Source organism: Aythya fuligula, chromosome 17 (assembly GCF_009819795.1).
Source record: "Aythya fuligula isolate bAytFul2 chromosome 17, bAytFul2.pri, whole genome shotgun sequence".
NCBI classification, from domain to species: Eukaryota; Metazoa; Chordata; class Aves; order Anseriformes; family Anatidae; genus Aythya; species Aythya fuligula.
Window position 1 is genome coordinate 8,663,404 of NC_045575.1, and position 117,182 is coordinate 8,780,585.

The following is a 117,182-nucleotide window of genomic DNA, read 5'->3' on the forward strand; positions in this document are numbered from 1 at the left end:
TGTTATTAAGAAGCCCTTCTGTCTGTCCTTTTTTTTTTTTTTTTTTTTTTTTTTTTTTTTTTTTTTAAATCCTTATTGGTGTCATTAATGGAGAGGTATCGTATCATAAGTTACAAGATTCTAGTGTGGGCTAATACATAATTTAGCTAGTATTAGCCCAGAAAATAGTTTCAAAATCAGATTGCCCTAGAAATACATAGAAATGACATAGATGAGGAAATGATGCTTTAATAAAAGTTTGTTTTGTTTTGTTTTGTTTTACCATGCAAACTATGAATGTTTGAATTGTGTTTCAAAGAACACAAATCATTTTGTGTCTCCAAAATGACCAGTTAGTAAAAAAAAAAAAAATAAAATAAAAAAATAAAAAATAAGGATAAAACCAAAGTTTAAATGGCTTCATTAAATAATAGGCCTTTACGGTATTTCTATCAGTAGTTAATGAATAACATGTTCCAGATGGCAACAATTCTCTGGTATCACATTCTTCTCCAACGTGTACCAGTCTGTTGCTTCATTAGCATGTTTACTCAGGTTGCGCTAGGTTTCATTAACCTGGAGTTTCTTTTTTTCTCCATTGCACAGATGGGACACAGCAGGTCAGGAAAAGTTCAAGTGCATTGCATCTGCTTACTACCGAGGAGCAGAGGGTGAGAACAATATTAATCTGACCCTGGCTGTGACAGGATATTGTACTTTATACAGAAACATATATACATACGCCTATATGTGCTCCTTGGAAAGGTACCTGTAGACGCAGTATGGTGGAATGGGCTCTCCGTTATTGGAGAGAGGAAGAAACTGAAAACCTCATGAACAGATTACTTGTCACACCTGCAAGCTCTGAATGTTATGATGATGAAGGAATAAAAAATGGCAACTGTGTCTAGAGGGGAAAGAATTTCAATTTTTGATAAAATTTTTGCTAGACTGAGAAGTGTATACCTCTAGTATTCCTATAAGAGGCTTTTTTTCAGAAATTAAAGGGGTCCTAAAATAAAAGGAGTATTTGATCTTTACCTTTAGTCTGCAGACTATAGCACTATTAAAGTTGAAGACTGAGGATGGCAGTCTTACTGGGTGCTAGAGAAAGAAGGGGAGTAAACAAACCAGTAGTCTCCCATCTCCTCTATGTTAAACCTACTGTTGCACTTTGTATACAAGCATTCTTTCTATTTCACAAGTTGAGTCGAATTGGAGAGACTTCTGATGCACTTTTTTACTTAATTACTTTTTTCTTTTATTGCAGTTATAATAACAGTGTTTGATCTGGCTGATATCCAGACTTTGGATCACACCAAGTAAGTTTCTGTGTTTTGGCTTAGCCTTTACAGCTTTCGCAGGGGGGTTAATTGCCTTCCATGGCCTGTAGTTACTGAGGACTTGTGGGATTATGAGTGTGTTTTGAGCTATGAAATAAATGGTGATAGGCATGTGTTTGGAATAGTTCTGAGAAAAATGCTGAGCATAAATTTGAACTTCATCTTAGGCTTGCTTTGTAGTCAGTGGAGAGAAAAAGGCACTTAACAAGGAGCTGGATCCTTCCAAAACTAGACATACAGGAAGAGATGAGGTGCATATCAAAAGTATCTGTTTTTTCCTCCATTTGCTATAAACGGACTAACAGGTTTGCATCTGATGTCGATAATGAAATCAATGTGATGCATCTCATGCATGAAGTCTCAAGAGTCTCAATATTACATTATTTCTCTAGTTTCTGTAGTGATTCTGTTATAGTAGAACAGTTCAGTTGGAAGGGACCTTCAAAGGTCATCTAGTCCAACTGCCTCATCACTTCAGGGCTAATCAACAGTTAAAGCATATTATTGACAGCATTATCCAAATGCCTCTTCAACACTGACATGCGTGGGTCATCAACCACCTCTCTAGGAAGCTTGTTCCGATGTTTGACTGCCCTCACGGTAAAGAAATTTTTTCCTAATGTCCAGTCTGAACCTCCCTGGCACAGCTGTGCACTGTCTCACATGTCTGTCAAAAAAAAAAAAAATCCCCAAAACAAAACTCAAGGTGTATATATAGGTATAGCTAAATTTGGTAGTTCAAGTACTTGAAATGTTTTGGCTATAGCAGCACGCTAACTGATGTGAGCGAACTTGCTCTGTTTTTAGTGCAGTCTGCAAAACCCAATGTGGATCTGTGATCCACACTGTTGTTACCAGACTCGGAGCTTATATACTTCTAACATACTATTATGACTGTAAGGCAGGTATGTGTTTCTCTACAATCTGTGCTCTGTCTTATTTAAATGTGTATTAGAGTATTTCCTTAGAGTACTGCTATGGTATTTAACTCATTTACATAGGACTTTGTAAAATTATATATATATTAGTGTCTCTGCTTGGTTGAAAATAATTGAAACCTGTGAACCTGATTTCCACCCCACACACACTCTCTTCCCTCCTTGACTTTTGTTGGATGACTCAAGAGGAACTTGATTGCTAGAGTAACAAACATATAAAAGCTTATGAGACAAGAGTCATGCAGCCTTCACAGGAAGATATTTTGTAATGTTGCTGAATAGATTTCACTCTTCTTTATTCATTTCATATCTAATCTGCTGTATTGTTCATATTTTTAACTCTGCTTCTTGTTTTTTATTCCTTATCTCTGTCAAAACTCTGCCCCTTCTCCTTATACTGATAAATAATATCTCTGGGTGTTAATATTATTGCTGAATTTGCACTCTACACCGGGCATGTTTGAACTTTTCATTAGTTGAAGGCATATATTCAAAGGCGCTGGAATAGCTCCTGTTCCCTTCCTGTCTAGAAAAAGAGGCTTTTGACACTCTCACAGAAGTTCATCCTCTTACTTTTTTTGTGACCCTATTATCTACCTTTGATATTCCATACTTCCTCTGACTGACTCTCATCTCTCTTCTGCATTTCAGACAGTGGCTGGAAGATGCTTTGAAGGAGAATGAGCCAGATTCCAGCTTCATATTTCTGGTTGGAACAAAAAAAGATTTGGTGGTAAGCAAATAGCAAGATACTGGTATGATTGATCACGGAAAATAAATGAGAGGGAAAATGGTCTTAAAATAACAAGCAAGAAAGCAAGATTTGTTGAAGGGGGAAAGAAATTGTAGTCTTAGAACAGGAAGAAGAGATAAGAAAGAAGGGGAAAAGAGTATTAAAAAAGGGGATGGGGAGAAACTCATGTGTTTGAGTATAGTAAAAATAGAGTAGAAAAAAGGGTCTGAGACAGACAAGAAGGATTAAATGAAAAGAACTGTATTTATTATTTGGTCCTGTAACTCTTCTGTTGAGAAAGATAGAGTACCAAGAATTCGAAGATCAATAACTGGTCTGTTTGCAGCTCTCTGCTGTACTATATAGTTAGATTCAGTGGTCAACCTTCTTGTTGTTTTATTTCAACGCAGTAGAAGGTGAACAGAATCTTCCATTTTAAAAGCAATACTAAGTAATTTCTTTTCAAGTATTAGAACATTTTTGCAATAGTGCATGATTACACAAGTTACGAGGCAAGGACAGAAAGGCCACTGTCCGCCTCACAGGGTAGGTGCTATCAATACCACTGTATTATTACTAGCACAGATATACTTCTTATCTTAAAGATATTTCTTGGTATTTACTCAGTCAGATGCTGTGTGTGAAAGGACAGAGATAGATGCTATCCGCTTTGCCAATGAGATGCAGGCAGAATACTGGTCGGTTTCAGCCAAAACGGGTAAGTTACTGCAAAGGATATAAGAATAAAGTAACCACAGAGGCTAGTGTTAAAGAGGGAGGAAGTTAAAGTTCCTTATTTCAGTACAATTTATTTATTTATTGTGTTGCATTTTGTTGCTATTAGAAACTTCAGATTTATTAATGGTTGATTTTATTTGAGCATCTGTATGTGTGCTTACATTGTCCTGTTTATAGAAAGGGCTACTTAAGTTGCTGTGCAATGTCTAAGTATGTTTAATTCATGGTTAGTTACATAAACATGTGTATGGACTGCTACATATATTAGGAATGAAACAATTATGCCACAAACTGAATTCTCCTTGTTGCTAATGAAAAAAAAAAAAAAGTATGGTAGAGGATACAGTATTCTGAAGTGGAAAGAAATGCGACATTCTGTCTGCAGTGATCAGAGAGAGACTGTTGGAAATGCCTAATCCTTCCCAGTATTGACTGGTGATGTGTTCAAGATATGCTTGTTCATGTTTGATCATGCACTACTGTGCAGTTGCAAAAACGTATTGTTTCTGTGTTGTTTCCTAGGGGAAAATGTCAATGAGTTCTTTTCCCGAGTTGCTGCCTTGGCCTTTGAACAGTCCATGATAAAGGAGCTGGAGAAGACCATGGGGCACATGGCTCAAATTGGGACAGGAAACCTCATCAGTATGTTAAATTTTGCTTCTTGTGTGTATTTTCCACATTTATGCTCTCAAGGACTGGGTAGATTTTTTTGAGCATCAAAGCCAGTGTCACAGATCTGCAAGCATATTAACTTAAGTGTCTTCCTGAGTTCTGGCATGTAGGAATGACTTGGGATGCATCCAGCTTTTGTTACCCTTAATATTGGATGGTATCATTTCTTGTGAATTGATTTTTTTAACTTCTTGGTTTCTACAGAATTGGAAAAGAACCTGATGGAAATCCCAGAAGGCAACACTCAAGCCAGCCCAAGTTGCTGCTGACTGTCAGCTGCTTCTGCAAGTGCTACACTTCTCTGTAGTCCTGCATAAAACACCTGCAACAAAAAAATCTCTTAAATCAGAAGTAAAAAGTTGTATTTTTGGAAATGAGGGAGGAAAATCTTATCCAAGCTTTCTTTCTGAGTGTTCTCTTATTGCTGCTGCAGGTTCACTTGTGCTGGATGGTACGGTTGTTAAGTAAACTTTTCTCTCTGTAGTGGAAACATGACATACTTGTCTTAATGCAAGAAGATGTTGTCAGCACCATTTGCTCACCAGTCTGCCAGAAAAACTTATAGTCAAATGTTAGGTAACTTTACTGTGTTGGGTTTTGATAATTCTCTAGAAATCTTGAGTACTGAAGTTGCATTCTCATGGGAGCAGAAAACAAATGGCAGTTCAGAATAAAGGCTGCTATCCATCTTCTTTATTTCTAAAAACATTATTAGGTCATAGCATAATGTTACTCTGACTTGCTTTAATGTATTCCAAATGCATTAAAGCAGTTGCAAAAATTGTTTTGTTTTTTGTTTTTTTTTTAATAATAAGAAACAGGTATGGAAGTACACAAATGCAGGCTGTATAGTTTTCGTTGTGATTTTCTCCATCCAGGAAAAATCTGTGCTTTTGTCTTTTCCACTTGAGAATCAGAGCCCAGTTATTTCAATATTTCCATGCCTGGGAGAAGTCCAGATAGGAGCTTTGTCATTTTATCCCAGCTGCCTAATATTTTGGAAGTGCTACCAGATAAGAATGCTATAGTTTTCCACTCTCTTGAATAAGAAAGAATGGTTTGCATAACAGTGTGTGGCAGAGAAAAAATAGAGTTCATGTATTCCATCTTCCAAAGAGGATGCAGAATCCTTTTCTGCATTAATCTTTTTGAAGATTGTCTACACTACAGTTCTATTGTGTTGCTAAGAATAATTATTGGCATTTTATTCTAATTTTTTTTTGTTTGTTTGTTTGTAGTAATGTAACATGATTCTGGAACCATATGCAGTCTGAGTCATGAACTTGTTCATCCCTGTCTGTGGTAGGAACTCTGAGCTGGTAAGGTTAGATTCAATGCTGCTGCTAAACTTGTCGTCACTCTTTCTGTTTTCACTGGACAAGATAATTTGATCATGTTATGCTGGGAGCAATTTGCTCCACTGCATACTGGAAGCTGTAATAGTAGAGAAACAGTTTTTGCCATTTTGTGAAAAGTTTTAAAAATACGTGTTGGTTTAGAGAGGTGGGAAAAGATGTACTCCCAAGAAGACACATGCTTGGTAAGCCCTATAGTATTTGCTGTATGAAGATGTCGTTACTGAATGCTTACTGTAGAACCTGCTTTAGAACCTGCTTTCTGGACATTCTGTTGTTACTTGGTGTGCTGGCTGGATCAAAAATCATTGCCCCAGTTCTGGCTTTTCAAATACCCTTTGACATAACCTTGTGCAATCAGTTATTTAGAAATTGCAACCATTGTCTAATAGAGAGAGATTAGCTCTGGGCACCGCTTAATTTTACATAAGTAAAGCAGCTCTGGAAAGCTCTTCCGCTCTTTGGGCAGCCGTGGCTGATGCCAAAAGATTCTGCTGTTTTAAAAGTCATTCCTGCTGACAAATGACATTGCCAGAAATTTGAATGACAAATAACATTGTCTGAAATTACTGTAATATTTGCTCAGTATACATGAAACTGTGTTAGTATGATTGATTTTGGTAACTAGATTTCAACTTCAAAAATAGGTAAGAAGTTTAAAAGGAAAAATAAAAAAACCCTGTAAAAGTTATAGGGAAATGAAATAAATGCATATTGCTAAACAGAAAGACTGCTTCTCTAGAAAACTCTTTATCAGCTGCTTATGACTTTATAATTCTAAGATTCAAATCCAGTATTAAATGCTATACTGGCATAAGAAAGAGTGAAATAGTTTTTTTGTAATGCTCTAAATTTCTTAACTGTAACTGTTTTAAATATGGAGAGATGAAGAAAACCTGTGGACAATTACAAGTTACAGTTTCAGAAGATGTTTGTTCAATTATTACAAAAACTACAGTATCTGGAAAACTGAGAAAATAAAGATAAATATTTGATAATGAATCTACGTATCATGCTAAAAAAAATCTAGGCTTTCAGCTATTTTTAGTCCAAAAATTGTTTCCTAAGAAATAGAAAAAATGGAAGAAAAAATGGCTTAAAGAGCCTTTACTTTTATTAAAAGTAAATTACATTTATACTTCTATGATTTATGCTATGAACTAGAGGAGCTTCAAATAATATAATGAGTAGAGATCTGGGAACACTCTCTCTCTCTTGTTTTTTTAATCAGTCAATCTCCTATTTGGCAATTGTGCTGATTCTGTTGGCAAAGACACAAATGTAGCATTTGGTAGAGAAGGTGAATATGTGGGGGTATGTAAGAAGCTATTTATCCAAATGTGTGATATTTTGACCTTCTGATGTTCTGTGTATTTCGTCTCGCAAATCTCTTTCACAAGATGATGAACATGTACTCTGCCTGTACCATGCTTTCCACTGAGTGGGCAGCATAGCCGTGATCTTTGTGTTCACAGAGTTTGAATGAGAGTAGAAAAAGATAGTTCATTCTACTGCGGTGTATTATGTATGTATATGAAACATCTTGCATTTGAATAATGCTTTTCAGAAGCAATTTTAGAAGCACAGTGGAGCCACATAACCATTCCTGTGTACTGTGCTGTGGATGAGTACTGCTGTCCTCGGGTTATGATAGATAAATAGAAACTCACAGAAGTGGTATTGGTGACTTTTTAAAAAATTAGTCCTCTATTTTCATATGGAAAACTTTCTCTGAAGTAATTTGAAATTCACAATTTTGTCTTTCTTTCATTCAGTTATTCTTAGTTCATTTCTTTATTAAAGACTTTATTGTATGAGTAAATGATTCATAAAGTAGTTATTATTGTAGAACTGGGTTTCAAAGTTGTTTGCTACTTATGATGAATAGGCCTGAGCTTCGGACCAAATTTTGCTTTCATATATATATTTCTTGGACATAAGCTGGTGTCTTGTCATGCACTTTGAACATGCCTTGAGCATGTCAGAGAAGAAAACTTGAACACACACTACCAGATAGTGTTGTTCTGAGGACAATAATGTACCTGTAGGTGGACAAGTTCAGCGTTGCTGCAGCAGTACTTCTTCAGATAAGAATTGCCTATACTCACAGCACATTTTGGCAGTTACACGTGGTTGCTGCTGAGCAGACAAACTGCTTTGGTTCCATCCTGGAAGCATTGATAATGGTCCTGGAGGCCAAAAGGTAGGTTTTAGGATGACATGCCTTGTCTTCTTGTCTAGGCCAGGTGCTAGGTTTTGATGCAGTCACGGTGTCAGTGTCTGCAGCTGCAAAATGAATCAGAAATAAATCAAAGGAAAAAAAATCAGGTTATGTTTTTCTCAACAAAACAAAACAAAACAAAAACAAACAAAAAACCAAAAACAAACAAACAAAAAAAAACTCCCAAGGGTTTATTTTGTTGCTGACTGCAATTCTTGTACAAAATCAGAGATGTAATTTCTTCAGCGATGCAGTCATGTTGCTAGGAAAATCAACTGGGACAGTTTTTCTAATGATTTAGTGCATTGCTTGATGTCATTATTGTTTTTTATTGTCTGTAGTTCCAAAAACTTTATGCAAAACTGTCAATCAGTAACTATCCCCTGGCAGTGGTCTGACTCCATCCAATCTATGACAGATGCTTTGAGACTTTTTTTCTTTTAAGTCCCAGTGAGACTTCTCCTGCAAAGAACTCAGTATTAATAATTGATAACCTAAAATGAATCTTAAATCATATTAGCTCAAAGAAAACCTAACTTTAGTGGGAAAATAAACATTAGTTTGCAAGTTCTTAAATGTTCCTGTCTGGTCTATGTTGTATTCTATGCATATTATTCCGTTCTATCAGCAACTTCATTTGTTTTGAAGAAGCCTTAATATTATTAAAAACAATGTCAGAACAACTACATTAATTCTAAACACAAGCAGAATGTAGAACTACATTAACTCTAAACACAAACATAATTTTATACCAGTTGAAAACTTCATAGTGATCATGGCACCAGTTTCAGCACCAGCTTCCTTGTGGAATTTGCCGGTGAGAAGTTGGATAACTTAAAATTCAGAGAGAGTCTGAAGCAAAGTTAAAGAACAGGTGTAATAATCTCCCCAAAGACGTACTAGTATTATGCTGTTTCTTGGCTTAATAAGTACAAGCTAAATGGTTAATGAGCTTCTGTTTAAATAAGCACATGTATCTCTTTGAGGAAAAACTGATAACAGATCAAAAGCCATTCAAGAAATAGTCACCTGGCAGGCAAATTTCATTTTTACTGTAAAACAGTCTTTCATTTTAATCTTTAGTGGTATTGTTTCTGCCATTTGAGTGATTATTTGACGCTTAGGGTATTATTCTTTATATTCTCATAGGTCATGTGATTCAGACCTTTCATGTTGGTTCTCAGCTCAGGCTCACCTCACTGAGGTACAACCAGAGTTCATTCTTCATGAGTAGATGTCATATTCTGTGTCTTTTCAGGTTTTCATCAATAGTCAGAAGTTGTTCTGGGGAGTGTAACAAAGCTTACCAGTGTGCAGATGCTATGAACTGCTCGCTGTATCACATCTTCGTAGGCTGAGTTAAAATGAAGTGTTTGGCAGGTTCAAGTTGTAGCAGCATCTGCATTAGTTAATGGAGATGGGGGATGGGTTTCCTTTATTTTGGGCCATAAGGTTGTTCTCACAGCAACAAATTTCCATTTTCTGAATCTTAAGAAATGGGGTTCCTGTGTTCCTGGGCTCACAGAATAATTTGGACTGGACAGGACTTCGGGAGATAACTGGCCTAGCCAGACTCTACCACAGTGTGCTGTCTTGTAATACAAAAATACAGTTTCTTAATTTCAGCCACATATGAACGAGAAATGATGTTTTATTTCTCGTTAGAAAGACTCTGCTTATGTGCTTCCACTTTTATTTTTTTCTTACAAAACTCCTGATTCTCCCGTGTGGGATCATGATAAAGCCCATAACCTGGATCTCCGCTAAGTGTACTAGCTCTCCTTCCCCACAGGAGGGAGCTCCATGGCCAGTTCAGTTCCAGTAATGGTTCAACTGGCGAGAACTGGCAATCTCTTGTGGGCCAGCAGAGGGCGAGAGCTGAATGTGCTGGCTTTTTAGCCCCCTTGTCACCGCATGCTCTGTCACCAATCCCAGATACATCTACCTCCAGAGCCATAATGAAATTTTGTATCCTGATAAAACTATACTCCGTCGAATGTAGAAAGTATCAGCAAAAATTCAGAGACCCCTTCAATGGCCACCGGAACTTCTGATGCTGTAGTACCTCAATGAATACAGAGGCTGCAGTTGTTTAATAGTGCTCGCCAAAAGTTAGGCGTGCATACAGAAGTCCCTCTGACTCATCAGAATTCTTGCTGCCTCTGGAAAAGTGAGCCCAGTGAGTGTGAGAAAACACCCTAGAAATAATAAAACAAACCAATAACACCAGCAAACTATAAACAAATGGGGGAAACAAATTCATAACAGAGCCTTATTATGTAATATATCTGTCGTTATTTTAATCATGCTACTAAAATCTGAAATGTCATATTACTAGAAATATATTGTGTGTCATAATGTCATTGTTCAAACCGGCATGACGGCAAACAGCATCAATGGTGAAAAGCCAATTTTCTTTCTGTGGAAGATGGAAATTCCCTGGAAGGCTTGTATAGATATTTACTAAGTATACAGATTTCATTATGATTTTGATTCTAATCTGTTTTCCACATAGATCAGCCAGTGTGTTAGAAGCTGAGGAAACAAGTGCAGGAAAAAGAGGTTAAAGCCAGGAAACAAACAGCAAGGGAGATGAACTATGCAAAGCTGAATGCATGATTAGCCGTTTGTGATGTCTGAAAATATTTGATATGTCATATCAAAAAGCGTGAAGAGGAAAATGGTTTAGTGGATTATGAAACATTGCATATTTTGAAGGTAAGAGAACTGCTCTTGTAGACTTGTACTTTTCATGCTTAAGGAACTGTATTAGTTATTGCTGGGGCTATATTCCACAATTTTTTCTCATAAAATGCATGAGGAAAGGTACTCCTCACTCTGGGGATTTGTCCCACCTCTGGCATGAAAGAAGCAGGCTTCTGAGGGATGTGAGGTGTACAATATCTCACTTTTCCCATCATTTGGACAGGAAAACTGCAATTTCAGGTGTATCCATTACCCCTTTTTCAGAGGTTGAATTAGTATGTGGAAGAGGTACAGGGCCTAAACACGGCTGGGTACCCCGATTTCAGGTGGAGAGCCAGCTGCCAGCCCATGTTCAGCTTGTTTGCCCCCCTTCACCCAGAGCTGGAGAGCGGGGCTCCCTGTAGGCTAACATACAGGACAAAGGCACACCTAATCTCTGGACAAAGCAGACTTTATTACCAATATCACCGCGCTTTCAGAGCACCAGCTGGGCACTGATAACGCAGCAAGGACCGAATGAACGATGAGCCTGCTAGTGCCCAGCACCTCGGCTTGAGGTGAATCATGGAATCATGCAGGTTGGAGAAGACCTCCAAGGTCCAACCATCGCCCCACTGCCTCCCACCGAACCAAGTCCAGCCTCTCCTTAAACACCCCCAAAACCCTCAGCAGGGCCTGAAGGCTGCAGCTGGGAGTTCAGGAGGGCCTGAGCAGCCCCCTCCGTGCTCCAACCTCGCCCTCCTCCCTCGTGCCCCCGCTTCGCACACCGCTGCCTTTGTCTCGGCGCCAGCCTCCGCCGGGCCGGGCCTCCAAAGGCAGCGGGGGCCCGGGCTGCCCCTTTAAGAGGCCCCAGCGCCGTTTCAGCCGGGCTCCTGCCCTGCCTCCCTCCTTCCCTGCCTCCTTCCATCCCTCCCCTTCCGCAGCGCCGCGGCTCGGGGCGCCGCCGGAGCCGGGCCGCGATGGGCAGCCGGGGGCAGCCTCCGGAGCCTCGCCGCCAGCCTCCGCCTCCACAGCCGCGCCGGGGAGGCTGCCGCGGGGCCGCGGGGAGCTCCGGCACCGCCGGGTAGCGGCCGGGCTCGCCGCCCTGCGCCCGGAGGCCAGCAACAATAGCCGGGAGGAGGAGACAGGGAAAGGGGCAGGGGGAAAGGAGGAGAGAGAAAGAGAAAGCACAACACGGGGGCTGGCCGCGGGAGGACGGAGCGGAGGGCTGCCCAGAGCGGCCGCACTGAGCAGCGCGGCCGGGACGGCAGCGGCAGGAGGTGGGTGGGAGGGTGGGGGGCGATATTTACCTTCTCTCCCCCGCCCCGAGCCTGCTCCTTTGTCCACCTCCCCTTTGAAGTGCTCGGGAATCGCCGGGGTGGGAGCGTTGTTGTTCGCTAGCAAAAGCTCGGGCATGACGGGGGGAGAGTAGTGAGGGGACGGGGGCTGGGGCCGGCGAGAGGTGGAGGAGGCGAGGAGCAGAGATTGATCCGAGGATTGCCGTTTGCCTCCCAGTTCCTCTGCATGGACCGTGAAAGAGACGCGTTGAGTTGACCCTGCCGGAGCTGTTTCTGCTTCTACATGTGAGATCCGGTTGCTTTATTCTCTCCGGCTATCTCTCTCCAGCTTCCCTCCCTTATTCTCCACTTATTTACTCCTGTATGCAAAATGGTGGACCCTGTGGGGTTTGTGGAGGCTTGGAAAGCACAATTTGCAGACTCTGAGCCTCCTAAAATGGAGCTGAAATCTGTGGGAGATATTGAACAGGAGCTGGAGATGTGCAAAGCATCTATCCGGAGACTGGAGATGGAGGTCAACAAGGAGAGGTTCCGCATGATTTACCTGCAGACTCTTCTGGCAAAGGAGAAAAAAAGCTACGATAGACAGAGATGGGGTTTTAAACGTGTTTCTCAGTTGCCTGAAGGGGGTGCAGAGCAGCAGATCCAGGATCTGCATCATCACCAGTCTGCTGACCAAGATGAATATGAAAAAAGCAAGTCACACCACGGGGAGGAAAAGTTCAAACCCAGGATACCTTCTCTGCGGAAGCTGTCTACCCAGAGTGACGGGTCGGACCTGTCGCCTTTGGACAGTCCCCATCACGGGGAGGGAGAGCAGGACAGGTGTAAGTACTATGGCGAAGAGAAACTGAAGAGAGTTGTAGAAGATACGGAGACTCGCTGTGATACAGATGGATCTCCTTCAAAACACAGATCGGCTTCCACTCGCAGGCTAGCGGGATCTGCTGAGAAGGAGGCATCTTTTGAACCTATTTCTAAGGACAGAGGGAACAGCACCAGTGTGGCAGCCCTAAGGTCTAACTTTGAGAGGATTAAAAAGGGGAATTCACATCACTCTGGAGATAACAAGGATGTTGTTGAAAAGCCCTTCTATGTGAACATGGAGTATCATCACGAGAAGGGTCTAGTGAAGGTCAACGATAAAGACGTTTCTGATAAAATAAGCTCTCTTGGTAGCCAAGCCATGCAAATGGAACGCAAAAAGTCCTTACACTCCCTTCCTTCTACCGTGGTACCCAGCTTCAACGAATTCCAGAGGCCTGCTTACAGGGGAAGGTCCTCAGAGAGCAGTTTTGGCTATGATGGAGAATACGAAGATGCTGAACTGAACCCCAGGTTTCTCAAAGATAATCTGATTAACGCCAATGGCAGCAACCGCTCACCTTGGCAGCCCATGGACTTTCAGCCCTATCAAAGTATCTATGTTGGTGGAATGATGGGGGATGCAGAAGGGAAAGGACCTATCCTGAGAAATCAGAGTACGACTGATCAGGAAAAACATCTCACTTGGCCCAGGAGATCTTATTCCCCAAGGAGTTTTGAAGATATTGGAGGAGGATATACTCCTGATTGTAGCTCTAATGAGAACCTTACCTCCAGCGAGGAAGACTTCTCTTCAGGGCAGTCCAGCCACGTGTCCCCCAGCCCCACCACTTACCGCATGTACCGGGATAAAAGTCGTTCTCCGTCCCAGAACTCTCAGCAGTCCTTTGACAGCAGCAGTCCACCGACCCCCCAGTCTCAAAAACGGCACCGGCAGCAGCAGGTCGTTGTGTCTGAGGCTACTATTGTGGGCGTACGAAAAACAGGACAGATCTGGCCAAGTGACGGAGATTTGCCTTCTGGGAGATGTCACCAGGACAGCTGCTTCCATGGGGATGCAGGTGTGTACCAGATATCTTTTTTTTTTTTTTTTTTTTTTTAAATGTACAGAGCAGGAAGTGGCATCATGGAAATGAATGGGAGAGATTTTCTAGGTTGCCCTGGGTGAATCACCCAAAGGGGGCAAGTGTTTCATGTGAAAAGTCTGTTTACCTTGTAGTTGTCCTGTTCTGGGAAGGTCCTGCAGAAGTATACCTCAGACTGTATTTTAGAAATACAGATTGGATTCCCAAAAGGTTTGGTTTGGGCTTCTCTTGAGAGAATCAACCGAGTCCTACGTTAATGAGTTCTCAAAGTTTCAGTGTCAACACTGACATAAATAGGGGCCAGAACTTCTCAGGGGTTGTAAAGTGATCATTCCTTCCCTCTTATTCTTGCCTTGAGTAGTTAAACCCTCCCTCAGAGGTGATAGTATGGCAACATGCTCCAACCTGAAGGTTTTGCTGGAGTTTTACCAGAAATGATGCTCTTCCCACAGTCTGTTTTTTTTTCCTGCCAGTATTAATTGGATTGCTAGTTTCTCATTCTGTTTTGTGTTATCCTTCAATTATAGCTGATTGGAGGCGATGATTGTGCAACCCTGTTGAAGCTTTCTGCTATCACTAAGTGAGGGAATAACTTTGAATATCAGGAAGCCCCGAGGGAGAGCTCGTAATTTAATTTTAGCAGAATCAAAATTTTTGTTTGGGGAAGGATGGGCCATGTTTGAACTCAGTCTTGTGCAAGTTACTCAGGCACGCAGATGTCTGTGGAATTGCAGTGGATTTACAGCTGGTGGAAGAGGTGAACTATGTTTATTCAGGTAGACTTATTGAATATATGTGGACATCTGAATCTATTTAGCAAGGCAAGGTACATACTGTAGACGATTTCTTGTATCAACACCACCACTAGTCTTCTGTGCAGTAAATGAAAAGTGATCAAATCCAGGAATGAAAAAGCAGTATGGGTGTTTTGATAGACTTTCATTCTAAATCTGTGAGTTATTCTGTGTTTTTTTCTTTTTTTCTTTTTTCTTTTTCTTTTTCCTTTGAATCTGTCATTTTAATAAGGGGGTTAATAGAATGTTTGCTAAAAGGATTGAATTCCTGAAGTACTAGGTGAATGAGAGGCCTATGAAAGATATTACTTTCCCAGGTTCATAGAATCATGTAATGGTTTGGGCTGGAAGGGACCTTAAAGATCACCTCATTTCACCACCCCTCTCCCCCCCGCCATGGGTAAGGACAGAATCCTCTGCACCAGGTTGTGTGAGTTTGGTGTAAAGCAACTTTGCTGAAAGGAGATTTCTGGTTTTGCTTTCCATGCTGCTTTGTTTGTTTGTTTGTTTGTTTTGCCAGCAGCGCTTCTGGGAGTAACAACAGAGGGAGAACTCCTTCCTCCCACCCCCTGCCATCCTTGCAACCTATTGTTTTGTTAGTGGGAAGCTGTACAGTAGTAATGGATGTTTGCTGTACATGGAACCTCAGCATCCTGTCCTCACAGTGACTTCTTTATCAGATGGCATATACATACCTGCTTTCTATCTGGGACTACTGTGTTCTTGTTTGAGCTTATGCATATGTTTGTATCTTGTGGGGAGCACTCGCAATGCAGGGGAGAGGCTGGATCGAGTGCTGTTTTAAACTGAGCTGCAGCCATCTGTCTCTGCTCTTGTTTACTGATGCTCTTTAGATGACTGGGAAGCCTCCTGGCAGTTGCAGTTTTTGCAGAAGAAAACAAAGGGGCAAAACCAACAAAGGTCGATGAAGCTCGAGGACAAATTCAGCTTTCAGAAAGGCAGTAGATCATGTTTTAAATAGTTCAGCTTATGCTTTGTGGAATGCAATGGTAGTAAAAGGGGCTGCTGAAAACTCAGAATTGCTAAAATTTCTGGTTGTGCTGGAAAGCCCAGTGCCTGTTCCTGAGGTTGGCCACACAATTGCAGGCAGGGACAGAATGTAACTGATGCCCCTTCTGCTTTCAGCAGCATGGGGGGTAACGTGCTTAGCAGGAGCCTTCACCAGATGGCTGATCAGTATTGTCTTGTGAGTTAGCTGGTGGCAACTTTTTACTTAACCAAGAAGGCTTGTGACTGGAGGACTGTATTTCAGATTAATTCTTACTGAGCATTGTTTTGTTTTTATTTTTTTTTCCTGATTAGGATCGATCAAACTTCTTTCTAATTGGTAGAACCTCCTTTTTGTAAAACAAACAAAAGTCACGAGCAATCCCGGTGTGATTAGCTGCTTGGCTACCGTTCCCAACTATCATGTGCTGAGGCGGCCTGTTCTGCATCACCATATGATACGAAGGCAGTTCCCAGATATCTGCCAGCCTTTCCTGCACCTGGGGTTCAGTCGCTGCTTCTCTGTGTCCCCTGAAGTTGTGCGTGGACAGAGAGTGCAAGTTTAAATCCCAGCAGGTTCTGGACAGCCTTAATATTAATTAGTGTCAAGAGGGATTTGTTCAACAGTGTTTGGCTTCTTTGTGCCTTCAGATTTGTGTATGCTTGCTGGCCTTGCTCTTCAGGATGCTGCCATTAATAACGCTGAATGTGGTGCAGCAGGTGCAAAGCAAACTTTCTGTTTGGATCTGCCCTGCCAGTGCATCTTGAGCCTGGCTTGCAGACACGTGCTGTTTTATCTAAATACTTGCTTGAGTTCGCAGTCAAGTGATGATTTGTTGCTTTTGCATTATAAAAAGGGCTAGAAGAAGGTCACCTAACTGGAATTGAAGAAATCTAAGTCAAATGTATCTGGGTTCTTGGAGATGGGTTATCAAAAACCTTAAATGAGACCAAGGTGGTAGGCTTTCAGTTTTCTCCAAGGAGCAGAATGAGAGCTTGAGGGGTGAGCTTTGGTAATAATACTTTCTATTAAATATACTTAAAATGGAGTTTGGGCAAAGATGTTTATGTTAGAATAAATTATGTTACATTAATTTCCTACAGTGGGAATGCTTAATTCTGCATTAAACCTAAATATTTTACTGTGATTTTGGAGGAAGAGCAATATATGAATATATATGTATATCTCCTCTCTATATATCTATATTTATTTAATTCTGTCTACTGTTAAACAGTAGTTTAACCCACTGAGACCCCCTTGTGCTTTTCTGCACATAATTGAGGTGAGAGCTGCGTAGAGCCCCTAGGCAGTGAAGAGGCCTCAGTTGCTAGTAAAAGTCTGTTCACTGAGGAGCACACTCGAGTTGCTGCTTGACATTAGAGCTTGCTTCATAAAACTGGTGCGTGCTCGCAGCTCTGTGCGCGAGCGGATTTTATCTATCTGCATAACAACATGCAAATTCTTTGTGCAGTCCACATAGATAAGGAAGCAGCTTTACAAGTAAATATTGTAGGTGCCCCAGAAGTGACTTCTGTCCTCATGAGAGGACAGGATGGTGCTCTACCAAGACTGTCAGGCTGTAGAGAGCTGCTGACAGTTGTAGTGCTCAATATAGTCAGTTTGGGGACATGTGTAATTTAATTTCATTAGGAGTAACTTTTACCTTATTGTAGCCTCTAAGCGTGGGAGAGCGGAGTGTCCCTTTCTGAAGGGCATGGCGTGTTCTTGGTGCTTTTAGTGAGTTTGATGTGTACAGTGGAAAGAGCACGGAAATTTATTTATGCACGTGAACTGTAAGACTTGAAACTCCTGTTATCTTAGATGGGCAGAATGCCATTTTAAAGTGCATACTTGCTTAGAACTGTAGATTCTTCAGTTTTATGTGTCTTAAATGCCTGACTAGGTAGACATGCAACTGAATTTCCTCCTTTTGAGGTCATCCTTATTTAATGGTAAAGCTGCAAGGAAGCATACAATATATGGTCATGAAAGGACGCGGCTCTGTATCAGTTTCTGTGAGGGTTCTGTTCCTGAGTTACTTGCATGTTCTAGGATCATGGACGAGTTTCTCAATTATGCACTTTTTCCACCCATTATTGTCTTCTGTGGATTTTACAAGACGCAATTTGAAAAGTGTTTTGCACTTTCAGCAGGGTAAAGGCAACTCGTGGGGGGCAATGCCAGTGCTGTTGCTGCTGTTTAGAATCAGTTGTATTTGAGCAAGGAGCAGACTCTAGTCCCCCGTGTAGCAATTCTTCCTTCTGAGGATCTGAAATTTAGGAACTTTCATAATGTGGAGTCACTTGTTTGGTTTAAGGGCTACTGGCTGCAGGTCCTGCTGCCAGTTTGTGACTTGCATTAGGGTCAGGAAAGAGGTTAAACTTTAAACACTTGTTTAGTTAATTTTGCTATTATTTTTTAAACAGCTTTTATTCCTTTGTTCTGATGGTCAGTGGATTTCACAGGAGCACTGAAGACAAGATGCTGTTTAAATGCTTCCCCACACCAGTGCTTTCCAGAGATTTAGTAGCTTTTGAGATTATCTAGCTGCTTGTGCTACCACTCCCCTCTTCATAGTCCGGGGGAATGAAGAGCTCTCCCTCTCTTTTTCTGCCGGATCTCTTTTTTCCTCCATCTGAGTTTAAGGGAGTCTGTGAAGCTTCTGCTGTAGTGTACTCTTCAGTCTGTTTTGTTTTGGTTTGTTCCTTCTTCCACAAACAGTTGCTGAGCCTTACCTCAGGCCCTCCATAAATAATGACATGTAGACAGATTTTATTTTTGCTTTTCTTAGGTTCACCCTAGATCATGGAACTCCTCCCATCCCAACCTTCAGGTTCTTCTGCAGTTGCAAAGCACCTGCTTTGAAATGAGAGGGCAAAGCAGCCCAGATAGTACTTGGTTGATGCTGGGAAACTCTTAAAAAGTGCTGATGTGACTTGATCTGCCTGTATGAAGCTCTTTTGCATTGTCCACACCAGAAATGGCTGAAGTTGGGGCTGTTTTTCCCACGGAGTAAGTAGACCAAGAGTTATGAATTCTGGCAAAGGTAGATCTGGGAGTAATGCATTGGGTTTATAAAGAATCTTGTCATCACTGCATAATTAGCAACAGTTTTAAAGTGGTCTATGGGGCAGTAGAGCTGAGTTCACTTTGTGCAGCTGCCATAGCTGCATGAGTGCCTCTCAGGCAGTCAGTGACCTGCAGCTGGGCTGGTTAAATCTAATACCAGTGCATGCCTCGAGTCTGGGAGTGTTACAGGAACTTAAAGCTAGGACCAAGTTGCATCAGAGCCAAATGGATACCCATATCGTGCTGTGATGACCACAGACTTGAATGCTTTTCTGTATGTCTAAACAATTGGAGCTAAGTATTTTCAGCCTGGTGATTTCACAGAAGTAGAGGCCTAAAGCATTGCAGTGAATGCCACAAAACAAGGTGATAATGCCTTTTATCTGAGCAGGAAATGTGTAGGCAAGTGGGGCCACAATATTAAATCTGTGGCTGAGTGAGCTGCTCTTCTGATCCATATTGTTGACTCTGTTCAAAGTACTGCAAAAGCATTGCTTTATGGCCAAAGCAGTCAAACTGACAGATGTGAGTGTACTGTGCATCCGTTGTGCTTCACTGGTGTCAGCATCAGTTCCAATGCATTCAGATGAAAAACCCAGAGATGTTTGTTTGGCACAACATTTTGGTCCTGCCCTGAGAATTGGCAGGGAGAGGTGGAAGCACCCATGGACTGCCTGCTGCAGTGCACTACCTGTGCAGGTGGAGGCTTTGTTCTGGGTGGCTGAAAGAAAAATTAGAAAAAGAAAAAAAAAAAAAAAGAGGGAGCACCAATGGTCGGCAAGGGAGCAAAGAGCAGAGGATGGAGATAAGGATGGCAGAATAGATAAGGGTTTGGAACTAATGGAGGGTTTATGCTTGTGCAACAAAACTAATTGCTGTGTAGAGGAGTAGTCAAACATGGCAAGAGGGTGGGTTTGTCTTAATATTGACATGAACACTGACCATGGCTTATGAAGTGGTTTACTTGTGTGTGTGTGTAGGTGATGGACTTTTAAAGCAGTAAAAAATGTATTGGGGAATGGGCTGCTTTGGTCTCCTCTGTTTTGCCATCTTTAGCAAAGCAACAGCACAGGTGTATGGTTTTAACCTTGAAGACCCTTGCGGATTCACATAAGTGCAGATGATTCTTGCAGCTGGCATGATCTCCACGTGCAGACTTCCAGAGGAGCAAACCAGAAAGGTTTTTCCTTTTGATTCTTATGATCATGTTCCCTGAAGTTGCAACAAAGAAATCTAGGAGGTTTCAGAGAGTCATTGTGGCTACTGATCTGTGGAACTAATTGCATCTTCCATAAGTGCTTCCATTCATTGTGTGATGCTTCTAGTTTGGATATTTGGATGAAGTGCTAATTATTGTATCCAGTCACTCCTGGACTTGTTGGCTTGTTGGACTCCTGGCTTTTTTTTCCCACTGCTTGCAGAAACGCAGCTGCCCCTTTGTCAGTACAAATGCAGCTAGCCTCATTGTCACTAGAAAATGTCACTGAGGTGAGAATGAAGGCAATAAAGTGCTAGGAATGGGGAGACATCCCAAATGACGGACGTGGAAGGGGGAAGAAATAAGGTTTAATTCCCAAATTTGCTAAACCTTAAAGTATGGGTTAGGAAATAATTCTGTGAATACTGGGCAGCATGCTCCAACTCACGACTCTTAAAACAATGTTGTGGGGAGTGGAGGGTGGTTAATAATCCATGTCTGGCTTTGCAGGCTGTCTGAAATACGGCCCAGCACAGGAGACAAAGAAACCTGTGAGGGTTTGGGAGCCAGTAACAGCCTGGAAGTGGGTATCTACCATCCAGCTGTAGCGTGTTCTGCGGTTCTCTCTCTAGTGCCTTCCCTGTTTCCCCAACCTGTTAAGGATAAACATAGTGCAGAGGCAAGTGAGACCTGTATTTCAGCTTCAAGGAATTTTGGAGGTCAGTCTATAAAGGTTAATGAGGTGAGGCTGGGCAAGCTGTTTACGGAGGATTGCTCCATTTCAATTACCGTGGGGAAGCGTATTGCTGTTCATGAAAATCAGGCTGTTGATTGGAGGCACAGCCTATCTGGAGCTTGCTTTTCCCCAGAGAAACCAAGGCTAGCAGGTTGTTTGACTGTCTCCTCTTTGATTTGTTCTGCCCAGTCAGATAAGCATGAAGGGAACAATAAGGGCCTGATTCTGCTCTGTCCCTGGTGAAATATCATTGACTTCAGTAATCTCTCGCTTGCACATGTAGGACAAGAAATGGTGTTCTGGTACAAGTTGAATTGCAAACTTTGCTGTGCAGATAGAGGGGTAGACTGCAAGTGACAACAGAAATGCTGGCAGGGATTAATTAGCTTGGGTGAACTGCATGTGAATCAAGTACTTCCAAAATAACCATTTAAGTGTCTTAAGCTACAAAGCAGGTTTTAGTCAGCTCACTGATAATGAAGTCAATTGCTTTCCCGATCATAGCTTTACATTATATGTGATGAGAAAGTAACCATAAATTGTAAGTAAATCCTCAAATGTGGGTCTGTTTCATGCTGAGGAAGAGATTTGCAAGTTCGTAACTTCTTTAAACTTGTTCTGAGCTGTACTGTATGTATTTTAAACAGTAAAACTGGCCTGCACAGGGCCAGCATGGTGCATTTCTGTCACAAAATCTGTTTGTGGTTTGCAAATCTTCTGAGTTACTGAAATAACAAAAGCATGTCTCTGTTGTCTTCTTCCCAGCTGCCAAAATGGTATCTCTCAGACCCTTTCTTAACCAGGTTATGGCTAATATAGTAATAAGATTATTGCAAATGTAATTGGAATCTCTGTTTCAGAGAAAGCTCTGCCCAAATGTGGCAGCTGGAGCTGAGTTAGTTGCTCATGGCTACATGAATGTGTGAGGAGTATGTGTGTGAGAATCCATGATTGCCCTGTAGGAAGAGTGAATTGGTAAAGTTGTCTGTTGGTTTATATTACTGAATTGTCTCTGTTGGTATTGCAGGCCCGTCGGCTAGTTGTTGTTATCTGTTCTTTTATTGTTGTTTGCAGCCATTTCACCAATCCTTGTTGCCTCTATTTCTTATTTTTATTATTTTTATTTTGTGGAGGGAGGGCTTCTTTTATAGGGGGAATAAATCCCCCACTACCTTCCTCATTCTGTATAACAACAACAACAAAACACACGCACACACAGAAACACAAACAACCCCGACCACCTCTTTTGGACCTTCTGCACAAGTCAGGTTTCCCAGTGAAGTATCCGAAGACCCTGGATTATTTGCAGATTGGCCTGTGACAACAGAATAGTAACAACTGCTGCGAATCAAACAGCTTTATCTGCAATTTAAGAAAGCAGCTTTTGCAGTAGTTACAATTCATATTTACAGACTTGGCTGCTCTTCCATGTTTGTGACCTCTCCATGATGTGTGGAGAAGTGCACTTGCAGCCTTGGCTCACTTTGTCTGTTTACTTTTCCTTAAGGACTTCAGAATAATCTGCTCTCAACACTGAAATGCAGCTACTTCTCTGATGGGATATATACCAGCTATTATGTTATCAGAAATCCCATACTGTGTTGGCTGCAAAGCTAGGTAAGGACTGTCCATTTCCAATGCACAATACGTGTGAGGCTGCAGAAGGCTCTACTTGCTAGGATAGGTGTTTTATTTCTAAAAAATAAAAGGGAAAAAACAACCATCAGTTACCTACTTGCCCCATCTGTGTGTTCTTCTGAAAAGGGCCAGCAGCCTCCTGGCATAATCTGTTCTAAGGAAAAATACCTCATTCCCTGGAGCATCAGGCTTCAAACATGTCTGAGCTGCTAAAAAGTAAATGTGATTGGTCTGTTGTCACTAGGGAGGTGTAACGTGCAAGCAGAGAACTGTATCTGTTGCAGTCTACAATTACACAGCACTGCGTGATCTTGCCCAGGATGATAGTAATGGCCTGTCAGCCTCACTGGGCTCAGGGCTTCCCAGAAGAGATTAGATTATGGTGCTTAGTAGGAGCCAAGACACAGAAAAGCATGTTCCTGTGACTGTTAGCATGCAGCTCTCAGTTCAGAGCGGCCTTCGTTTTTGTTTCCTGCTAGCCTAGCTCTTGTTGCTGAATTTTTATTGGTTATTTTTATAGTGGTCAGCACTGATATTATCATTGAAAGTTTCAGGAAATAATATGCTGAGAAAGTGAGTTGATCGTTGCTGGTAGACTTCTGTGTGCGCTCACCCCCACCCTCCTTGTCCTTCAGCTCTGCTGCAGGCTGTCTCCTTTCTTTCAGTCCTTCTAGGTTGAATGTTTGACTGGGAGTTCCCTTGCTCCCCCTTGGTATCTAGTACGCTTCTTGCTTGGCATTCTCCTGAAATGCTCACTGGATCTCTCAGTCTGATAGAGATGAAATCACTGTCATCACTCGTTTAAAACAAACAAACAAACAAAAGGCACCCAACCCCGGAATAGTGCCTCAATCTGGCAATGTTCTGTCATTGTCTTCAGGGAAATCTTGCTGTTTGGATGCGTGCGCTTGTCTTTGCCAGTTAAGCTAATTACTTGCTTGAATTGGCGTGAATTGATGGTTAAAGTAGACAAAAGATTTGAGCTACAGGACTGGGGGCTTGGGAACTGGTTACTGTGTAAGCATACCAGAAAGTTCACATTGATGCTGATCTTGCTCTGCTCTGGTATTACAGAAGATGATTTTCTCCAGTAGTCACCCTTGTTCTTTTTTACAGGGAGATGTGCATGGGGCAGTGATGCAGCGCAGGGGAGCGCCCTGGAACAGAGCTATAGCATCTGTAAGGCTGGGGAGGAGACAGCATCAAGGCTAGGGGGTTCCTATCCCAGGAAGATGTGTGAGACAGGAGGACCTGTTGTCACCTGCAGCTCAGAGTGAGGGGTAAATCTCCAGGCTACCTCATCTCAACAGAGTTTTAGTAGAGAGAGATGAACTAAAGGTTTTATTGTCCTCTTACTGAAATGTCTTAATATTGCAATGGCTGTATCATGGTGTTTCTGTAAGTACCCCCCACTAGTAGCTTGAGAAGCTCCCTGCCAACGCCTTCTATTTGACATTGGGTTCATCGTTATATTCCTGTTCGTGTTCAGTGTCTAACAGGACTGGGAAATTCTGCTCTACACTGAAAAGTTTCACCGGGGAGATGAACAGGTGAAATAACGCTGACCCCAGTGGAGAAGAAAATCCAGCACTCCCTAAAGTAAATAAAGAACTGGCTCTGCCTGCAAGCAGCACGTGCCTGTGCTGTGGAGGCCAGGCAGGAATAGGTGCAAATGCAGCTTCAGAGGAAGCCCCTTGAGCCCATCCAGGGGACTGGGGCACCAAAAGACATGTCCAGTAAAATCCACCTGAGGATATGAATTCTTGCCAACCAGTCACAGAACTAAAGTCGCTTTACATTTTCCAGAGTTTTTTTGTGCTTTGCTAAAAGGTCAGGGTTCCCATTGGGAAAAAATGTTCTGCTAATGAAAAAGTTTTAGAGTTTGGAGTAACTAGCAAGGAAGGAATGGGAAAGCTGCATGATTTATTTATTTATTTATTTATTTATTTATTTTCCCCCAGATTATTCTTTTTTTGTTGTTCGTTTTATTTAACATTTGGACACAGCAATGGCTACTATCAGAGAGATAACAGTATTTCATGAAGGGCTCGATCTAGGATTTGCTGATGTCAGGGGATTTCTAGTGACTGTTTTGCTGTGACACAAGCAGCATGAGCTGTATATTTCTTCCTAGCTACCTGAACCAGGGTTTCCCAAGATACCATGATTTTCAGGTGTGGTGTTGATCTTTCAGTTCAAAAGAGCTGCTGGGCTTTTCGCAGGCCTATGTTATAAATGTTTTAAAACTTTTATATGCATGCAGCCTCTGCTGTCCAGTTTCAGCAGCAGTACTGCAGATGTGGTTGAGAGCTGCACTGGGCAGGCAATTCAAAAACATAATTCTGATTTAAAGTTTTTCTTACCTTTTAGAGAACAGTGTCAGCTGTACATGTGCATCTGCTGTGCCTCCTGAATGGGTGCTATGGAAACCCTAATGTGGTTTAGAAAGCCTTTTTACTTTATTAATTTTTCTAGCACCACTTTGCCTCTGCTGTCTTAAGAAGCAAAAAGAGAAGAGAAAGTAATAAAATGTTGCTTACATCAAAACATCAGATATGCTTTTTTCAGTTTGTCCAGTCCTCTGAGATAGGTCTCTGTCAAAAGGCATTTTGGTTAGATAGGGTTTTTTAGTATGCATAGAGAAATAAATGTCTGTTGCATATTTAAAGTACCCGAGACAACAGAACAAGGTGCCGTCCGCTCAGCTGGATGGTTGTCTGTAACAAACTGAAGTCCTCTTACACCAGGGTGCAATGGGAGCTGTTTGAATGTGACTGACCTGTCATGTTTGTGTTCAGCAAACATGCCCTAGCCCTGACCTTGACTACCCCAAATTTATTCAGGCTTGAGCACTGACCTATACATAATTTGTTGTGGACTCAACGTCTGGTCAAACTAAAATATATACTAATATGATCTAAGGACTGCTTTGTTTTACACTGAAAATTTAAACGTAACTAAACTTGTACTGCAGGTGCAGGGTTTTGGACCTTCCCATAGTTAGTGCCTGTCCTCCATTTCAGTAATTGTATGAAATCTCAGGATCTCCTCATAAAGCAAAGGAGACGTGATTTTGTATGTAAATGTGTTCTGCATCTACATGTACGCAGGAAAGATCTAAAAAGGAAGAATTTTTGAACCTCAGTCTTTTATTCTGTATGCAGACGTTTCAGAGTAATTTCAGTGTATGTGCAAATATGTAGTGATGCAAGAACACAAGCACCCTTATAAAGGTTCCACCTAAACTTTGCAGCAAGTAGTGTTTTGTTTTTTGTTTGTTTTTTTGTTTGTTTTATGTCAACAGCAGGTTAAGGAAACATTCCGATGCTAAAAACTGTTTTTCCCATTAATGGGCATTTGCACAGTGCAACCAACTACCAAATACTATTAAACAAGCTTGTTTTTTCTTTTTTAATTTTTTTTTTCTTGTCATTGGTAGGGAAGCAGTCATTTGCAAATATTTTTCAAACACTTGAAAGAAAATTTCCAAGGATGTATGCAGCTCAATTAGTCTTTGAGATGCTGAAGCTCAGGCTTCTAGCTGGATTTGGGTGAGCCCTAATGTCCTGGAATCCAACTTGGACCACACGTCTTTTAACTGGGAAATGCATTAATGTCCTTTGTATGTACCTGTTTAGAAATTCGTTTGTATTCATATATAACTTTTAAAGGAAAATACTGTAAAAAGAAAACACACTGAACACACTTCTGCTGGAGATTTGTCCTTCCACTGATTTCTACAATTCATACACTTTCGTCCAGTGCTTTTTTTTCCTCATTTCTTTCTTCTTAATTGTGTGCTCCTATTAACTCATACAGGTTTTCCCAACTAAATAATTAAGTTCAAAATCTGGGCTACATTTGCCTACCTATGGCTGTTTGGGTCTGCTTATGTTTTGATCTCTTTTTTTCCTACTCTCTCTCTCTCTTTTTTTTTTAAAGATTTGAAGCAAGGGCTGCTTTGTCTGACAACGTATATTTGTATACATCTTCCATTATTTTCATATTGTGCCCCTTGAGGCTGTCTTTATTTAAATCATCTTTGGTGATAATGCTTCATGCTGTGGCGTGCTGCCCTGTCAGTTGTGCCAACAACTGTTCATTTGTAGGTTCGTGCTGAGAACTGGATCAGGGAATTTGTCTACTTTTTGTTTTCCTTTTTCCCAAACCAAACAAAAATCGCTCCCCCTCCCCAAACCATACCACAAAACCTCTCTAGGCATGGATTCGTCCATCCCCCCCAGATATTTGCGTTGCAGCAGCCACCAATTGGTTGGTGATGGAGGGGAGAGAGTGCAAGGCTGTGATAGACAATGTATGCTTAAACCCCTGTCTGTTGGGACTCTGGGATGGTAATTCAAATAACAATGGAAACATTACTGCTGAGAAGTCATGTTTAACTTCAGCAATTTCACTTCTGATTAGCCAGCTGCTTTGGGATTTTAGGAAGAGATTTGGAGTATCCTTTGAGCAGAGTACCTCTTTCCCTAGTCAGATGCTTTGTTTCTGCAGCTGAGGGGAGGAAGGCTGCCTGAGGGTTTGCTGCTGTTTGAAATACATTTCTTCGACAAGATGGACACTAAGTAGAGTACTAGAACTGAAAATGACAGGAAAGACATTTACAGTCACGGTTGTTTGCAAAACAGATCTGATGACATTGTAGTCCATGTGACTGACTTCCCCTTCAGTTGCCTTTGTAAGTACTACATATTTTTAATTATTACTTCACCAGATACATTGACTGGTTATGGCCAGAAGAAAATAGAAAAGAAAATACAATAGTTCCTTTTCACTAGAACTAAAACCACTGGCTTCTGCTAGCAGATTGTTCAGGTAATAACTCATCGGGAAGGAGGACTGTGTGCCTGAGACTAGCACAGCTTTTAGAGGGGACTGGATCACCTGGGTAACGTGTATGTGGTTTCACAGGGTGTATGCGTGGTCATGGGCTCAGATTTCATACTATTTTTACGATGTAATTACTGTAACAAGACGTATACAATAGTCTCTTACAACTACGTATTATGTAAATATTTTCCTTTGATGAGTATTTGAATATTTTGGGGAAGGGGAGTTTTAGAGGTTATTGCCAGCCTTCTTGCACTGATCTGTTCTGAAATACAAAATTTCAATCTCCTGGCCTAACAAGGCAAATGAGACTTGTATCAAATAGCATGATTCACTTAAAAAGCTCAGTCTACAGTCTAGAACAAGGAGGGAGCTGGGATCCTCTGGAAAAATACAGGTAGCTTAAAGCAATGAAACATCATTACGTTTCCTCAGTTTCATTGAGGATGTTTACTTGATTCACAGTTGCGTGTTTACCTGTGAGATCTGGTTACCAGGTTCTCCACAGGTTTGTGAGCTCTTCTGCTTTAGCTTGCTGAAATCCTGCCTCTGGAGCAGCCAGGTGCTGGGATTCTGGCTTGCAGCTTGCTTTTTCTTCTCTCTTTCTGTTCCTGCTTGGCCCACAAATGTGGAAAAGAATGCCCCACCCTGCTGACTCACTGTGCCCAGAGCACTCCTTATATTCCTGAAATAGGATTAATATCTGAGCCAGTTTGAACAACTCAGCGTAGATGGATCTGGTTCCCTTCTGCCAAACCCCTTTTTAAACAGCTGGTTTCTTCTCCTAGGCCCATGAATCCTGTCTCTGTGCTCTGTCAGGCCTCTGCCCCAAGGTGATTTCCTTATCTCATAATCATTTAAAGGGCTTTTGCAACAAATACAACTGTTGTAGAAATCAACTAGTATGTAGAATAATCCTTTTAACAGGTTTATTCAGATACTTCTGCTGGTATTTAAGTGGATTTAACTGCATACTTTAGTATGTCCTTGAAGATGGTTCCAAATGAAACCTGCTGCTGTCAAACTCTGTCATATCTCTGTATGCATACCAAGTGTGCCTGGGAGATGTCAGGCAGTGCCGTAGGCAGAGGGGATGGCTTGCTATTTATAGGGGAATCCTAGGAGTAGCCAGCCACTTCTGCTGTTTACCATCGTGCTGTCTATAACTTGGTGGCTCAGATAAAACTCATTAAGTCTTGTTGCTCTGCAGTGACTTGCAAGAAGTTATTTCCCTGTTGCACGCGCAAACTCGGGTTTGTTCTCTTCTCCACCTTACCAGCATGCAGTTGTCTCGTGGCTCACCCCAGGGACAGATATGCTTCAGTATGTATCCCTTCACCTTGTTTTGCCTTTGGATCAAAGCATTGTGTGAAGGGAAATGTCAGTTACCAATTCTTGGTTTTACAAATACACAAAGTGACACGCTTTTTCCCTTTGATTGAAGTATACAGGAGTCTACTCCTTCCCATCAGCATACTGTGCGGCCCTGTTTTAATGTCTCAGGTTTTCAGTTCTTGCAAACAAGTGCATCCCACAAAGGGCCATATTTGGCAGTGAAATAGTCAGCAAAATGCCTGGAAAAGAACATTACAACCTTGAGCACAACCCTTTGGAATGTAGCAGGTTCCTGATAAGGCAAAAATTGGGTGGGTGAACGTTTTTTAGAGAAGGAGGCCTGTAGAAATGAACACTGTTTAAGACATTAGAAGCACCACTTTTACTTTTTAATCTTTTATTTTAAATATACTGAAATTAAGCTTTAATTATATTGAAGTCTGTATGAAACTTGTGAGTAGGTTCTTTTTTTTTTTTGCCCAGCTTTTGAAAGACTAACTTGTCATTTTAACATTACTAAGTACTGTTTTGGAGGCTGGCTTAAAAATGCATTTAAGCATCCTGTATCTTCCTAGAGAACGAGGAGGAGAAAAAACTCAGTCCAAGATTATCTGTAACAAAGAAGAAGGATATGTGCTATTAATTTTGTATTTTAATTTCCAGATCTTTAATAGTGCTCTCATAATGATAGGAACTCATCTGCTCGTTGGATCTGCAGGTGTTTCAGGAACATGGAGAAGTTAAACTGCTAATAGCTCCGTTCACCCCAGTAAACTGAGGCACTGATAGTTCCAATTAAAGTGTCCGAGATCATCTAAGGTGATAAGGCTGGGATGTGGACCCTGAGCTTTTGTTCTCAAATGTAGAACCTGATCTCTGAGTCTACACTTACATACATCTCATTGGTGAACTGAGGTGGCAACATAGATGCAAAATAAGGTTTATCCTGGCTCATCTCTGTCTGCGGTGGTTAGATAAGTATGGTTGAACCTTTGTAGTTTTCACCAGCCCTGGTAGAACCCTGCAGTGGATAGGGCCTGAAGGGAAAAGCTAGTTAAATCCATATAACCGTCTTGTCTTTCCATTACTGATGCGTTTTACTGGCTTGTTCTGCAGTTGCTTAAATGATAAAGAACCATATTGATGACCACAGCTGCTTTTATATAACCCGACAAACAGCTATTTTTTAATTACTAATGAATGTAAATGGACTGAAGCTATAAAGTAGTTTGTGTTCATTATTAGACTCCTTCCTCCAAAGCTCCTGCATGTTTGTCTTTCTCTCCAAACATTTTGATGACACCTAGCACAGTAGAATCCAGGGTTTTGGCTTTTATTCATTTATTACAATGCAAGCATCACTTTTTGCTTAAGTGAATGATACTTTGCAATACTGAAATTAAACTTGTGGCAAGAGAATATTTCAAGGAAGTGTAGTTTATTCCCCCCGAAGTTTGTATAAGAAATCAACACAGCCTCTAGCGGGCAGCAATAAAGGAGACAGGAATTAAACAAATTCTCATTTTCCTGTGGTACAGGATTGACTTCCAGACTAACCGGCTTTTCTTATTTACATTTGTCCAAAGGCAGATCTGCACATTGGTATTTTTGGGGGGGTGTGTTTTTGGTGGTGGTGGTTTTTTTATGCTTCTTGGAAAGGTGCATTTACAGCAAAGGTCATTTGTGTTTCAGATTGACTTACTAACTTGTAAGTTCCTGCCATAACAGTACTCCCCCCTAAATTTTAAAGCCTCCCAGGTAGGTCTTAACATTCTCTTGTAAGATCAGTGGGAGAAGCTGGTGTACTTACTCAGCAAAGGAATGCAACTGCATTGTGACTGATACACCAATGAAGCCTAAATATATTCAGTATCTTCTCTTGCAGCAGCTTTGCCTAGGTTTTCACTGTCTAGTGGTCTGTTTGTACTCTTTGTACATGTTTCTTCCTCAAAGCTGCTTTCTTCAGGCCGTCTGCTTGTTCTGTCTCTTAAGGAAAACTTCAACATCCTAAGTTCCTAATGCTCTGAATCGTCAGCTCCCTAAGCCTGTCTTTGCAGTGAGTCTGTTGACAGTAGTATCAAGAAATAAGGTGGTACTGTTCAAAGGGAAAAGAAAGACACAGGGTTCAGGGATTGTACCATGGGAGTGGAATGGTACCTACACAGCTCTCACCTCTTCTCAGTTAACTTTGCAGTGGCGAGCCCTCCTGTGTGTGCACCACCTGGTACTCATAGTAAGGGGCAGCAGGGTGCCCAGACTTACAGGGGTGACAGTCTTCCAGAACGGTGCAGTTTGTTGGAGAGCACCCGACACCTCTTCTGAGCTGGTGTTAGGATTCTATGGCTTGCTAATGCAATGAGAGGGAAAACTTGATTTTTGCACTGGGAAATCATTTTTATTTTCAGTGTTATTCTTCTTGCCCAGATGTACAACCTGACTTGTCAGGTGCTGACTCTAATCCATGTCCTGATCTTCTGCTGTGTTTTCAGCAGATTTTTCCTTGACTGCTGAATTGTGCATTTTTGCAAGCCCATAAGGTTAAGTTTACTTCTGCCCTGTAGTTGAGAACAGAAATGTATTTTCCTTAGAACTGGCTGCAGTCATCTCAGACTCTGATTTTCCTCCCTTCTCAGTACTTTTTCCTGTTCCAGTCTCTACTGGTCTCCCGTCTGTACATGCTACCTACATCCATGGGTCAGTTTCACATGGGATCAGTGTCCTCTTCGGTGGTGACTCCTCTATCCTTAGCCTAATTAGATCCCCTAATTGCTAGCTGATGACTGGGTAAGAATTCTTTCTGTGTATGATTTGCTGCTACACAAATGCATACTCACTCATTAGACTATCTCAGCCATATAATTGAGCTATACCCTCAGCTATTTTCAAAAACTAAATGCACTTTATTTCTGACTCTGTGTCCCTATCTAAACGTTTTGCTTTTTGGTCTTTCCTTTCCATCCATCCCCAGGCCATCATCTGCTGCTGATGCAATGCGTTATTACCTTTGGGGCAGCCCTGCAGTGCGGCTGGAAGGGAGGAGGGGGGAAGATTGCATCTGTAGCAGCAGCCTTGGGGAAGCTGTGCAGCATAGGAATAAAAGCAGTGAACTGGTGGAGGGAGCTAATGGACTCAGGGGGCGTGCTTCTAGCTCCACTTTTTGCTAAAATGATTATAGTTTGTCTTACATAGATAGCAACCGAGTTTGAGTCTCAGAAGAATATATGAAGAGAGAGTAAATAGCTGAAAAGGTGTTAAACAGTAAAAACACCCTTTATCTGCTCTAAGGCAGTTCAGCTGCCCTTAACCTTTGGTGCCGCATGTGTTTATTGTCCCCAGGGATTACTTCTACAGCTGCAGAATTGCTGCAAGTGTACTGTGAAATAGTGGAGCTGCAGCAGCTACACCACAGCTACACTGCTGAGTAAGAATTGCTTTCACCAAGACAGCTTGTGAGACTGCTGCTAAGGAAGGTACAAGTCAAGACTGAAGGAAAGGGCAGACGTTCTGTGGATTGTGTCCTTCTGAATTGTTACCAGCATTTATCTTTTTATTTTTGACTGCTTTTTTTGGGGGGGAAAAAGGGGGTGTAGGGGTTAGGGAGGAGGGGGTGTCTTCAGCAGCATAACAAGAAAGGGTATCAAGGTTTATTGCTCTGCTTTCATCTCAGCAACTGCTGTGGTACCATTTCCAGCTGGAAGGTATAGGCAGGGGCTTTCAGCAACAAGCTGTGCTTGATCCAAAACGGACTGGCCAGAGGGAGGGAAAATAGCTGTCGCAGACCGGGATGAATAGGCTGCCTGTCTGATCCATCCTGAAAGCTCTGACCTGCAAAAGCTGTCAGAATCGGGGTATGTGCTGGAGGGTAAGCCATATTCACATCACATCTTGGAGGGTGTGTGAGAGAGGGCGAGGTTGAGGGGGAGAAGGGGTGACATTTAATCCTGCTCGCTGAACCGTAAAGGTTTGCTTTGTGTTGGTCTGCTCTCCTGCGCTTCCCTCCTACTTTCATGGCTGTGATGAATGACAAATGGAGGCAGAGCAGTGAAAACAGGAAACATAATCCCTCAAAAATAACCGGTGGGAAAGGGAGGGAAGAAACTGTAAATAAAGGAATCCCCGCTTTCATGGGGCTGCCCCACCAAGAGCTAGTGGTTTGGCGAGGAGGAGGAGCTGCTACTCTTTGAGCTTACCAAGGGGTTGTTGAGCTCCCGGTAGGCAGAGAAAGGCCTAGTGGTTGGAGAGCTGTGGTCTGAAAGGTGTTTTTTTACATAAACAAACAACAAAACACTTGTCTACAGGTGTTGTTTTAGACCGGATGTCATTTATATTTGCTTATTGTTTCACTTATATTCACTTATTGTTTATAGGCTGCAGAGGCCCTAGTTTTCTCTGGCTGGGAGAACTGAGCATTGCTTCTGTGTTGTCTTTCAGTCATTTGAGAGCACGCCAGCAGAATTACTGTTTGCAGGGGAGGGGCAGCAAGTTATGATGGACACTGGAGTATTTCAGGAGGCATCACATTGCTGGTTGGCAAGGGTAAAGGCTAAAGGGCTCAAGAAAACTGGATAATGGATGCCAGGATAATGGATGCCAGGAGACATCCTGCCAGTTCAGGTGGTTTATATTGCAATTAGTTTCTTACCATAATTTTCAGCGGATATTGGATGGAATGTCTGCAGTGGGAGACTCTTAAGCATAACGAAAATGAAGAGCCTGAAAGCAGCTGTGTAACATCTAACAGGAGAAAACAAGTTACAAGGATCAGTACTTCTGAGCCTTTTATTCCAAACTGGAACCTGTAGTAATAGAAGTGACCCCCACCTGTGTGCATTGACCATTGCACAAAGCCTGGTGATGGCAGGTGCATGGGACGCAGTGGCAGGGCCTTGGAAGCCGGGGAGCTGGCTTGATAAAGGGATACCAGCAGGGCACGTGAGGAACTGAATGACTTGCCTGCTTACTTCTTGTTTTCTTAAGGCTTAGTTCGGTAGAGTATGGTTCTGTAGCAGTGTTTATTTACCTATAATGAGGTCAGTGATGGTGAGATTTACCTGTGTATATTTTTAGGGAGTTTCTGTCAGTTTCAGCCACAGTCTGTTTGTAAGGTTGCGTGGTTCTTGCATTCTGGCCTCTATGCAGCTCTGCTTCCATTCTCGACTTCTTCAGAGTGCTGCTGCTTATGTATTTGCCCCATTTAACCCCTGTTAATCCAAGAGTTTAGTGCCCAAACTTCTGCTGCCTGGCCTGACTCTTTAGCTTGCAAGGGTACACACAGAACACAGCTGGTAAACCAGCTGACAGCATTAAAAACCAGAAGGTGCTGTCAAAGCTGATCTGCTGTTAATTAACTGAGCTGTGCTATAGAGTATAACTCTGTACTCAGTTTGTAAATTGCAGGATGGGCCAGTGCCTGAGCGGAGTGTGGTATGTATACATTTGAGTTTCACTGCTTACTCTAAAGAGGGACAGTGTTTGTTTAGCTAGAGGAACACACAGAACTAGGGGAAGGTGCAGAAAAATTTCAAAAGGGAGCACGCTTCCTTTACAGAAATTGGTAAATGTCACGGAAGCATGTTGTATTGATTCTTGTATTGCCCCTCCCATGGTTACCAGGCTACCTTTGCTTGCTATTTCATTTTTAGGACTGAGCTTGGGGGACTTGGCTCTGGGAAAACTGTAGCTTTCCCTGCTGCATAGATGCTTTGCGGCTGCTGCTGCACTGGACGCTTGCTGAATTCAGTTCCAGCTCCAGTCAGCTGAGAGTCTTCACCTGCTCAGCTGCTGCTCCCTTTCTGCGGCTTTTTAACTTGCCACTTGTTCTGATCCACCTGTTGCCTGTGGTATGGGGGCCTGTTGCACACCCCACCATGGTATCTGCTTGCTGGCTGCCCGGCTGTGGGGCAGGACTGAGATCCTGTGGCAACGTGCCAGTGCTCGCAGGACACGCCAGGGCTTCTTTGGCTTGTTCCAGTCACTCGTCACCTGCGTCTTGCCAAAGGCTGGCCGGTGGAAGCTGTGGGTTGCTGTGGCTAAGATGCTTTCTCAAAGGGCCTTTCTCCTCCTTATCCCAGAAGGGCTGCAGACAGACAAGGTTGTATTGAGCTTCACTTCTTTTGTAAACTCCCCAGCTGTAGGTGAACTTAGAATTTTCCCAACATTTAAAAACAAAATAGTGTTTGGAATAAGTAACTGCAAATGGAAAGGAAGGAGAGCGTGTCAGTACATGGGCATCAGTGCAGTTGTTTTGTTCCCTGCCCTGATTTGAGACCTTTTCTCCACGCTTGCTGATTCTCTCCCCTGGGTGTGTTGGGGAGAACACCCTCCTCCCTGCCCCCACACCTCTCCCCTGCAGCTGCCGCTGAGAGATGCACAAAAGATGTCTGTCTGCTTGCTTCCTGGGCACAGCTGACAGCTCAGCCGGAGTGGAGAAACTTATGCTGCTGCTACAGGTGCTGGGAGGGGAGGGGGAATGCTCTGGTGCTGCTTTCTTGGGGGCTGGGTGGAGTTTCTGGATTTTTATCTGCGACAGAGAGGAGCAGCAGGAGGGGTTCCTTCCCCCCCCCCCCCCCCCCCCCCCATACACTAAAATGCCTTTGGATCCTCATAGGTTTTCTGCCTAACATAGCAGGATGGGATTTGCTCTGCCAGTTATGTCTATAACAAGTGTTACTTAATTTTCAAGGGTAGGATTTGGGGGTCTGGTCAGCTTTTCAGAAGTCCTGTGCGTTGTCTCAGTGGTACTCTGTCACTCGTAAGTTTTTGTCACTTTTGAAGGGATTAGAGTGAAGTTAGTTCTGAGTATCTCATGAGAAACCTGCCCTCAAAAAACATAGCTTTTAAAGTTACATGTACACGTTCTGGAGAACAGCAACGCTGTGAATTGTTCCACGCAAGGAAGTTGATTTGCTCGTAGACAGAAAATGCCTTGGAGGCTGCAAGTTCAGCTCTGTTTAACAGCCCCTTGGATCAGTTTAGAATCTATTGTAAATTAAAGTGTATGGGCAAGCTTTGTTCTTCCGTATTTGCTTAGATAGGAAAGGCTGAAGGTTGGGGAGAAAAAATAGAGAGAAAGAGTACAGAAGACAGAATGGTATTTTTGGTTTCGATAAGGATGCAAAGGAGCTCTTTCTGCAAAGGCTGGTGGGAAGGAGCAATCCTTTTGGAAAACAGAAAGACTTTGTGTCTACAGTTGTGTTCAGGCACTGCAGTGTGTGCTGTCTCAGGTTACAAAGGGGTGAGCTAAGGATAGTGTAAAGTCTGCTTGTGTTTTAAAGAGAAAAATGTTACCTTATTACTCGAATATAGTTTGGATTTATAAAGCTGGAGAAAATTACTACTTGGACAGACTTTCAATGAAAGCTCTGAAGATGAAACTAAAATGCATTTTCTTTTACTGCATTTATATTTGTGCTGAGAAGCTTCATGTGTGACCTGCCAAGAAATTACAAGTTAACAGGGACAGAATGATGGCTTATTTTCCTCTGGTGCACAATTGGTTCTATAACTTTTGCACATCTGAAATCAGCACCTCATAGGATGACACTCAGTACCTTGTAGCATATTTTACTGCTTTGATTTTAGTTTTGTTTCCATCTCACTGGCAAAACAGACGGTGGTTCTTGCATTGGCTTGTTTCTTCCCTTCAGTCTGATGGGGGCCACACCCAGAATTCAAGCCCTAGCACACTTTACATTCCTAATCCTGTAACTGCTGAAATACAGACCAGAAAGTGCCAATAAATTTGTTTTGGGGGCATGGTTTTCCTGCGTGAGTTGAAGTACCTGGAAGTGTACTTGAAAATCCAAGTCTGTCACGTACACTTATGATTTAGAAAAGCCTTGGAGTATCAGCTCTGAAAAGCTGTTCATGTCTCACGTGTTGACTTGCACATGTGAACATAAGGCAAAAAGAAATGAACTTTTTGTTCAAAAGAAGTTGTCTGCAGAGTATGACACCATTTAAGTTTGATTCCAGAGCGTTTTAAAGCTGAACTGTTGCAACTGAATCAGGAAGTTCCTGAATGATGATGGCTGATTAGGGATACCCTTGTCAAGGGAGAGCATGTCCTCTCAGCAGCAAAGCTGGGTTTATAAATGGAAGTTAATGGAATAGCTTGATGGGAACAGGACACGGTGACCTCTCCTGTCTCTTGGTGTTCAGTCTATTCCCTGGGAACGTAGTTCTGCCGTGGTCAGAACTAAGGCTGTAGAAATACCTGCAGGATTTCCTAAGTTAATTCCACATGTCGGAGAAGCAGCATATAAAAGATGGGGTGTTACCACCTCCTTTTCTGTTACATGTAACCTGTAAATATGTAGGGAGCTGTCATCAGGCAGGATTCCTCATTTGATCTGGCATCCATTCTTTTTGGTCTGTGCTGCCTTTGGGGCAGTTGTTTTCAGAACCACCTCTGCGCCTCCCTCCCAGTCCATAAATGTCTACGTGAACAGCCTCGTGGCTTGGCCATTGCCCCTACAGCTTGGTGCCCTTACTGTCACTGTGAGGGGACGCAGAGGGAAGAAGGGTTTTATCCCTGCAGTAATCCTCAGGCAGCTGGTTCTTCTGGTGATCTGAAACTATTTCATCCTCTCCAGGAGGCTGATATCCTCAGGAGCTGTTGAAAGCTGTGTTATTGCTGCTGTCGTTGCAGATGAACGCATGTACAAGCTGGTGGCCAACACCATTTTTGTGCATGCACAATGTCCTTGTCTGTATTCTCTTGGGTAGTTATTGCAGTCTGGTCTTACTTGCTCTACTGTGGCAGTGCTGAGAGGCTCATTCTCAAGGAAATCTGCTTTTATAGTGGTCTGAATGCAAGACAGACACGCTCCTTCACAGATGCTATCAAAGATGTGGTTCTGATGTTGCAGTTTGCAATGCACATATTATCACACACTGTAAGACACTTTAAATATTTTGCAACTTTTTTTTATATCAGTGTGTAAACTTTTCTTGTGGTTCAGGAGAAAGGCCTTTCCATCTCACTTGTGTGCTGTGGTGATAGTGTGAGTTTGTACAAACCTCTTGTTTCAGGACGAGATGGACTACCTGATCCCTGACACGCTGATGTTCTGGCATCCAGTGTTGCCCTCGTGCTTACAATGCAAATGGGATTGTCTAGTCAACATAAGAGCTCTGACACTCTAAGTCTTTGGGACTGCGTAACTTTCTCCTACTTGCAGTGCGTGCAAGACGTTAGTGGGGTGGTTTGGCCGCTTGGAGCATCCCATCTTCCTCTGCCACTACCATCATGAAAACGTTGCCAGGAGTGTGGAAGTTATCCTTACAGGGTCTATGCAAAGGCTGATGTGTACCTTCTCTTCCAGAGTCACAGTGTAAGGAGGCAAGGGCTCCTTCAGAGCTTCATGCAGGCCTTAATTTCACTAAATATTTAATTGCATGGTGTAGGTTATTCATTGATGTGTGTGCAGTGTGGTCTTCCTTATCTGTGTGTGCTGCACAGAGTGTGTTGCTTGTATAGCCCCTGAGCATACTGCGTAGCCTGTCAAATCTAAGCCACTTTTCAATGACTTGCCCCAGGGTTACTCTTTTTTCTTACTGAAGGGTAGTTCCCTGCTTATGTTAATTATGAGCATTTCCTCATTCTATTTTAAATAAAATAGTGTATCCTCTACTTTTATTTCTTCCTAAATTGACAGGCAGACTTGTAGCACACTGTTGGGGGGCGCTGATTAGGCAAAATATTTGGATTTGCCTAAGTGCCTGATTTTATAGAAACATTATAAAGAACCAAATTAAGTCAAATGATCTGCAGATCCTAGCAGTGCCTGCTTGTACATACCGAGAGCATCTTGCTTTATGTTTGTGTTTCTGGAGGAGTGGTTTTGTTGTGTTTTAAACTGGATTATTTTGCAAATTACTTTCTTGTCTTTTAAGGGGCACGTGCTCCTAAGTACCAGAGTAGTAGTCTTTCTGTGTTTCTTCTGTGTGTTCTGAAATATAGTCCCAGTGGCTTCATTGAAAAGAATTTTCTCAAATGAATTACAAGAATATATATTTTTTAATAAGTCTCTATAGTATTTCTTTGTCCTGGCCCAGAAATATCACAAGCCTTTCATTAGGGAGGGGGAAAAAATTGTAAGGGAGAGACCAGACCTGTAAATGTTTAAGCCCACAGTAAATGTTTTGATGTGTTATGCGTAGGGATCACCACGGGAGTTCAGATCAGAAATGTCTCTGAAGTACAGACTATCTACTAGATCAGTGCTGAAGAGCATCCACACAGGATTTGATTTAGCAGGAGAAACCAGCTTGGAAGTGGCAGCATAGAGGAATGCTCTATCCGCATAAAATACGAGGCAGCGTTTTGATGAACAGAGCACATTCTTCCAGTGTGGAAACATTGTCTCAGCTGTTTGACTAAGAATTTCCAAATGTTTGATAGTACTGGCCTGTTTTCTTGTATCTCGTTTCGAAGACTTTTTCATCTTAAGTCTAAAGAGGGATCTCCAGTTTTATAATGGCAATTGCCATGCTGATAGCTGTCTTTAGGAATGTGGCAATAAACTTAAAAGTGTTGGAGAATGCAATGCATGAGCATAAGTGAAAGCACAGTTGCTGAAATGCGGTTAGGAATTCAGTTAATCTGCTTGCATATTTCTTACAGTGGTCTCCTCTTTTTTTTTTTATTTTTTATTTTTTACCCCCTAGGGGAAAAACTTTTCTCCGTCAGGATCTGCAGCATGACCTGGGTACAAGTTATAAAACAAAAGCAAATCTATAACCTGTCCGTCTCAATGTAGTTAGCGGTAACGAGGAATGAGGAGTTTATGCTGCCATGCTGTATGGAGTGCAGTTTCTCTGCATGTGGGCAACAGCATACAGAGTTAAGGTACACCAAATAACTTTTTACACACCCTTGTTAAATCATGCCATTGTATTTTGGGACAAAACAGGAGGCAGGACTTGCAATTTCCTGGCATTTGTTGAAGCACTAGAACTACGGTATATTTTTTAAAATCCTCCCCCCTCAGTCCCCCTCCTTGGCATTTTTCCCCTCCCCTCCTTGGCATTTGTAAGCATTGCTACCTGCGCCTCACTGCAAAGCATGAGACAGCAAAGCTTCATCATCTTTCTGACTGTGGTCTTCAAATTCTTCTGTACTAAAGGGAATTTTAAAGGGAATTAGTGTCGCTAGTGGCTGGCTTAAAAAGCTTCGCCAGTATTTGTTGCTCTCCGAAGAATGGTGATGCACGTCAGCTATTTGTCCTTAGTTTTGCTAGGGAGGAGAACTAATTTTCTTTCCTGTGGAATTAAAAGATTTGGTTACTTCCTGAGCCTAAAATAATGTGCCCTGTTGCTGAGACCTTGTTAGTGAGCCTGGGACTTGCTGAAGAAGCATTTGCTTCTTCCACTCCTCAACTGTCAAGTTTGCAGATTATCCTTGCTTGTGTTCTGCTGGTGGAGACCAGGTGGAAAATAATAAAGCCCCTGTGCTTATCTGTAGTCAGCACTGCCTGAAAGGGAGGGCTTATCTCTCCTCCCCATGTGTCCTAGAGGAAGCCAGGCTGAAGCAGTGAATCCCAGTTCTTAACAACAGGAAAACCCAGAATTTGACTTAAAGGGGATGATTGATTGGAGAAAACAAAAAAAGTCACCAAATAATTGGGATTGGTGTCAGGTGACTAAAGCTATGTTTATGGTCTGTTGCGGTATGGCAACGAGCCAGCTGAAAATACAGGGCTTCTGGAGCACTGGCACCCACTCAGGCTGAGCGAACGGTCAGGTTGTGTGTCTAGGAGGTCAGGGCATATAGATCCTACACATTTAATCATTTACTTATGCCTTTATGCTGCCTGTGTGAGTGGAGGTGTGGTGGTGGGATACGTACAGCAGCTGGCTTTGCCTTTGTCAAGTTTCCTCCTGTGGCAGCACCCGTGACAGTGGATGTGATGTTGTATGACAGCATGATTTTAAGAGAAGAGGAGGATGTGTAAGAGAGGGGAATGCCTCATAGGGTGACCTTCGTACCTGTAAGCTCACGAAATAATAATGTGCAAGTGTTCAAGAAGATGCCAAATCAATTACTGCATAAGCTCATCCCAAGACAGGCTGCTGGGACTGGCATCTGTGAAATGACAGCTCAGGGGAGTATGTGGGGGTAAAAACATAAACATTATGAATTTGTGACTGATGTAGGTTTCCCTACATGCCCTTGCAGATGCTTTGATTTTATACACTATTTGATTTTTATACACTAAAGTGTGGTGTCCATAAGAGCTCGATCACAAACTAGTGCATTTTGGCTTGGTGATGATGGGGATGTGTGTAGGTTTTGGGAGTCCTGGATGTAGGGAATTTTGAAATCCTGCTGTTGCAAGTGGTTTTGCTTGTTCCTATAGTAACCTAAAGGTGTCTAATTTTCCTTGTCTCAAAAAAGCTGTTCCTGACTGATGCTTTGGAATTTTGGCTCTTTGCAATTGGATAATTCACTCCTTAGCTGTGTAGCCTGTCCTGATCCACCTACCAAAACTTCTCCTCTTTGGAAATGGATTTATTGTGTGCATACTTCCTGGAAAGTGGCTAGCCTAAGTAATGAGTAGCTGAGTTAGTTACCTGTAATAATGGACTTTTGCCCAAAGATCTCCAATTATTATTATTTTTTTTTTTTCTTTGACAACTGCTTATATGCAGCATTTTATCTCAATTTTAAAGTGGAGGAAATCAAGACATTTCTGGATACTATTCTGCTTCTTCCTAGAGTCTGAACAGTTGTCATGGTGAACAAAATACCCAAATCTTAGTGGTTGTCTTTATCGCATGACCTGATAGTAATGAATAAAATAATAAATCTAGCACATCTTTACAAGTTAGAGAGGGTTCTTGGATGAACAGCAATATTTCTAGAATACTCGGGCTCATCCCTATTTCATGAAAGGTCTTGCTGTCCCAGATGGCTGAACACAAAGGGATTAGATATAAAGCAGGATTTTGTTCCTTGTATTGTCTCAGTAACCATGGTGCCACACCGTCAAACCTTGCAAAAGAGAGTTTCCTAGAGACTTTTCCAGTGATTGCTGTGAATCACCGGCTGTTATGTTTTTTAGCCAGACATTGTGTGCATGCAAGATATGGAGAACTGAGCTTGTTGTGCTGCCCAAGTGATACTGAAAGGAGTGGTAAGTTTAGCCAGTTTCTAGAACACTCTGATTGCATTCAGATGGCTGTAATGTTATAAGCAATTGAGTTTAAGTTACTGGAATACTCCTAATTTTCAGCAGTCCTGGAGGTGTGGAAAGTGAAGTGCTTTCTGCCTTGGATTTCCTGCGTGCCAGGACTTCCTTTCTCCAGCTGTCGTTCTCAAAGAAGTCACTATCTCTTTGCTGGCCTGTCTTTTTGGACTGAATTCTCTGTTTGTGACCAGCTCCTCTGCTCTTCATTGAATTTTTGTCCTTACCCTTGCTGAGAGAAACTTACCTAAACTAAGTTTGAGTCCTCCTAATTTGCAGCTCTAGCTCTCTCTGTGCAAACTATTTCCATGTAAATTAGTTTTATCCTTTGCGGTGGAATTTTGATATAATTCTTATGTTACCAGGCTCATCCATTAACTACTGCCAGGAGAGGCATTAACTCACATGCGTAATCTATTACACAGCTGACATTACACGTGTTCGCCATTTAAGCAGGAGAAAATTTTCGATTCTTTTAATGCAGTAAAAGTCTCTGTAACCACGAATTCCTGACCCTTTGCATGGAGTACTGAAGGAGCTTTCAGAAATTATTGGGATTGTTTTGCTTCTGCAGGAAAAAAAATGTTTGATGGGTTCCTCTTTATAGCAACTGCTTGTTCATAACTGCAATTTCAAGCCTTCATTTTTTCCTTCCATTTCTTCTGGACACTACTACAGGATGTCTGTGCTCCAATTCTTGCAAGTAATGACATCCCAAGAAATGCCACTTCGTTTTCCATGCGTGAGCTCTTCTCAACACTGACTGAGAGCTTTGTTCTGTAGGATCACTCTCATGGGCTCTCCTATATAAAGAATGGAAGAGTTTTTGGCATTGGATGCCACTGTATATTACTGCCATAGTTCTCATATCCAGCATGAGATTGGGGTAAGACTACCACTGACAACAGGGAGATAGCTTTGACCAGCTCAGTTATTGTGTTGAAACTAAATGGGAACCTCTTACCATTTAAAGAAACTAAGCAAGAGGGGCATGTCCAAGGCGGTTCCCTTGTATTAAACTCAGTAACCATGGGTAGTGGAGAGGGAGAGATTTAAAATACACAACAACCAGATGGGGAGTAACTCCTGACATAAAGGTTTCTATTCATGCCTTTTTTTTTTTTTTTTTCCCTCCCCCTTCTCTCCTCCCTTAAATACGTTTTATATGCAGCATTTGGGCCCATTAGTTGAGCTGTTTTTGGTAGGTTCAAAATGGTAATGTGGTGTTTTGAGGCTAGGCACTAAACCACAAAACTAGCAGAGTTGATTGCATGGTGCCTGAAGGTTCCTGGCACACGCAGCAGCCACAGCCGTTGTCTACAGGCCTCCAGATGTGGAGTGAGAGCTGCGTACATAACCTGTGCTGATACATTCTCAGGATCTCAGTAACGGATGGGCAGCATTCAGTAGGAACCGTGGGTTATGAACAGGATTTGAGGTAAAAATCCTTACTGTTTCTTACCAAGCTGCATAGAGCAACTGGCTGTGTTGCATGCCAAGTATCCTGGCACTTGGACAGCTGTACACGGTAGCATTCGTCTTGTCTCGAGAAAATGCTGGGGATGGTAAAATATTCACATGCAAAAACTTTTTGAGGCTTGACATCTCAGCAGACTTTGTGGGCTAAGCAAGAAAAGTGTGAAATTCTTGGAGGATACTAGGCAAGAAAAATCTTTACATTCTGGTCAGAGGGAAGCAAAGGGGAAAGGCAAGCCTGGCCTGTCCAGAGGGCAGATTAGAGTGAGAATGTCTTTAATGGAAGAAAGGGACATTTAATTCTGGGCTGTTTGTACTCCTGAAAGGTAAGTATGGATTTGGATAAGAGATCATATACCCAGAGGGAAGCTTAGTATTTTGCAGAATGATCATTCCGAGCTTTTGCTGAGTGGTAGGTTTTGAACATCTGTGTTTTGAATGCACAAACTTTCTTAATATCTGCTTGTGTCTGTCCCTGTGCTCCCCAGCATGAAGCACAGCATGATTGCCTGCACTCTCCTGAGCCAGCAGTACCTGCTGGTTGTTTCTGTGCACCTGGTGAGACATAGCAGTCAATAATGCCCTTGTGAGACCAGGCCATAGGGGTGCCGAGACATGGCATGGTCTCTGGTCAGCACTGGTTCCACTTGTGCCACCTACCTGCCCTGGAGAGGAGGAGGAAGGCATAAGCTCCCTGTTTAAGGGATGCTCTAGTGTTAAGCAGCTTGGTGCCCTGCTAGTAGCTGTAGAGTTAACATTGTCACCTGGCAAGCCCCTCACTCTGTTGCAGTAACTACTTTTCCCTGATCATTGAAGTGGGTTGATAGGCAGTGTGTGCATGCTGGCTTGATATGCCTCTGTTACCCAGTGTCTGTGTCATCCCGTGACACCTTCTCCTGGGAGAAGTGCCAGCCTCATCTGAAGAGCCCCCTCCGAGGCTGGTTGATAGCCAGTAATCCCTTTAGAAAAGTCTGTGTGCTGGGAGACTGCCGGGCTGCAGATCCTGCTGTTACTAAATTTTGTGTTTCACCTTGGCCTTTTGCCAGGTCCCATGGGGAACCTGGTTTCCAAGAAGCAGTCACAGAACAGGAGTGGTGGCTCCTGTTCTCTAGGGACCTGTCAGCGCTCGTCCTTCCCTGTGAAATCGAGGCGGCCATGGAAAGGAGGCTCGTGGTGGGCTCTAGTCCTTATAACCAAGGAACAACAATAGCAGCAGTACTTTGTGGTACAGTGTCCCTTACGTGAGTGCTCCAGGTCCTCAGATTCTCACCACCTTTGCTCCTGTGGCCCTTTCTGCTTCTTTGTGGCAGAATAGTGGGTGTGCGTGACTTCAGACTTGGGAAGAGAGACCTGGCTGTTGGAAGGCCCTGTACTCACTTGTAGTGCCTAAGGAACCGAGTCCTTTTGTTCATATCCACTTTATGCGATGTCTAGGCTATCATGCGGCTACACTAGAATCACAGAATTGTCATACCCTATGACAAGGGTCAGCTGTACCTCTTTTTTTCTCTTCTTGTTCCCCTCCTATTTGCCAACATCTGCTGCTAGTCATAGGCAGAGGAGAAAGTGTACCTCATCTTGTGATAGAGGTGGGCACCGTGTGGCTCCTCATGCTCCTATTGAACAGGGGCATCCTAACCAAAGGCAAGAAACCACATCTGCTTGACATGAAACTGAGGACTGAGTACTTTCATCTCTGAAAGGCAGATGGAGGGCACAAGGGAATGCTGGCTTCACCTAGGAAATTCTCCCATTGCTCCCTGAATTGTGCTTCCAGCTTCATGACAGCCTCCTATTAAGACCCATTAGTGCACGTGGGTCACTGGTGTGGGTGTTTATGAAGTCTTCACAAGCTTTTTTTGGTGGTTACATGCTGCACTAATATGTAAAGAGGATGAATTACGCTTGTTTTGTTTCTTTTCTCCTCTCATCCCCATCTGTTAAAAACAAACCCATAAATAAAAATGAGGCTATTCCATCATTTTTCATCCCTAGCAGGCTGCTGCTAAAAGACAGCTTGCCCTTTATGAAATGATCAGTTGGTACTGAGCTCCAGCCCATTTTTATTTTAGGACAGAAGAGGCACGTTTCACTTCCTGTAGTTCCTTCTGTGTCTAGCCACTTGTGGTCCACGAGCCCTGCGTTGCTGATGTGAAACTAACAACTTAAACGGTTGTGATCATTAAGAGGAAGAAAGTGCCCAAGGATGTTTGCCGTCTGGTTTTTGTGAACGGTTTCCTCCGTTGCTACGTGCTGTCCTTTTCTGTATATCTTTAACACCTGCTGGTTTTATGACCTACGCTGCTTTGATTGAAAGCTTTTCAGCCAGGGATCTTGACTAAAATTTGCAGAAGTAGCTAGGGTCTAAATCTTTATTTTCATGAATTACTTGGGTTTATGAGGCACCAGTGTGGTACCAAAAAGCCAAGACCATGTTCTGTGCCAGTACTCCCCTTTTAGTTCACTTTCCCAAGATACCTTTTTTTTTCCTTCCTATTTTTAATGTGTTTGTTTGTTTGTTTTGGATCAGAAATTCCTATTTGAGACAGAATAGGAGACTGGAAGGTGGTGGTGGTGGTTTTGTGGTAGAGATGTTCTGAGCAGGATTTCTGCTGCCACATGAAGCTTTTGTAATCAAGCTGTATGCCCATGCTGCTGGGTGGGTGCGTTGCAGGAACTATATTAAATCTGGACTGTGGTATGCACCATTATGAGGAAGTAAAGTAAATCTCATGTTAAACATTTTGGTTTTTTGTTCACTAGTTTTGTTTTTATTTTGTTTTCCATTTTGGGCAAACCCAACTCTGGAGGCAGGGATCAGCTTCCCACTTCATGCAGGCAAATCCCAAGTTTGGCACCTCAGTCCCACACAGAGACTTAAAAGTAGTATTTCTGTTTTTCTGCTATAGTACTATTGACAGGAGTCTTGTCTTGTCCCATTAATTCCTGAGTTATCTCAAACCTATCAAAGTGCAAAGTCTGTCAGGCAGCGTAGTTGCTGTTTAAAAATGCTGCTGAAAATAATACTGAAGAATTAATCCAGGGAACGTAGATGTGTGCAGAAGCTGTGTAGAAAACAGTTACTGTGCTGTTGAACAGTGTCTGTTTTGTGCAGCTCGCAGTCTAAAACGTCAGAACTTCTATTTCAGGGCTGTGTGAAATTGCTTGAAGCTTTTTAAGGCTGGACCAAGCATCAACACAACATGTCTTCCAAGTTTCTGTAAAAGTCCTAGTAAAGCAGTATCTAAATATAGTGCTGATGTACAAGTGTTGCTTTATTTTTCCCTGTTGTGTTTTACTTGCTTCTGGTTGTACATTTGCTCCATTTAAAGAGGGTTAGGTTTTGCTCTGATGTTTTCACTCAAAATGTTTGCCTACAAACATGATATGAAAGACAAGTGATTAAAATAAACAAACACATTTCCTTTTAAAAGGAGCGAAGATAGGAGGCAGCGAAGCTTCAGAGCAGCCAGGAGCCGCAGCTGTGCTGCATGGAGGAGTGCAGCCATGCTTCTGGGTGTGTGCTCTGCTACTGGCACAAAGACTAGCTGTATGTACAACTTAGCTCCGAGGAAGTATCTGTGTCTGGCTAATCTTCCACACCAGAATGGTTTGGTCAAGACAGAAACCGTGGCCTGGATCCTTTCCCTCTGATGGGGAGTGCATAACTGACAATTTCTTCTGTTTACAAGAACGAAGGATCATCCTTGTAAGCAATTTATCCTATCTAACATCTTTGTCTGAATACCTCTGGGCTATATGAGGAGTTTAGGGTGACACCATTGCTAAGTCAGTTGTTTGAAAGTAGGTGGGGTAAAACCACCTTCCAGTGCAACAGAAATTGAATTTATATTTTCCCACCTCTTTTAACTTCAGTAGACTGAGGCCAAAGAATCATTTAAGTTTCTATTATCCCAGCATCTAGACCACACACCAGAGAAATATGTGTGTTTTTGCAATGCACTTATGCACAAAGTTCAGTTCTCTTGTATCATACAAAAGACTTGTTGAACCCCTGTGTCGATGGCTTGAAAACTTTAGATTTTGCCTAATTTTGAGGTTTTTATCTTTGTAGCTATAGGTGGCCCTGTAGATGCTCAGTACTAAGTACATATACAGCTTTCAATACTTAGAGGGGGCTTAAAAAAAAAAAAAAAAAAAAAAAGGAAAAAGATAGAGAGTAACTTTTTACACTGACAAAGTAGAGTGCTTTTAAACTAAAAGAAGGCAGATTTAGATTAGATGTTAGGAGGAAATCCTTCTCTCAGAGGGTGGTGAAGTACTGAAACAGGCTGCCCAGGGAAGCTGTGGCTGCTCCATCCCTGGAAGTGCTCAAGGTGATCAGGTTGGACGAGGCCCTGAGCAACCTGACCTAGTGGTGGCATCCCTGCCCATGGCAGGGGGTTGGCACTAGGTGGTCTTTGGGGTCCCTTCCAACCCAAGCCTTTCTGAGATTCTGTGACTGACTACTCAGCTGCTCTCTACCTTTTCATTAAGCAATGGAATTTGGAAATGAAAGTATTAAGAGGAGCAAGCATTTCACTGGCTGTGTCTGCTCTGTATGTGAGCATCCATGCTGCACTGGCTAACCTTTTAAACTCTACCCTGGTATGCAGACTGCTCAGCAGGAGTCTGGTGTGGATCTCATGGGTTCAGCCTGTTTTAGGACAGCCTAGATAGTTGGGACACCTCATCTACCTTCTGTTGTGGTGTATATGTACACTTGATGTATGTATTTAGTGCTTTTTGTGTGTATTGTGTCCAGTGTTTTCCTAACAAGCTTCCATCACCACTAGGGAAAGATAAGGCCTTGTGCAGGAAAGCGGGGATGGTGGGATACAGCCCAAAACCCTCTTTCACAGGCAAGTTCCTCTTCTGCTCTGCCCTCTTCTGCACTAGCTGATGTGAATTACAGCTTGGGTGCCCTTGGAGAAGTGCATATGTGGCGGTTGCAGCTGTCTGTCCCAGCAGCTGGGCTCTGATCCTGCCCGGGTCTGTGTGCCTCTGAAACCTCCAGCAGCTCCCCGTGTTAACTACAGGGAGCCACAAGAGCTCAGTCCTTGGTTCAAAGTTGCCTTGTGGAACTACTTTGTGACTTGCTGGGTGAGAGGACCTCTGGTCATTTGCTTTGGGAGCTACTGTCCAAGCAGGAGCTCTGCTTTGTGGGTACCACTCTGCATGCAGAAGGAAGTTGTTGGGGAGACTGTCATCCACAGAGGTTGGTGCACCTGAGTTGGGACCGGTGTGGTCCTATTTCCCTTTGGGTCAAGTTCAGTGGCGTTCGGTGGCACTTCCCCTTGGTGTGGCTTCACAATCTTGGTACTTGTCGGCTCCTTCATGCTGGGGAAGTGGTGGGACTTGATGAAATGGTGGTGTAACACATCTGTGTTATCAAAATAAGCTCCCTCTTATCCTGCCATATTTTAAAATGTGAAGAGCCATGAACCAGTCAGTGACGCTGAAGTGTAAAACAGCATTGTTGGTGTTTGATGGAGGGAACCACAGGCTCAGACTAAGAGGTCCTTCCTCTCATCTGCTCTTTGGCTTCACTGAGAGCTTTGACTGGCACTGCTGTGCTGCTTGCACTTGAATCATGTTTTTCTAAATTTGTTCATAGAGGAGAATTTCCCTTCTAAAAGCAGATTCTGGAGAAAAATAAAGCAACAACAGGCAGTTTGGGAGAAAAGATGGTATGGTATGTCAGGGGAGAATACAATATAATAGCCCAGAATGAACCTTGATGTGTGACCCCAACTACCTTCATCTTATCTGGTAGGTTCAAAGAAAAAGAGGTGGGGAAAAGATGGTATTTATTAATGGTGCTGGGGAGCTGTGTTTCACCTTCAGCACCCTTTAAAAAACAAAAACAAGAAGTAACTATCTTGCTGTGGTTATGAACTACACCAAAACTGTTGTTTTCTCCAGCCAGATGACAGGAAGACACTGAGCTTGGGCAGCAGCTGTGTTCAGAAAAGGTTGTTAGTGGTGTAGGCAGAGCCATCTGCCTAGGAAGCTTGGGTTGCTTGTTCCAGGCCAAGATGGTAAATCAATCTCTCTCGATGTATTTTACAGTGTAACAAGAAAGATGTCCATGATTTACAGTGTAAACAGGAAAATAGCAGCCAGCTTTATTGGCTTCTCAGTGTCCATGCTGCACTAGTGGGAAAACAAAGCAATATGAAAAAAAAATGAAAGCAGCTCATCCTGAGAGAGGATGAAGATCTGGACACAGACAGATATTCTTATCAGGCACGTTTATTGCTTTTTTTTTAATAGTCTTTAAATATCCCCTGCTGCCTAGGCTTGGTCCTCCCTTTCCTTCTCCCAAACCTGTCACTTCAGTTAAACCCTTGTTTTAACAGGCGCTTTCCTCTCTGCACAGCAGGACTTTTGGTCTGCTCTAGGTAAATACAGGAAATGGAATATATACATTGTGTGTGTGTGTGTTTTGCTAACAGACCACGCCGTGACAATTAGGTCCATTTTGCTTCTATTAATTTTCTACATGTAATCCCTTCTACTTCTCTCTAGTGTCCTGTTGCCAAACGTTGTTTGAAGTGGTTGCAAAATTCTGAAACAACCTCGAGAACATAATAGTAAATAGTATGTTGATCATTGCTCAATTGAATTTTCACCCATTCACAACATTCACAAGACAAACAACAGCACCCTGGTAGGTGAGGGAGAAGCAGCCCTGCCGATGGAGTTAGTACATGCAGTTTTCTTTTAGGCTTTGTTACTAGATTTCTTTTTTAGCAAGGAAACCAAGGCTGTAGTTTGAGCACAGCAGTAGTGCTGACCTGAACAGTCGCATTTGTTCCATCCCGCCTCTCTGCTCAGTTTATGCTGATGCATTTTGTGGAGACGATCAGTGAAATGGAATAAGGAGCTGCTCTGTGTTACAAAATAATGCTCTTCTCCAGTTATTTTTAGTCTGGCCAGCTCCTGCTGTGGTTTGCTGTGCTCCCTGCAAACAGGTCTGTTATGGGACAATGGGGAAGATGTGGATAGGAGCCTACAAAGAAAGGGGAAACTGACTGGATCCTAAAAACTTTACCTCTTCTAATGCAGCTCCAGCTTTTGTTGGGAACTAGTCTGATTTCTTGGCTCTTCTTGTTATAGCCATGTGTGGGTTGTTCTTGTTTATTTTGTCCTGCTTTCCCTTTTTACCTTATTTTGCATGGAAACCTTTTCTCCAGTGTAGTCAGCTTGCACTTCTGATCGAGTCAGTGCTAAATTTTCTGGTGCCTTTCATGCAAACCTGTGTGTGCTTGCGGATATATCTACCCGTCCTTGTATTTTCATAGTGAAAAAAGGCTTTAATTCTGAAGGACTAGACCTAGAATTTATTTTCGGCCTGTTAAGCATGCAGTGAATCAAAGCAGCTAAATTTTGTACACAATCCTGAGTAAGGAATGGAAAAGAAAAACTGGGAAGGCATTCCAGTTTGCTCTGGGACTTGCTTTGCCAAGAACATCTAGTGGCCTGACTGCCAACATGAACTGAACATGGAAACGTTTCCAGCCTGCCTGGGACAACACAGAACAGGAGAGGAATCTGGAGATGTAGACCCTGGATGGAAACAGATTCACTTTGTGCTGTCTCCAAGGCAGGAGTCTAAGAGGTATTCATCCATGTTATAGGGTGTTACATTGTGCCATATGACTTACTGCTAAGCATTTAGGAGAAACAGTAAGAAAAGAAAAAAAAGGCATCAGGAATTTCATTGTTTTGGGCCGTGGCCTGCCCTGTGAATTAAGTGTTCTCACACTCGTCCTCGAATGGAATACAGTATAGTTCGGATGAGAATTTGTCTTCTGCTCTTGGCAGCATATTTGCAGCCAGTGATGCTGAATGTAGATCTCATTGATACATACGTGTTTACTGACTGATATTTAGGGCTTTAAGTGATAGTGAATAAATCCTTAAGTGCCCTGGGGAGCATGTAGCAGCCACTAGGTCATAAGCAGAGTCAGCAAGAAGTGTTCAAGTCTTGCCTTCTGCAGTAACTGTGGGTAACTTTCTTTTCCAATGTTAGTTACACACAGCACATTTGTAGTGTATCCCAAAGCTTACAAATTGCTATGGAGACACCCTGTATTTGAAAGGCCACATCTTCAAAACATGTAGCCTGTTTTCCTCCAAATCACAGCCGTTGTCATCTGATGGGCTCCTCTGTCCAGTTTATGGTGTGTGATGATTATGCTTCTGTGGTGGTTTTACCATGCTAGGCAGCTAAACACAACTGCTCTCTCACTCCCCCTCCTTAGATGAGGAGGAGAAGAAGAAAGGTAAAGAACAACTCATGGGTTGAGGTAAGGATAATTTAATTAAAGGGAAAATAATAATAATAATAATTATTATTATTATTAAGGAAATATTATTATTAACTAAACCAATTAACTAAAGGAAAAAGGGGAAAGGGGAAAACGGAGGGGGAAGGGGAAAAAAACAAAACAAGTAAAGTATGTGGAAGTGCAGAGGAAAGAAATTACTCTCTACTTCCCACAAATGAGTTATGCTTGACCATGTCCTTGAAGCAGGGCCTCAACATATGTAGCCAGTGTTCAGGAGGAGGACCGACATTTTCACAATGAGAGCCCACTCCTCCCCTCTTCTTCCTGTTTCTACCTTTTATTGCTGAGTGTGACACGACATGGTATGGAATATCCCTTTCATTGGTTTAGGTCAGCTGCCCTCATGATGTCTCCCTTCTCACTTTTTTTCCCACCCCCTAGGAGGGTTAGAGAGAGTCCTGATGCTGTGCCAGCACTGCTCAGCAGTAGACACAACACTGGTGTGATAACACTGCTGTGCTAGCTACAAGCGCAGAGCACAGCACTGTGTGGGCTGCTGCAAGGAAAGTTAACATCCCAGCCAAACCCAGTACAGCTTCCCTCCTGGTGTTTCAGTTTGATCAAAACTGAAAAACTGATCAAAACTCAGTATTCCCAGCTTGCGGCTCATGGTTGCATCATGAAACCTCAGTCTGCCTGGATCTGTGTGGATGTTAAATCTGTCTCCAGGAAAATTCCAATCAGAGCAAAATGCAACAAACAGAACGTCTAAGTAACAGGGGGCCACAAACTGTCCTCTCCTCTAGACTCTGCATGAACTGCTCCTAGAATACATGTATACAGGCAGCTTACACATCTCTGGTCTTCTTTTGTAGACATTTAATGATCTGGGTTTGACACATTTTGACACACCTAAAAGATTAAAAGTGGACTGGAGTTAATTCATCTTCTAATGACTTAAGGGCACTGTCTGCTATAAGGATAAAGCTTGACTGTGGTAGTAAAGGCATAAGTTTCTTGGGGGCTGGTTAAAGTCTATAGCCTGAGATCCCCTGGGGAGGGAGGGTTGAGAGAGAGCCACCAGCTGTCTTGCTGCTTCAATATTGCTTTATTTGTCTTCCACTTCAAAAATACAATTTTCATTGATGCAGTTTTCAATCTCTACATGCATACACACACACATGCACACCATTATCCTTAAAAGAAAATGAGGGCTCGGGTAAAACTTTACATGTGACAGATAGTTGTTTCTACAGAAAGATGGTTTATTACAACAGGAGAGAGGAGGATACAAACCTGAAATTAATAATGTGATTTGAGGAAAATCTGCCCAGTTTTTGGGTTCACAGCACTCCTTTTTTGGTTGTGGTATAAGCTGAAGTTGTCATTTCAGGGTCCAGCTTGTATTTAGAAACCTCTTTTCCTCTTTTCTATCCTATTCCCAGAAGAACATTTCACTGCAAGTTACCAACATCCAGCTTGCTTTCAGAGCCCATTTCATGTCTGCCTGCAGATGGGAAGCTCCAGCTTGGCTCTGTTGTATGAAGTACTCATTTAGCTTGGTCTCATCTGGGTATTGATGGGCGTTTCCTGTGGGTGGGCTCTGTTCTATGTGTGTTTCACCACGATTCTACTTCTGCAACCTGTGTTCCCTAACAGGTTGTTCAGCCACCGCTGAAGGAAGATCCACCTCTGTGGATGGTGTTTATTTTTTTTTTTCCTGTGGCACATGATAGGAGTCTATCAGTTAGCACAGAAAGTTGGACAGTCTTCATCTGCTCAAGAGAGGACTAATGCTTGAGGCCATAAGGCAGGCTTGGAGCTAGCTTTTGTTATATTTCCTCTCTGTTTTCATGCTCATCTAATACTGAAGAAAGGATTTGCAAAATAATAATGCTTTTTTGGTTGGTTGGTTGCTAAATGAGCTTGGTTTTATATTTGACTGGGGGCTTCGGGTTCCACTAGACCTCTTTATATGCAGGTGTGCTGTCTTCCAGCTCTGTGTCTCTGTTCTGTGTAAGCAGAAAGTTTGTTCTGAATCTGTTCAGTGTCCTAAGAGAGCCTTTGCCTCATCAGTCTGAGAAGAATAAAACCATAGGGATATGACATGGAAAATGGAGCATTTATTTTTATCCGTACCTGACCTGTGCTCTAGGACAAGCTCCTGCTATAGGTAGGCAGTATTAATTATTGTTTCTGGATCTCAGTTTTGCACAAAAGTGTACAAGTGCACTACATCCTGGTTTTGAAAATAACTCAGAAGGTATCAGGAAAATAAGCAAAATGCTCAGTTTTTGATCGTTTCTTTAGAGAGTGCTGCTGTATTCCCTAGGCAACTGCATTCACAGCCCATCCACACAGATGTACTTCTGCATGTGCTCAGTGCTGGGACTGAATCCCTGATCCTTCTCCAAGCAGCCTGGCCAGCACTAAGAAATACGATTACATGAACCTGCATTGCTTATCACCAAGCAAATGGTGGTATGTAAAAACTGGAGCTAAGAACAGCAAGGTATATCCGTGAGTGAAAAGTTATGAAAAGGCTGCATTTAACAAAAAAAAGAAAAAAAAAAAAGAGAGAAAGAAAAGTGTTAAATGCTGGCAATTTGTCCCCAAACCAATCAGGTCTAAAATCCAGGAACTGACTGAACTTCTGCCTAAAGGAAACCGAAGCAGTGCTTTGCTAATACATCGTTTTCAGCTGCACTACATAAAGCCATACAAGCTTCAAGTATGCCTACTCAGTAGCTACCATGCCTGTAGCCTTGCAGTTGGGATTTCTGTGCCATGAACTAGATCAGAGCGCTGATCCAGCTTAGAAGGGAATTGCCCAAGATATTTTTCTTTGAGCTGGCTGAGTTCTTTATCTGGACCACAGCCATTTGTGGGGCTGCACAGCTGAGGGGATAAGAGGCAAAGGGTCATGCTGTGGTTTATGGCTTGATGGTGGAAACCTTAGACCTTTCTTGCTGCCAAGACAATGCAGTGTCAAACTGTGGCCTTACACATTCCCTGGCATGGAAATGCACGGGCAGAGCATGCAAACTGCCTTAGCTCTCTTCAGTTCTGCAACTGAGGGAATGTTTTTGGAGTGAGTATAGACTCTGCAAACTTGTGCTAGTCTTGATACCACTTACAATGAAGCCACAGTGATGTGGGGTTTTGGCATGAGGTGCAACTCCTCCACCCCCTTCAGGATGCTAGGTATTTACTTAGGCAGGCAGGTCTGCGCTACTGCGGCTTCACCTCTCTCTTAGTGAGATTAACTGGAGCACAGCTAGCTTGGAAGCACTTCTGTGTGCTGCTGTTAAGCCTTTCAAGCAGCTACGGATGCTGTGATGCTGCAAAAGTATGACACACTTAAACCATTGCATGGCTGTGGATTAGATGCAGCTAATCTGTCTTTTTAACTTAGAAGTTAATTTATTTTTTCCTTTCTGCTTGTAAGGTAGATCTCTAACTTGATCTCATACTCCCAAAGAATGAATGTGACACACAGCAGGAGGAGTGTAGGCAATAGGACAAGGGAATGGTCCTGCTGTGCGGTCACTGAGTGCAGCAATTTGTGTCTAACTGCAGATTTGTTAGATTCTCCCCCTCCAGGTGAATTTTGATGCAGTGAAGGAAGGGAGCAGCTTAGAAGAAGGGGAAGAACAGGAAAATGGAGGACAGGAATGTTGAATTACAGCAAACCATACTGACATAAAGAGAGGTGAGAGGATGGAAGCAGTAAGAGAAGAGGGGGGTTAGTGGGACAGGCGTATAAAAGCTGGAGCAGAGCAAGGCCAAGGAAGCTATTGCCATCAGAACCAAAACGTAAATGCTTGAGGTTTTTTAGCAGTGCTTGCAAAATTGATGTAGAGCCTTTGTAGTCCCAAATAATTCATTTCATCTGAAGGTTGTGCTGGTGCAGGAGGGTACTGTGAGGGATCGTTGGAGGGCCAGTGGTAGAAATAGCTTCTCTTACAGAAATGAGCCCTCTTCACACTGGAGTTACAGCTGCTACTCTTCTTTATGGGATGGGATCTCTTACAAGTTGCTGATAGAGGAGAGGATCCAGTTGGCCAGGTGAGAGAAGCGTGAGCATTTCTTGCCCGTTGGCTATCAGAGGATAAGCTCTGTGGGTTAAGCCTTGTCGGGTTAAATGGCCATGTTGCTAAGTCAGGTCCCAGCGTGCAGAGCAGCGCTGGTGCTTTGCTCCCCATCTGTAATGGCTTATCTTGCTTCTGCTCCCTCCTCTGCTCACTGAACTGAGCAGAGACCCCAAGTGGCATCCGTCCTCATTATTTCCTTCTAGTGCTCTCTCATTTGAGCCCAGCATCCTCATATCCCTACCCTTTTTCCTTAGTTGTCCCCTGTCAGCAACTGCCTGTCATACCTGCGTTTCATCTTCCTCTAGCTACTGTCTCCACCGGCCACCTCCAAGAGCAGCACCCAGCGCAGCTGGGAGTGTTGGGTGAGCTTCTGGCTCCAGCCTCTTTGCAGCAGTGTTTTTGCTTCCAGGTAGAGCCTGAACAGCCTGCGCAGCATTGTGCTGGGTTTAGGAGAGCTGAATAACCTCGTTTCCCTAGCAACAGTGGTCTCTAATCAGAGGGATGCAAGTCTACCTCTGTTACTTGTATTAGGACTTGCGTAGTGTATCTGGCTGCCGTAATACTTTGCTTCTGTTGGAATAAATGGTGGAATAAAAGCAAGAAAGTCTGTCTGCCTCAGAGATAATTAAAATCTCCATAGGTGGATTTCAGTGCTGTATGCAGCAATAATAGAAAGAAGGATTATAACTGCTTCTAAGCTTTTTAATGTGTGGAGGATACAGTATTAAAGTCTTAAATTGTATTTGGAGCTTTCTCGGCATGGATCTCTTGGCAGTCGGTGACACTGATGGATTGACACTCCTTACTCCCTGTTGAGATGTCTTATTTTTATAGGTAGGAAGACAAAGTGAATGCTTCAAAGGTAGACTGGATCTTGTTGTAAAGCTAGGAATAAATTTATTCTTTCAAACTCAAGTCTTCCAACCTTCCCTTTCCTTCCCTTTCAGGTAAAGGTTTCCCTGTGCAGTAGAAAGAAGAATGTGTTATGCAAGAAGTATGAAGCCTACTTCTTAGCAGGGGAAAGTGAAGAAAGTGAAAATACTATGATTCACTCCAATCTTTTCTGCTAATGTTTTAGATTTAGTTCACTCCCCCATTAACAGAAATGGAGCAAACTATAAAATTAGAAAGTGAACACTGGGAGTGGAAAGAAATATTCCTGCCTTAATTTCTGCACAGCAACAGGGTGTTGTTACTTGGCGCCTGTTTGGGTAGCGCAAGGCAAGGGCCATGCTGTCTTCCGTATTCTTTTAGCCAAAGGGCTCTTGACAATTCAAGAATGAGATCTGGTTGGCTTGCAGGTTTGTAGGCATTATCCAACTTCAGGATATCTAAAAATATTTAATATTTTTTTATTTGTGACTGATTATCCTGACTATCCTATTCAGCAACTCCCTTGCAAGCCTCCATTTACCCAAACAACTTAACAGGGTATATTTCAAACAGTTGAGAAACTCCGGAAAGCCTCTAACATCTCAATAAAAGTCCATTCCAGAGAACATGTGCCACTTTTTTCTTTTTTTTTTTTTTTCTTTTTTTTCCCCTCTCCCTACCTTCACCATTCCTGTGGTCTTGCACAATCTAAAAGTCTTCTGAGAAACTCTGAGAGCTTGAGCACAAGGTAATACCATGAGGCAGTGGGTGACACAAAGCTCATTGAGTTTGTTAAAATAATATTGCCATGGGCATTCAGCAGCCTGAAGGCCTCATATACAGCTGTAATTTAGCTGGGTGGTATTTGGTAGAAGTTGAGACAGAGGCTTGCTTCTACAGTGACTTTATTGTTGGGTTTTCAGTATATTGTTTGCATAAATTCCCTCGACCAGCTCTCCCTCCTGAATAAGCCACATGGATCAAGTTTTATTCTGTTCCACACAAAGTTCACATCCTTTACTGGAATGAGTCATGCTGTAACTGAGTTTGCTGTGAGGGAGGAAAGTGGGCTCTAAAATGTTACTCCTCCACCCTGCCTTAGTGATGTATAACAGGATTATTAGTATGCTTGGCAGCTGCTGCTTATTAGTTTTGCAGAACCTAGATATTTGTGAAAATATTCTACAAGTAAAAATTGTGTTCCAGTGTGAAATTAATACAAAATTTTAGACTCAAGACTAAAAAAAAAGTTAAAAAAAAAAATATATAAAAATCTTAGTTTGTGGCTTTGTCTTCTGTAAGACTTGCCTGCTACAATAAAAGTGTATCTAGTTTATCTGCTGTAATTATTTTCCAGTTTTGGGGGAAGAGTGATGTTTTGTGACTTGTAACTGAAAGAGGCAGAGGAACCGTGCATGGGTCACAAATATGGGTCACAAGAACACAAAATGGCATAACTGTTACTGCGCACCACTTCTGGGCACTGCTGGGTGTAAGTGCTTCATGTGCATGGTACCAGCAGCAGGCCCCTCGAAGGTTGTCTCCAGCTTCCCTTGGGCGAGATTCAAGTGCTGCTGTGCCCCTGTGCAGAAAGCAAAATTACCTCTTCTGTGTGTATTTGTGCAGAGAAGTAAAAGACCTTTCTAATTTATGGTAGAGGGAGCTGTTCTGTTCTCTGTGTGTCCTTAATACAGATTTTTTGTAGAAACAGTCTCAGTATGCCCCTACCAAAGATACTCATCTTTCCTTCAGTAGTTCATTGGTGTCTGATGCAATAATGGTTAATTTGGCTCTTCATAGCACCGTCAATTTCTTGTTTGGTTGGTTGGGGTGGGGTGGGGTGGGGTGGGGGGGAGTGGAGGGCAGAGTGGTTGTTGGTTTAAGGAATTAGTCTCCAAATTGAGGAGGAGCAGCAGGCAATAGAAGAGGGCCTCTTAAGATTTTATTTTTGGCAGCAGGCCGGTTCACTTGACACGCAAGACCTTTCTTTCCTAGTCCTCTTTTTCTGAGAGGTCTGAAAAGAGTTATAGAGTCATAGAACCATTGAATCATCTAGATTGGAAAAGATATTCAAAATCATCAAGTCCAGCCATTCCTCTTTTGAGCTATGTATTACGTATGATTGCTAAACCGGCAGGGGCATCATCTGTTCTTGTTCCACAGAAAAAAAAAAAGTTGGTTACCCTAACCCACTGCATTCCTAAACCTACATAATTTTTATGGAGCCTGCAAAAGGATTTAATTCTACTAATGCTTTTGAAGTAGAACTTGGGGAAAAGAACTGCAATTTAATGAACACCAGTATTAGATATTAGAAAGGACTTTGTCTTTTAGGACTTCAAATGATTGAATGTTTGGTGACAACAGATGTTTAATTAAATTTACACCTCCACTAGGTCTGTATTTAACTCTCACTGACTGTGGATTTACTGATAAGTAATCATCATAGGTGGGAGGCTGGCAGTGCCGTGGTTGACCAGCCTGTCTCCCCATCTCCTGTCCAGCTTGACTCTGACCAGACTGATTTTTCTCCTATGTTTTACAGATGCTTCGTTCAGTGGCACACCACCTAGCTATGCGTACGACGCAGACCGTGCTGAAGAACAGAGGCGACATCATGATATGATGCCCTATATTGATGACTCACCTTCATCTTCACCTCATCTCAGTTCCAAGAGTCGGGGCAGCCGAGACACCCTATCTTCAGGGTCTCTGGAATCTACAAAATCAGTGAGTCCTTTCTTGCCTTTTTGGAGTCAGCAAAGCCTTGTAGAGTTGAAAAAGGTAGACTGCTTTAACAGGGAGCAAAGATGGGGGCTAAACTTCCTAAAGTATAGATGCATTAAGGGGATGTGTTCAATGTGTGCATCTGTGTGTGTGGGTTGTCCTTGCCTTTCACAAGAAAAATCCAAATTATTTTCAGGTTAATGGCTTTGATAAAGCATCTAGAATATACAATCCATTTCCTTTGCCCTGTGAAAATGGAATAAGAGAGATTAAAACTGCAAGCTCTGAAGTAAGATGACTTTGGATGGGAGGTGGCTGCTTCTCATGAAGAAATCTACTTACTATTCACCAAATACCTATCTATATCATTAATTACAATAGATAAAAAGCTCAGAAGGGACCACCTAGCTTGACTTCTGTTTTCATGTGGCCCTTCAGGCTATCTTGCATTATATATTTTTGCTTCAGGTTCACAAGCATGGCTATAGCTTGGCACTTGAGGAATTTTTTATTTATTTATTTTTTGTTCTTTGGTCTAGATAGAGAGCCTACCACTCACTTTGGTTTAAAAACAAAACAAAAAACACAACATAACTCTACTGTCTTCAATCAAAAATGTCTTATGTTTACCTTGAATTGATCTGTTCGCCTTTCTACCTTTGTCATCTTTATCCTTTTGCTTCCTAAACTGCAAAGCACTTCAATCCCAAACTGCTATTTCTTTGAATTTGTCATCTGCAGACTTCTGTTTTCCCCAAGTTGTCCTTGTGCTATTAAGCATTTTTATGAATGGCTGTCACTTCCTTCCTGATATATTTCTAAGACAGTGTACTTAACCTACCTTGAATTCTCACATTATAAATGATGCTTTGAAATCTGCAGCAGTTGTTAAGTAGCTTAATTTGTGTTGACTTTGTATTATTCTGTCCTATTAATCAAGGTGTCATGGGAGAAGATGATGGGTATTTTATAGATATCGATGTACATGTAAATCAACACCATCACCTATATCAGACACTTATTTATCTTATATCAAAAAGATTTCAGGAGCCTGATGAGTTTCACAGACCATTGCTGTTTAGCATTCATTGTATACATGCTTCTATAACTCTTTATTGGTTAGTATCATATCATATGTTTCCTTACTTTTTGCAGTTGATTGTTAGATTAAGAAGCCTACTTGAGACGGTGTTGTTCTTGTCAAGATCTCTTAAAGCATTATGAAGTACATATATTGTTGGTTTGCTTAATTTTATTTGAATATAGTGCATGGAATCTAGCTAGCTGCTTCTACTTTAGCCTGTTAGCTCTGAGAAACTTCTTTACCTCTCAGTATGAGAATTTTTGTGATATGCAAGAGTCTTTCGAATGAAGAAATGATCATTAATAACTTCAAAAACTCCAAAAATGTTTTAATATTGTCTTGAGATTTTCAGGTTATGTTTCTTAGGTTAAGGGAAAAATGGTGTGTGACTTCATATGGCTGGGAGTTGTCTTAAAAGAACCAGTTGTCATAGTGTCTGTAACAGAAGGCCCGGAAAAGACACTATCTAATATCGCATCTTGTTCTTGGTTTGTTTGAATATTTCTCGTACCCTTTTAGAGTAGTTAATTTTAGAGTCATCTTAATAATGCTAGAATATTGCCCTTTTTTAAAAAAAAAAATAATAATAATAATAATAACATAAATGGCAGCTTTCTTCTCTTTAACTATAAAAAGATATTTTACTGTTTCCAGTAGAAGTGTCTTGATACAGATTAGACTTTTAATCACGAAAGTCAACTGCTTCAGCTGATCCTACCTGAAATTAGTCCATAAATGACAATGCCACTCATGAAGGAGGGTCTACAACAAATAGGAAGGGATGAGCCTATGTATGGCTATATTATTTCCTAAACAAGTTAAACTTTGTTATCACAAGTTGTTAGACAAGTTTTGTTCTACTGTTTTCAACTGTAGTGGAAAAGACATCAGTAACAAAATTAAGTGTCAAACACAGTGTGCTGAGCCAAGCACAAAAAATATGTTGGAACAGAAGCCTCAAATTCCAGGATGCAGGTCTTTTTTTTTTTTTTTTTTTTTTTTTTTTTTTTCCCCACTACACCTGATTAGCAGAAAACATATTTCTTTACATGTGGTTGCTATTTCTATCCTCTTACTTCTGTTTTATGTGCCTGCAATTACTTTAAGAAAATTTTAATTATATTTGTGACCAGAGACTAGAAATGAAAAGTTACTGTATGCAGCAACATGACACTTGTGCTATATATACCACTGTCAAAATATTAACATTGTAAAGTCATTCACAAGTTAAGAAATGACTGATTATCCAGCCCTGCCTTCTGCCTATAGTCTTGAGTCTTTATGATAATTTTCAATTATACGGTTGTCATATTTTTTTTGTGTGGGCTTTCTGTATTGTTTAGTGTACGTAGTGAATGATACTCACTGGATTCAATGTTTTATCTCTAGTGCTACATGTACAACTTACCTACAGGACACTTCTCACTCTGCTCTGAGTACAGAAATACTCATTTCCTTTGGACATGACTATTAATTCCAAATGCTATTAGAATGCTACACAGGTCTTAATTATCCTTGCAATGTTCCTGTGAGATAAGAGGATAGTATGTTCACTAACCACAGGTAATGAAGGTAGAGAGATTATAGGAAAAGCATCTGCTAATTTTGGGCGCTTAATGCGAGATGCCTAATGTTCTACAAAACCAGGTTCTGATTTTGAATGCATTCTTTACATTCAAGGGAAGTCCCTTTAGTATTACTTGCAACCAAGAGTTAACAGCACTCCAGTCGGGCACCCAGGACATGGAAAGCATGCCAAAAAAAAAAAAAAAAAAAAAGGAAAAAAGGTGATTCTGACCAATTCATTTATCATTACCAGACACAACAGCATTCTGGTGATGTTAATCTGCCTTATCCATGAGACCAGCCTTGCTTTTGGAGATTGGCTCATTGATAGCTGAACATTAAAGGCATTTTGTTTTGACATATTTTGTGGGCTTGCTCTGGGCCTTGCAATTTTTGCCAAGTCTTTGACTAAATCCCTTCGTCTTTTGGTAGCAGCTATAGAATTTGGTTGGATAGTGTGTCAAGCTGATCTACATTTGGGCTACCTCACCAGCATAGAGAAGGTGCAGAGTGACAAAAGCAGTGTCTTGTTCCAAAAGAGAATGAGAAGATACCTCCTGGAGTGCTTTCAGAGGGACTTCACGTTCCCTAAGTGTGTGGGGTGACCAGCTCCCACCACCTCATGTTGTGTGTTCCAGGAAGTGAGGGCCACAAGTTGATTTCCAGAAGGTTTGTGTTCTTCTAAATCTCTATCATTTGGGATCTGTTTTCCAATTCCCCTCTCACCTGTACCGTCTAAGCAGACTACAAGACAGTGGCTGGTCTGCCTCCAAACTGTAGGATTTCAGCCACTTCTTATGTATTTATATTCTACCTGCTTTGTTTCTGTCATACAAACATCTGCTATCCAGGGAGGGTGGAAAGAGGTGCACCAGCCTGTTTCCTCTTTGATCTGGAGAGGACATAAACAGCCTGGGCGTTTTTAATGTGTATCTTAACATCCCAACTCATCGTTTTTGTGGTAAGGAGGCCTTAACAAATGTTTGCATTGAGCAATCTAGGCTGTACCCCCTCTTCTGGCTCTTCCAGAATCTCATGCTGAGCTGCTGAAGCATGTCCTGGCATAAAGCCAATGCTTCTGCCAAACTGTTGCTCTGAAGCAAGCCTACAGAGACAAGAGGAAAAGGGAGAAATAGGTTCCATTAATGTATAAGGGTAAGTTGTTTGTTTATCAAACTTGAGAAGTTATTTAGTTTTCCTGAACCTTGCTTTTTGTAACAGTTGAACTGTTGTTATTGAAATTCCCCAAAATTCTGGAAACTGTTTTGGAAAACGTCAACCTGAACGTTTGCCAAATAAGACAGAACTGGTAGCTTCAGGAGGTGCCAGACAGTGTTTGTAACAGGTAGTATTAATTCCATCCCTTAGAGCAGAAAGAACAAGAATCTTTCTGCCCTCCTCATATAGTTAGGGGAAAAAGTAGAGAAGATCCTTGGATAGAGTTAGAGGATAGAGGGAGAGCTTGTTCCAGGGGCAGGGGAAAGCATTGGGACAGCTGGCAGTGTTAGTGACTGACACCCTTCACTAGAGGAGAATTACTGCCAAGAGCTTTGGAGTGAGTGGCTTGTTGCTTTGAGGCTAAAGACATTTAGAGGGAATGGGAAGCTCCAGTCATGATAGTCCTGTCGCTATTACTCATGTGGGGAGAGATTAGAGTGATGGGAAGGGTCAAGATGAGAAAGCCTTTCAAGATCTGCTTGCTAACAAAGCCAGGCCCAGAGATGTGTGGGTCGAGGGTGTTGGGCTCTGTGGAGATGGGAGCAGGACAGCCTGTGGAAAGGCTGGTTCCGTACCCCCACCCACACCACCAGGAAATGAGAGAGATTAATCTAGAGATTGAGATGATTTTTTTCTTCCCAGAATGGATCTCTCCAATTTTTGTATACATCACCTCTGAGCAACTAATTCCTACTTTATATTCTATTTGGAAGGGAAGTTGGCCAATACTTAGAGATTTCCAGGTAGATATTTTTTTTTTCCCTTTTCTGCTGTGCAGTCCACTGGTTGGCACAGCACTGGCAGTTATTGCCAGTCCTCAGCCTAGATTCTCCTGTTCCCACTGCCTGGCAGCCATCTGGGAAGCAGGACTGCAGCACAACAGGTTGTGGACTCTTCTCCTAGCTTCGTCCCAGGGCGGGGAATCTGCATTTTAGCTCCAGGATAACAGCGCTTGGTAGTTCTAAATTCCACCTGCTTACAGTCATCGGTTCAGTCAGGCAGTCAGTGACTTGCCTTCTCCTTCCTTGCCTTTCTAGTGACACCAAAGTCTCCAGTCTTCTAGCTGTCTCTAGCTGTCTTTCAAAGCTGTGACTGTGGGGGAACTCAAAGCATTATTTAAACTTGCAGGCAATGCTGCCCTACTGGCTCCCTTAAACATAACCCAGGACTCTGCCATCTCTGGCTTGTTGCCTCCTAGTAAGCACCATTCCTTCTATCCATTTGCTCATGGAAGGAACCTTTTTAGTGTTCTTTGTGTGCCTGTCTTGGACATGTCTAGAAATCTGTTGTGTGGCTTTTAACCAATAAGAATGTCCTTGGCACCTTGATGATGACTTTGGCACCTTGATGATGACTTCTTTTTTTTGTCAGGATTTTAAGTGCTCCAACAAAAATAAAATGCCACTCCTCTGAATGCTTTGAGATGTTAAGTGCTGCTTTAATTAAAAAATAAATAAATCTGTAGGGTGTACCTTTTGTTGTCATCTGCTCTGTTGTTTAATGCTTGGGTCTAGCAGGCTGGAAGGGAACTGAGGCTCCGCAGAGCACGGAGAGGAATGAAATCTGGCATGACTGCCTAAGGGTCTGTGTAAGCTTCCTATGGGGACAAGTCTGGAGCAAAGCAGTCAAACTCATCATCATCTGACTATTTTCCTTGCAAAACAGGAGGGATATGCACTGCTTATCCTACTGGGGTTGGGTCCTGACAGACCTGGGGAGAAAAGTTGACCTCTGAAGCTAAATCAATAAATGGGATTACTTCTCTCACAGCTCTGCTTACTACTGCTGCTGCTGGCTTCTCCTCCCATCTCCAGCATTTCCGAATCCTTCTCTTTTCTTCCTCTCTGTATTTGCTTGTATTTATTTTTTTCTTTATTTACTGCTATTTTTTTCTCACCGCCCCCAACAGATGCAACTTTTCCTTTTTCTTCTCCAACTCTGTGCTGCTTAAGATTTCTGCCTGGATGTACAGCCCTTCCTGAGGAGAGTTGGCACACCAGTACTGATGTTATAAATAATGTTGGCTCCTCTCCCTGCTCCTTCCCCTCCCTGCACAGAGCATGATATGGCTCGGTTGCAGAATTTGCCCTGTTTAATATCACCTAGACAATGAGACACCTCCAGCTGTTTAGTGGAAGCTTTCAAAGATATTTACACTTTAAAAATTAAAATGTTTTTTTCTCTTTCATAGTCTGTCGTGTTCTCTATGAGATTCTGAGCTGTCCTTACAGGAAACCTCTCCTTTGAACACATTCATTGCTCAGCATATGAACACACTGTACCAAAAGAAGGTCTGAGAGTTAAAGTGCCTTTTATACGCCCACTTTGAAACACTGCTTCTCTTTACAGAGCTGTTCCAGCAGCAACCACTTTGCAAAATCTTACACATTGTGGTTTCGAGATTCTTAATCTGTGTTTTTCTAACATTTGCAATAAAACAATTCTTGCTGTTATTTTAAACAACAGCCAGAAAGCCCTGAGTTCTTTAAACAGACTTGGGAAGAGCTGACATTGTCTAATCCTTGGAGCTGGTGAATTGCAGGCTCACAGTAATTGAATTCAACATGCAATGCCAACCTGGTTAGTAAACAAAAGTACTTAGGTTGACAAGCTGTAAACATGTTCATAACAGCCATGGCTTGAGGCCAGTATATGCACACTTTCTAATATCTTCAGTGCTTCTATCCACTCTGACTGGCCTTGATTCAGGTTGCAAGATTGCATTTATGACTGTGACTAAGTCTTTTGGTTTTTAAATCCTTGGAATACTAAGAAGCACCACCCAGTTGAGAACAAAACAGCATAACACTGTAGGCATGGGATATCCATGCAATTTCCTTTATTACTGTATTCCGCCTTCCTTTTATTTTACCTCTCTTTTTACCTTTTTAAATGTAATTCGTGAGGGGTGGGAGCAAAGCACTGATTTCTAGCTTTCTTTTTCAGAACCAGCTGGTTGTTAGGTCCTCACAGCTGCCATGGCACACAGACAGGAATGCTGTTTGCTGCCCCAAGGTAGTCTTGTAAGACAGATTTATTCCTAATAAACATAAACATGTGGGTAGAGAGGCAGTCAAAAGATGGAAGGTCAATGAGGAAAGGCTAGAAACAGATGCTTGCGTCAAAGAGGTAGGGACAGAGTCGGAACATGAAATACTAGTCAGACTTGTACAGGTGCAGAACACGCTGACCAAGCCAGGTAGGAAGCTTGGGATGGATGGACTGCTGACCACCTGGCGTTCCCTGCTGAGCGGTTGGAGTTTGCCAATGTGGGCTTCTCCCACATCCTGCTGGGAACATCCCAGCAGGTTAATAGGTGTATTTTCCCCTAACTAATGTGGTGCGGTGGATATGGTAGCAGCTCCTCTCCTTGCCACAAACAGCTCAAAGATTTCATACTGCTTCCTTCCTGCCAGGGTAAGGGAAGAGAGTGTCCAGCTTTGGCAGGTCTCCCTGACACCGTGTGTGTCTGGGGAGCTTGGTTCCTAGGCCCAGGATGTTCCCTCTTTCAAATGCCTGGAGTGCAGAATGGAGCAGTCAGTGGGGCTTTGTGGTTGCGGGGTTGTTCTTTGTTCCCTTTTTTTGTCAAATATGGCCAAAGCAGAAAATACCCTTGGCACTGGCTGTATCATGTTTTTGTGTGCTTTAAGGGGAGAGTGGAAGGACAGTATCACAGTATCTTTGCCTGCTAATGACTTGTTTTGGGTGTGCAGGTGAGCCTGTTCCCAATTCTGTAAGTGAGAAATGTTGTAATATCGTATAATAAATTTGTTTCTCATATTCCTGGTTTTGGCACCAGCTCCCAGTGAATTTCTCAGTCCTGGAGTGAGTTTCATAACAAGCATGACTTAAAAAGCACCCTGAGGCTGAGGAAGAACAGGGACTGGTCTCCAGGAGTTCGTCTAGCAGCAAGAACTGCTGCCTAGCGCAGCCCCAGATGACATTGTCAGAAAAGGCCTTCCTCAGCAGGAAACCCATGTCAGGGCACTGGTTCTCAGGAGGAGATGCAGCGTGGCAGCACAATGGAGACAGCAGCAGCATGGTAGCATATTGATCCCTGACGCAGCAGGAGCAGCAGGAGATCATCTTTCCACATTGAGGAATCCATATGTAAATTGGAGGTATTGCTTTGGAAATCTTGCAGTGTGCTCTGTGATTGTTGAAAAAACTCCCCAGAGGGTTTCTTCAGCAACTGCTGCCCTATATCTTAAAGCAGCCAGGCCCTGCTCTGGCTGGCTGGCGCTGAGGCTACAGTTTTGCAAGCATTGCACTTGGAAAATGCTCCTATAAAAAGGATTAGGACAACACTGTGGACTTCTCAATGTGACCTTGTGGTAATGGCCAGGAAGGAAGGTCTGTAGTGTGTCCTGGGAGATGTTTGTCTCCCTGAAAGCAAATCTCTTTAAGAGAGGAAATTAACATTCAGACAGAAAATGCTGTCTCTGTCAGCTGACGATGCCCAGCAAGAACTGGCTTATAAATTAAAGCTTTTATTTGTGAAGAGGAAAGCTGTTCTCAGTACTATAATGAAAACTGTTGTGTCACAGTTGCGATGGGGAAGTTTGAATCATTTAAACGACTCGTCATCATGTGCTGCTCTTTACAGATGTTACAAACATACCCAGCTGGTTTTTAAACCCTCACCTCCTCCAAGAGAACCTGCTAGACGTAATCATAGTGCTGTGTCAATATTGACCGCTTACCTCAACCGCAGCAGTGGGGACTTTGGAGCACTGTTTGTTTTTTTCAATGCTTCTTTGTGAAGCTGCGTTTTTCTTTTGTAAATGTTGTAAGAAATCTTTGGAAGCCAAGAGATTTGAGTTTTTCTTGCATCAGAGCTCCTGGGAGTTCCACAGAGACAGCTGAGTGCTTGCCCCATTAAATGGAAGAAATTGTTAGACGTCTTGGTGCTGTCTTTCTTGATTACCTGTGTGCACCATGCCCAGCCTGGGGGTGGACATCCAGGCAGTATGGTTATAGAAATGAAAAGGAATGGTCAAAATATTGTTGCAGATTTCTGACTGAGCTGTAACAAGTGCTCCATAATGCACAGAATCTGTTGCAGTGTTCCTTTTACCGTGTAGCTTGTCACTGGTGTTTTTCTTAAATCTTCTGAATTTGCCTGCTGAATTACAAATTCGTAGCTCCTTTGAGATGCCCTTTCAAGATTTTAAAAGGTGCTGTGGCTCTTACTGAACCTCTCTGAAAGGCAGGATGCAAAGACAAGTTCTTCTTTCCATGTAGCACCTGACATACATGTAAATCTTATTCATTTCCTTAGAACAGCTTCTGTCTGCCACTTTCACTTAGGAGGTGTTGGTGTTATTTGGCACCTCACAAAATTTTTATAAAGGAGCTGCTGCGAAGTCTTTTAGCCTAGAAAATAGCTTGTGAAATCTAACGAAAGCGTTTGAAAGTCAGGGTTGTTACTGATGAGATTGAATCCAAAAATATCTGGGAGCGTGAGGATATGTTTCGTTCTTAGTGTGGTGCGTGGGCTCAAAGTCACATTCAGTGTGATGGCTGCTGTAAGCTTACCTAGAGCCACGGTACCTTCTCTCCATAGTGAACCTCATCTATACATTTGCAGAGTTCAAAGCATAGGACCCTAAATTAAATGGAGATTTTTAAAATCAGCTATAGAAGGGCTTTATGTTCAGCCAGTAGAGTGGAACAAGCTGTTATGTTTCCTAATCCCCCTGCTGCTAAAATCAATAGCCAAAGATTCCTCTGGATATTAACAGGAGTAGGACGGCGCCCCAAACAACCTACCCAAAACCCTTGAAAAGTATTTACTTTTGCAGATCTAACTACTGACTCTACTCTTGGAGATATTTAACAACATAATAATGGTGCAAAAATTGTAAAAAGCCATTTCTATGAATGGCAGAAATAACAAGAAATTGAAATAATGTTCTGTAGAAGTGTCGGGGGGAATATGTTCTTGTTATTTATAACCTTCACTGTTTGGCCAATTTATTTTCAGAGTTTGTGGAAATACTCAATTTCATTTTATCAGGTTAAACATTTTTCAGGTAGCGGTTTGGAGAAGGATAGTTGAAATGTGAAAGAAGAGATTAACATTGAGTGTTAAGAGAAGTAATAATCTTCCTTTGGTGTGTACATTTGCTCATGCACATATTTATTTCTTCTCTCTCCTTCTTCAATTGTTTTGGTTAAGAACAGCTTCGTGGAATCCTGATAAGAAAATCAGCATGTGCATTCCAAGCACTGCTGATTATTCCATCTTCTAACTAAAAATAGACATTATACATGCTGGCACTGAAAAATAACTTGGTGAATAGTAGAGAGTGGGAGAAAGAACAGCCATCTTAACAGCAGTGTCAGCCTGTAACTGCTCTATATTCATGCGCATCTGTGTAGATACAGGGGAGGTGATCCTGTCTGCATAGAGAAACACATGGCTTTGGAATACGATCATAGACAACTCTCAGGGGAGGAGGGAGTGAACTGCACAGAACCAAGGGACCCTAAAATTTGTTTACAAAGATAAATTTTGAGTTTTGAAATTTTAAGTTTTAAATTATGTGAAGAATCCCAGGCAACTAGCTGAGGCACCAAATTTGGATGACTAAAGCTAACACCTATAAACAATCTAAGTGGCATCAGTTTCTGGTAAATAAAAAAATTTCCTTGATGTTTTTATTGATGTATATTTCTAGAAACTAGACAATTAGCACAGGTGTTTTCTTTTGGTTGTTTTTCATTAGTCTGTTAAGTAAATCAAATAACTGAGTATGCTGTGGTCAACTGAATTATACCTTCTCCCCATCCTCATTTTTTTTTTTTCCTATTTTTTTTTTTCCCTTTTAACAACTTCTTTGTAGAGTGAGCCAGATCTGGAGAAAGGCCTGGAGATGAGAAAATGGGTCCTGTCAGGAATCCTGGCCAGTGAGGAAACCTACCTGAGCCACCTGGAGGCTCTGCTGCTGGTAAGCACTGGTGGCAGACACCATTTCAAACACTGGTACTTGCCTTTTCACTGCTGCTTCTTTCTAGAGTTTCCCAGAACTTCAGGTACCTTGGCTTATTGGTTGCTCAGTGTAAAAGGTTCCTGTTACCCTTCTTCTCCAGTAAAGAAAGAGAAGCTTAAGGAGAGGATTGAATATGGCACAACCAGGGAGTTATTAGTGTGCTAGTGTACAGGGGCCCCGTCTTCCAGTATTCAGTGCTAACTATTAGACACAGTGTTCTACAGCTGAACAGAGATTGAGGAAACTGAGTGCAAAGGGATTTTAATCACCTTCAAACATCCTGGGGAAATCCATATACCAGGGGTGGCTGATCACCATGAGAGGGTTTGTTAATGTCAAGCTTTCAGGAGTTATATGAATGCAAATATCACTTATTAACAGGACAGCTCTTTGGAAGGATGTGTTGTAATGTGGTAAGGGTGGATGTGCTTGGTTTGTATGGTAATGATTTCCTTCATTCCTCATTTCAGCCTATGAAGCCTTTGAAAGCAGCTGCCACCACATCTCAGCCTGTGCTGACTAGTCAGCAGATTGAGACAATATTCTTCAAAGTGCCTGAGCTCTATGAGATCCACAAAGAATTCTATGATGGGCTCTTTCCCCGAGTGCAGCAGTGGAGTCACCAGCAACGCGTAGGAGACCTCTTCCAAAAGCTGGTGAGTTAGCTGCCATCGCCAAAGCTTCTCTTATCTCTTATTCATCTAACAGGTGCTGCTCTAATTCCTTCTAGTGACTTTGCATAGACTACAGGGATGAAAGCCCATAGCTGGAGTAGATGACAGGCTTATAGCTTTGCCTCACTGCAGTGAAAGGCCTACAGCTAAAGTGGCTCTTTCATTGCTGTTAATTAAAGGCTCCAACAAGCTGTGCTACTAATACGAATACAGTTTTAGAGAAATGTTGAATCTCCAGGGTGTCCGCAGTGTCATCAAGCCATTTAGAGGAAGATGGGACAATGGCAGTGTTTAAAAATCCCTACTTTTTAACACTGAAAGATAAGTGTTTCTCCTTGTTGCTGAGCTCCCTCGCACATACTTCATTCTCTCTGTGGTGCTTTCCTCCATCTTGTACTGAATTTCTCTGTTTTTATGGTTGTCACCTTCAGCTTTGCATTTCTACCACCCCACTTTTTGAGATTCCCCTTGCTGCTCTGCTGATCCATTCAACCTGCTACTAAGACTCCTTCAAACAACTACAGCAAAATTCTCTGAGTGCAGAACAGGACAAAGTCATATCAACTATATTCCTGTGGCTGAATGAAAAATGCTGAGTTTCTGAGTCAGATGAAAAATTGTTTATGTTCTAGGAAATTCCTTTGGCCCCTTCAGCCTTTCCCCTAGCATGTGCAGAGAGCAAAGGATTAAAGGGGCTGTTTTTTGCCTTTTAGAAAAGAAAGGAATCTCTGCATTCCTGAGGTGCTTCTGATTCTCAGGGTAGGAGTTACATTCCAGTGAGGGGTTTATTGGATGGGGAGTACACTTTACCAAGGTCACTCAATTGTTAGCAGCTGTGTAGCCCAGTACCAACGCCATTGCCTATGGAGCGGGGGAGGAAGGCCAGGAAGATGATGTTTCCTATGCACACCAGCATCTTGATGAAAATACAGGAGCCTACTTTTCACTGGCAGCATGTTTTAGCCAGCAGGGATTGAGTTGGTGCCTTGGTGAGTAGCTCTGCATATGCAATTTGAAATTTGAGCAACTGGTTTAAGAAGACAAAGCCACCTGCTGCTGGTTGCTGAAGCAAAGGTATAGAAGGTTGCTGAAAGTGGAAACCTCTCACTGCATTGAAAGTGTAGTGCAATAATGAACATAGCGTTAATCGAAGAAGAGCTGAATATATTCTTTACCACTGCTGGCTGTCAAGCAAGCTTTGACTCACTGTGCAGCTTTTTAGGCCTTTGTTTAAGACCGCTTCTTGCTGACGGTGATCACAGGCCCTTCTATAGCACTGTATTTTTGTGTTCCCTTGATTCTTGTGCATATGTAACCCGATGATTTTGTTGGGTTAGTATCGGAAGCAAAGAAACAAATCGCCCTAGTGCAGGAAGCTTTCAGCAATTTCAGTTTCTGATGGTTTGGTACAGTATCAGTGGGAATCATGAACCCCTAGCTGGATGAGATAAACTTAGTCATTTTTGGCAGGCAGTGAGAAGCAGCTACATGAGAGAAATTGCAAGAATATCAGGCATAAGAAGACATCTATACAGGTTGTACATCAAATCTTCGGGAGTAGACTGTCTAGTTGTGGTCATGTCATGCAATCTAATGATAAGCACTAGAATCCTTGCTGTTATTCTGTGATATCTGGGGGCATTAATATCTTGCAAAGCAAAGCACCGTAGACTAAAGTTATAGATGGTGCATGCAAGGAATACTAGAATTTCATGTGGTCTGGTAAAAAGTACAATAGATTTGCAATGTTAGTGATTGTTGTTCCACCTCTTTCACAGAATGGTTGAGGTTGGAAGGGACCTCTGGAGCTCATCTGTTCCCACTTCCCTGCTCAAGCAGGGCTGCCTAGAGCAGGTTGCCCAGGACCATGTTCAGGTGACCTTAGAAGATCTGCAAGGAGGGAGGCTGTATGACCTCTCTGGGCAACCTGTGCCAGTGCTCTGTCACCTGCACAGTAAAGAAGTGCTTCCTGATGTTCATACAGAACCTTTTGTGTTTCAGTTTGTGCCCATTGCCTCAGGTCTTGGCACTGGGCAAGTTTCTCTGTTGAAACTAAGGAAAAGAGAGGGAGGAAAAAAAATAAAAACAACAAAAGCCATCAGGCATGTGGGAGTGAAATATGTTTCTTGTGTTTGAGGAATATTTTGTAAAATTTTATAACTAAAAGGAAACACTTCAGAACTTTTTTTTTAGAAATAAAAAAATATTTAGCAAATATTATCACTAATAGTTTTCAGGAATGGAATTTTTTTTTAACCAAAAGCCAGTTATTTTTACCAAAGCTTATTTAGTTTTCATTGCCTTCTTCTTAATCAAAAAAGGGAAAACTTAAACCAGCATTAATGTCTAGTGTGAGCATCATTGCTTTGATTGGATGATCAGATTTTAATTGAATAGATATTTTAATGACAGCAAGTGTAGAGAAGGAAAATGAAATCTTAGGAAGATTGTTAAGGAGTAGTAGGAAATGGAAGAGCCACACAGTAATGGAGAAACTCCAAAGTTCTGCCAAGTTAGCTGGCATCATCCAAATCTAAACGTCATAAACCCTGCATATGAACGATAATTCTGACAGCATCTTCAGGGAATTGTGCCCCAGTGGCAGCTACAGATTTAATTATCTCCACACTTCCAGGGGCCAGATCACCCCTGGCATAAGTGAGCACAGTTTCCTCCAGCCTCAGCCATAACAATGTTATTTTGTGTGAGGGTTGAGGCTGGTTCCTAATCTTTTAGTAAAATGCGCCATAGAAAATAGCTCACTTCTGTAGCCTCCATTAGCTAAAGAAATCTGTGCAGGGAATGTTCTTTGGGGAGTGCCTTTTTCTCTTCCATCATTTCTTGCACAAAGCTTCTAGAGAATGGGAAACACAATGGTTATGACAGAGGAGGAGAGGAAAAGAGCACCTACTGCTCTGCCTGGTGCCTCTGTGGGGCAGAGGTGGCAGGGAAGGTGCAGAAATCATAAGTGTAAGCTTTTTTTGGAAAAACAAAAACACAACTTCATTAAAAAGAAGCCTTTTTTTCAGCACTCCACCTGTTGGCTCAGAACTGACCACACTTCTGCAAGCACATTCAAGCTGCTGAGGTGTTCACAGCACAGCCTGTGGAGCTCTGCAGCGTAAAAGCTGTTCTGCAATTCAGACAAGCTTGGAAACTACCCAGGGGTTTCCTGAGCTGGATCTTATGTTCTCTGGCATGAATATCGCTGCAATTAATAAAAAGAAGTCAGCAAACAGAATTAGTGCTAGGGCTCAGTGATGACAGTGGTTTGTTTATTACTAGACGCTGAGGCCTGCTGTGTCTTCAGCCAGACCAATGGTGTATTCCTTCTGCTTGAACTGTCATTCTCTGTCACCTAAGTGCTGCAGTCACTGCCTTTCAAACAGATCATGCTCTGGCTCTCTTCTGTATTTTCAGCACTCTGCTGCCCTTTACAACGTTTACTGATGCAGATATAGGTTAATATCTGGGTTTGTTTTAGTGTGACCAGCATGCGTACAAAAGCCAACAAGTAGCTTACTGTGGTCACATTTGTGCTGTTGGGCTGAATCATTCCTGTCTGATTCATGTTTTGTGGCAAACAGCCAGCAGTTCCAGTTGCATCAATGAGCAAAAAGATTAATAGATACTAATCTGGCAGTTCAGAAGGGAAAAATAGATGGCAGTAATAAGGGTGTGTCATCCTCACAGCCCAGTAAGTGAACTTGTTCAGGGTAGATGGAGATGGATGCATGGGACATCTGCCTTGGTTAAGCAAAGCTCACAGGTCAGAGCTGTCTTTCTGGGCCTGATCAGCATTCCCTGCAATTCTTTGTTGTGAAGGAACATGACCTGATCATTAGATGCCAAGGCTGGCCATCCCAAACTGTCTTCTTCCCCAGCGTTTATTTTATTTTATTTTGTTTTGCTTCCTGCAGGCTAGCCAGCTGGGAGTGTACCGGGCCTTTGTGGATAACTATGAAGTTGCTATGGAGACAGCAGAGAAATGCTGCCAAGCCAATGCTCAGTTTGCTGAAATCTCTGAGGTAATATCATGGTATTCAGACACACGAGACATCTGAATCTGACTAGTACCCTGCAATGTCACTCCTGTCTATTCTCCAAGTATCTTTGCCACCTTGACTTCTGAAGGAGTTATGAACTCCCCTAGCTTCAGCTTGTGTTCTTACAGCAATTTGTACTTTGTCCTAATATAGGTTATCCTATGGACAGCCTTTATGTGCTGTTTCTGCCCAAGGAATATTGTCATAACAACTGGTATTACTTTGAAATTCCCAGCTCTGTGCCACCTGCATGCATTTCTAGCAGGGAAAGCTGTTTTTAAGCTTCTCAAATATCTCTCTTGTTAATGATGATGCTGACTGTGATGTAAAAAGCCATCCTTAATGGCTTGTGTTATGGCTATCTGTGGAATTGCAGACTTCACTGCCTTGGAGAGGATGAGAGTAGCACAGGAAAACTCAATTTAAAATGGCAAGTGTGTCAAGCATAATCTAGATTATTTACCGGCTGCTCTGATTTCCTGTCTTTAAGAGGAGTACTTTGTGTCGAAGCATTTTGAAGGCTTTTTCAGGCTTCCCAGGCCACCGGCTTTGCTGGCAGTGCATGGTCTCATTGACTGTTTGCACTGCAGTAATTATATCTTCAAGAACTCAGTTGCCAAGAGAATGTGAACTTCATATCCGTGTCCTTAAAAACAAGCAAATAAATAATCAGAGCTGAATAATACTGGGAGTGCTTATTGCTCTGAAAAAGCTAATGAGTACGTTCAATGTTGCATGTCCCTTTAGATTTTGATAATAAACAGATAAAATGAAACAGTCCCTCTGTGAAACAAAGGAAGCAAGGCTTGCCTGTTGGGATCTGCTGTACTACTCATCAGAGCGCAAGTGCCTTCTATTCTCTTCTGTACTGAGGGTTTCCACCAGGTTCTGGTCCTTTGCCCTATCACTTCTGTGCTCCAGTGGTGTCAGCTCATTAGTAGAGTAGCTTCCCCTGTGCTTAACTTTTCTTTCAGTACTAAAATGCATTCCGTGGAGTTTCCCACTTATTAATAGCACTATGTATGGATAGTGTTACGGTAACACCTAGAGGATAGAGTGGAGATTAGGGCAGCAGGGTGCTGGGCTCTGGGCAAATGTGATCCCTCAGTTCTTCTGTTTTCTGAAGGCTAATGCTGAAATTATGCCAGTACCTGCTGCATTTAGAACGATGGTAATGATACTTTTGTATTTGTGTTAGCGTCCTGCTGAGGATTTCAGAGCACTGAGCACATGAATACGTGCAGCTTCATAGTCCATGTGCAAAAAGAAGCGTCACAGATATCGTTCCTTTATGGCCACGAAAGACAATGACTTGGCCAAGGTTGCACAGCTCAGAGCACATATAAGGAAGTATAACAAAGGGGTGCTAAATCCCAGTCCTGTACTTTATTTATTGGTGGCATATGCATGCTGTGACAATGGCTGCATCCATCCAAAGGACATGCCTTTCTCTTACAGGTGATTAAAAATTCCACCATCCCTCTGTTGCTGTAGGTGGTTCTCTGCTTTGTTGCATCTCTATTGACATACACTCCTAAGAAACCTGATTAATATTTGAGATGCGTGGGTGCCTGTGACATGGCAAGGGTGAAGTTATCAAGAAGGAAAGTATGTTTTTCCTTCACTGAGTTGAAATGTGAGAGGGCTGTCCTCCATTCACGCTTAGGTCCTTCTTTGGAGGAGCAGATAGACTCTTACATTCCCATGTGATATTTCAAGGTGATTGACTGCCTGCTACGTGGGTTTTCTTTTTCTTTTAGAATCTAAAGGCTAGAAGCACAAAGGAATCTAAAGATCAGACGACGAAAAATTCCTTGGAAAGTGAGTGATCCATGCAGAGGAGACTGGTTTGTCAGGACTGTGTGGGGGCTGTTGCCAAACCTCCACTCTTACTTCTTCTTTTTAAATGCTGGAAGATTATGGAATCTCTGCTGGCTTTACCTAGGAAATCGGTTCCCTTTTGCTAAGTAGTAGAGCTTGTGCATAGTAAACTGCATGCATGCATGGGCAAATCTCTGCCCAGCGTAAAACCTGATGAGTCCCTTTGGGCAAAACCAAGCTAACCAAAGGACTGCTGTGTTCTTAAGAAAATGACTCCTACACAGTGATAGCACAAACATCAGCCTACAAGTAATTGTTATGTTTTTTGCCATCTCAAGAGAGCCTGGTCAAGGTCAGCTTTCATTGTGCTTGTCTTTATACATGCGCAAAGTAAATAAGCAACATTATATGAAGCTTCCATACTGACTAATGTAAAAGCCAATCCCCTTCCTTTTTTTGGCCTATTATTAGGGTTTGGAAGCACTCAACAGTGTCGTGCTGAACTCCAAAAGGAGGGAGGCACTGCCAACCTTTCAGGGACCTCCTTGGCGAGGCCTGATTCTGACCTGTGGGACCAGGCAGGTTGCCAGGGAATTGTTCAAAGTGTGCCATGCTGTGTGCAGTTGTTCGGTACTGCCTTGTGTGCTCATCCACTGTCTGACAGGGTGTGCTCACAAGTGGGCATTTGTTTCCCGTGGAGCATGTTTATTTCCTCTGTGTTGATGTGTGTTTAATTGGCTGTGTAGCACATTAACCTTAGAGAAGGGTTTCTAGTAGCTCGTTGGTTAATAAACCTGTGCCTGTACGTTCAGTGGCATTGGACAAGTTGCTCTGTAGGGGCTATGTTTAGGTACCTCTTTTTTTTATGTTTACATTGCTTTTTTTTTCACAGCTCTGCTATACAAACCTGTGGATCGAGTGACTCGCAGCACACTTGTACTGCATGTAAGTATCTGAAGGGTAGTTTTCAAACTTGTCGTCCCTTTTTTTATTATTTTTTTTTTTGTCCCTTTAAATTTTCCATAGAGCTGCAGGAGTGCAAAAATTAAGCTCTTATGCTGCACAAGAGCCTCTTCACTTTACACTGAGGGGGAAGAGCCCAGGGATGGTACCCATCCATTGGTGTTACAAAGTGCAGAGCATCACTTCTCTTCTTCCTCCATACATACAGCCTTATTCTAATGTGTAAGAAGTCATGGAGCATCTTGTCCCATGGCTCTAGTTAGAGACCTTCAGACCCTTCGGCTTTCCAGTGGTGCTCATGGTTCTATTCTTTGCTTGTGTTCCTGGTGGCAGGATTTGCTCAAGCACACTCCAGTGAGCCACCCTGATCATCCACTCCTGCAGGATGCCCTGCGGATCTCGCAGAACTTCCTCTCCAGCATCAATGAAGAGATCACTCCTCGTCGGCAGTCCATGACTGTAAAAAAGGGGGAGGTGAGTCTTCCTGCTTCCATTATTTTCTCGGTTCCTAAATACTGGTTGCGCCTTTGTGAGGCAGACTGGGAACTTGAGCTATTCGTTTGTTTGTTGCTAAGAAACAGTTTATTCAGTGTCCTTGTTCTCTAAAGGATATAGTACAGCTCCTCTCTGTTTTCTGCTTGGAAAACAGTTTGGAAACCCAGAGGAAAAGTATGATTAGAGTTTTGTCCTTAGTGGTGTTATAATAATTTGTCATACATCATTTCTACGATGTGTAGTTATGTACTAAGTGGATTTGTATTTTACCTGCACACTCAAACCAAACAGGAAGCCTAGATGGGGAAAAAAGGTAAGGAAAACATCAGAAATCATAGCAGGAAAAGCTGTTTTCCAGAATATTAATTTGCACTATAAAACTCATTTTTGCATTCTTATTTCTAAAGAATAATGTAAATGGGACTAGGAAGCAAAACAAATGGAATAAGTTGGGAAAACTAAGGGGGATATTTAACTCCTAAGGGTGCGATGCAGCCCTTCTCAGCTCTTCTAGGAGTTGAAATGTGTCCAATAAGTTTGAAGTTGTGAAGTTCCCTTACCTGCATGTGGTGCTGAGCAAGGAGGCCATAGACCTACACAATAGTAAACTCCTACGTGCCTCATTGGGCTTGATTCATCTGCTTTGTAATTTCATTAGAAGGCAGTTCAGTCCTTCCCGATGAGGACACACCAGGACTGACATTATTAAGAGACAGAAGGATGTAGGAGATTGGACAAAAGAGAGGTGCAGCTAAGAGAGTAAATTCATAAGAGGCATTGTGGCAGCGTGCCAAAGACACTGGCTGATCAAAAGTGACCCAAATTAGCCAGTGCAAAAACATCTCCTACAAAGCCCAGGAGATTGTTAACGCACACAAACCTTCAAGATGTATTCCCAGATCCTGTCAGCTAAACATGCTTGCTTTTAGCTGCTAAACGGATTATCAGCTGACAAAGATCTGCTAGAAGCTGCAGTACTGGGAATTGGGTGCACTGTTTGTCCTACAATTCTTGGTCATATTCTTATTTTGTTAACTGAGGAGAACTGCAGCTGAGAAGAGGGAGGATTGAGCAATCAGAGACTGAGGTACAAGCTCAAACATCAGTCACCAAGGCCGGGAGATAGTAGATGGCCTCATTAAAGTGGATGCTGATTGAGTCATAGCAGAAATTGCAGGCTGGAATGCCCCCTCAGAGGGGAGGGAGCACTTTGTGTTCTCTCGTTGTCTGTCAGCATCTCAATGAGGGATGCAGGCTTTGGAAAGTGTCATGCAGAATCCTAATGAAGTGCTAGAGCCCAGGCGGAGGGGCAGGCTCAGGAGGATAATCCTGATGATCTCTTTTTGGAGCAGTATGTTTGTCAGATCTTACAAAGCAGGAAGGGGGAGGCCTGTCAGCATTGGGCTCAGCAGGCCAGTTCACACTCTCACTGGCCCTGTAGTGACTTCTTGTATGATGTGGGGAGGAAAAGTAGACTACGTATCTAAGGAGAGGGCTGTAGGTGTGCTGGAGGGAACTGGGAACCCTTTGTGCTCTCTCCCACACTGCTTGCACTGAGCTCAGGGAAGAAAAGTACTTGCTTCTGATGCTTCCCAGCCTTCCACTCTGGGAATCTGAATGTGGATACTTTCTTTGATCATTTGGCACCAGTAGCCCTTATTTTTCGAAGCAGTAATGCTTTGGTTGACACCACTCTGTCTGGAGAGTAGCTACGTTCATTCTCTTCGTAGCAATCCAAAGACAAAGGGAGCTTCCAGCTACTCTGGGTGGGTTAGTGATGGCTGCTGTTTCCTACAAGCTATTCACCTTGGGGTCATAGCTGGGTTTTGTTTATGCTTGTAAATTTTTCCTTTTCTGCTTATCCTTTCCTCCCACTCCCCTTGCTTGTGCTTCCCCTGGGGTGACAGGACAGCGTGCAGTTTGCATCTCCTAATTGACTACTCTCAATGCATAATGCATTTTTTTTATTTTAATGAATCACCAGCTTGCTTTGATGGCTTTTCTCATTATTTGTCTTACACCACTTTGAAATTTCCTTGGTGGAAGAGAAGGAGGGAAAACAGCCTTTTTCCCTCATGTATTGCTTAGGTGCTGATCGCAGTTATCTTTTTTCCCCAGTCCTTGCCTTTTATGCAGAATATTTTCCCTTTGAGTGCATTGTCGGGAGGAGTTGAATCTGCTTTGCTCCAGCTTTTTTTTTTTTTTTTTTTAGGATCTCTTTGAACTGTGGGTAGCAGTGAGTGGCTAATCTCCCTAGTGACGGGCTGCTAAGAGGTGTGGGTCAGGAGGCAGTACAAGTCTTCATCCCTTTTGCAAACGGTGGTTCCCTGCTCCGGGGACATTGGCTTGGTCTGACCTGCCTGCTATCTTCCTGCAGGATGTCAGATGTCCTTCCTGCACACCAGCCCCCCAGTTCTGCTTGGCTCAGCAGGCAATTTTTCATAATTCTAGATTTATGAGTGCAAACTGAAAGCTTTCTGTGATTTGTGGGCATGGTTTAATGTGCTGGGGCTGAATGAGTATTTCAGTTAGTATGAGGAGGTGGGTACAAAGGGAGTGAAACCATTCACTGCAGGGACGGAAGGGGCTACAACAGGGAAGACCCGTGTTGGTGGGCTGAACCTACAAACCAGGACTGAGGGAATGCTACACCTAGCTTGGCCCTTGCTGCTGGCCAGTCTCAGCTTTGTAGTTTGCTGGGGACTGCTGCTACAAATGAGCCAGGAGAGCACCAGCCCCAGCCTGTTTGATTTGTGAGTGGTTCACTCAGCGTGCTTGGTTGGGGCTTGGAAAGGCAGGAATGGCCCTGAGGCTGAATTTAACTAGCAGAACATAGAGGTCTTGGGCTGAGGACGTTTTCTCCATGATCTGCAGAAGGGTTTGGATGTATCCTCACAGTAGGACTCTAAGGAAAGGGTATGGGAGGAGTGTAGGCCTTGCAGTTTTTGACAGCTTTTCTGGTCTTGCCCTAAGAATTTCAATCCCAGTACTGTCCCTGTATCTCTGAGGAAGCATTTGAGCACATGGTAGATGGCAGCACAAGGAAGCTAGGAGGGCTTTTTCCAGACTTTTGGATCTGTCTCCCTTCAGCCTGTACTATTCCATTATCTTACTGCTTCTTTTCTTCCTACCTTTCTGCTTTTGCTATTTTATTATTATTCTTTACATTTTTGATGGGTTATCTGCGGATATCCACTTCACTGACTCTCTAAGTAATCAAACACATTTACAGAGGGAAGGAAAAGGGGGGTCTGAGTAGCACAGCACCTTCTGACTTAGAATGGGAGGGGTGAAAAATCTTACACCTTTTAGGAGCATGAAGCAGACACCTTATTTGCTCACTGACTCTTCTTTACTGCTATCCTCTGGTCTTGAAAAGGGAACCTGTTTGAGGTTTTACAGAGGGTGGTCCCCTGGAGAAGCAGGAAAATGTATGCTTTAAGGTGAAGGATGTGCCAGATAAGCTAGAAGGGAAGGAGTGATAGCCCTGTGAGACTGATTAACAAATCGCTTATGTGGACTGCATGTTTTTTCTCATCTGAATCTGGATGCAAACGACCATGAAGCTGGTGTTGTCTTTCACTGCCAAGGCTTGTGCTTCTAGCTAATTCAGCCCATTTTTGTAAAGCAGGAGTTAATAAAACTGCAGCAAATCACGGAGTTAATTTGGGAGATGCTGGGCCTTCCCTGACTGCAGCTCATCCAGCGCTCTTGGCAGGGTGTTGTTTCAGGGCAGTTCAAACCAATCTGGGTGGTGGTGGCTGCCATTCTGCCCTGCCCATGGCCATGCAGTCCCACCCTCTGTGAAGTGTTGGCACTGGTATTTGTGTGATCCCACAGTGGTATGGAGGAATGGAGCTGCCTGAAAGCTAAACCTTGGCTTAGTGTCTGATCTTCTCAGCACATGAGAGGGCAGACAGGCAGCTCCTTCTGGGAACACGTCCACTAGATTGCATTTTGGATCAGATTTGGATCATATGCTGCTGTGGACCTTCCATGTCTGCACTTAGGAAAAGCAGCTGCTTGGCAAACTGCTCTACCGTGTATCTAAATGTGACTTGTAACTGCAATCAAGGGACAGGATATCATTGCTTTAGGCTCCTGTTCAATGTGGCAGAGGCTGTGGTAGGAACAAGAAAGGGCAAAGGAGCTATGCAAGGGAACAGAAGTGCAAACTAAAGCCATTGGAAAGCTGGGGGCTAAGCTTAGACCCAGGCAGGCACGCACAGCTTGAGGCCTGGTGCCTACTGCTCCTAGAGGCCTTGGGCAGATGTTGGCAATAGAGCACTCAAAACTGATCTTGGATGCTTCACACTCTCTCACAGCTGGAGTCAGAGAGCTCCTGGTGACAGAAGCTTTGGAAAGAAGAAAAAAAAAAAAAAAAAAAGGCTATTAAAATGCTCAAAGGGCAGCCAATTTAGCTCCCTAGGCAGAGAATCCCTTTATTCTGCAATGCTGGTCTTGCAACACATGCACACACACACGAGGAATCATTTTCTTCCTACGCTCTGCAGAAAACCAAACCACCTCTTCCTCGCTGACATATGCCAATACCCATCTCCTGCTCTTACCCTCCTCCTCCTGCATCACACATGTTCCAGTCCTTCCCGGGGCTCTCACCCACGCACGCTGCAGGCCTCTGCTGTCACCACATCGGATGAGCTCTTTCCTTGGCACTCACGTGAGGAGACAACTCTTTGTACAGCTGTGGTTCTGGATGAGAATATTTTTACATTCCATTTTTTGTAATGTGTCTCAGACAAGCTGGTCTTCTGCCTTCTGCCACACTTCCTGGAGTTAAGTGGTACGTGACAGCATCAGGATTTATCATGTGCAAACAGCACAAAAACACTGTAGGATGAATTGATGAGCACATAGGTAGTCGTGAGGTTGGTAGCAGAGAAGGGGGAGATGCTTGTTAACAGAGGTAAGAGGAGGAGGACAGCAGGAGGCAATCCAAAGAGGTATCCAGGCACTGAAGGATGTAGAGGGAGAGCTCTTTTGTCCAGAGCACTGAGATGGGTGGGAGAAGAAGCAGGTAAAAACATGAAAAGGAAAGCAGGGTCTAGAAGGGAGACTTGGGACTTTTACTGCACCAGTGCAGGAGCTTGACAACAGCTTTGTGGAGGTGACAGGGCCCAGGCCCTGTGTAAGAGATTAAAGGTGATCCTAATTCACCCCATTTTGATACAAAATGTGAGATTTTCCTTTAGGCCTCCACAAACATCTTTCTGTAGCTGAGCTGAGCTCCTGGGCTGGACACCTGCTAGTACTGGGGCTGTTTGCGGGAGAGGGAATCACACTGCCACTCTGATACTAAACTCACGTTGTTTGGTATCTGTGTAGCCTGTTTTAGGAAACACATGAGGTATTGTACATCTCATACAGCAGGATCACAAAGCTAAAAGACCTCGTGTTTCAGGAGACCCTGTCTAGCAAGAGGCCACGGAAGGAACAGCAGTTGCTGCCTGTAGGTGGGAGTTGACCAAGATGGGCTTTGGTGCCCAAAATGCTAGAGAGGACCGGTGGAGCTGAGGTGGCCTGCGCACCTGACGGGCACAAGTGCTGCCTGAGAGGGCTGCTGGCTCCCCCAGGGCGGGATAGGATGGGCTGACTCATGCCGGGAGGTCAGGAAGGTGCCCTGTGCTCCCTCACCATGGGGCTTGGCAGGGATCTGGTAAGCCAGTTGGGAAATGCTTTTATTGTTTCCCACTGACCTGCTGAACCCTCCCGGCAAGATGAATCATTTGCAACAAAGGATGTGACCCTTTGCTTCCTCTGCTCCACTGATGCTGCTCAGCCTGGTGCATGCCTATTGTGGCCAGCCCTAATGAAAATCCTGTTTTCCCAGAGAAGCTGGTAGTTAGATCTAATATCAAGCTCCACGCCCTTATGATTTGATCCGCAAACCCTTTCTCCTGTCCTCTCCTTCCTGGATCCTTGGTTGCTCATTGTGGCTCCCTGTGGGAGACCTTCCCAGCTAGCTCATGAGTGAGAAGAAATGAAGAATGAAAGCTCAAGGAAGCTTAGTGTTTCCCTCCGAGTGGATGACTGGAATACATCCCTTTCACCTCTTCACTTCTCTTCCAGTCAAGCTTAGGAAATACACCCTTGTCTTCTTCCCAGCTCCCTTGCTGAAAGATCCTGCTGCCAAAACTTGTGTCTTGTCAGCCTGGGTAATTTGTACCCAGGAGTGCCAGCCAAAATAAACTCAGTGCAAAGGAGGGGTACCCAAGTCCCAGATGGGAAGTACAAAGGCTGTTAAATCACACCCCTGTTTTGGCATTGTATAGCTGAGCTTTCTGCTTGGGTTTTGGGGAGATGTGGGACAAAGAGCAGGGATGCCTGGAGAAATTCTGCTCAGATGATGACAGCCAAAGACTGTGCAGTCACATATGAGGTGCAAATTTAGACACAGGAGAAGGGGTCGTCTGGGTGGAACAGGCAGGCTGTGTGAGCAAGTCTGTGGCCTTGCTGCAGGGAACAGTGATGGGCTCATCTAGTCTTGCTTTGTGGAGGCTTGACACCAGGACTTCCAGTCACTGGTGCCTCTTTATGGGCATCCCTTCACTTGAAGACATGCTTATCTTCAAAATACTGTGGTCTAGGTGATGGTACAGGAATACTGCTGAAGCCAAACACACCTGCCAGTGTCTCGCAAAAGGGAGACACAAAGCAGGTCAGGCCTGGGGCACGTGCCTGCCTGGGTAGCAGAGGTGAGTGAGTTGAGAGAACATCTTTACACCTAAGAACAATGGGCTGAGGTTGAGCTGGCAACAAGCAGCTATTCTCATTGCCCTGGAGGAGCTCAGCTGATTTGCAGCATAATTGATATTCATCAGATCTACCAACCTGAGATCAGGGTTTTGGCTTGTTCAGAAAATCTCTTTCCCTGCTTTGTTAATGCCCCCAGATGAAATTCTTTGCAGCTGTGGAGAGTGTTTCTGCTACTGACAGCATACCTCCTTCTTACTTATTTATTTTTAAAGCTGGATGTTTCCAGTTTCCTGCCTACCTGGGATTTGTTGATTGGGCAGGAGGGGGGAGGCATGCACAAGTGCACATCATTAGCAGCGACATCAATGCAGGCAGGCATTCTCTCCAAAACCACCAAGGAGAAGCCAGGAGGATCACGCCCACCTAAAAATAAACATTAACATATGTACAGGCCTTTCAGAGCCTGAATCACTGCTGGATACCAGATCTCCACAGGCTCATGCCCAGAGATGGTACAAGAGTCTGCTGGGGAGCAACATTAACTTCCTGGCACTATGGGGAAGGTGCAGCCTTGGTTGCTGCTGCTCACAGATTCCCAGGACTTTTGTACATTGGCAGGTGGCCCCAAGATGAGATGCTGACGCTATCTGTGCTTCAGCAGCTTGCTGTGTTGCTAGTGCAGCTGCAGACAGTAAAACGCAGACTCTTAGCCCATGTCAGGAAGTTTGGGGTGCTCTAGGACAGACTGTGGAAACAAGAATTATGTCTGCAAGGACATTTCTCTCCCTTGTGCTTCCTGCCATGATGTGTGCTGGGCTCGGGACTGATGTGGTTTGTTTTCATTTGGAGAGCCGAGATGGGAAGGATGGTAGGAGGAAGGAGAGGCAGTGCGGGGGTTTGCACTCCCACTCTCTGCAGTAAACGTGTTCAAGGCTCGTTATACCATGCAGCAAATAAAACTCATGAGGCATAACTCATGAGGCATAAAGAGAAACTGAGGCACGATTCTGCTTTGGATGTCTTGACCTTGCTCAGGTTAACTGCTTTCCTACTGCACACCGGAGCAGAGCTGCCTTTGGAAAAGCAGGACAGCTTTTGCATGTGTGGTGATTGCAGAGATGCTGCAGGCCAGCAGCAAATCCTACTGGCAAGTTGTGCGTGGGCCTGGAGAAGGCTGGCAGTGAAACAGCAGGAGGGGGTGTTGGCGAGCGTTGGGCAGTGTTAGATCTCTCCAGTCTCCAGCCGTGACGTTGTCATGGCGTGTACAGCACGTGTGCTGTGTCACTCCCTGGCATCAGGGGAGCATCCCCCTAGCTGGAATAGCAAGGAAATATACTGTGGGTCAGGAAAAAGTGTCTTAGCAGACCTGCATGGATACACTGATGGTGCCTGCTTGTACTGGCCATGAAGCAAGGCAAACCTGACAGTTACGTGTCGTTGTGGGAATAGAATTTGCCCAGAGTTTCATACCCTTGACTTCTGTTTGAAAATCAGTGGGAGATTTCTATTCTTCCAGGTGTGCACTCAAAGTCTTACTGATCCTGACACATCAGAACAGAAGGTCTGAGTGTGGAGCAGCATTTGAAACTCCTGCGTTGGTCACTGGTCACGGCACAGACCCATCCACCTCACTGCCAGCGCTCCAGACTTTGTCTGTCAGCTGCAGAGCCCCTGCAAGGGCAATAGGAAAGAGGTGCTTCTGCCCTCCAGTGTGTGTCTCTCATGTAGAAGGTTGTAAAGCTTCCTGGAACCAGAGGCAGACATAATGGCATCAGTGTTAGGCACTTTCTTTACATCATCTAGGTTTGAGGAATGTTTGTTTGACTTGAGGGGAAAAAAAAAAAAAAGGCTTTTAACAGGCATGGGGTAGGGGACATATCCAGATGGTCCTGTTTAAACACAGGCTGGTAAGGGACTACTGAGGAGTTTGCTAGCTACACATTTTGGTCAGGAATCATCCCTTAACAGCACTTATAATAAAGAAGCAGCAATGGCATTCAGCTGTTAATGCTGCTGGGAATGGAGGTGTTGGTAGGCTCCTCATAGCTCCAGCTGCACCCAGTAGCTGGGAAAGTGACTCCTGGGGAGGGCAGGGAAAGCCCGGATAGAAAAGTGGTGTTTGCTGCTCTCTACTGGTTTGTGGGGGGGATGATGTTCTGGGAGCGATCGTGGCCCTCGGGTATGTAGAAGCCAGGCAATGACTCACCATAAATTACACGGGCTCAGAGACAGGTGATGGAAATAAGCCTCAGCTCTGACCTGGAACCAGATGAGGAAGGAGGTGCCTGGCCATTGCTGCCCCTAGGAGAGAAGGCAACAGCAGGGAGCAGAGCTTGCAATAAGGAACATTTAACAGCTTTTTTTTTTCTTTCTTTTTTTTTTTTCTCTCTGTATTGAAACAATTTACTCAATTGGCTCTGGTAGGAGCCATGCATAAGGAGTATGGAGTGTGTTGCTGAGGGGGCTCAGTGCCTTACCTGGGCCCTTCCTGCACTAACCAAAACATTTTCTCTGTTTTTCACCAGCACCGGCAGCTCCTGAAGGACAGCTTCATGGTGGAGCTAGTTGAGGGGGCTCGCAAACTCCGTCATGTCTTTCTTTTTACTGATCTATTCCTGTGTGCCAAGCTCAAGAAGCAGATTGGAGGGTGAGGTTTCCTTTCTGGACTACGTACTTTGCATCTCAGCTTCAGCACAGTTCTCGGTTTAGCCAGTTTAGCCAGCAATGATAGTTGAATACTCCAGTTTCTTACTGGAGAGCAGCCTTTTGCCAGATTTTTCCCACCTGGAAGTCACAGTGAAGTTGTGCCCATTTCTGTATCTTCTGAACTATAATGAGGAAAGGATCATGGGAAGGGGGAGTGGGTGTTGCCAAGCACCAGTAGTAGTAAAGGTTTGGAACTTCTGTCTTTCAGAAAAAGCCAGCAGTATGACTGCAAATGGTACATCCCACTCACGGACCTTAGTTTCCAAATGGTGGATGAGTCTGAGGCAGTGCCCAACATCCCACTGGTACCTGATGAGGAGCTGGATGCCATGAAGATCAAGATATCCCAGATCAAGAATGACATCCAGCGTGAAAAGGTAAAAAGGGGTTGAGCACTCCATCCAAAGCATAGAACAGATTCAGTATCTTTGCTGACATGAGATGCTGATAGAAGCAGCATTCCTAAAGCTGCACAGCATGGGGAGTCCTGCAGAGACCACCCAGCAGAGATTTGTGGTGCAGCTCTGTTAGCAGTGATATCTAGACTGCTGCGCAGCCCATCGTTGCTCATCCTAGTGCAGTGCTTGAATGATGGTGTCCTTTGAGGATGCAGGAACTGCAAAAGATGCTTTATGGTAGCCAGTAGCTTCCCTACTTGCATAGGACTATCTGTGACTGCTTTATCCAGGCATTCATGTGGAGAGCAGAGCTCTTATGCTGTAGACACGAGAAGGACTGGGAGTGTGGCATAGCACTTCTTAGGAAGTCTGACTTCTGGCTGTCTGAGTATGATCCTGTAAGTGATTTTGGTCAGAAGCATGTACTTTGGAATTTTTGCAGGCTCACTTATGCTTTTCTAGCATTTTCTGACTTCACCAGTGTCAAAGCAACAGCAATATATAAGGAGAATACAAATTATTCTGACTGGACAGTCTGACACAGATGTGGTGTCTCTGGCCCAGGCTTGTCTTTGCTTGCAAGGCATGTTTTCTCAGAGCTGTTGGACTTTGAACCATCCTGCCACCCAAATGAGAAAAAAGGCTTTGAAAACTAAAAGCCTGATGGTATGTAGAGAAGGATATGAATAAAATTACTTGTACCATGAGAAGAAAATCCCCTGCACTTCCAAAGAACATGCTTCTTGTGCCTTTGCCCTGGCTAGCTTTCAGAGAGGGTTTCCTGGAAAATGTGAGATACTAGGAAGAACACCGTGTGGAAGCCTCTTACTCACAAGATGCAGGTGTTTAGGAAACACGCTTTGGTGCATCAGTGCCAAACAATGTACGTGGCTGGCTTTGGGGCTGGGTTTTATCCAAGAAAAAAAAAAAAAAACTTGTTTTAGGTGACCTCTGAAAATGCGTTGGTAGGTAGCAGATGGGAAAGAATTTTGGTGATAGAGTTTCGAGCAACTTTTAGAGAAGTTGCCTTCACTCTCCTTGACTAAGGATGCTTGTGGAGGACCTGGCAGTGCTATGGCTGCCCAGTGATGGGACACTGGCTGCGGCCTCTAGAACAGAAAATACAGGGCGTAACTGGGACGGTGGGCACGCAGCCCTGCACCTTCATCTGGGGCAGCTAGGACTGGGCACAGAGTCAAGTCTGGCTGAAGAGATAATGCAGAGATAACACCTTCCTGAGCAGCTGGAGCCCTGTGAATCCTATTGACAGCATTTCTCCTGCCTGGGGCCATTTTGCTACTCTCAGAGGGAAGGGACCATGGGTCTGAAAATGTGTGTTGGCATAAATTGGGGCAGCTGTAGGAGAATGACATTCATGTCCTCTGTCTCCCTCTCTCCCCCACCCTTCAGAGAGCCAATAAGGGCAGCAAGGTCATTGAGAGGTTGAAAAAGAAGCTCTCAGAGCAGGAATCACTCCTACTGCTGATGTCTCCCAACATGGCCTTCCGGGTACACAATCGCAATGGCAAGGTGAGTGGCTTTTCTGGTCTGCCTCAGGCCCTGTGTACAAGACAGATGTCAAAGGATTGTGTGTGTCCGTGTGCCTGTATATGCCATATACAAACGGACCTGCCCTGGCAGAGAGATAGGAAATGCTCTTTTCATCTAACAAAAAGCTTCGCTTGGCAGCGGGGATGCTGAATGGTTGTGAACAATCTCCTTTTAGCTCCACAGGATGCTCAGTGTGCCAGAGGTATCACCTGCTCTGGCAGTACTGGAGCTTTTCACCGTGGCCTTTACACACACAAAGACAAAGGATGCTCCCAAGATCCTGTTACTAGTCATTGAAAATTCACAAGCTGGTGCCTGCTTCTTCAGCTTGCATCAGCCTCTTGGCCTGCAATAGAGGCTCTGGGGTTTCATGGTGCAACTGTTACAAGGAATACCATGGGACCCCATGCTGCCAGGGACACAGCTGCTCCTTGCAGGGTGGAGCTCTGTGAAAGCTCTGACCACAGGAGCCCATGTTGGTACCACTGGCACGCTGCTGAGAAGGCACATTGCTGGAGTCCTCGCTGTCACTGACAAAGCTGTGATGTAGGGCAAGTGGCAGTAGTACTAGAAGGACAATATAGCTAAGAATTTTCACTGGAGATGTTGGAGGCAGGTCTGCTCTCAATGGCGTGTCAGACTAATAATGTTCTTCTGTTTTCCTGTGTAGAGTTACACGTTCCTCATTTCATCGGACTATGAAAGGGCAGAGTGGAGGGAGAACATCCGTGAACAGCAGAAGAAATGTGAGTGACCCTCAGCTGGGCATTGGTACAAGTGCTGTGATCCAAGAGCAGGAATCCAGAGGGTGAGGTCTGGGCAGAGTTTCCTGAGAAAAGAGGACCACGCACTGAAACTCATAATGCAACGTGGATGTCTTTTGTCTTGCATATTTGAGCCTCTTTAGGGAAACTTTGACTATAGTACCATGTAGGGAATGTGCGGGGAGAGATTGTCCAACTTACCCCAGAGATTTGTGCAGCTCCAGGTGGAGGGAACAGCTGCACCCTTTCACCTGGCTTTAGTCCAAAGAAACTTTTATTTTGGCATGGCTGGTTTTTGGCTTTGCAAGAATATGAGTGCCCCTTGCTTCCTTTGAACAACTGAGACATTTCACTCCAAGGACTAAATGAATGTGCCCTAAACAGAGCTGAATATGCCCTAAATGGAGATGGGCTGCAGCAGCAGTACAGACCTGAACACCATGGTCCTATTGCTGAGCAATGTCTAGGGAGCAGGTATTCTGTCCAAAACGAGAGAGCCCAGCTTTTGCTTTGAATTTTAATTCCTCTTCCTTTGAATCTCCATGGCAGGCTTTAAAAGCTTCTCGCTCACATCAGTGGAGCTTCAGATGCTGACCAACTCCTGTGTGAAACTTCAAACAGTCCACAACATTCCCCTCACTATCAACAAGGAAGGTGAGACCTCTAGTTTGTGCTTTCTTATGGTGTATCTGCACAGAAAATCTATCTGTGTTCTGCCTTTGTGCATTTCCCCTAGACTTGCTTTTACTGCTTCTATCTGCTACAGGCTTCAGCCTGGTGATGATTTACAAACTGATGGTTCCTGTAAATCAAAAGCTGAGACCTTATGTAGCCAACTTTTGTAGCTTACTTGAAGTAGATGATAGCATGCGAAAAGAGAACAGCAGGAGTGAAAGCAATTAGTGATCCCAATGTTTGCTGCAACAACAAAAAAGAAGAAAACAAGCTCCAAATTATATGGCTTCATCTGAATCAGTAAAATATTCCTGGACATCCTCCAATATGTATCCACTGATTACTAAATAGATTTTGCACACAGCCATCATGCCAGGGATGTGCATGCCTGTTAGAGCCCTGGCTTGGGACACCTTTGAACTATGCCTGGGAATCCTTTGGAAGAATTCTGGTTAGCCTCGGTCAAAACTTTGTCAAAGGCCATCATTTATTACTGTGTAACCCGGTAGTATAGATATGGCATTTTTATTTTTACTTTTCTCCTTTGAATCTCTTCCATGCTGTCATGCTGACCCCAAAAGTGGCATTGTAAAACCCCAAAACTGCCAGAAGATATTACAGGTGAAATAGACACTGAACCTGGAACAATATCCCCTTCTCTTTTTAGTAAAACAGCTAGGTTAAATGCTCCTGCCACATTTGTTTTTAGGAACATAAACCTGTGTAAACCTGTGCTCATAAACTTGTGTAAAATCAGCTCATCACTGTCCTCTCTTGACTTCTCTGTGAACTTAACAGAATTCCTTGCCTCTTTTGTTCAGATGATGAATCCCCAGGTCTCTACGGATTCCTGAATGTGATCGTCCACTCTGCCACAGGATTCAAACAAAGTTCAAGTGAGTTGCAGCTCTTTAATACAGAGGTGTTGATCAAGGTTCGATCGTAGGGGTGAGGTAATTCAGGTGCTGTGACAGCTGGTCGTGGATTGATTTAGGATTGCAGCATTTGGGATGATGGTGAGGAGGTGATTTGGAGAACTGGAAGTGAAGTCAGAATATTGGTATAAATTTAGGGGAATGCAATGAAGCTGGCTAACATAACTTAAAACATACAAATAGGGGCAATGTCTGCAGCTTTCTACTAGTCCTTCAAAAACACTAGATACCATACAGTTAATCACTTTGTGGAGATAATGAGTTTTTGATGGCTAGCCCCTAACCTAGTCTCTGAGGAATATTATGCTGATGCCATTGTCAGTGAAATCAGCTCTGATGGGTTGATGAGATCCAGTATCTACCTAGGGAAGTTTCATTTCTCATTGGTGTACACCGTCTGCTCATTGTGGATTGACCTGGGAAATATTGGATGATAGCAAACAACAGACTCATGTTATAGATGAAGGGCTTGTCTATGATGAAGTTATTTATACCACTGTACTGGTACTTCAACTGCATAAAAGCAACTCTGCTGGTCCAGATGACAAAATTTGCCCTGGCCAGTGCTACAGCTGCTAATACACAGAAGATATAAATGAAGTAACACCCTAAAACTTGGGAAAAGATAGGAGTTCCTAGAAATTTATATAACGTTTCTGCATCTTCCTTCCCTCCTCAGATTTGTACTGCACATTAGAGGTGGATTCTTTTGGGTATTTCGTGAACAAGGCTAAAACTAGAGTTTACAGAGACACCACGGAGCCCAACTGGAACGAGGTAGGTTGAGTTTTCTTAATGTGGCTTGTTCCATCAGTTCATGAGCAGAAAAACTACAAATGAAAGAACATTTTGTCCACAGCCCATGCTGCATGTTCTGGACTTGTGCTGCATGTACTGCCTCTCAGCACATCCTTAGCAGGTTCACATGGCTCTCAGGTCTTGTGGCAGATTTTTCTTGGATAGCTAAACAAAGATTTCAGTACAAACTTGTCTTGCATTGTCCAGCATTTCGTCATTTAAAAAGGTAAGTATGATTATTTTTTAAGACATCAGTGAAAATACACTGAAAAAGGAGGTTTCTTTGGATGTGTCCTTGTTTATTTGTTATGAGTGGGAAGAATTAGACGTTATACCTGTTTATTGCCAACTTGCAAACCTGCTGGAGAGCAAAATTAAATATACGGAACATGGGTGGATTTGTTTCTTTGAATGATGTGTTACTGAAACCTGGCTAAGGAGTCAAGCATCTTAGTCTCTGATTTGGCCATCTTGTATATGCAAAATACAATTCCAGTTTAATCCTAGACTGCCTGCATTAGGGAGGAGGTTTTTGTCAGACCTGAAGTGCTCCTTCCTGATGAGTTTTAAGGAGATTCTATTCATTATTAAGAGACTGGTGTCCTGCTGTGGTGTATTCATTGCTCTTTCCTTTCCTGGTGCCCTGCAGGAGTTTGAAATTGAGCTGGAAGGCTCACAAACTCTGCGGATTCTGTGCTATGAAAAGTGCTACAACAAAATGAAGCTCACCAAAGAGGATGGAGAAAGCACAGATCGCATAATGGGGAAAGGACAGATCCAGGTAAGACTGTGCTTAACTAATTCCTGCTACCCTTACTGCAAATCATAATTGGGTTTTGAATATGGAAGTGCCCCAGAGAGGTTTTTTCCACCTTCTGATTTTGAGAATCATGGAGATTTTTTCCTCCAACCAGTGAGGAATACAGTGTGATTCATAGGCGGGAAGTCAGCAGCCTTCTCCCTCTTGTCTTGTCCCCATGTCTACTTCAATATCCTTGTAGAAAAGATGCTTTTTCAGAAGAAAATTAATTTTGATCTCTGATTTCTCTGTTAAATTCAAAACATCTAGCAGAGCATACAGTAACTACATGGTCACTGAGCCCTGGGCACTGTTGAGGATACTCCATTTGTGACAAAAGAGGAAGTAATGAATATACTATCCCCTCCATAAAACATGCTGAAGGAACGCTATCTTCCCTATGTGCTAGAAGTTGATTGATGTGCTAGCGAGGCCTTGGAGGACAGGCTTATTGTCCTGATAACTGCCGTGTCCAGAGTTTAGTGTCCATGACAACAGGCTGCCTCTGAGATAAATGGATTATTTGAACTTTTCCACCACTGTGAATCAGCATGGGACACTTTGTCTCTGTGGCAAATTTGCAATATGATAGGGGAGGCGATGAGATGATTGCAAGCGGATGCTGCTCTCAGGGAGCTGCTGTGTGATAAAGAACTAAAGCACCATACAGGAGAAATAGGGCCCCTCAGTGGAGGATGTCATGGTGAACATGTGTTCCTGCTCTTCCTCCAGATTGTTACACTGTCCGAGCACAGCTTTAGGGGGAGTGTTTGAACATGTGCTCTGAGGATGCATTCTTTAAGTTGGACTGGCTGTTGTAAGCAGCAGAGACCCTGCCCAGATATCTTTTCCTTACTGGCACACTGAAAAATATCCCCAGTTCTCCTTCATTTGCCTTTAGCTCTTCGTCACTTCTTAGATGTCAGCTTTCTCCAGCGTTTGAGTGATGATCACACAAGCTGAGGTCATTTGTGGGATTTCAGAAACAGCTCTGATTGAGGGTGGCTTGCAGGATTGTATCTCACTGTTTCTCTAGAAGGGTTCGTTGTCTAAATGAATTTCATGAGGTCTGTTCCTTTCCCTCCCTCCTTGCAGCCCCAAAGCTGCCATGCTATTTTCAGGGAGAGCCTTGCCACCAAATGCATGGTGGGTGTTTGAAGTAATGTCTTGGTTTGTATCTATGTTTTCAAGTACAGGGTGACTCCCATGTACATCTCGCAGGCTAATCAGAGATAAGCATGTCCCTTCTGCTGACAAAAGCTGATTTTCTGTGGAGCTGAGCAACTACAAAAAAGCAAATTTTCAGCCCTAAAATGCCCTGGAGATTTGTGTGCTCTCATTAGAGAACTCTGGAATCACTGACCCTGTAAATTCTTCAAATGTTTTACATAGAGTGATACAAGATTTTAAGTTTTTGAACATTTTTCCCCACAAGAGTAGGCATTTCTATGCACAGAACATGTACATTTTGTTAAAGCATTTTATACTTAATCTGTGTTAAGAATCTGTGACTTAGAGTTAGCTGTATTAATGCTGTCGTCATCTTTTCCTGTCATAGCTGTATATTCATTTTCTTTCAGGATTTTCCCAGGTTTTTACGTTGTTTTGTTTTCTTTAGAAATTCTAGTGTATGTAGGATTTTCCATTTTGTTTTTATCTGTGGTTTCTTGTTGTCACTGTTGTTATTTGGCCAAAGTCCAGCCTACCTAAAGGCAAGGTCTGTGTAGTTAGGCGAGCTTTTTCCAAAATTCCTTATAGTTAAAAACTCTGACAATGTCAAGAATCATGTCTGCATGTTCCTGCTATGAAAACAGGAAAATTTCTGTGTTGGCTAAATCGTAATGTATTGTTAAGCCATGTGTTATTGTAAATCTGCAACTTCCCAGTCTGGGATTTCTGACTCACCAAGTTTTCTGGGTTGCAAAGATGAAGACAATGCATCAAGGAGACGAGGGCTGTTTTGGCTGTGAAACGTTTACTGAATCTCTCCATGACATAACGGCACTGGAGGAAGGAAAACTGAAAATTGGTCCGTGTAGTCAGAAGCTTCCAGGAATGGGCAGTGATTTTAATAGCTCCCATTACTTCTATTTTTTTCTTTCTATAGAATATTTTGTTTACCTATTTTTATAGCCACATTGAAGAGTGTTGAGGCTTGCCAATCTGCAAGTTTTTCCCCTCAAAAGTAAAACCATAACGTTTTAATATGGGAGCACCTCTGGTACACAGAGAAGTGAAATCCTCATCAGACCTGGGAATGGCAGCACTGGATGTGCAGCTGTTTCACTAGTGTTTATGCATGTGTGGGGGCTTCTCTTATATTTCAGAGAAATACACAGGGAGAAGGAGCCCTTGCTGGGTACAATGAAACCAAGATTGTTGGGGAGTTTGGGGTAGGGGGGGAAACAGACATAATTTTATAGCAGGAAGCATGAGGCTTAGTTCAGTTTTAAGCATCAGTTTGCCCCTCATTTTGAACTATTTTTCTTTCTGTTGCTACCTTGCAATCCATCTTTGGTACTTGGGTGGCTGGCCCTTTTGCTCTTTGAATTTGTACTTCTTGTGGCAGGCACCTCCACATGTTTTGAGTGTAGCAGCCTTTTGTTTGGTCTTGAGACTCTGCATCCAGTGCAAGCACATATGTCAGCAAAACTGGCCTCAACACTGGGAACAGACTGCATGAGTAAACTGATGCTTCATCCTGTGATCCATCTCCTCCAGTTGGTGCCTCCTAGATGTGCGGCTTCCTTTGTTACTTTTTTTTTTTAATTTCTGCATGATCAGCTCAGACAAATTGTTTCCTTCTCCCTCGCAGGAGTGCTGGAAAATCGGAGAGGATATGACCTTAGATCAGTCATTCAGTGGTAGCAACCCGCCACCATTCCTCTGTTGCCATGCAAAACAATCACTCTTATCTGCTTAATTATCTGGGGCGTCTCATAGCAGCGCACATGGCAATCGCAGACATCTAGGTTGTTTTCCATGTAAAACATAGTCACATGCACTACCTCCAAAGTGTCAACTCAGAAAACCTTTTACACACTTGAGTTCATTTGAACAGTTTGCTCATGCAGAACAGTATTCCAGCAATAAAATTGGGTGGAAATGAAGAAGGCAATGGGTCATATCCAAAGCGTGATGGCGGAAAAGATTAACATGTCAGTGGGGAGCTTTGAGAAGAATGGGGTTGTGGCTGGACTGGGAGTTTCCAGCAGCAATGAGACTCCGACAACATGTATGTCACATCAGTTACAATTAAAAATTGATGGAGTGTAAAGTTGCCAGGGAGATTGAATAAAGGGAGGAAGTAATGCGAGTAAATAACATAAAACACACTAACTTTAAGGTTGCCTCAGTTCTTGCTGCCAGGCATTTCACTTCCACTGATGCATCGTTGTTCTTTTTTTCTTTCACTCTTTCTGTGTGTCATCTTTTCTCTTTTTTGGGGGGGGAAAAAAATAAATCAGCAAGCTCTCTGTGGTGGTTTCTTAAGGCAGAGCACAGACTGCCTGCTTAGTGCCTGGCTTGCATTTGCTGTTGACCAGTGTCCTCAGTTCACCTTTTTCCCAGGTCCCCATCACTTTGTGTTCTGCACGCTCAGCCTCTGCTGACTTCTGTACACTAATTGTCTGTCTTAATTCAGTGCTAAGTTGCTATGAGTGCTAGAACCTTGCACTCAGAAATCCCTGTGGTGCCAAGCTGCTTTGTTCTATTGTGTTTTGTGCAGGATACAGAGAGCCATTTGCTTGATTCATTAGTGAATTTGGGGCTGTAGCTTGCCGCTGCAAATGCCAAAAAACAGGCCGCAAGAGGACTGGAGGTGCCAGGGGAGCGCAGCCTAGTCTGTATTTTTCCTGTGCAGCATGTGCTTGTGGTGGGGACTGCGCGAATGAGCCCACGAGGCTCTTAGCAGGTCTGTCCTATGTGCCTCGGTTGTAGAAGCACAACACAATCTGTCGTGGTTTTAGTGGGGATGAGAATAGGGCCTTTCGTCACTCAAACCAAGTAACTGTTTGAAGGAAATATTTAAAGGTGCAGTAAATTTCACTGTCAAATGAATGCAGAGGCAGCCATTTCACAGTGCCTGCCTGCTCCTCGGGCTGGTAAAGAGAGTGCTGTGTGCTCGAGTGGAGCAGCCTCCTTTTGGCACTCTGTATGCCATTGCATTCTCTCACTCGGTGTTCCTTCTTCCAGGTCACTGCTCTCCAAATCAGGCCAAAAGACAGCATGACCCCATTTGTCACAGGCTCTCTGCATGCTGGAGCATCATGCTTGCTAACTCTTTGTCTCCGGTCTGGTCTGTAACCTGTCTGCTCCAGCAGCCCTTTCCTGCTGCTGCTCTTGCTGGCCTTAGAAGGTCAGTCGTCTGTAGGGCCCAGGACCAAAAGCTTGCTCCAAGTGTAAATGACGATCTGTGCTTCCTGTTGACTCTGTTATTTCCAACTGTGATTTTATCAGACTGTGAGACCTGATCTTCCTGTTTCACTCAGTATTGCTGAGAACTTATTCGAGCTTTTCTCTTGTTATTAGTTTCCATTAATTTGGCTTTGTTACTTAAAAATTTGTGCCTGAGGTGTTTTCTATTGCTGTTGCTCTTGCCAGTGCTTTATGCAGGGCTGGCACTGGTCAGCCAGACCCCCTGCCCAGTGCTTGTGCTCCCCGCCTGTCTCCACTCGGAGCAAGCTGTTCTCTGCCAAGAGCCAGCCCGCAGGAGAGGAGCACAGGGGTCCCTCCGGCCCTGCAACAGAGTGCAGAGATCATGGAGCAAGGGGTGGCAGCACGTACAGCAGCAGTCCTTGCTCAGCCTCGGTTGTTACCCAGCAAGGAAGTGTCTCTCTCTGAGCTCTCAGCTGCAGGGCACTGCCTTTGCTGCTCTTTGCAGCCATGTGACGTTCACTGTGGGGACAGAGCTGGGCTTTGACTCATATTTTTAATGTCTTATTGACTTGCTTTTGTTTTGTACAGTGGTAGGAGTTCCCTGTTCACTATCTATCTGTAACTGGTAATTCCTGCTGGCTTAAATAACCCAGGCCATGCTGGAATCTTCCTGTAACTTTTTTGCAAATATTCAAAACCCTCCTTTCCCTGAAATCTTAAGCAGTCTCTGCTACAAATAAAACACTCTTGGTGACTCCTTTCTAAAAGCATACAGAAAACTGTGTCTGACTTGGAGGATTAGCTGTGACTGCACGATCAGCAGGGCCATTTTGGCAGCTTAACAAGATGACTTTTTAGGCAGCTGGAGGTCAAGTTTTCAGGAATACTGAGCATGGTTCCTCTTCATAGGAAACCAAACACTTCAGAAATGGTTTCCTCTTGCTTCTGGGAAAGAATGCAGTAGTTGAAAGGAACCAAACTTCCAGCACGGAAATTCAGGGGAGAACAGCCTAGATTCTAGCCAACTTGTAGGGACCTTGGCCAGCCACAGTGGCGGGGGCGGATCTGTTCCGCCAGAGTTAAAAGCAAACCCTCTTGGCAAGCAGGCTGTTATTTGGGTTTGCTGAGGCGCTGAAGCTAAGCACTGCTGCCCGTTGGCCTCGGGGACCTTTCTGCAGTCCCAAAATGTGGGAGCTGTTGGTCGCAGACTATTCCTTACAAGAGGTCTTCAGGAATTTCTGCCACAATTGCACCTACAGGAACCGGTCCAATTCGACAGGAAGGCTGGTGTGTGCTGGCAGCATCCCGCTGTGGGCTCACGTCCGTAACAAAGTGCGCGGAGATAAGGTTGGCCTGACTCGCTCGTCTGTTGCTTCGTGGGGGCTCTGTGGTGAGAGCAAGTGGGGAGAAACTTTGCTCTCTGCTGGTTGTCTTTTGGGGGAAGTGGTGCAGGGGGTGGTGGGAAGTGTCATCTCTGTAGCTGACAGCAGCACTGGGCTCGTTTATCGATGAATTGAAAGAAAGTGTGAGCGTGCTTGCATCTAAGCTCTCCCAGAATATACAGGAGCTGCCATTGTTTCAACTTTTACTTCTGCCCTGCAGAGAACTCTGCTTTTGTATGGGGTTTTGCAAGAGAGAGGAACTGTGCTGCAGAAATAGCCCTGGTGTCTTTGCTTGCTGATAACAGTAAATTCCCAACACAGAGTCTAGAGCAGCTGCCTCCTTCCACTCTTACCGTGCCTCAGGTGTTCCAGAGCCAAGGGTCCCAAAGCGATCTCAGGAGGTGCTGAAGTCTGCTTGCTTTGGCTGGGTTCTGGTTGCTGATAGCAGTCCCCCCCACAGGAAGCTCTTTTCTCTTTTGCCAGTGTAGCTTGAGCTGAGTGCTGCTCTTCAGCAAAATCGGATGTGTTTGGACTCTTCAGCCAGCACTGGAATTGCTGGGTTAGGTCTGAGTGCTTGAGCCAGCTGCTCCCCAGCCTGCAACTGGCCACTCAAAGGAGGTCAAGCAAGGCTGAAAATGGGAGCTCAGAGCTTTGCTTCACAACATGTTTCTAGTTAGTGAATTCTTGAAATAGCAGGGCCAGGTGTTCTTCCTGCCTCTGTGCTCAAAGTGAAGTGAAAATAATAGGCAGGTCAAAGTGGGACAGCTTGCCATGATTCCTGGGCTGGCTTTCTCTGTTTCAGCTGGCTTCGTTCGCTGTCAGAACCTGACACAGGTTTGGTTTGTTTAAAGTTACTTCTCTCTGTATGGATTACTTTATATTTCTCTTTGTCTCACTGTAGGGTTGTTATGTCTTCTGAATTCAGTGGAACAGAGTCCTCCTTGGAAGCTATTAGCTTCATAGCCAAGAGCTATAAAGTTCTTAAGTCTGGCTTTTTATTTCAGTACAATAATTTCTCACTCATCCAACCCCAGCTGTCTCTAGAAGACTGCAGTCCACTTTCCCCAGTTGAGACCAGATTGTAGCATCTGATTTCTGCCATGTATTTGGAGCTTTGTATGGTACTGTGGGAGGAGCAGCTCTTGCAGGAGATGCTGTTCAGCAGCCGTGATCTCTCTTTCATGCGTGATGCTCATGAGCTTCACCATCTCCTTTTTGTGATGTAGCAGATTTCTGTCTTCCTTCAGGCTTGTGCGCAAGGGGCAAAGAGGGCCTGGCCCTGTGATGAATGAATTTTGAATGGTCCTGTGATGAATGACATTTGAATGAATTCAAACTTTTTAAATGCCCAATATCTAAAGCTTACAAATTACTACAGAACATAAAAATGTGAGAGCTTAATACAGAGCCCTTTTTATGTCCACTGTAAGGTGTGGGGTTTTCTTTTCTTTTTTTTTTTTTTTGGAATATGTGTCCGTCTGGCATTCCTGTGATAATTCTATTGTAAACCTAGACAGGTCAGACAGAATTAGACTTAATGAAAAAGACAAAGTTGTTTTTTAAAGAGGAGACAGATAACTCTTTGCCTTCTCTAGATATTTGGAGCAGATGTTTGTGGATGGTTTTTGTGCTTTTTTTAACTAACAAATTACACAAAAGTTCTGCTTTTCAGTACAAGAGAACTGATACAAAAGGTCATAGCCTTTTCATGTCAGCTTTGAATGCTTCACTGCTTACGTTTAATGAACTTCTTTGATGGTTGAAACTATGAGAAGGCTTCCCAAACTGAAGTAAAGCATACAAGTGCACATGCACGCACAGACAAGGGGTTTCCTGTGTATAGGTACACACATACAAATCCTCAATGTCTGATATCATTTCTGAACCTTGAAAATTAATTTCAAAGCCTCTTTTATGAAAGAAATTGGAGAGCAAAGGAGATCCTTCTTGACTTATGGGGACCCTTAGCTCCTTGGGAGAGAGAGGGAAACAAATAATTTTCCTCTATTTCAAATCAGACTTATTTTCAAAAATGCTTCTCCGTTGCTGACTCCTAGCCCTTTGGGATGGGACAAATTTGGCTGTCCACTCATGTACTGCAGCAATAAATGCAGTCTTCCTGTCTCTGAAATGTGAGGTTATTAGCTTTCATATATTGATTTTTCTCTCGGAGCTTTCCTTTGTTGTTGAGCAGATACTGCACACATGTTGCTGGATTTTCCATGTAAATGAGCTATCAGCCTGCTTAGAGAATGGCACAATATCTGAGCATCCTGTTACTCAAAACCTGAGAAACCTTGGAATGTGTGTTTTTTTTTCCTGTGGAAATGAAATGACACATTGGAAGTAGTAGAGCTCTGCTCACTTGCAGAAGCCTTTCAGGCTAGCTGACTTGTCCCAGTTCTGTTCCTAGCTCATGGTAACTTCCATGTTTTTCAGCTGGACCCGCAGGCGTTGCAGGACAAAGACTGGCAGCGCACAGTCATCTCAATGAATGGGGTAAGTACAGAAAGCAGAAGTTAGCACTGTTTCTGCACCTTTGATGTGGTTTATTTCTTTGCTATTCATTGCAACATTTAAAGAAAAAAGAAAAAGAAAATGTTGTTTGAAATGTAACAGCTGTTCTCTTTTATTCAGGTTGAAGTGAAGCTGTCGGTGAAGTTTACCAGTCGAGAATTTAGCCTGAAAAGGATGCCGTCACGGAAGCAGACGGGGGTCTTTGGGGTCAAGATCGCTATTGTCACCAAGTGAGCTGATGGGTTGAATTTCTCCTTATTGCTTTGCTAGAAAGCCAATTAGCCAGCGGGTTGCACCTGTCTTTACCCCACTGAGGGATTTGTCAGTACAGTCTGCTTCACTTGGGCAGTAGTGCAGATGGCTGGTGCTGCAGAAGGGAGATGGCGGACGTTTTGTGAGCTGCATTTTTTGCATGGGTCAAAAAACAACATGTGCACAGCCTTGGAAACCCAGGGTGTTTACTTTCAGCATATCACTTCTCTGAGTTCCGGAAATGCCCCTTGCCCTTTTAGTCAGTAGTTAGCTGACTTGGTCACAAATTTCCAGAGCCACTACACAGTGATATTTCCTTTCCATAATCGGAAACGTTCAAGTTCTTTGGATCCTGTTGTATTGTTTTAACCCCTGATCTTTTGTCATGAATTGTTTGCCAGAAGAAACCTGTTTGTTCCATCAAATAGTTTGGGAAGTGTGGTATTTCCTCCCTCTGGAACTGCATTAATCTGAAAGCACCAGTGTTGCTATGTAGCGTGGGGCTGTTTGGGAATCCTCAGATTACCTGGGCCGAGTGGGAGACTCCTGGGGCACTAGGGCCCGGCTCTAGCACTCTGGGCAGCTGCATTGCAGCCAGACCCAGGCTGAGAACTCAGAAAACCCTCTCCAGTTTTAAAAGGAGTTTTTCAGCTCAGTTTTGATTGCCTTTTCAGACTTTCTCCCACCCTATTGTTCAGAAGAGGTCCGCACAGCAAAGCGGCGGGGGTGATCTCAGGGTGATTTCAGCCAGCTTGGCTGGCTGAGGTAACAGGAATTGAGGGCATGGGCTGCACTGAACTCTTCTATTTGGCTTTCTTAAGGAGAGAGAGATCAAAGGTGCCTTACATAGTGCGCCAGTGTGTGGAGGAGATAGAGCGACGTGGGATGGAGGAGGTGGGCATCTACCGTGTCTCTGGGGTTGCAACCGATATCCAGGCTCTGAAAGCTGCCTTTGATGTCAGTAAGTATTTGCGTCTGATGTTTTCCTTTGTGCTGTGAGAACCTGCATGAGCTCCCTGTCAGATGGCTGTGCTATTTTAAATCTTCTGTTCCCCAAGAAGCATTAAGAGGTAGAGATTTTCTCTCACAGGGAATCATTTTAACCCTGGCTGCATGTTTTATTAATATTCTTCAGCTACAGATATGACCAAAGACATACAACAGGATGGATCCTCATACCAAATAACACATTTGTTATTCCTCCCAGCAGACATGATGTGGTGGGTTTGCATGCCTTGCCAAGGCTTTGTAAACGGCAGATACCTTCCTCAGGGGAAGCAGCAGCAATCAGAAGCTGTAATTTTCCTTATTGCTGTGAGGTCTCCAAATTAATAGAAATCCTTGAAATTGTTTGAGAATGTTTTGTGAAAGGAAGCCAGAAAAATATAAAATTAAAAAAAAAAAAAATCTAAGCTTGGCTGGGAAGAACAGGGTGTTTACTGAAATGGAGATGTAAGGTCAGGGCTCTTGATTTTTTTTTTTTTTTTTTTCCTTGACTCTGTGGCTAGATTGATGTGTGCAGACTATAAAATCAGATACTGGTATTTGTAAAACCTTCCTTGATCTTGTGCAGAAAAGTGCTCCTTAGTGTTCTGCGTTTAAAGGAATGACATGTGTGTCCCAAAAGGCATCCAAAACCAGGCAGATGAAACACCTCCAGATCGCTGTGGTACAAAAAGTGAAGTTTCTGCCCTAATTCCAGTCCTCACATGGTGACCTAAGGACCACTGAGCTCTCTTTTTGATGCAAGTGGTCCTGAGATCTAGGCCTGGTGCCTGAATTCACCCTTTCTGCACTTTCTTCATTGTCGTTTGTTTGCTTGTGAAATTTCTTCATTCCTGCATTTTCTTTTCAATCCCCTTAAGCTACTAAAACAATTGATTTATGAATCCTCGGTAGTGCAAGTAAAGTAAGGGTGTTTCATATTTTGCAAACAACTTCTTTGCATTTACATTAAATGCTGTTTTGCACTAACCTTCATGAAACCAGCACTGGCTCTGCTGGTTGACCTGTTTGTTTTTGGCAAAGGAGGTGGTTTTGTTGTTCTTAATAGCATCAGAACTGAAATGCAAGCCCTGAATTGCCTGTGTTCTTTAGCTACACTCAGTGGGGAATTAGACAGCCTCAGAGTCTCTTATTCTAAGCTATTTGAGGCAGAGAATTGGAATAACAACTGTGGTCATTAACAAGAAGTTGAAGTGCATATAAATATAGTCATGCAGAGCCTGTTCCAGATCAGGCCCATTGCTGGCGCAGCATAACTAACCCTGGGTAGTGTGAACTTCCCTCTAGTTAACTTTAAGCTGGAAATTGTTTGCAGTCATTTGTGCAGCACTTCTCAGTTATCAGAAGTTAGCTCATTTAATCCAGAGAAATGTAAACAGGAAAAATCTCAGCTGTTTGGGCAAAGACAATGGATAAACAAAGAGAGTCAAAGCAAGCAAAGGAGCAAATGCAAGGCCAGCAGTTTATTTACCCTACTTCCCCTCTTCCCTCTTTCAGATAACAAGGATGTGTCAGTGATGATGAGCGAGATGGATGTTAATGCCATTGCAGGCACGTTGAAACTGTACTTCCGAGAACTACCTGAACCACTCTTTACCGATGAACTGTACCCCAACTTTGCGGAGGGCATTGGTAGGTAGTAGCAGAAATAACCTTTGATAACCAGCATCTGTGTTAAAGACACTCTCCTGTAGGAGGCTGCTCCTGAAGCAGTACAAAAAACATATTGATAATGTTGGATAGAAGCCTGGAACAAGCTGTAAGGGAAATGAAATGGAGCTCAGAAATGAGCTCTGGAATGATATCTTGCACTGGGTTTGATGATGGGCAATCACCACGCTTTTTTATAAATTGAAAATGTCGAGATTTCTGAAGGGCGGGTTAAGAATAGAATGACAGCCTGCTTGTTGAGGTTATGCGTATTGGTTTTTCCTCATTCGGTCTTCCAGGGAAGCCCTTTTTGGAGGGGATATACCTTGCAATATATTAATGCAGGGGAAAACATCCTAATGAAAAGATCCTAATGAAATGTCTGAAAGCATTTGAACTGCTTGAGGGAAAAGGATTCTCTTTCTACCCCTCTAAGAAATAAAGGGAAAAGATCCAGTGCAACTCTGACCTTCTAACTCGTGATGCAAGTAGCCTGTTCAGGACCATCCATATCTGTTGGTTTGGTAAATTATGCAGTAAATTATGGGCTGCTGGGAAAGTTAACATTCCAGCCAGACCCAGTACACAGTCAAATTCTCATTCACTGCCAATGGTAATGTTTTATTATTTTCTGTCTTGTAGCACTTTCAGATCCTGTTGCAAAGGAAAGCTGCATGTTGAATCTGTTGTTATCACTTCCAGAACCCAACCTTGTGACATTCCTTTTCCTTTTGGACCATCTAAAAAGGTAATATTTGGATCCTTTAAATACATATTTAATGCTTAAAACAACCTTATTTTGGAAAGTAGAGCCTGTTCTTTGAATATGCACTGAATCAGGCAAATAAAGAATCATTTGCAGATTTGCTGTGAATGCTCATCAGGTAACTATTGTCTCATGCTTGTTTAGTGAAGCACTAAATCTTTAATTCCATTCTCACTGAAACCAGAAGGATTAGAACTGAAGGAAAGGGGTAATAAAAAAGTCTCAGAGCTTATCTAGTGCTACTGCAAATTCCTGCCGCAATATCTCTGTAAAACTGCACCTGCATCTGGAAAGGGTTTAGTGTAACCTGGAAAGCTTTGTCTGTGTTTAAGCACTTGTGAGTCCTGTCTCAAAAGGTGTCTCAATCTAACATGGTATGTCTTTAGAATTCCAGTTTTGTCCTTCTGCTAACTGGAGTTGTCAGTTCCTTGCCTAGACCAGTCTTTCTGATCTTGTCTATGTCTTTGTAATTTGGTAGTAACTGTGAAAAAAAATTCCATGTGTTTGATAGTAATAAAATAGATGTGTTTAATACATACACAGCATTCTAATTTACATTGTATTGTACACACCAGAGACTGTCACTGCAAAGATGAGAGATGATTTTGTAACTGAGGTTCTGGATTAAATTCCAGGAAATTTGGGTTTGACTTGTTCCTGCTGCAGACTTTTGTGCCCTTAGGTAATTTTTTTACCCTAGGTGCCTCAGTTGCTCACTTAGAAAACTGGCATGAAAAACATTCCTTTATTCCTATCGCATTTTTGTCTGACCAGATAATAAGTACCAGTCTCTTTCCCAAGTAAGCTGTGTCTGTAGAGCGCTTAAGACTGTGGCTGTCAAATCAAAAGAAATGCTTATGCATACAGTTAATTTGGGGACATACAGAGAGAGTGCTTGCTTGAATGTCTACACCTAAAATTTTTACAAAAGGAATAAATATGTTTTTGTACTTCAGGACACTTTCAAAGTCAGATATTTATAAAGATCCACCTTGCCTGATTTTTCTTCTCCTAGGGTTGCTGAGAGGGAAAGTATCAACAAGATGTCCCTGCATAATCTTGCAACTGTCTTTGGACCAACACTGCTCAGACCTTCAGAGAAGGACAGTAAAATCCCTGCTAACCCAACCCAGCCTATAACAATGACTGATAGTTGGTCACTAGAAGTCATGTCCCAGGTAAAATGCTAAATCTGCTATTGAATTTTTTGAAGACAGTCGCTGGGAAACTGTAGTCCTCTGGCAAGGCGTGGTTCAGCTGTCTTTTGTGTTTCAGTGAAGTTTTTAGAAACATAAATAACTTTCACCTCAACACAGACATTTTAGACTGTTTATAGAACTGTGTTTTTTCAGGCCGTTCAGTTTGCATCTGTACTAACACAGCTTTACATGCAAAAATGTCACAACACGCACATCCTGCATTCTTTGTTAGTGCATAGAAAGATTTTTGAGAACTGTCACACAGTGCTGTATTTCTAGCCTAGGATAAAGGGATGGTCTGTTTTTTTTTCCACGATGCTCCTCAACACATAAGCCACCTTCACTGATACACAAAAAAAACATTCTTGCTAGATTCAGCTTTGGCCCTTGCTGCCTTCTGAAGGCAGTGCAGAGAATTGGAGCACAGAGCTGTTAGCTCGTCAGCAAGTTTTGTACTTTCTTTATTGAATGATAGCAAATCCGAAATACCCAGGATGAGAATGAGTTAAAAGGGGTTTATTTTTACCTCTTTCTTTCTCTTTCCAGGTTCAAGTCCTTCTGTACTTCCTGCAGCTAGAGACCATCCCTACCCCAGACAGCAAGAGACAAAGCATTCTCTTTTCCACAGAGGTGTAAATGCCTGTGATACCAACAGGACTCAAAAAAAACTGCTCTTGGCATAAATCTGCCTCTCCAGAGAAAAAGAAGACTGGTGTTTCTTCAGACATTTCTGGCCTGTTCCTGTCCTGGGGAATTATGGTCCTCAGCGCTTCTGTTGTTTGTTAACCAGAGACAAGCTGAAGAGAAAGGAGAAAAATCTCTCTACTTTTGATCAGTAGAAAGAATTGAACTGGAGATGGAGCTGTGCAGAATCTCCACTAGAAGGAGCAATAGACACTTGAACAAATGCACCACAGAGTGTGGCTGTTATTCTTGTTGGGAATGTGACAGAAGGTATTCCTCATTTTATGGATTTATCATAAAGAAACTTCGAGATTTCTACTGGACCACTTGATAGGATACCCTTTTTTGGGTGAGGGGGAGTTAAAAGATCTATCACAACTGTGTCTTTAATAACTGCTGTTTTTAAAGTACTGTTCTAGGCCACAAAAATAGCATTGCTTTGCAAGAAGAGGAGAGAAGGGAAGGGTCTGGGATCTAAGATTCTCTCCTCAGAAATTCAAGTCTTGATTTGAACAGGGTTCTAAAGAAATGGAACAGTTTTGCATACAACTAGAACTTTTTTTTTTTTTTTTTTTTTTTGCCTCGCCCACCCCTTCCCCTGCAAATGTTTATACGAACTCTAGGGAAGGAGATGCCCTGCTCTCACCTACGTTGCACTTCAGATGTTTGGTTGGGGGGGGGGTTAAGGGACCCAGACCCAACGATGTTACAGTATAAATAAATACATCAAATTAAAGAGAGGCAGGGAGGATTTGAGTCGGTGCTTTGTGATTGTGTTGTTTGTTTGCATATAAAAGCAGGAGCAATACTATCCAGAGAGGATTGCTGAATTCCTTAGACCCTGAAAAACTTAATGAAAATTAATTGAGAAGGCTGTTAATTTCCAACACTCCAAAGAAATGATGTTATCACTGCAAAAATAATTGAAGCATTTCTGGACAAAACAAATTATTAGTGGCTATCAGGTTGGCTGGCTGCTTACTCCAAACTTCTATCATAACAGCTTTTTTGTTTGTTTGTTTTGATACTTGAATTTTTGGAGCCTTTGTACATTGCTTCTACAAGTCTTTTTTTCTGATAGATATAAATACTTTGATAAAATATGTCAGAATGTACTTTATGGACAACCTAGCCAGTAGCATGCACATGTATTCTTCAGAAACTTCAACCCTGTTTTAAATAAGAGCAGTGAAGAAATTTCTGTGGAACTACATACAGCAGTACAAAAGGTCTAGCTAAATACTAGCTTTGTGTTTTCCTGCCTAACTTGGTCAAAGCCACGGGGGTTACATAGGCGTAAAGGGCAGCAGTATTTGTCTAGGGAACTGAAAGCATAATCTAATTGCTTAATCCAGAGCAAAGTGTTCTGGCTATGAAGCAGTTGTGCCAAACATCTTGGGGGAGGTATGAATTATTCCATTTTCATAATGTACTCCAGCCCCCTTTACTTCCTACCCAGTTATGCAGCATCCAGTTAGCGGCAACCATCCGTCACCCTGGCAAGAAGAAAAGAGCAGCTCAAAGATGAGGGAAGGAATCAGCAAGGGAAGAAGGAGGGAGAGATGGAGTTTGAAAGAAGTAATTGGTATTGTTAGGGTGTCAACATCATTTGAGTGGAAATACCATGACGAAAGCAACCCTCCTTATGCTGAATTTCATGTTTTCTGATGAGTAAACTGCAATCTCTCAATTAGAAAAACAAAACCCCAAACAAACAAAGACAACAAAAACACGACAAAAGAGTTTCAAACAAATGGAAATTAAAAAAAAATAATGGAAGGGAAATGGTTTTGTAGTCAATGTAATTCTGACTGCTGCATAATATTAGAAACTATTGTACTGTGAAGTTGCAAATTCAAAAAGGAACAAAGAGAAATTCCAATTTTGTGAGTATATCAACATTTTGCATGCTTTGTAAGGATCCTTATAGGAATTTAATATTGCTTAGTATCCCTTCTTAGGTCTGGGAGCAAACTTCTTTGTAATGTAATGTACAACTAGAAATTCCTTCTCTATTGTATGTATTTCCACTACATTCCAACTTCTGAACCCAGAAAACAGAAAAAATGTTTATAGTAGGAGGTGCTTTTTGGGGGAGGGAGGGAATGAAGGCAAGCAAACTTGAAGGCTTAAATTTTTTTATTTTTTATTTTTTTGCCTTTTTGAAGGTAAAAATTAGTCACAATCTTACAAAATTTTGACTTAAGTCATGCAGACCAGGAAACCACGCTCTGTGGTTTGGGTTTTATGTATTTGTGCTCATTTTTCCATAGCAGTTCTGTAACAATCCTTTGACTGCTAGCTGCATACCTACCCATTCCAAGCTGTTGTTTGGTATATTTGATGCAGTAGCACGGTTGTTGACCTCATTAAAAAGAAAAAATTAAAATTAAAAAACACAAATGAAACAAACAAAAAACAACAAATTACACCAGGTGGTTGCGTGATAGCCTTTTCCTTTTGGTGTTTAGAATTCGTGGCTGCTCTTTGCAGTGTTGAAACTGGAAAGCAATACCATAATGACTGTGCCAATTTACTTTTGCCCAACTTTTTTATTTTTATTTATATAGGAATTTAATTTTAATATTATATTACTGATCTATAGTATGTAACCATGAGAAAATAGCTTTTGCATTGGTTACTGTTACAGGTTGTTGCTTTTAGTCTCTCATTACAATGCTCAGTTCTAATGTAACGTTATCTAACATGCAGGCATGTGGATCAGGGAAAAAAAGTTAATTTAACTTAACCCATTAATTATTTCTGTTAAGTATGAATATGTTTTCCCCAAAGCTGGTAATTTTGGGCTGGAAAGGATAGCACATCTTACTGCTAATGCTGGAATCGTGGACTGATTTGAAATATGATAATTGATTTCTTGAATTTTTTTTAATTTCGCAATCAAGCTTTTTCAAATAGACTTATGTTTTCAGAAATCAAGAATCTCCAAAAGGCTTTTCTTTTCTTTTCCCAGAGATGTTGTGGGTGTGCTTTTTTTTTGAACTTTGTTGTGTTTTTAATAAGCCTTATCATATTTATACATAAAGGGACTTGCAAAACTTGGCTTTCGAGAAAGCCTTCTGATTTCTACACCTATGTATTTGCTTGTGAGTTGTGTCAGAAAACCCAACTCTTCCATTTTCTGCATTAAAAGGTACAATATAAACAACATGAGCAAACTAGCAAAACATTACCCTTTAAACGTGCATTGGAAGTTTATATTCACACTGATTCTAGTGTATTGGAGAGACCTAAAAATGTAACTTCCAGTTACGTCAGTGTGAAACATTAAAACTTTCAACAGAAAAATTTCAGGTGATTAGAATAGTCTGTGTATCTCCAGTTTAAGGAGAGGAGTAAGCATCCATTTCCTGGCATTTAGAAACTATTTTAAAATTCTCATGGATTTTTTTTTAACACTGAGGTTTTTAAATTAAAAAAAAAAAAAAAAAAAAGTAAAAAAGCAAACTAAGGGAAAGAGTTTTAATGACGGTCAAGAAGTAACAATTACTAGGTCAGCCTCAGCTTTGTGTTATGTATGCTTTTTATGGGAGAAGAGTGTCCGAAACCAAATCGAAACACATCCATTAAAATGCTGCTGGTGTTCTTTATTCTTGCACAATTTTAACAAGTTGAGGTAGTAGCTAAGCTATTTCAGGCTGTATTTTAATGCTGCTATTTTTTAATGTATCAGCTAAGGGCAAAATACAGCAGTGCATTCACTATATTTGCTGATGCCCACTGCCTGCCTTGATTGTGACTTTCACTTGCTAATCGAAGGCAATCAGCATGCACCATATGAAGCAAAACTGCAACATTTTTTGTTGGCCACTAGGTGGTGGAACCACAGAGTATGTTTATGGGAGATGCAGTATTTTTACAGTTTATTCATTTTACCTGTTTTAAAATGTGTTTTACAGTTGTTTATGTTAGTTTTCTATGAGTTTATTTAAACAAATGTACTGTTCTGTAAAGCATACATGGATTTCCAAATTTGCTTGTCACCCCTGTAACACTGGAAGGCATGACAACGTGTTCTTTATCTTAATGTGCCATTCTTTCAAGTATGTATAAAATGTAAATTGACCAACATGGCTTTTAAGGATACTTAAAATATGATGGGAAAAAACAACAAACCAACCCTCTCTGATTCCTCACCGGTTAATCCTTCCTTTTGTTTCAGTGCTTGTTGATCTACTGAGGCGTTATTACGAACATTTTTGGAAGAAATGGAAAATGTTGTAAGAACAGCCTCTACCCATTCCCTTTTGACTTTATTTCAAGAATATAGGGACTTGCAATAACATAAGATTCATACATTCATGCTAGATTTAAGGGATTTGCTTCATTCTGTTCCTCAAAGAAAAATCTGAAAAGGCAAGTAGGATACAATCAGACTAATCAAATTTTTGGTGTAGTTAATAAGTCAGAAATTTGTTCATTCCCTCTTAAATCTGTAGTCCAGATATGTTTTTCTTTGTAAGCTTTGCTAACATTCTGATAGTACTGTAGTCTGAAAAATAAATCTGATACTGTCCACTCCCTTTAACATAGGGTATGTGCAACTGAGATGCTGGAGCTTTCATGTGAGTATTAACAATTCTCCATTCTGAACTAAAATGAAATGAATGTTCACAATTAAGTACATGCATCATCCTTAAAATCAACAGAGGCTCTAAACCAAGCACAGTTAATAATTATTCTTTAACAAAGTTTTAAGGAAGAAAAATAACACAACTGGAAAAAAAAAGTATAATTAGGAATCACTCGGATTACATGGTCTGGAACTGTATAGAACACAAATTCTCCTTTCAAGTTACAGAAGAAGGCCTGTGCCTCAGATAACTGTGAGCAAAGACTATCTTGCCAGTAAATAAACATTAATATAGGAACGCTAGGAATTTGGCCACTGTAGCCTCCCAGTTCTGATGTGCTGCAATCCTTTTCTGCTACTAAAAATTCACAGTTCAGTGGTAAGAAAGCAAAGCTTATCACCTGCTCTCTGCATTTTTCCCCTGTGGCAATAGATAGGGAGGAGCAATAGAGTCCATGTGTTAGCAAAGGTGAAACACCCCTGCAAAGGAAAATGCTAACAAAACCAGGAAGTTATACTATAGTTTAAGCTAAAAGTCTGCTTCTGGGCTGCAAGGCTAAAATACCACAACATACTGTAGTGATAAAATGGTTGAAACAGAAGGACCAAAGCAAACTGGAGCGTATGTGTTATCTTGATTCTCCTTCACTAGATTTAGACCTTCTAGGTGAAGCAAATACGTAATTGCTACTGCCAAGAATTAGCAAATTATTAAATGGCTTAATTTGCCACCAGTGTTGATTCTCCTTGTGTTTCCATGTTATAGCAGAATTGGAGGAGACCCCTGTAAAAGCACGCAGGTGACCCATGTAAATACTTGCCACGTCATATCTTTCCACTGTCAGGTTTCACTTTTCAGTAGGAAAGACCCCCTCCTTTTCCAACAGCAACCACGTCTTCTATTCTGTAGAACCACCGCAGCAGGAGGTTCACTTTATAGCAGGGCTATTCCTGGAGGAAACTAAAATATTTCCAGTCTTCTGGTGTAGAATGTACCAAGTACTGCTGAAGCTCTGGGCTTGTGCAGGCTTGTTTTGCAAATATAAATAAGATTCTATTCTTTTCACCTGTTCAAGCTTATTTGGGAATTAATATGATTACAGAGTGCCCAAGCCTAGCAGAAGTATTTGCTTTACTGCTTGGTTGTAACTGCAGTCATGCTCTAATCATCTTGTCAAAATTATTCATCAGAATGGAGAATTATTTTTGGATTTTCCACAAGAGCTTTTGTTTGTGTAATATTTGCAGTCTCTTTCCCCAGTGGTAAGGCGTTCTGAGATTCCAAGGCATTCTACAGATTAATCATTTCTCTAATCTGCAAAATGATTTATGTTACAAAACCAGTTTATGTCCCTGTGGATGTATGGAAGAAAATATAGCTGCTTCCCGCAGATAACCCTAAAGGAGTGTCACAATGGGTGGAGCCCACCAGTGAGCAGATGGCCTGGGTCCTTAGAGGCTCATATCTCCCCTGGGGCAGTTTAAGCGAGGCCCAGAAGGCAATTACGGGATAAGACTCATCCAGTTCCTCCTTTACAGTGCCTAATTGAATTATCAAAACTCAATCTACATAGACAAGCTCAAATTTCCTTCATTTTAGTCCCATTTTGGTAGAAATTGGGATTACGCTAACCTTAGGGATCACAGAAGTAGCTGAAAACTGATGTATACCTTAAAACTCTCCCATATGCCAGTAATGCAATGTAAATGCTGCCATAGCAGAAGAACATTGCTTCACAACAGCCTCTTCCAATGCATTCACTCCCTGTTCTCTTTTTTACTGCTTCTCACAGCCTAGGAGAAATCTTACATCAGGCTTCAGAGTAATATACAATAACCTGTAGAATTGCTAAGTAATTTGGAATCCTGGATAAAACTTACCTGTGTAGGAACAGATCTTTCAAAAGGTGGGATATCAGTACTAAAAGTGATTATGAACTATCCAAGGCAGCAAAAAGAGGGTAAGGAATCATCCTGTTGGAGATGACTGAGAACACCACAATGAAATGGTGAATTTAAGTACAAGCTCACAGCAGGACACTGTGAAAATGTTGTCCTTTCTGTGTCTGTCTAGCAAAAAACATAAAACTAAGCCTTCTCTTGCCTATGTAGGTTGTGTAGTTTGTTCTTATCTCTAGTATTACAAGTGTTTATAATCCATGAAGAATTCCAATGAAAGGAGATAATAAGACTATTTATTTAAATATAAATACAATTAAATTATATAATTAGTGCTAAATTATCAGGTGTAGAAGAAAAGCAACTTGTTATTGTTTGGATAATTTTGGATTTCTTCAGAGTTAATATTGTTGGCATTGTTTTAACTCTACCATGTTACAGAGTCTGTTTTTGACATTTTATACTGCTGTTGTCAGTGCTTCAGTATCATAGTGCTCTGTTTTTGAAAAGAAAACCTAATCCTAATAGCTTAATCCTGAAAGGTGTTGAAACTGTACTGCTAAACATCTCTCAGTTTAGGCCCAAAGAAAGGAAGAAAAGGAAGGGGGAAAAAAGGGGAAAAACAGTAATTCAGGATTTTTTTTTTTTTAATATTCTGAGATAAGTGGTAAGAAAAAGGGACACAAAAACTGTACTTGGGGGAAGAAAAAAGTCTAAGGCATTTGTAGCCTTTCTTTGTACACAATGTTAAATAAAATCTCCTGTATCTATGTTTGTCAGGTTCTTTGGGTTTTATTTAATTAAAAACTGGGCCTACATTAAACTGAATGTGTCAATTGCATTTGATTGAGTTTGCTAGAGGTAAGGAAATTACCACTGGGGTTTCAAAATGAAAGCCATTTCGTGTTTTACAAGGTAAAAGCTGTCTTACTTAAATAAAAGCTAGAGGTTAGTACAGGGTTCTTGCCGAATTAAAGTAAAGCAATTATGACATACACAAACAGCTTGTGTGGAAGGGAGGGAAGTAGTTAAGCAAAATGGTACGTTATCAGGTCTGTATCAATCCTTTTGTAGGAAAACTCCTTCAAAATGTAGCTAGTCTCAAACCCCCAACACTTTACATCTGTGTGCAGAGCATGTTAGCTGTAGTTACATATTTGCTAAGAAATCAGCTTCAGCCTCCAGTTCTTTAAATATTCCATTAAATTAGCGTTTGGTGGTAACCAATGTGGAAATTGAATCCGTTATTTAAATCAAGTTCTCTCGGTGCTTTATTTAAATAAAATGTTATTTAAATAATTAATGTAAAGTACATTTATGTTTTAATAAAGTCCAAATTTAGTATAAAATATAAACTCCTCTAAAATAAATATCTACTTTAAAGTTCTTAAACTGTTTTGCATCCAATTGGGATCACAAGGTCACGTCTCAAACACAACATCCAAATTAGAGAAAAAAATAGAGTGGTTAAAGCTACACTGACATGAGATTGTCGTGGTTTAACCCGACCGGCAGCTAAACACCACGCAGCCGTTCGCTCACCCTCCCCCTCCCTCTCTGGGACGGGGGAGAGAAATGGAAAGTGAAGCCCGTGAGTTGAGATAAAGACAGTTTAATAAGACAGGAAAAAAAAAAAATAACAAAAATAATAATAACAATAATAATAATGATGATACAATGGTGATAATACGAAAGTAATAATAGTATGTACAAACAAGTGATGCACAATGCAATTGCTCACCACCCGCTGACCGATGCCCAGCCTAACCCCGAGCAGTCCGGCCCCCTCCCCCCGGCTAGCCACCCCTATATATTGTTTAGCATGACGTCAGATGGTATGGAATACCCCTTTGGCTAGTTTGAGTCACCTGTCCTGGGTCTGTCCCCTCCCAGCTCTTACTGCACCCCCCAGCCTGCCCGTTGGCAGGACAGAGCAAAGGCTGAGATGTCCTTGGCTTAGTATAAGCACTGCTCTGCAACAATTAAAGCATCGGGGTGTTATCAGCACTCTTCTCATTCTAAGCCAAAACACAGCATTCCACCAGCTACTAGGAAGAAAATTAATTCTGTGCTAACTGAAACCAGGACAGAGATACAAGTCAAGAAAAAATGCGTCATGCCCACCCCTAAACTGGGAAGAGAAGGGGAAACTCAGAGAGTATTACTAATACTTCCTGTCCATGGCATATCTGTATAATGTAATTTCAAAACGGTTTTCAGATAGCTTCTGCAAAATGACCCTCCCTCAATTAGAAAGCCTACCTCTGTAGTTCTACCACACTGAATGTTGCCAGGATACCTGTGAGTGAGCCTGGAAGGTGTTGTGTCCTATCCCTATTGCTAGCTCCTTACCAGGGTCTCTGCTTGCACAGCCATGCTCACACTGCATTAAGCTCTTCACTGCTTACCAGGTGGGTGCTTCTCAGCTGCTCCTAGCTCCTTTCTGCCATCTGAAGACCCTGGGTGAGCTGCACAGCTACTGGCGTGAGCTGAATCTCAGGGCACAAGGTTGAGCAAATTCAACTGGTAGCCATTTACAGCAACTGCTTCTCTGTAACAAGAAAGAATTAAAACTTCAGGCTGGAGCAGGGTGGGGAACAACACTGGAGTGTCCAACGGTGCATGTTCCTTGCAAATTGCTGCAGAGCCCACTCCTGAGCAGGTGGCTTTTCATTTACCAGGCAATACTTGCATTGTTTCCTGTGGCTTTGGGCAGGTTGCCCTAAGGTAGCTGCTGCTCAGAAGCCCTGCAGGATATAGCTATTGGTCTGAGACAGGATCGGCTGTACCTGCCCTGCTCCCGAGAGAGACATTTGTCTGCTCTTTGTTAGAAGCCTCCAATTATGGAGATTCTGTAATCCTCTTGGGCAATCTAATCCACTGCATAACTACACTGAGAAAGTTTTCCTAACAGACAGTTGGAATGCTCTTGCACACATTATAGGATATAGTGCTGCAGTATATTTTATTTTTATTTTTAATTTTCATTGTCCTTTTAAGTTCCTGAACTAGATACTAGGTATATGCATTGTCATTGAGCAGCTTGCTCATTAATTCATTGAGCTGAATGAACCACATTTTGTTTCCTGCTAGAAAACAGAAAGCAGAACTTGGCGGGCTGTGAGAAATACGTTGCACAAAACAATTACAGACATTTTTCACATTGCCTAATACAAAAGTAATGCTGTCATTGAAATCTTAGACTCATTAGGTAGGAAAGGATCCTTAAGGTCATCAAATCCAACCATCAACCTGACACCACCAAGTCCACAACCAAACCATGAACCTAAGCCCCACGTCTGCACACCTGTTAAATAACCCTAGGGATGGCAACTCCACCACTTCACTGGGCAGTCTGGTCCAATGCCACATCCTCTCCACAAATTCTTCCTAGTACACAATCTAAAACTCTCCTGGCACAACTTGAGGCTGTTTCCTAGTGTCCTATTACTTGTAACCTGAGAAAAGAGACTGCCCTGCACTTCCTTTGAGGTAG

At 42.7% G+C, this 117,182-nt stretch overlaps 2 protein-coding genes across 3 annotated transcripts in view; both read left to right on the forward strand.

Annotated features, from left to right (window-relative positions):
- RAB36 (RAB36, member RAS oncogene family) overlaps positions 1-6,768 on the forward strand; it is a 13,669-nt gene extending 6,901 nt beyond the window's left edge. Inside the window, exons 6-11 of the mRNA XM_032198685.1 lie at positions 586-650; positions 1,250-1,301; positions 2,912-2,993; positions 3,621-3,711; positions 4,254-4,373; positions 4,608-6,768. Of these exons, the coding sequence (XP_032054576.1) occupies positions 586-650; positions 1,250-1,301; positions 2,912-2,993; positions 3,621-3,711; positions 4,254-4,373; positions 4,608-4,672 (475 nt within the window). The 3' untranslated portion in view covers positions 4,673-6,768. The remainder of the gene's footprint in view (positions 1-585; positions 651-1,249; positions 1,302-2,911; positions 2,994-3,620; positions 3,712-4,253; positions 4,374-4,607) is intronic.
- Positions 6,769-11,647: 4,879 nt separating this feature from the next.
- Positions 11,648-107,783, forward strand: BCR (BCR activator of RhoGEF and GTPase). 2 transcript variants are annotated; one of them, XM_032199226.1, is made up of 24 exons: positions 11,648-11,944; positions 12,180-13,848; positions 58,975-59,159; positions 69,873-69,977; positions 70,490-70,675; positions 74,614-74,721; positions 76,500-76,560; positions 77,453-77,505; positions 77,857-77,997; positions 87,261-87,382; positions 87,650-87,818; positions 89,250-89,369; positions 90,061-90,136; positions 90,704-90,808; positions 91,651-91,725; positions 92,444-92,541; positions 93,212-93,343; positions 101,560-101,619; positions 101,758-101,867; positions 102,711-102,850; positions 104,392-104,526; positions 105,187-105,292; positions 106,326-106,488; positions 107,056-107,783. In XM_032199226.1, the coding sequence occupies exons 2-24, from the start codon at positions 12,333-12,335 to the stop codon at positions 107,143-107,145; spliced, it is 4,056 nt and encodes a 1,351-aa protein (XP_032055117.1). In that variant the 5' UTR covers positions 11,648-11,944; positions 12,180-12,332; the 3' UTR covers positions 107,146-107,783. The 2 variants fall into 2 exon arrangements, with proteins under 2 accessions (XP_032055117.1, XP_032055116.1); XM_032199225.1 differs by lacking the exon at positions 11,648-11,944 and having other exon boundaries at positions 11,989-13,848.
- The last annotated feature ends 9,399 nt before the right edge of the window (positions 107,784-117,182 follow it).

Coding starts and splice junctions, on each gene's coding strand:
- BCR (XM_032199226.1), top strand. CDS start 12,333: ATGGTGGACCCTGTGGGGTTTGTGGAGGCTTGGAAAGCACAATTTGCA. Junction 70,676..74,613: donor GAGACCTCTTCCAAAAGCTG/GTGAGTTAGCTG, acceptor TGCTTCCTGCAG/GCTAGCCAGCTGGGAGTGTA. Junction 93,344..101,559: donor TGGGGAAAGGACAGATCCAG/GTAAGACTGTGC, acceptor CATGTTTTTCAG/CTGGACCCGCAGGCGTTGCA.